Here is a 144,179-nt window from a genome sequence, read left to right on the forward strand (position 1 = left end):
CAACGATATTCGTATCGATATTGAACCGTTCGATACAGTGCTTTCGGTTCGGTATGCATATGTATCAAACAATACAACATTTGTAATTTATTTTATCAACTTTCCTTCTGACGATGCTGTCTGTGTTGAGCGCTCAGTGAATCTGCGTTCGACTACTCCGCCTAGAACGCAGATTCACTGAGCGCTCAACACAGACAGCATCGTCAGAAGGAAGAGGGCAGGGCAAGCTAGCGAGACAGAAGTTAAGCTCTCCTTACAACATGGACCTCCCCCACCCTCATTCAGATCTGGCGTTTGGAATTATTTTGGTTTTCATGTGACGTATGACCCTGAAGGTAAGCAGTCATGGACTAAAGTAAAACAGTATGTTGGATGTGCCATGCAATGCTCAATTACATGGGTGGGAGCTAGTGTGTTAGCGCAGTTAGCTCGTTAACGTGTTGGCCGTCTAGCTCCATGCACAGGCAATCGGCGGTAGCTCGTTAACGGAGATTTGCCGTGTTGTGGCGTTAACGTCATTTCAACGAGATTAACCTGAAAGCACTAGTGGGAACACAACGAATATGACTGCACATTTACGCCGACATCATCCTAGTGCAAAGACAAGTGGAAGCAGAAAAAAAACAAGCAAGCATGCTACTAACTTTAGCCGAGTCATTTAGACAGCTGTTTAATATGCTGCTGAGAATATAGCCCAGAAGAAGCGGATAGTATAGCTTTTATTTTGGAAAGAGCCATTTCTCTGTAATAAACTCTCTTTTCCAAAGATGAGTGATTCCTCAATCAGATACAGGGCTCGCAATATCGCTAGCCCGACGTCCGGGGCTAGCGATTTTTTTCAGTCAGGGTACCAAAATCTTTCTCTTCCCTGCCCGTCGGGCTATTGTAGGAAAAATATATGTCAATGCTTTTGCATTCTTTCAGAAATGTAGCTGGGTAATTATGTCATTGGCATCGGTGAGCCACTGTCAATATGTGACATATTGAAATCGCGTTTGAATTTGCGCTTGTTTTTTTGCTTTCACTTTGCAATCACTCGAACTGTGTATAGAGAGCGACAGCACTGATCTGTGAGTGATGATAATTTGCGCACCAATTCCTCTGACATCGTCTTATTAATTGTTAGCTTACTATGCAAACATGACAAGTGAAATCTCCCGCAGCTTAAACATGTGAGAGGTTGATCGCGCAGAGAATCGCTGAGCTTATGTGAGTACAAGCAGCAGGATTTATATTTGACTACGATGACCTGGATGACTGAGAACCTTCACAGACAGATATATATTTTAGTTCTGCTGAGCCAAATAAGACAGGTCAGGGTGAAGAAGTGACAGCCAAAGAAAAGCTTACCACAAAACGGAGAAGTTATGACAAATCAGACTATAAGGCAAAAAGAAAGTGCAGCTTTATGGTTTCATGGACAAAAGAATTTCTGTGGCTGCAATATGACGAGCTATATAACCAGGGCTGCACACAAGTGGTCCGCAGGTGCGCATTCGCTGTCAAAATAAAAAACACGCACAAGGGTTAGGGTTAAATTTAAAAACTGTACTTTTGAGTTAAAATATATATTTATAATTTTAATAAATGCCAAATTAAAAAGGCATGAACATTTTTTTTGTATCGAAAAAATATCGAACCGTGACACCAAAGTATCGAACCGAACCGTGAATTTTGTGTATCGTTGCACCCCTACCTTTTAGATATAGCATATTATATTTTGGTATATCTTTTCAATTCAAATGAGTAATTCCTGTCTACATATATAATTCGAGTAACTCCAGAATACATTCCCTGCGTTATAATCCAATTAATTTTAGTTAATTAAATGTAGCTCAAAATGCTTAAGTATGTTATTCATAGCATCCTGCTGGGCCATTTTGCGCATGCGTTAGGACAGGCCACCATTTTGCGGGCGGACTGAAAAAGCGGACGCTGTGTGCTGCAAGCGGGCTCAAGTTAATCACACAACTTCGTGTAAAGGTGGTCTAGCTTCGGTAAGTAAACCTTTTACGGTCGTTTTTGTTTTATTTTTTTACCTCAGTCAAAGCATGTTGACTCTTTAAGATGTGTGCACATGGAGAAAGAAGTCTAAGTAGTTGTACACCTCTGAACTTTGTCGTGATTTGACTTAAGCTAGCTATGTGCTCTATTAGCTACTGCTCTATTAAAAGAGTAATTGTATTGATGCGTTAAAATGTCATGTTTTTAGCTTAGTTCTGGTGGCACACTTTGTACTAACAAATTATGGAACGAGGCAATTTCTCTGTAGTTAGCTGTAAAGTTCACTGTACAGTCGCCTGCAGTTTTAAATTGAGAAATCGTCCCTCCCGCCACAACATTGGCATTAAGGAATAGTCGGGCGGGGGAGGGGGCTTCTGAACGCACCTGCACAGTCAGGGGTGCAGTAGGAAATAAATAAGTAGGATTGGCGTTGCACAACGTCTTTTGTGCAGAAACAAATAATGGTTGTAAACTGTGGAGGAGAATAACTCAGTGGTTGGCAAAAATGTGAGACTGAGAGATGTTTGTCAGGACTGAAATTAACTCAGAAAAGAATTTGCTTCACGTGATAGAGCTGTTGAGTGCGAGACCTGTCAGCGGCCTGGTTTAGCATTTGAAGCCTCGCTACGTGCTTCCAAACCGCTGCATTTAATCTCAGAGAAAACTAACACAGAGAAGTAAAGCAAGTGTGTAAGTTCATCTCTTTATGTTTGCATAGTATTTCCATGTTGAGCTTAACAACCGATGTATGGAGCCACAGCTGGACTGGCTGTCGGAGTTTTGTATTGAGGGGGAAAGGAAGCAATTTGTTTCGTACTTCAGCTACAATGAAAAAAGACACAAAGCTGGAGTTATTCGGTGTCTTCATGCTGAGCTAAAACTTCTTCTCTCATTCTCCCCCCTCCCTCTCCTGTTGCTACTTCAATCATGAAACTGATCAATTATCAGGTGATCAGCTTTTCTGTCGCTAGTCTCTCTCATTTGTTAGTCACCCAGTTTGCGCTAGAAAGAGGAAAACGGCAGATAAACAACAGCAGCACGTTTAAGCTTGATAAGCTGTTGCTAGAATTTTTTTTAATATTACTTCTAGTATCCGCTTATGTTTTCTGAAGGCAAAGCTGTAATAGCTGCTGGTCATGATATCGGTTTGGTTATGTGGAAACGTGAAGGTGAAACCAGGAGAAGTTTTTACTGAATCATTAGAGCTGAACAGGTGATGGAGAAACAGGTTTACATTTTAGGTGACATGAATGAGTTGAAGGGAAGTTATGAACTGTTTCTGAGAGACAAATAACACCAGGATCCTTTTCTATGTAGCTGACATCTGGTAACTGTGCAGGGGCGGATCTAGCAAAGTTTTGCCAGGGGGCAGGTAGGGCATTAACAGGGAAAGGGAGACACAAAGACATAATTTTCTTTCTTATTCTCATTTAAAATGTCTAGCTTTTAATAAATAATTATTCTAAATCTTAACACCAAAGTGGTGATCTGGTTAAATAGAGATCCATTATTGTATGTAGTAAATATTAAGTCTAATATATACCCTAGTAATAGTAGTACATATAGCACTTTTTCCTTTGGGAAGGTACCATCTGGGCTGTCTGCAACTGTATTGAAGAAAAATGTTGAATCTAATTATTATAGAAAAATAATTGATTTCTGTGCATTAAAGTAGATTACGTCAATTAAGCATTATCAGGCAGAGGGTGCGGGGTGGTTTCCTAATATTTTTGCTGGGAGTTGGCAGTCCTATTAGTTAGGTTGTTTAATATTTCTATGTACTGTTTAGAATACCTGAATAAGGAGGATGGTGTAAGTTTTTTAGGTTGATCAGTAATGCTGAAGTATAAAATATTTTGGGTGCAGTGTATTTTTTGCATACAGGTATAACAGAATAGCTTTAATGTTTGTTTTTAAAACTGAGTATGAACTTATACAAAATGCAGCAAAATATTTATAAAAACAGTTTTATTTATTATAAAATACACTATATCGGATTCATATCGGCATCGGCAGATAATCAAATTTATGATATCGGTATCGGACATAAAAAAGTGGTATCGTGCCATCTGTAGTTTGCACAGAGGCACAAGTAAGATTTGTTTTGTTACAAGGGAGTATCATGAAGTAATGCACTAATGGCTTGGAAACGGTAATTGTTTGTCTTTCTAAAGTTTATTTTTTTTATTTGTCTTCCTTTTCTGGCAGATTTTCTTCCCCTTATGTGTTACTGTTTATTCAAGAAGATGGTGTTATTTTGGTAAGTACATGCAAATTCCTTACATATTTATCACGACAGTATTTGTCACGGTCCGCTGTGGCAGACCGTGTGGAGGACTCGGGTGCAGACACAGGCATGGACACGAAACTGAGTTCGAACGAAAAGCGAGCATTTATTGTGGCTGATGACAAGGAGTGCAAACAAGGCAGAAGCGCAGTGACAAAACTAAACTATAACTAAACTGGGAAAGTGATACCAGGATAAACTATGAAGACACAGGAAACCATAACTATGAATACAAAAGACTGGCTGTGACAACATGGAGGGTGGGAACACAGACGACACGACACAGACTGTATGAAACACAGACTAAATACACATGAGGGATGATCAGGGGAAGTGGCCACACATGGGAGCACAGCTGACACACATGAACCTAACGACAGGACAGGAGAAGTGAAACTAAATACACAGACATTGAATACAGACTTTCAAAGTAAAACAGGAAACATGGAGATTAGACATGACATGAACTAAACATAACCACGCAGACATGACGCATGAACCAGGGAGACTTAGTACAAGGGGAGATGACATAAACAGTTAAGGAACAAGACTAAACTGCAATCTAGAAATTAACTAGGTGAACTAAGCTAGGCACAAATGAATACAAAAGATGCATAAAACTCAAACACTGGGTCGCTCGACCCAGGACCATGACAGTATTGCAGGGACAAGTTTATCTATCTCATCTTAAGGGTTCTTGTGATTATTAATATTGATATTAATTAATATCAATTAATATATATGATTAAATTTCTTTTATTCAGGACAAAAGGGAAAAAAAACTTGCGAAAGTGAAATGAAAAACAGGAATTTAGTTCTTGTGAGTTAAGAGGATGCAGAGCATAGGGTTAGATGGAGGTGGATCATTCACTGTGGTGATCCCTGTAGGAAACAGCCAAGAGAAAGAGGATCAGATTGCAAAAAAAATGTGGTTTGTGTGCATACATGAGTCTTTACGGACTTTACAGGACTTCTGAAGTACAAGTACTCTGAAGTTTGCAGAGCAATTTCAGAGATGTTTGGGGCTTACATGGCAAGCATGTTTTTAGTTGCACCTCTAAATTTTCTCTGCTCTCTGTTGCTGACGGCAGAGTTCTGCCCCGCTGACCTCACAGGTGAGACACTCCCACCAGTGGACAAAGAGCACAGGAAAATGTGTTGCCAACCACCTGAAACAGACAAATATCTGCTTTTTAAAACCCTTTAAACCCGTTAAATGGACTGATGCCATTCATTTCTTCTTTGATTAACAGTAGTAACATCCTTCATGCACTGTATACTAACCCATATGCTAATCATGCTTTATGTAGTGATGGCAATTGGATTGTAGCATTTAATGAAGAAATAACAAAATAATCATACCAATGATTAAGCACCAGTCTTCTTTTTTTCTGTGTGTGTGGTGTGTGTGTGATACAGGTAAATGCTGAATTCCAGTGTATTACAACACTTCAACTGGAGATGACCTTCGCGGCACAGTTAGACAGAATTACACCTCGGCTGATGGCAGTTTTCCAGAAGAAGGGCGGTGTTTCTGGGCAGAAACTTGCCCACCACTTGCAGATCATGCAAGAGGTAAATCTGAATATTGCAAATTCTATTAGGATTTCTTTTGTCTTAAGTGGCAGGTCACTGGTGAGTCAAATAAGCCATTTTAGGTGACCAGCCAAGCAATCTAAATTTTGAAATTTCATATATAAATTTTATTTACTATGTTTGAACTGACATATGATAAAACTTACTTATTGCGAATGTCAGACATTGTTCTTTTTTCCAAATTGGTTTAATCAGCAACTCTCTTTAAACAGGCTGAAAGTGATGTTAAAGTGAAAAGGGAAGCAGTTCTCAGGGCACTTTGCCTCTACCTTGGTGAAGAGGACGGAAGCCTTATTCGGGAGTACTTGGTAAGTCATTTAAGTCATTGTAAGCAAGTCACACACACACACACACACACTTTTTAGATAGACACACAAACGACTAGATTGGAATTTAATTGTAGAGTTAATTATTTTTTCTTTTACCTTTTTATTAAATGTTTAGGACATTGAAGGAGATGATATCCAGAGAGACCTGAAGAAGCACACCATGGGCATTTATGTCATCAACAAGGAGGATGGACAAAATGGACATTATGATGACATTGGAATATTTGTTAAAGGGGAGATAGTCATGGACAACATTGGATCTCTGGCCCAAGCTTGTGCATTGATGCTTGGAGTAATCTATGCACTAAACCTAGCCTTCCCCAAGGAATTGAAGGACTATTATGAATCCATTTAGAAAGTGTTGATGGGATTGGATGGTGAAAAGCTCTCCCCCAAAGTCCTTGGGCTGAAGAACAAAATTGCTACTGGATAGGAAGATTTCTAAAACCACACATCAAGAGAATGCTGTTATATAAATTACCAATGACTGGTGCTCTTGTGAATAGGAGGGAAGGACTAGAATGGAAAGACAGTGGTTAATAAGCAGTAAGGAAAACACAAGTTTAGTTTTAAGTCTAATTACCTTATTAAAATGCAATTTCTAAATGTGGATCGCAGAACACAAAGTCTGAAACTGGTTAGTTTGTGGATGCATCAGTTTCTAATTGTGATACTTTATACTGCTGGCAGTGTTTTATTCTTTTATGTAAGCAGTTTTTTCTTTTTTAGAGGAAGAGAAACATTGGTTAACATTTCTCTTGTCTGTTGTTTCTGTTTTGTTTGAATAGAGCTTTTTAAAGCTACTAGTTCATAGGCAAAAGTTTTGTAATTTGTATTATACAAATTGCAGCAATTTCCCCTAGAGATGTGGATTCTTATTCTGTTTGCAACAAATTTTGCATTAATAAATGATGTGAAAGAATTTTGTAGTTTTCATTATTGACGTTTTTAAAAACTACAAATCAGGGTAAGCAATTTTTTTTTTATTTTTTTTTTAAGTAAACTTAACTTAATTGAAATAGAGAGAAATTAACAATTTGATTTGAATATAAGTTTGGGACATAAGTGTAAAGGAAACAAATTATTCTGGTACACTTAACACGACCTTAGTTGGAATTACTAATAATATTTGACTAAGTTGTATCCACAACAGTTAAGTTAAAGTAGCTTAAAAAATATATGTTGGTTTTACTCGCTTAAATTAAATTCAGTGTACTTAAAAAATATTTCTGGATTCAAACAAATTTATTTCGTGCAACCACTTGTCATAAAAAAATTGAGTAAATTGAACAAAACATTTTTTTTCAGTGCAGGGCTAACTCAGAGAGACATAACCATTCAACTGATATTCACATCTATGGACAATTTACTTAACCCTAAAAACTGTTTGTCTTTGGACTGTGGGAGGAAGCCAAACTACCTGGAGACAGCCCACATTAGAAAGGCCCCAGCCTCGATTTGAACCCAAGACCGTCTTGCTGTGAGGCAATAATGCTAATCACCAGATACACCAGATGCATGGGGCAGATATTTATGAGATGTAATGTGAGCCAAACAGCCAAACATCTCAAAATATTCAACTTTTGTCTTGTCAGTCCACAGAATATTTCCCCAAAAGTCCTAGGGATCATCGTTTTCTGCCAATTTTAAGACAAGTCTGTGTTTTTTATGGCCAGCAGTGGTTTTCACCTTGGAACTCTCCCATGGATGCCATTTTTGCCCAGTCTCTTTACTGTCGTTGAATCATGAACACTGACGTAAACTGAGGCATTAAGGTCTCAGACATTGTTCTGGGTTCTTTTATGACCTCCTGGATGAGTCAACAATGTGCTCTTAGAGCGATTTTGGTAGACTGGCCACTCCTTTCCATTTGTGGATAATGGTTTCTACAAATTGTCATTTATCACAGTTAATTAATGATTTAACAAATTAATGAGTGATGTCTTTATTTAAAAACTCCAATTTGTATTTATTTCTAATATTTGTTTGATGATCTGAAGCATTTAAATGTGACAGGTATAGGTAACTTTGTGAAAGTACTTTATCACAGTACTGTAAAGCACAAATACCATTCTAGTTTCAAACTGCTCAAAGTGGTTATCATAAAGTCTCTTTGCACCATTGTGGATAGACTGACTGATCAATGTAATGTGCACACAACTGCAGTCAGTGGGTGTTGGCTTCATACTCTGAAAACTTGTAATTTGTTGCTGAGAAGAGCTGTGACTCAAAGACTGTGAGCACTCAGCCAGACTGGTCATATTAGAGCATATGTTTCCATCCCTTTTGCATTGTCCAGAGATGTTAGTCCAACTGCATACGTTTGTTTTCTGGAAAGTGGTTCAAGGTCTGAGACAATTACATTTTCTTCCCTATGGAAAAGTTATTCTTTTTTTTGTTGTTGTTGTTTTGAGCCTTGCCAATTTTAGGACACTGGCAAGCAACCAGGAAATATAAAAATATCAAAGAAACTTCACTTTTGGACATCTAACACAGTGAAAGTCCCGTTCTGCTAAAATGTATCTAAACACCAGCAACATATAAAACATATTTCAGCTCCATATTAAGGATTAAATGATTCACGCAGGTGTTCGATTAAGCTTCAGTGCCACATTCAGGTACGCACAACTGCACATTTCTTTCAGCGTTAACTTGAAGCTGTCCATGCATTAAATCACTTCTTACTTCATTCTTGACCTGCAGCTTTAATGTGCATTAATAAAGCGCAGCTGGGTGTGTCTGAAGTTGCTTTTCTGGTGTTGTGACTTCTTCGTCTGGGGTTGTCAAATCATTATTAAACAAAGAAAGCCGCTTTACAGGCTTTATTAGGCCATAGCTCGTTGAAGTCATGTTTTACACTGTGTAAGTCAAACATATGAATTTATAACAAGACAAAACTAGAAAAAAATTTTATCAGTGTTACCGTGTAAATCTTACAGGATCTTGTGACAAAATTAACTCCTAAAGGTTTTTAAAATTTAATAAAGTAAGATAAAATGAGGCACTGCAGACTAATGAACTGCAGTATAAAAAATACAAGCTTTCAGTACGGCTGTGTTTATTAAGATAAAGATTTTCTTAATGACCATTATTTTATAACTCCAGATTTCAACCCAGTCACGAGGAGGCCACAAGCCAGTGTGCTCAAATAAATGAAGAGTGATGAGTAAGGAAGGGCAGCTGGCATAAAATCTTGGCCAAGTATGGGCCGGGGTTAACAACGACTACCTTTGATGGTGCTGGCCAGGAGGATGCTGGTGGAGAGTACTGAGCTCCTGTTTAATTAAGACAAAGGAAGAGGAACGGGAGCGCATGTTAGGAGGCAGTGGTAGTGAAGGAAAGATAGGAGTGTGGAGATGAGAGTAAGGACTTTAAATGTAAGGTCTATGCCTGGTAAAGAGCTGCCAGGAAGAAAGGAAAGTGGAATACCGCAAAGAATAGTCATGTACGTGTTGAAGGAGGACATCCAAAGGGCTGGTATGATCATGCTCTAAGTGTTTACCTAGGTCAAGATCCCAGAGGACCTATATACCAAATTCTAGGCAACTTATTTTTAAAACCACAGATGGCGCCCTCTTATGGCTATTAGAATGAATGCAGACTTAAGAAGTGTCTGCGTTCATTTCACTTTTAATAACTGGAAGCTATGTCTATCTTTTACATACAGCCTATGGTGTCATTAAGTACCAGATAGTCAAAGCACAATGATCTGTTCTGGTAGCACGTGATGACGCAGTGCGTTACTTTTTTGTTAACTTGTATGGATGTGTGGTTTTATTTTTATTTGATTTTATGGACCACCCATTATGAGTCTCATCTCTTGTAAATCTGCTTAAAAGTTCCAAACAGTCATATCAAAAAAGGGTAAGTGTATAAAAGATAAGTGGAGAGCTGAAAATATTTTTTTATTCCATTTGTAGATTATTTGTACATCATAATTGTTCCAATAACAAGGGAAAAAAGATGGGCTGAAAAAAACCTATGTGATATATATATATATATATATATATATATATATATATATATATATATATATATATATATATATATATATATATATATATATAATTATTTCAATTTAATAGGGCAACTTATATCCAACATTGTTTTTAAACAAAGCCGAGCTCTTCTCTCACAGATTTCCCAGTGCTCCCAGGGCTGTGAGTGAATCAGAGCAGCAATCAGGCAATGTGTTTTGACTGATATTAGGTTAATCAAAGCACACAGATGTGCGTTATGCAAAGCGTTTCTGCTAATTTACTTAATTGTTTGCTGAGGAATAAAGCCAGGAGAGGAAACACTTTATGTGATTAATTTGTAATTTCCAGTATGTGTCAGGACTACATGGGTGTTAATTCACAGTTTTGAGAAAGCACCATCTTTCATCACCTCCACGGAAGCCTGTGTGCCATATAAACTGAGTCTTAACATGTCAGCTAAAAGGAAATTTGTAACATCAAGTCACACCCAAAAGAAGTATAATATGTTCTCAATGTGTAAGCTATGCCTTTATATTAACTCCCAGCACACGCTAAAACTTGAACATGGTATTTACTTGTGCTGACTACTCATTCATTTTGTCTTGCCTGCCACTTTGGACAAGACTGAATTCAACCAGCACCATCAGCAAAATTTTACACGATTTGTAGTTTGGTTAAAGCACAGATATAGGCAGCAACTATTAAAGTGTTCATCAGCCTAAACTGTGCATTTCCTTAAGCATGGTAGCTAGTTTTAATCAAACTAAACTAAAATAGTGACCATTGTTGACTATGCCTGCTAAATACTAAATATTTTAGCATTGTTAGCATTCCATATGTTTGCAAATGGGATGAGTGAAGATACATGGCTTTAAATTTGACTGAAAATTCATAGTGCAGAATCCTGTGGGATTCTGTGCTGTGCATATTTTGTGCAACATTTTTGGGCTAAGACTCCTTGTTGACACAGTATTAGCAAAGATATTGCTGTAATGATTCTCTCACACTTGTACTGACTATGCTAATGTAGTGATAGGCTGCTCTCACACTCTAAAAGTTAGCCACTATCTTGACTACATACTTGAGGAGGTGTGAACACCAACCAATTTACAGCCAGTCAGAAGAAAATAGCAGGTTTAGCAACCCGTACCAGCTAGTTAGCTAAAAGAGGGAGACTTTTCAGTGATGTGTGGTGGTGCTGTTTGATGTTTATGCATGTTTGTTTTTTCATGCAGAAATAGGTTTGAAAAGTAAATGTTCACAAATGTGACAACTAGCACAACAATCAGGATCAACTTCTAGAACTACTGCTTAGTTCCCAGCAGCCAGGAGTACAGCTTTTGTCCTACTGTAACAGAGACCAATTTAGGTTAAAAAGGTTAAATCAGAGGAAGTTTAACTTACAAAAACATGCAGATATAAACCTCTGAAGTGCTGAGGAGGTTCACTGGGTGTTACGGTCAATGTAAAACTCCTTTACAGTTGGTTATACTACTTCTGGCAAGAGCTTTAGGCTTTTAAGATGCGGTTGAGATGTTGCGAAAACAATGAGGTCAAGTAGAGGACCCTGAGATTATATTTAAATCATTTCTCTGTCTCTCTCACACTCTCTCTGCCATTACATCTCAGAAGCTGAATAATTTCCACGTTTATAACAGCCCCATAAATCTATCACAGAGTGAAGTGAAAGTAAGCTACTGAAGAAACTGTGCAACAATAGGCATATTTATAGTGCCTTTTTCTCTCTGCTCTGTTCGGAAGGGACTCACTGCATCACACTTCTGATTAAAAGCATTAAGTCAATTCAGTTCAGTTTAATTCAATTCAATATAGTACCAATTTAGTACAGCTGCCTCAAAGTGCTTCAACACAACAGCTCTGCAGGATAATTTTTTATTCTTTAGAGCTTCTGAATAGCTACAAAATTTTTAACAGTGAAAACAACTTGTATTTTAAAGATGAAGCTGACACTGATGTATGTGTCGCTTACCGTCTGTTGAACCTAGAGGCATCTCAGTCAAAAGTTTTTTGTTGTAAACATTTAATAAAAACAATGTTTGCATATTTTCAGCTTGTGGGATGGCAATGTGAATATATCTGTTTATATCTGGCCGACACAAAGCAACTATACAAGTTAAACATACTAGATAAGAGTCCGTTTTCACTGTGGAGGGTTAAGCCTAGGAAAAAGCCACTAATAACTTAACCTAACTTACTATTGCTGTTAGGGAACTTGACCATTTGCTTTTAGGTGCCTAAACCCAACCCACAAATGAAAGCAAAAGTGAAAAAACAAGTAAAAAAAACAGATTACGTTAAAATTAATAAAAACGAGTGGACTCTGAAGTAAGACCCAAGAGGGGGCTTTAGTTGCCCAAACAATTCTTTATATGTTCTGATGGTTTGCTATATTCTAAACTTCAAAAAGTGAAAATAACTTCTAACATTCTGTTCATGATGGTGACTCGTTCCTATTATCTTTAAGAGAGTCCATGAATCATCATTGGTTACGTCCAGCAGGAACATCTTTGCCAGGTTCCTCACCTCCGAAAACTCTATTTTCATGGCTCTAAATTTAACTACAGCTACGGCAGGAAACGCACATTAGTGTTTTATAACAGAGTTTGAAATGTCTGAACTCTGACCAACTAAAACTTCTAAATGCTGCAGATGGAAGTGCCTCTTCCACATAATGAAGCACCATATTTGGAGAAACACATCCATGTGCCTAACACCAGGTGCTAAAACATTTTTACTGAATTATTATTTATTTGATGCACAAGAGGGAAAATTAGGCACACCATGCTAGGGGGGTCGGGGGGGGGGGGGGGCACATCCTTTTCAAGGATCACTGCCAAGGCACTCAGACCAAACAAAGCCACAGTAATTATTGCATATTTGAGTGTATCAAACATTGTTCCCTTAAACAGCATGGTAGATTTCTTTAAATCACATTTTCGTGATTTCGTCTTCATCATCCTTCTTCTTCCAGCAGAAAACACTAAGTATCACGTCTGTATGGATTATTGTAGGGTCTACCCTGCAACATAAAGCGCCTTGAGGCAACTGTTGTTGTCATGTGGCACTGTATAAATAAAACTGAATTGAATTGAAGTGTTGAAATAAACTGTTGAAGTAAAACTAAAACTAGACCAGAAAAACGGATGGCATGGGGATGAAGTGGTTAGCATACTGCAAGAAGGATCTGGTTTCGAACCCCAAAGGAAGCCCTTGTGTGCCATTTGCATTTTCTGTGTGTGTGTGTGTGTGTGTGTGTGTTTGTTTCTTCTGGGCAATCCGGTTTCATCTCACAGTTCAAAATCATGTATGTTAGGCTAAAAGTGTCTTCTAAATTGGCTAAAGACTAAAGAACTGTATGAATGTAAATGTGACTTCTAATCTAAAGCACCTTGAATGATCAGTAAGACTAAACAACTATTTTATATGCATTTTAAGTCCAATCCAGTGCAAGGAGTCAAACTAAAATTAAACTTATTTGAAAACAAAAAAATTAAAAATCTATTTTTATTTTTAATTTTTTTTTTTTTTTTTGGGGGGGGGGGTATTTATGTTTTTTTTTTTTATTTAATCTGTCACCCTATCTGCAGTTTCAGCACATTTGACTTTGAGATAAGAAACAGTCACAATACTAAGACTGACGAGTTTTATATATTATCACAATCGTAACTCTGCTGTTTCTGTGGCATTTGCACTCAGGCTGTTTGACTAACACATTCTGTGCATGCCATTTAAAAGTCAATTATGGGTTTCTCCAGTGTTGACAAAGGGGAACAGTGAACTCCAAAGAAAGACATCTAATCTCTCACCTCTCACTTGAGGTTCCTGGTAACAGTATTTCCTGCATACTTCAGATTCCACAGACATCAAAAGCTGTAGTGGTATTTGCTTCTTGCTGTTTCCCTGGTATTATTTTAACTAGGGGAAATTTGGTGACAGCAATCTCCCCCTCTGCAGACATGTGCTTTGCTCCAGTTAGGACTCCACTGTAATGGAAGACTTTGGTTGACTACAAGAAGAGAGTATTTCTTGTTGTGACAGCCTTTCTTTGTATATACTTCAGACCTATTCAGCACATCTATGAGCTTTTTTTCCTCCTCTGTAGTGTGAGACCATTTATTGGGCTTTGAAGAGTGTATTCAGCCCTTCTTGTGGCGACTACGCTCATTTCTTATAGACTGAAAAGGAGCACTGAATGCGGTGGGAGAGTGTTCAAGTGTTTATACCCACACATCCTCCCCTGGGCGTTCTTACAGTCGAAGCAGCAGCTAAATCTATTTCAAAAGCTTATGTAAGGCAAATCGTGGCCACAGAGCCAAGTCCCATCAAACCTGTGGGGGTGCCCAGTGGATGAATAACATTTGAGAGAGGAGATGGTGAATATGTTTGACCTTTTGCGAGGCACACACAGAGGGCCTGCCTTCTGAGCTCTCTGGGGCATTAACCTTATCTTAGAGTCGTATAATAGCCTATTGACTGCTGCACATTATCTATCCTGTGGCTCAAAGTTCAATTTGTTGCTAATGTAGTTTTTTTTTTCTCTGGGAGAACTTTTTGGTACAGCCTGACACTACATGGATTAAAGGTACACGTCCAAAAGCACTCGTAATTTGTTTCAATTTTAAGAAATACCTCTGTATAAAAGTTGGGTAACTGTTGTAATTATTTAAACAATGCAATAGACTTTCAAAGAGCTTTCTCTGAATTTAAATGATGAATTAATAAAAAAGTACATTCTAAGATTTTAGTGCTGTCCTCCAACAACCAACTGAATCCTGATTTAAAAAGAAAATAGGACAAAAAACAGAGAAGTGTATGGCAAAAGTAAACACAGAACTTTAACACTGACACTGGAAGCCCATGCACATGTAATGTTACACTGATGACTGACTTGAGGCTCGCAGTAGTGAGTTATTTTAGCTGTGTGTGCTTCAGTCTAATCTGAGTCATGTTCTCTTGACATTTAATTGGATGTTAGTTTTGTCACGTTATATTATCTGTAACATTAGAAAATACCTGTTATGCATAACCTTTGGATTCATCATTAATTGTGTTTTTATAGAATGTAAATCCCAGAGCTGGGTTGTGCCAGCTGAGTTTCCCTTGAGGATAAAGAACTGTTTCACTTTATAAGCGCTCTATAATTGCCTCATCTTGCCCAAAACCCCTAATCTGTCAGACACGCCACATACTGTAAATACAATGTCTCCCATTATTGGATCAAATATCCAGGTTTGCAGTTCAAATTTAGGAAAATAAAGAGTTCGTCCTACATCCCATTTATTAGAGCATATTTTTCTCATGTTTTGCTTTCCATACAGAAAGTTTTTCAATCCCAAATGAAAAAGTAAGAAAAATACATGAAATATTGAAACTTGAATTCCTTAAATCCAGAACATGCTGTAATATATTTTTAATTCCTTATGCACAAAGCAAAAAATCAAGAAAAATTGAATTTAATAAAGAAAACCTTAAATGTAAAAAAGCATAAACCTAGAGGATGAGACGATGACCAATTTTACATTGACATAATCCATGAGGCGTTTTTATCCCATTAAAGACGTCATACTACTGCATTGCTAATGATCAATAACGCTTTGACATTATTGCCAGAGCTGACTAGTCATCTCATGCATCTGAAGTTGAATCTTAATTGACTGCTTTGTGTTTGCAGAGGAGTCCTCCAGAGACCGAATCTCCAGCTGAGACCCACCAAACCCAGCACTAGTTTCTGTGTGTAAACAGAGGCCTATTAAAATGATGACCTATTATATTTAGTATTTCCAAATTAGATGCATCACCTTTGGCAATTTAACAACTGGTAGCAATTTAAGCATGAGTAAAATATTGGAAGGACAGGTAATACATATAAATATGTATTATATGTATACATACAGGACCAATAAACACGCTCTCTTCTAGAAAAATGGTATTCAGCATTCCCCTGGTTATAAAGCTTCGATGTTTTGAACACTGTGCATTTTTTGTTTGGACTAATTTTGTGCTGGATTACAAATCAATCAGGGAACATAACCATTCCATTCCCTACAATTCAATATCATATGATGAAATAATAAACAACACTCAAAAAATATTCACATTATTTTTTAATTACCTTATTGAATCCTAGTTAAGCAAAAATCTTACCCTCTAAAGGCAAGTGAAAAAACAACTCTGTATGGATTCTTTAAATACTGAATATTGAATGCAGGAGTACTCATAGCATAAATGTTAGCCCAGCTTCAGTCAGTGTTCCTCAAAGGAACACTTTACAGTAAGCAAATCCCTTAAGGAATTAAGAGATTTTGAACCACTTGAATGAACATGAGCCTCATATTAACTTTTTTAACTGCAAAACCGATTTTGGTTCATTTATTGCATAGTTGTTGATTTTCTCTAAAGAAACGCCAAAAAAGCACAAAACTGGAGGAGAAATATACAGTGGGGCAAAAAAGTATTTAGTCAGCCACCGATTGTGCAAGTTCCCCCACCTAAAATGATGACAGAGGTCAGTAATTTGCACCAGAGGTACACTTCAACTGTGAGAGACAGAATGTGAAAAAAAAATATCCATGAATTCACATGGTAGGATTTGTAAAGAATTTATTCGTAAATCAGGGTGGAAAATAAGTATTTGGTCACCTCGAACAAGGAAAATCTCTGGCTCTCACAGACCTGTAACGTCTTCTGTAAGAAGCTTTTCTGTCCCCCACTCGTTACCTGTATGAATGGCACCTGTTTGAACTCATCATCTGTATAAAAGACACCTGTCCACAGCCTCAAACAGTCAGACTCCAAACTCCGCCATGGCCAAGACCAAAGAGCTTTCAAAGGACACCAGGAAAAGTATTGTAGACCTGCACCAGACTGGGAAGAGTGAATCTACAATAGGCAAGCAGCTTGGTGTGAAAAAATCAACTGTGGGAGCAATCATCAGAAAATGGAAGACATACAAGACCACTGATAATCTCCCTCGATCTGGGGCTCCACGCAAGATCTCATCCCGTGGGGTCAAAATGATCATGAGAACGGTGAGCAAAGATCCCAGAACCACACGGGGGGACCTGGTGAATGACCTGCAGAGAGCTGGGACCAAAGTAACAAAGGTAACACACTACAACGGCAGGGAATCAAATCCCGCAGTGCCAGACGTGTTCCGCTGCTGAAGCCAGTGCATGTCCAGGCCCGTCTGAAGTTTGCCAGAGAGCACATGGATGATACAGCAGAGGATTGGGAGAATGTCATGTGGTCAGATGAAACCAAAGTAGAACTTTTTGGTATAAACTCAACTCGTCGTGTTTGGAGGAAGAAGAATACTGAGTTGCATCCCAAGAACACCATACCTACTGTGAAGCATGGGGGTGGAAACATCATGCTATGGGGCTGTTTTTCTGCCAAGGGGACAGGACGACTGATCCGTGTTAAGGACAGAATGAATGGGGCCATGTATCGTGAGATTTTGAGCCAAAACCTCCTTCCATCAGTGAGAACTTTGAAGATGAAACGAGGCTGGGTCTTCCAACATGACAATGATCCAAAACACACCGCCCGAGCAACAAAGGAGTGGCTCTGTAAGAAGCATTTGAAAGTCCTGGAGTGGCCTAGCCAGTCTCCAGACCTCAACCCCATAGAAAATCTGTGGCGGGAGTTGAAAGTCCGTGTTGCTCGGCGACAGCCCCAAAACATCACTGCTCTCGAGAAGATCTGCATGGAGGAATGGGCCAAAATACCAGCTACTGTGTGTGCAAACCTGGTAAAGACCTATACTAAACGTTTGACCTCTGTTATTGCCAACAAAGGTTATGTTACAAAGTATTGAGTTGTATTTTTGTTATTGACCAAATACTTATTTTCCACCCTGATTTATGAATAAATTCTTTACAAATCCTACCATGTGGATTCATGGATTTTTTTTTTTCACATTCTGTCTCTCACAGTTGAAGTGTACCTCTGGTGCAAATTACTGACCTCTGTCATCATTTTAGGTGGGGGAACTTGCACAATCGGTGGCTGACTAAATACTTTTTTGCCCCACTGTATATATGAGAGAGAGAGGCCAATAATGCCACATTCATTACAAAATCTCCATATTCTTTTTTTTTTTTTTCCATTGTGCTCGAGCTACAACCAGCTGTTTTCCGTTCCTATGCTGGGAGAATAAAAATAGCATTGTACAGCTTTTGAGGTGTAAATGTTGCACACTTGGATTAAAATGAATTGAAACCAGTGTGGCTTTGTGAATTCGCCTTTACTGCATCTGCAAATATATACATTGACATAGCACAACGTTACACACTTTTGCAGTCTCACACAACTCTTATAGGCGCACTGCCTTATGGTCTTTAAACTCAAATCACTAATATTTCTTACAGTGCAACAATGAAATAAACATAAACAAAAGATAGTGTGATCCACCAGTCTATATCTGCTTGGTTATAGCTCGGTACAGGTATAAATCCACAAAAGCGCCACGAGGTTTCCGCACAAACTAATGAATTAGATCTAGCTGCTAATCGTTAGCATCACGGCTAATTCACATCGCTACCAATAACTTATATACTAATGACACATAGTGGGGATCAACAGCCAACTTTCCCACATTCTCTGCAACCCCGTGGACTCATCTGTAGATACATTTTAAGTTATTTACCATCTTGTATCTGCTTACCTGCAAATATATACATTGACATAGCACAACGTTACACACTTTTGCAGTCTCACACAACTCTTATAGGCGCACTGCCTTATGGGTAGTGGCTGGGCTTATTTACTCCCGCTAGACCTGCTCATTTTAGGGGATACTCCCTCTTGTGGTGTAACAGAGGAATAACTACCCTTCTTGCACTATGTCATTTTTGGAGACTGGGGCACACATTATTTTACCACAATCAAAGAAAATACATATTTGAACAATCAGACCATTTAACTAACTATAATATTGTAACTAAAGATTATGATTACCCTCTATTCAGCAAGTCTTCCAGATATTCTTTTACTTCTTTATGAAGTGGCTTAGGCACTGATGTATATGTTCGGCGAACAGGTGTGGGGTCGCTGAGGCCAGTGGCGGGATGAGACACCATTCTTCCCAAACACTGACACTTCTTCATTTGAAGTTGTTAATGATAGCTATGCAGAAAAGCTGTCTCACAGATTGCTTCTAAATATCCCACAGGTGTTAAATAACTGTGACAACCCTAGTAAATTATATAAATATTGCAGCGAAGGTGTGGTCCCTGCTCAGCTGCAGGGGAGGAGTGGCGCATTGAGCTCAAGGAGGCGTGCCATGAGGCAGGTGAGGCCACAGGTGGTGGCGATTGGACTGATGACAGTCTCTGTTTCTTTTCATAGTGAAGGGAGAGACGAGCGGAGGAGAAGGAAGCTGAGACCTGGGCTGAGAGGAGACTGTCTTTGTGTGTGCAACTGACAAAAAAGTGGAAACCATTGAGCACAACCATTGTGTGTTGGGTCTTTGTACAAATATAATATGTGAATAACATGAATATGTGAATGATATTAATCACCATGGATGGGACTATTGTCTTTGTAGAAGACACAACTTCATTCATAATAGAAATGTTTATATCATTGGATACAGGTGATACCAGCACCAAATATCTTTGTATTGGCTTTTAGTGACCCGCTTTCTGTAAGAGGACAATGGACCCAATTCAAATGAGATAAAAAAAAGTGCCAAGAATCTGTGCAGCTGAAAAGTTGTTGTTTTTTTCAACGATTCCAACCATTACCACTTCTGTACCTATGCTATGCAGAACCTTTACTCCAACAACAAAGCTGGGAAAGATCTGTGCACTAAAATAGAAAAGATGCTTCCAGGCCAATAATAAAACATGTCATTTTCAACAGTTTTTATGTTTTACAGACATAAAGCTTATGTTGAAATACATTGTTTACCAACACAGAAAACAGGCTAACGCCAGACACCTGATGCATCATCCTTTTCTTTCATCTTTTCTGAGAAGACCTAGGGACCTCAAGTTTCTTCTCACTGATAGACTGCAGTCCTTACTTAGTTTTAGGAGAAATTGGAGCTGATATGAGTTTCCAGATGCTGTATGTACAATATGATAGAAAGCCAATGGGCAAGCTAAGAAGTGTTACTTGTAGGTGTGCGGACTTCTGTTGTGTGACAGGCCTCCTTTTTCCTCTTGCAAGAATCAAAGTCCAGCAGAACGGCAGTCATGTTACCATCTATATGGCACCACCAAGTGAGACCACAATACTTACAGCGAGTGTTTCACAGACAAAGGAAGTGCTACACAATGCACAATAGAACACACACACACACACACACACACATATGTAAATACTGTACTCACCAAACCTTACATATTATTATATTAACTTCCAATACACCCAATAATGTTATATCACCGAACAACAAATCGTTTTAGCTTACAGCTAACAAGCATGAAACATAACAGTTAGCATTAGCAGCATGAACTAGCCACATAGAGAACATGTCAATACGCATTGCACTTCTACATCCACTAAATGCTTGAATGGCATAAAAGACTCCACTAAGCTAATTTCAGCCAACAGTAAATGTTTGGACACACTATTGTGTCTTACGATCAGCATCAGTTCACTACAATGATGATAAGAAAGTAAAATTCATGTATCTGCTATCTTTTTCATTTAATCTATCCTTGGATTTGTTTTTCTGTAACATGACTGAATCTTTAAATGGCTTCTTTTTAGACTCCATCAACGTCCCTCATAACTTAGGGATATGCCTCACTGTTTTCATGTTATCTCTTTACTGGTACAAGGGACAAACTCATTAAACTCATTACATAAAAAAAATAAGCTTCAAAGACTGTATACAATTTAGCCCTGTGTGGGGGGAAGTTCCAAGAAATGCCTTTGACAGATTAAAAGAGAAATCCATCCATTCGCTTCCGCTTATCCTTTTCAGGGTTGCGGGGGGCACTGGAGCCTATCCCAGCTGTCATAGGGCGAAAGGCGGGGTACACCCTGGACAGGTCGCCAGTCTGTCGCAGGGCTAACACACAGGGACAGACAACCATTCACACTCGCACATTCACACCTAGTGACAATTTGGATTAATCAATTAACCTATCCCCACAAGCTGCATGTCTTTGGACGGTGGGAGGAAGCCGGAGTACCCGGAGAGAACCCACGCAAACACGGGGAGAACATGCAAACTCCACACAGAAAGACCCCGGCCTGATGGTGGAATTGAACTCAGGACCTTCTTGCTGTGCGGCAACAGTGCTAACCACCGTGCCACCGTGCTGCCCTAATGTTTGAAGAAAACAACAACTGGAGAACTTAATAGGTAAAAAATCCCCAAACTTGCCTCACACTGCGAATGCATTCACAGTTAGGTAGCTTGAAACCAAATTTCCAGATTTCTTTTGATAACCTCTTTTTTGTTGGTCTTTATGACCAAAGGGGGTCACTTGTCAGAAAAACTTACACTGCTATATCTATTTTTTATACTGTATAATGTTCTACTATAATGTAAGCAAATTCCCGACACAGTCTTCAAACCCTAAAGATCCACTAGCATTTTCAGAGTACTGCATTTTGTCTGACCAGCAGCAGCAGATTAAAATAATCTGACAGTAAGTTAGATCAGTGCTACAGGTCACATAGTACTTTCCCACATTTAATGAACTTAAATTTCTGATTTTATATTAAAAATTATGGCAGTAAATCTTTTATTCAATAAATAACTGATTAATTGCTGAGCTTTTCTGTAGTACTGGAAAACACTACTAGAAGCACAACAATTCTCCTTTACCCACTTAAACACACTGACAGTGAGAAAACTGTAGATTAAGTTTGACTATCAAGACATCAAGAGCAGCTTATTATTATTATTATAATTAATATTAATAATATTATTATGTTGCTCAAGGACATTCACATGTAGAGGAGAGGAAGAAAAATCGGTTCTAATTTCCTATCAAAACCCATGAAAGGCTAAAGAATGAGTATTATAAATGATCAATAATGCTAAAAAGTTCTATATTTTATCTTATTTTTATCACATAATTTTGCTTCAAGATTTTTTTTTTCTTTTTCAGAACTTAGTAATGTTTTGCTCCTTCTTTGTTCATCTGAGCTGAAGATGCATTAAGGAGTCGTTCATCCAAGCAATGTATATCGATGATTCATCTTAACCTATTTTGCTGTACATTGCAACCACAAGCATGAAAAAGCAAATTCTTCAGTAGAACAGAAGTGATGGGAGGATGCCAAAGTGATTCAGTCAAATAAGTCACACCATAAATAATTCCCTCTACATAGCCCTATTTCCATTCAGTCATTTTCCTAGATGTTTCATCTTATATAATCATTTGTCGCTTGAAAGCGACAAATGCTTTCCATCTTTTGTGCTAATCTATCAATGCACTCAAGAATAAATTAATCTTCAGCAATCTCAACTCTAAGATCAGGTGCACCTTTGAATTGTCTTTTGCTGCTTTTTTCCAGAGGCATAATGAATGAGGCACTGTAATTGCACTTAACATGCTCTCACTCTGAGGGACAATGTGGGGCCCAAAGCTGCCCATGTTTGACCCTATCCCAAGATCCACAACACAAAAACCAAACCTGGAGCCCAGAACCCATAAAGTATGTCAAGTCTTTAAACAAATAAATGTTTCTTTTATTTATTTATTTGACCTGTGGATTCTCAGGAAACTGTTAGCAGTTAAACTCATCTCTGTGCTTTCGTCCTCTGTGGAATCTCTGTGGTTTGGAGGTCCTTTTCATTACTATTATTTTACTCATTGCTGGTAACTTTAGTTATATTGTTTCAATTGCTAAATATCCATCCATCCATCTTCATCCGCTTTATCCGGGGCCGGGTCGCGGGGGCAGCAGCCTAAGCAAAGAGGCCCAGACCTCCCTCTCCCCAGCCACCTCCTCCAGCTTATCCGGGGGAATACCAAGGCGTTCCCAGGCCAGCCGAGAGATATAATCTCTCCAGCGTGTCCTGGGTCTGCCCTGGGGCCTCCTCCCGGTGGGACATGCCTGGAACACCTCACCCAGGAGGCGCCCAGGGGGCATCCTTGTCAGATGCCCGAACCACCTCAGCTGGCTCCTTTCGATGTGGAGCAGCAGCTGCTCTACTCTGAGCCCCTCCCAGATGGCCGAACTTCTCACCCTATCTCTAAGGGAGAGGCCAGCCACCCTTCGGAGGAAGCTCATTTCTGCCACTTGTATCCGCGATCTCGTTCTTTCGGTCACTACCCACAGCTCGTGGCCATAGGTGAGGGTAGGGACGTAGATCGACCGGTAAATTGAGAGCTTCGCTTTTACACTCAGCTCCCTCTTCACCACGACGGACCGGTGCAGCGTCCGCATTACTGCAGCTGCAGCCCCAATCCGTCTGTCGATCTCCGGCTCCCTTCTCCCATCACTCGAGAACAAGACCCCGAGATACTTGAACTCCTCCACTTGGGGCAGGAACTCATCCCCGACCCGGAGTGGGCACTCCACCCTTTTCCGGCTGAGAACCATGGCCTCAGATTTGGAGGTGCTGATCTTCATTCCTGCTGCTTCACACTCGGCTGCGAACCGTTCCAGTGCGAGCTGGAGGCCCCCACCCGATGAAGCCAACAGAACCACATCATCCGCGAAAATCAGAGATGAGATTCTGAGGCCACCAAAGCAAAAGCCTAGAAATCCTGTCCATAAAAATTATGAACAGATCCGGAGACAAAGGGCAGCCCTGGCGGAGCCCATCACCCACCGGGAACGAGTCCGACTTATTGCCGGCAATGCGAACCAAGCTCTTGCAACGGTTATATAGGGATCGAATGGCCCGTAGCAATGGGCCAGACACCCCATATTCCCGCAACACCTCCCACAGGACACCCCGAGGGACACGGTCGAATGCCTTCTCCAAGTCCACAAAACACATGTAGACTGGTTGGGCAAACTCCCATGCACCCTCAAGTATCCTGGAGAGGATAAAGAGCTGGTCCAGTGTTCCGCGACCAGGACGAAAACCGCATTGTTCCTCCTGTATCAGAGGTTCGACTAGCGGACGAACTCTCCTTTCCAGCACCCTGGCATAGACTTTCCCAGGGAGGCTGAGGAGTGTGATCCCCCTGTAGTTGGAACACACCCTCCGGTCCCCCTTCTTAAAGATGGGGACCACCACCCCGGTCTGCCAGTCCACAGGTACTGCCCCTGATCTCCACGCAACATTGCGGAGGCGTGTCAACCAGGACAGCCCTACAACGTCCAGAGCCTTCAGGAACTCGGGGCGGACCTCATCAACACCAGGGGCTCTGCCACCAAGGAGTTGTTTAACTGCCTCAGTGACCTTGCCGGGTCATTCCCCTCATCCCCAGACTCTGCTTCCTCCTCGGAAGACGTGTCAGTGGGATTAAGGAGGTCCTCGAAGTATTCCTTCCACCGCCTGACAATTTTCTCAGTCGACATCAGCAGCGCTCCGCCAGCACTATACACAGTGCAGGTAGAGCACCGCTTTCCCCTCCTGAGACGTCTGACGGTTTGCCAGAATCTCTTCGAGGCAGTCCGAAAGTCTTTTTCCATGGCCTCTCCGAACTCCTCCCACACCCGAGTTTTTGCTTCAGCCACTGCCCGAGCCGCATTCCGCTTGGCCTGTCGATACCTGTCGGCTGCCTCCGGAGTCCCACAGGCTAACCAAGCCCGATAGGACTCCTTCTTCAGCCTGGTGGCTCCGTTCACCTCTGGTGTCCACCATTTGGTTCGGGGATTACCGAGGCAGGCACCAACCACCTTGCGGCCGCAGCTCAATGCAGCAGCTTCGGCAATGGAGACGCTGAACATGGTCCATTCGGACTCAATGTCCCCAGTCTCCCTCGGAATGCTGTTGAAGCTCTGCCGGAGGTGTGCAATGAAGATCTCGCGGACTGGGGCCTCTGCTAGACGTTCCCAGCACACCCTCACTACGCGTTTAGGTGCACCAGGTCTGTCCAGCATCCTCCCCCTCCACCTGATCCAACTCACCACCAGGTGGTGATCAGTTGACAGCTCAGCCCCTCTCTTTACCCGAGTGTCCAGAACATATGGTCGCAGGTCTGCTGATACGATTACAAAATCGATCATCGACCTACGGCCTAGAGTGTCCTGGTGCCACGTGCACTTATGGACACTCTTATGTTCGAACAGGCTGTTCGTTATGGCCAAACTGTGATTAGCACAGAAGTCCAATAACAAAGCACCGCTCGGGTTCAGATCAGGGAGGCCGTTCCTCCCAATCACGCCCCTCCAGGTCTCGCTGTCGTTACCCACGTGAGCATTGAAGTCTCCCAGCAGGACAATAGAGTCTCCAGGTGGAGCACCCTCCAGCACCCAAACCTTCCGACTGATTCACCTGCATTTTTGCCTGTTGATCTGTAAATATCCCCAAGTCTAACCCGAGGCTATCAGGACAGAGTGGTTTCTGAAAATTTCAGGAGAATAAAAAAAGTCCTAATTTGCATGCATATACTGTTTTTTTCTTAAAAATATTTTTTAATTGAACATTTATGGTTACATTTAATCAGTGTTAAAATACATTTCATCATAGATTTCTGTCTGCACTTTCTTGTATATCTTGTTAATTCAAATAATTCTCCAAAATTCCAAAAATATATATACTATTAATATAAATATTATAATATTTTATTATATTATTGATACAAATCCTATTGGAGTTTCATCAGGAAGGGCATCCTCCATAAAAATCTGCCAGATCAAACATGCAATGCTACCCGCTGTGGCAAACCCTTGTGAATAAGGGAGCAGCCAAAAGTAGCTTCTTCTATACAGTGATTCTTTTTATCAAGTAAAATAAAGCTAGTGATGTCTGCGTTCAAATGGGAACCTGACAGAACAAAGCTTCTAAGTGTGTAAAATGTCTGACTCTAACTGGTGGCTTCACACCAGGCGAGGCTTTCACACATTTAATGAGCTAACAGGATGAGGTTTGTATAGGAGAATTGGCTTTTTCTCCTCAGATTAATGGAAAAATCACTCTATCAATAGACCTCATTTTCATCTCGATAAGATGAGCCCTGAGGCTCCGTCTGAATCATACATTTCAAGAAAGAAACTTTAAAAGAATACAGATTCTGAGGGGGTAATGAGTAAGTTTGTTCTAGCACAATCAGCCTGTGGCCCATGACAGAAAATGGTGAGATCGGTTTAATCATGTGTGAATTTTCTGGAATTTACGAGGACAGAAGGGTCATCATTACAGCCGGGGTTTAAGCACAAAATATGTTCACTGAAATGCATCACAAAGTCTGTGTGTTTTCATCAAGTCCAAGGGTAAAAGCACTGTGGTACAGCACATTTATGATAAATAAGTGTCAGCATGACATAACCACAAATGCAGCTAGTTTGTCCTCAGACAGCCAGTCAAATCCACGGCATTGGCTGTGTAGCTCGTGGGCGATTTTGTTGCACAATCAGGAGCCATGAGGCACTCAAGTCTCAGATATGCACTCACAGGAACTCCCCTGTCAATCGTACAGCAAGGCCACAGAGCCCATGAAAAGACAAAGGCAAATAAATATCATGAATTACGCATGGATATTGATGCTGTGGCAGTATGGTAACATATGACCTCCAACACAGTATACAGGGGCTTGCATTACCTTTTCTATATGTACACCTTATCATTACCAGATCACCTGACAATCTATGTAGTTTTCCCATGATTCATTGAGCTAACTATAAAAGATATAAGCTGTTAGGTTTTGTAAAAGCTGAAAGTTGCTGATTAAAGGGACTTTAATATTAAACTGCAATTAAAATGTTTTAAAAACTTGTGCTCGTTCTCTGAATCTCATGTCTTTGTTTTATCTTCCCTGCGGCATCTTAAAATGTTTTATTAAATAAGCTGTTCCTTTTCCTTATGAGCTCAGTGTAATTAGATCAATTTTCAGTCACGTCAGGTCAACTAATAGCTGAAGTCATGAGCTTTAATGCCTAAAGTATTAACGTGGAAAAACACACAGCTAATTGTTTTCCTGGTTTTAATTTTTCCATTAATAAATGTAATTAGGATTAGGATCATTAAGATAGAAATTGTCCAGAAAACCTAATTCAACTTCACATGAGAGCTTTATCATGTGTCTCAGATGAGTCACATGGATTTGTATCATAACAGTGATGCAAGTGTATCACCTTCAAAATCTTTACACATTCTCTGGACATGCTGTTCGGCCCACGGCAGCAAGCAGTGTAGAACCAGAAGTGATTAAATGGTAAATATTTACAACCCAATTTAAGCATTTCTATCCATATCACAAAATATTGTTTATGTGAATTATTTGGGTTATGTAAGGATGTGAAAATCTGATATATATCACATATCATCAAGTCTGTGAAGGTTCTCAGTCATCCAGGTCATCGCAGTCTAAGGAGCTTGGAAAGAAAAGCGTCTGGACTTCTTTAGGTTGCTTGAAGACGTTCTTCAGTTCTAGGGTCAAATGGTGGAGAGTCCCAGATTTACACCTTGGCTCATGTGATTAGGTAGAGGATCATCAGGGGCTCCTTTTGTCCCTCTTTGGGAGGATACTCCCACAGGGTGTAAATCTGGGACTCCAAAGGGCGTATTTAGACCAGCGTTAACAGTACATCTGTGGGTATACAGATGCCTGACAGGGTAAAGGATAAAACATCATTAGGTTTGTATGTGAGGTTTTCAGGCTACATGGTAAAGTCCAAAGTTCTCCAAGTCCAAAATAATAAAATGTGGTCAACTGAGATTTTCCTGTCACTGTTTAAATCATATTTCTAATTTCAAGGGAAAATCTCTGAAGTGTCCTTGAGCAAAGCAGGCCAAGGTTCCTGCTATATGTAACTACAGTATGACCTTTGACCTAACTCCATCATGAAGCTGTATTGTATTTTACGGAAAATGCCTCTGATTTGTTTTCAGAAGAAACGCGGTCGATCTAAAAGGTAATATGGAAAGTTCATCAGTGTTGAAGTACAAGCTGCCGTGCTGATCAATACCACCTCTATCTTGTATACAGCTACCATGCCATTACTGCCACTCTTTGTTTCTCCAAGAGTCGAGTATGAAGTGGATTCATCTTTCCTTTCATATCTTGGTTCCACAGACTGAGTGCCCCATCATAACGCCAGTGCTCTGCCATCTTCCATCACCACTGATGAAAAAGGTACTCAGTACCACCTGCCCCCCCATTGTCTTTAAGTGGTTTTAGAGCCACTTACACTGTGCTTCAAAGAAATATCACTGGCAGAGGAGGAAGGTCAGCAGCCCCGCTATAGCTGCCCTCAAATTCAGCTGATGTATTCAGCTGATGTACTGTATGCCACTTCAAAGTAGCACAGCAAACAGGTCACAGATATAGTTGCTGTGGTCTCGTTGGAGAAACAGAATAAAGTCAGCCCTGTAACTATCCTGAGCTCTGTAGTTTAAAGACAAATTGGCAGCTACGTCTTCCTGGAACCCTGGCCTGGCAAAGCCAGCTCTATTAGCACTTGCTTTCACATTAAAGTGCTGATGTTGACCAGCCTGCAAAGAGCCCTGACCTTCAGTCCATCAAACCACCTTGGAATGAAGCAAGTTTGTACAGCCATTCTCCAAAATAGAAATTGAAAACCTTGACTGAAGAGTAGAGACTGTTACTGGGCTGAAGTGGGTGTTATTGGGTTTTTACTTGCTATTAGAATTATATCTATATATAAACTCAAAAAGTTAAGGGAATATTGTTTAATCATTGTACAGCAATAAATCAGTTAAACTTGTGGTCTATTTGTCTGGTCAGTTTAATAGCAAAGGGGGTTGTTAAACAGTTTCAGCTGCTTTATTGCTATTGAAATCAACAACAGGTGCACTAGAGGAGCAACAATGAGACAACTCCCAAAACGGGAATGGTTTTACAGGTGGAGGACACTGACACTCTTCCCTCCTTGTCTTTTACTTCACTTTACTTTTCACTAGTTTGGCAATCCCCTAGGGTCAGCGTCACTGCTGGTAGCACGAGGTGATATCTGGACCCTAAAGAGGTTGCACAGGTATTCCGATATACACAGCATATATAGTTAGCAGCCAGGTTACAAGATTTTACAACTTGGCTACAATTATTGTCAGATGATGAGGTTTTCGTGCTTCATCTCAGGTGATGGAAGACTTTCATGTCATGGCTCTTTGCATCCCACAATATAATCTTTTATTTGTCTGTATGGTTTGTTTTCTTTATTTCTGAAATAAATAAGGTTTAGCTTTGTGTGCCTAAAAAAAGCTTACAGCCTGACTGGATATTCATCCCTAAAGTGATCATATGCTTCCATCTAGTGGACTAGAGCAGAAATCCCTTATTTTTACATCTCTACTCCTGTTGCCCATAAGCAGGCTCGACCTCAGCTACAGTTTGCTTTTAGCACAGTGGATGACTAAGTTTTTAATTCTAGTGACAAAATAAAAATTGAAATTGTAAACTATAGTTAATACTCACGATTTTACAGAGTTCTAAAACGTAGTTTTTTTCAATTTTTACACTTTACTTTCAGATGGTCTGTCTAAATGAACAGTCATTTTAGTGGATTTAGAAGCAGTCACATCTTCCTGCAGATGCTGTGTGTGACCCTGTTTGACCTGCGATGAATGTGATGTCTTAAGTCTCTGTTTCAAAGTTTTAATTTGAGATGCTTCTGCACTTCATTCTGTATTCGCCGGATATGTCTGCGTTGTGTCTCTCAGTGTGTTGCTCTGTAGCCTTTGCTACCTGGATTTGCCGGGACACCTAAAAACTCTACAGTCTAATAATAATAAACGTAGAATTGCTGTTAATCCTCTACAGAATCTGTCCTTTGTCATATTGCAGGCCTTTCATCACATTTTTAGTACAAGCTTATATGTGATCATTATCTTATATATCCTCATTATCTGAGCAAACCTGAGATAACTTTCTTATGTATGACTCATAAATTAGATTCTAGCTTCATTCAAGTATTTCTTCCCTCCCTCAGCTTGTGTGCCTGAGCTCTCATGTATATTTATGACACATATGAACTACCTCGAAGTGTAAACCAAACACACTTATGTCAGATATATGAGCCACTTTAACACTCCTGAGATGCAAGGCTGCAGTTTGGTTTGGCCACTACACAGCAGGAGTCGTCTTCCCCCCGTCAGCTTTCATGTGGTGAGGGCATCCATCTCTGTGGAGGCAGCCTCATGAATACTATCTCGATGGCCCAATTTCCATGGCTGCAAAAACTGAGGTTTTCATATCGTGAATAGCTTTTGATTACATTGTTCTTCTACGTATTTCTAACTAAGTGGATGTGACACCCTTGAAAGACTGCACACAGTAAAGCTCTTGTCACTGAGTTATGAGCTAGTGGATTAGAAATTTTAAAGGTTTCTGTAAATGTGCAAAAAAAATCTATGATGTTAATGGGAAGGATGAAGAGTAAGTCATCAGCAGTAGGCAAACTCAATATACCAACATACCTCCTCCTTCTTGCTGGGAGTCTGAGTATGACAGCGCCACTAAAGCCCATGCTTAGGGGTCAAAAACTGCAGTTGTGCTAATGGTTGGTTGTGTCTAATGTTTTGGCTCCAATAACACTAGATTTTCCAAACTTTGGACACAAAGTATATCTACCTATTATCCCAATGGCTCAAAAAGCCAATCAATTTCCATGGATTCATTTTAAAATGTCCAGCTTAACAGTATTGGACACATGTTTCAGCCTGGTACAAAAAATGTTTTTGACCTCTTGGATGGTTTCTCCCTTTGTAGCATTTGACGCTGGGTGACTGGTAACTGTAGGCGTTTACTGTTTGCGAGGCATCACCTCCACTATCTCCAGTCTCTTAACTGGACCTCTCAGCTGTTTTTGTCGTGTTGGGCCCTTTTAGAGTACTTCTAATGGGATTTTCTGGCAAATAATGTGGCCTGCTGTGTAATACAGACAATCCAGTAGGTTTGTTTGTGTTATTTTAGTCTGTCAGCACTCACTAGCAGAAATGTTTATGTATTGCACTCATATAGTTTAAGAATGCAGTTTGCTAACCAGACCTACTAGCCTTGGCCAGTTGCAGAAATCCAGAACCAGAATGCTTCTCTTCATTGGCTCTCTGTTGAATCCAGAATCAAATGTAAAATCCTCCTCCTCACATACATGATCTTGAACAAACAGGCCTCATCTTTACTGACTTGTACTTCCTAGAATCTGTAAAAGAGAATGGGAGGCCCCTCTTCTGTGGAACAGCTGCCAGTTTGGATTCAGGAGACAAAAACCCTCTATGCTTTTAAGAATAGGCTTAAAACTTTCCTTTTTGATAAAGACTAGATCAGGTGACCCTGGAGCCCCCCTTAGTTCTGCTGCAATAGGTCTGGTTGCTGGTGGTTTCTCCTGATGCACTGAGTGCGACTTCTTCTTCTTTCACATTTTTTCTCTGTGAGTTTCTGCACCTCTCTGCATTTAATCATCAGTTATTATTAAGCTCTTGCTCTCTTCCACAGCATGTCTCTGTTCTGTCAGCCCCCTCTCACCCCGACCAGTCACAGCAGATGGCCGGCCCTTCCTGATCCTGGTTCTGCCAGAGATTTCTTCCTGTTAAAAGGGAGTTTTATATTCCAATAGTCACCAAGTGCTTGCTCATAGGGGATTATTTGATTGTTGGAGTTTTCTCTATATTATTGTAGGGTCTTTACCTTACAATGTAAAGCACCTTGGGGTGACTGTTGTTTTGATTTGGCACTAAGCGCCAAATTGCCGAATTGAAATTAACTGCATTAAAATCTACCAAGAGGTGATGTCATGATGCTTACAGCCATCTTTAATTTGGATGAAGGGCCCAAGCACGCCAACAGTTTATAACATCTGAATATTGTGAGTCTTTTAGTCCTTTGAATACTATAAATGAAGGAAAGGGACTTAGCTCCTGGATGGCAGTTTGGTACCCGTTTCCTTAAAGCAGATTTGCCTCATTTGTCCAGCAGACATTCTGGCATTAGATATCATACACTGACATGAAAAAACAGAACAATGAAAAATCAGCAGTTAATAATAGATCGCAAAAATGTCTCCCAGGCAGTGCTGAGTTACCACAGGGCTTACATTCTACTTATTAAAGAAAGCTGCTGCTTTGCCTAGAGGGGCCCAGAGGACCTTTTGTTAGTTTTGTCTCTATCTTTATTTGACAGATTAGTCTTCAAGACACCCAAGGAACGATATTAACAACGCTTGAGATCCAGCAGATTTTGAATAATTTTTCCTATGTGAATCTTCATCCACATTGTGCAACTCTGGGGCTTAAATGAATGAAAACAAGTGTGATAGAGATTATCCTGTACATGGGGGAAGAGGGTTTATTTGGCGATAGCAAGACAATGATTCAAAGTGAAGAATCTGCACTACAGTTCAGGCTACCTGCACACATAGACTCATTAAGATAACTTTTAAATGTGAGGGTGCAAACCTAAGTTCTTACCTTAAGGATGATAATTTTTCTCTACTTACTTTTAGGTTAAAAGTCATATTTCTATGTATCAGTCTACCAGCAGTTTCTGTCCATGACACAAAAGAAAGTGAGTTTTCAAACTTTGTTAATCAAAAAAGGTTCATCAGTTCTGCCTTTAACTGTAAAACTATTCATACCAAGGTAATTCTAACACTAAAACTTTCAGTTTCCGTTTTTGAGGAGAAAGAAGAAGACAGAGAGTTATTAGGAAAGAAAGTGTCGCACTGAGATAAACTGCTCTGTCAATTAGGATTGATGACAAAATCCCACTTCAGGAGTGCAGACTCAGCTGAGTACACACTGACTATAAATCTACTTCCACTGCAATGGTAGGACCGGGCTGCATCTCTAGGAAGCTAAATGAGGACAGCAGAAGAGCTAAACCTTAAGAGGGATTTCTTTGTCCACTAGTGAAAGGAGAGGAGCAGTCAGGGAAACGATTCAGCCAATTTTTGTGACATTCTTTGTGCCATGTGTGTCAGCAAACACTGGCCAGGTCAACTATCCACAAGTACACAGAATAAAGGCGGTTAAAGCTTATTGCTGCTGACTCTCTGGCGCAGTGGTACACTTTGGACAAGTCACCAGCCCTTTAAAAGGCTTGATACAAGGACACACACTTGACACCCACTCCTACAGCAAATTTAAAATCACCAGTCACCTAAGATGCATGTCAGTAGGTGGTGCAAGAAAGCTGCAGCATTTGGAGAGTACCCAAACAGGCACAGGGGGAACATGCAAATACAATGCTTCAAGGTCCCATCTGATGAGGAGCGTTGAACACCAGTGCAAAGTTACAATTTATGTAAAAATTGTATATATTTTTTAAAAATATAACTGATGTAATGTATGTAGGCCTTCTAGCCACAGCTAATTGACAGACTTCGTCCCTGTTTTGACTTTTAAGACACAATATGTCAATATAAAGAGGAGATCAAATGATAATAATAATATAATAATTTATTTAGAGAAACATTTAAGTAAAATTATTAAGAACACTAGAAGACCTATTTCAGTGATCACAGATTTATTTTAGCCATAATTTTGCTTTTTCATTAAAAAATTTCAGGGCCAATCACACCTTTAAAATTAATGTTAAAAGGGCAAATTGTATAAGAGCATTTATTTAAAAAATATTATTAGCTTCATTTTGCAATAATTCTATTGTATTGCCTTTTTCAAGCTTTTTTGTATGTTGACATTGCAGGTTTTATATCTGATTTGGTTGCCTGGCATAAAAAATCACATTATGAAAGATGTGACAAAATCACAGCATGTAAATATAACTGGAAGCTTTAACAGGTAGACAAGATTGTATTAGAACGGTTAAAAAACAGTTCAAATTAATCTTGATGGGTTTTGGAAATTTTCTTAATCTGTATTTCACATTTTACTTCATCACCCAATATTACTCCCAAATATTTAACTTTATTGATTTGCTGAGTTTCTTTCTGATAAGTAATTATTGAAGAACTATCACATCATTTCCTCCCCTTTGAAAAACTGTGCCACGCTAGAGGCTCAGGATTCAAACAAATCTGTTGGAAATGTGAATTAAGGAACGAAAATAACACAGACTTGAGAGTTGAGTGAATTATAAAATGACAACACCTATTCTTCTGGGCTGCATTTGACCTCCCAGCTTTGTATATCTCGGGTGAGCTGAGTTTCCTCAGGGAGCAGTGGGGTTATGTCTTTTAGCATTCCCAATATTTAATCATTATCATTATCGAGCCTGGAACCATGAAAAGACTCATTACTTCTTATTACTACCTTTACTAAAATGATGTTACACTGATGACAGCTTAATAATACTCCAGCAAAACTTAGGCTAACGTGAGGAAGAAATAATGAGTGACAGAATCCACTCATGTGAGTCAAACCTCGTGTGCTGCAGGGAGATTACATCAGAGATTAGGTAACTGGCATTTGGATTTTTCATTGGTTATGGTGGACTCCATTTACCAAGGGACCCGGCCTGCAGCTTTCCCACAGCACCACCACTGGCACATGTCCTTTATTTATAAGGGTACAGCTAAAACGTGAATATTTACACTTCATATAAATACATTCAAATGGCTTCCATAGGAACAAACACTTACAAACTCTCTCTCACACACAAATACATACACGTTCCACTTTGACATCTTTGGTAACTGGACACCTGCTTTCTCCTGCTCTGACTGACAGCCAGCAGTAGAAAGTCCAGATCCAGTCCCAACTCTTCCTAAATGGATTTGTGAGGCATCCTGCCGCAGGCCTCCTAATAGCCTCTTGTAAGCCACCTCAGGCCTGCTGTGGACCACTTCCTCCCTGCGCTGAGAATAAGGGACCTCCTGAAAGGCATTTTTTGGCCATGCACCCGGATTCCTCTGGGTCATTAAGCTCTTGCAGAGTTGGAGGGGCTTTGACAACAACAGGACATGTGTCAAAAAAAGAGATAAAGTAAGAGCATTTGTAACACAGCAACACCGCTAAATGATGATGTTTTTGAATTTTTGGAATTGTATTGAATTGATCATATTTTCTCAGCTCCATGAACTGAAGAATGAAGCATTCTGAGCTCAGCTTAGGCAAAAGAAGTATGCCTGCTTTTAAACTCACAAGAGGTTTTATAAAGGAAGGTGTTGCAAAGGAACACAAAAAAGAAAAAGGCCCACCTTGTTCCCTATTATTGACACAAAAAAACACGTAAAAAGAGCCTCAGGTGTTAAAACAGCTTGCCCCGAATAAACATAATATGAAAATGAGTATTACCTGACTGTTAAGCCTAGACACCAACATGGCTTTTGAAACACAATCACCCTCACTTTCATATGGGTGAACATCACCCAGTGTACGTACTGGGATTAAATGGATTTTAGTGATTTACACAAAAAGATTTTACCAAGGTAAATTCAAGTCATTTTAGTTGCATTGTTTGAGTAATACACTCTGCTTGCATTAAACATGACCACTAGATGGCTTTAAAAGCGAGCAGTACTTCACGAAGTGTACATAGTTTGTTTGCATGTGCCGGAAGTCTTAATGGCATTGGATATTTGACTGGTTTTGATAGATATTTTGCAGAAATACAAAACTTTGAATTAATACTGCAAATTACACACAACATATGTTCATAAGTAACTAAAAGCAGGAAACCGCATTTGAATGCTACAGGCTGCAGTGGAACAAATCGTAATGTTCTCCAAATGCTCTCTTTCTTTTGTTGCACTTACTGCTGTGCTAAGTAGCCAAATCATGAGTCACATGGCTAAATATTAAAATTCAAACTGCACTGAATGTGCAAGGAAGGCCTGGTGCTGTTTCAGTGTATCATTTGTTTTAAACTGTTATATGTTTTATTGTGCAAATCAAAGAAAGCTAAATGTCTACCAGCTAACATAAGTTCATAATTTATGAAATGTGTCTTTGTCAGTCTGACATGAAAATCTTTTATTAAATGACCTCTAAAGAAATGTAGTCTTATATTACATGTAGCGAGGAAGACGGCAAAGGTGAACTGGTCCATCCTTCCAGAGCAGAGGAAGAAGTAAAACATCACTGCTGAGTGATTAGAAAAACAACAGTGGGCAAGACACATGTTCCACAGCAGAGGAACATGTGTGACCGCCAGTGCCATTTTTCAGCCGCCTGCCACCACAGCGTTTGATCTGCCTCTTTTTCTTCGTACCAATGGCCATGTGCGTATGTATGCACACACACATGCGCACACACTGGGGCTTGTACTCCCCCACGTAAGGTTGTGCGGGAAGAAGGGAGGCAGAGGAGGGAAGCTTTTATATTAATGGCTGCGGTTAACCTGGAAGGGTCAAACCCATTGGAGCTGTTGATGGATCTAGACTGCAGGAGCTCTCTTTCTCTCTCTCTCTCTCTCGCCTACGCACAAAAACACAAACACAGTGTGGACCTGACTGCATGATCAGTCTCCAGGCACATTGTGATGACCATGGAGAGAGATAAAAGATGGCGTGGAGGCCAGGACAGCATGGACATAGTGATGGTTGGAGGGGGAAAAAGAAGATGAATATATATAAAAGAGCAGATCAGAGTGCTGGTTACAGGCATTTTTATCAGAGGCAGACTAGAAAGAAATTATGAGTTTTTAAATTAGGGTTTAAAATAATAATAATTTTAAAAAACTGGAACGAGATAGATTTTCAATTTTTAATTACTCCTTGAGTACAGTATATCACCGAGGGTTATGGCAAGTGGAATCTCATTAAACCATTTGTACGGTGAGAATGTCACACTGCTCACTTTACTTTTCATAGACAGCAGTTTCTATTCTCTTTGCTACAAGATCTCACCACTTAACAACACCACTGGAACAAAGCTTTTGCCTTGGGCAATTTCTAATAGAATCAATGATTTGTAGTGAAGAAAGTTTAGTAAGAAACGTCACTAGAAACACTACTAGAAAAAGTAGATGTATCTGTAAATACATAGTTCATGGTTATAGTCTACAGATAAGCACCACAAAGCAAAGACAGATTGTCGGTGATGGGATCACACAAGTGGCAATGTAATCAACACGGGGATGTTTTGATTCACAAGTACGAGGTCGTTACTACATAATTACACCAGTCATCATGAGTCACAGACCTTGAATGGGTGCATGAGGCGTGTATCAGAAGCTGCTCTGAGTGCTCGGGTAGAGTAGAGAAGCGCTATATAAGAATCAGTCCATTTAACATTTTCCGAGCTTGACTATGGGGGCGGTGTTCTTTGGATTATACTCAGTGTTTCACTTTTTCCAAATACAGCAGATCGAATTAATGCCATTAAGCTTGGTTTCAGTTTCATCAGACCACAGCACTTTCTCTCAAGCCTTCTTTAAATGTTCACTGGCAAACTTAAGATGGGCCTGTATCTGTGCCTTCTTAAGCAGGGAGACCTTGCAAGCGCTGCAGGATTTCAATCCAATATGGCATAGTGTGTTACCAATGGTGTTCTTGGTTACTGTGGTTCCACCAGCCTTCAGATCATTAGCAAGATTTTCTCAACTAGTTTTGGGGGATCCACCACCTATCTCATGCTTATCCTCACCTCATGAGTGTGATTTTTGGAGTTCTAGACCTTCCATTTCCATATAATCATATCAACAACTGTCACTTTCTCACCAAGCTTCTTGGTGATGGTCTTGTAGCCATATTGTGCAGGTCTACACTTGTTCCTGACATCTGTTGTCCTCGGAGGTAGAGAGGATGGGATCAAAGAAACAGACTGTGTGACAGATGTGCTTTATACGCATAACGAGTTGAGATCACAAGTATCTGTAATTGATTGACTGACTTATTACTGACTCCTTGTAATTTTAGTGACTTGCAAATCAATTTATAACGTTCATGTAATGTCCTTTTTCTTGATTTTTGATTCATATTCTCTGAGCAAACTAACAAATAAAGCAGAGGTTCAAATAATTTCCCCCACTGGATGGATGGATGGATGGATGGATGGATGGATGGATGGATGGATGGATGGATGGATGGATGGATGGATGGATGGATGGATGGATGGATGGATGGATGACTAACTTTTGAACATTTGACACAATATTATCATTAAGAATTACAACAATCAAACATTAAGTACTTAATAGAAGATATGATTTGGTGACAACAGCCATGATCCACTCAAAAATTGAAAGTGTATGTGCAACATTAAACTGCAGTTTTATTACAAATATCTTATCACAATACACGCAGTTGTGAAAAAGTGAAGACATACGTAAATTATTTGTTCACTATAAGAAGAGTCTCACTGCAACTTTTGGGAGTGTATGCAGCGCTCGTTCCATGAACACTTCAGCATCAAAGCTTGTGTGTTATAACGTGCGCCGATAAGGCACTTGGTGTTCTCAGAATGGCAGCAAGCAGGAAGTACCTCAAAAAAACAAACCTATTTCCAAACCGAGGCATCTGACACAAGTTACGGTCCTAATTGAATCAAGCCCGCTGTTCCTATAGACAGGGTTTCCCTGAAAACACAATTCACCGCTGGCTGGGATTTCAGAGCAAAACAAAGCGATGATGTCAGTAAAAAAAACAGCAGAGAAAGAACATGACATGCTCCTAATTACATGACAGCATGATAGACTACAAGACTTTATTTTTTTTACATACTGTGGTGTTGGTGAATTAATAGATTAACTGCATTTAATGAGCCGACTTGGACTCCACAGGAAAGGTCTGATTTTGGATAAGGTTCCAGATATATTTTCTTGTTGTAAACAAATCCCATGTAAGTACCACATTTTAAATCCAACAATTAATGTATGCTAGTACTCTTACATAAGAGTCATATATCTAATTCGTATATCCCTTATTCATATCTTGTTCCATTACTATAACCATAGAAACTGTAGTTTATCTTGAACCAAATCCCTTTGTCCTACTGCGTGAATACTAAAGCATTGTGTCACTCCACAGCTGAAAATAGGTCCCTTCTCAAGCGCTGTTAACTTCTCTTTGAGTGACTTTTCTAGTGTCCATCTGTTTGACAAATCGCTAACATTTGTGACCATTTTTTAAAAATTACATGTTCAGTAGAAACTGAGCCACAAACAGGCCAGAGAAGTAAGATAAAAAGTATTCAAAGACAGTGGATACCGTTTGTTACATACAGCTTGTTTGGTATTTTTCATTATCTTTATATCTCTCAGATAATATTTAAAACTTGCTTAAACTGCAGCGGCTAATGCCAAAATGATTCACTTTACAATCAATTTGTAAAGTGAAAGAATGCTGACAATTTGTTGTGCCATTTATCCAGCATTTTTTTTTTACTTTCTACCAACCACAGTAGGTTTTTTTAAATCTTTGTTAAATGAAATGCTGAACGTATTAATATAATTCAATATTTCACAAAATTTCACAGACAAAATAACCAAGTCATCAAAAAATATTCAACGGAGAAAATAGGTATTTGTTGCAGCTCTTTGGCATAAACGTGATTCCGTGTGAAACAAAGAAATTCCTTGTAAAAGAACATAGTCATATCCTACGGCCAAAAAATGAATGAAGACGTTGATTTTTATCCAAATAGAGGTATTTAGTTAAACAAATCATTTTAAAAATCATGTATTCCAAACAAATACTTGACTTTGATGAACTGAGGTATGCATGACTTTAATTGTCTAATCTATTTTTCCCATAATAAACCAGTTGTGCAACTATGGAACAGCATAATTAAAAACAACTTAATTTCCAAATGTAATTATTTAAAATGTCTAAATCATTTCTTAAGCAATCTCTCAAAGTGGAGTAAAGAGTGAATTTGCTAGAAATAGTCAGCTGCAGATTAATATAGATGTGGGTGTTCTGTGAGATACAGACTAAAGAAACATTTGCAGCACTAATATTAATAATGATGGAAACCATCACCCAGTAAAACTGTTTGACACTCTCGTGTTTTTAATATTTCTTAACTTATATTAAAACTCTGCTGCACAAAAGAAGAAATAATAAAAGATCTTGGATGTAAAGGTTCTTCCATGGTTTGTCGACACCTGCCGTACATCTCAGTGTAATCTTTTTTTTAAAAATGCAGCCATACCAGAATCAAGTAAAATCCATTTATTATGATTCCATCAAATAAATTTATAGCACAAACATGATTAAAAAACAACAACACCTGCCTCTTTTGATACAGAACAAAGGCAGAAAACAGAGATTACAGCTTTGCTGCAAAGCACACAGACACGTTAATACGCCAAGTAGGTTTTTCCTCTGCTCTGCTCATCTTCAGTCCTGAGACAGGGAGAAATATGAAAGGTAAAAGAAAGCTATTCACAGTGCTTGGAAATACTGAAGTGGTTTTGGACCCCTCTCTCTGGATCCAAGTGTGCACAAAGTGGTACTAAATCCCACGGTAGCCTTTGGTTTTTGTTATTGTCTCTGTCGAGAGGAAATGGTGATAGGAAAAGAAAAACAACAACGACAAAGCTTATACACATCACAGCTTTCATCTCCACCGATCACAAAGGTTCATTAAATGTCTCTTCTCACCAGAGTGACAATATTTGCTGGGACCATTACCTTGATATGAATGTATTGGTTCCGTTTGATGACAACTTTCAATTAGTTCAAACAGGCTTCAGCCAGAAACACAGCTGATTGTCATACACTTTCATTCCTAGTTCAATTTTATGGTCCGAGCTTGAGTGTATTATTTTTTGAATAAGCACAGAACCATAAGTAGTAGGAGAGTGAACTCGAGTCCACCGAGCAAAGAAAGGCTTGTTAGAGCTTCACTGTGAGTGACATAGAGCTTTTTTTTCAGAACAGTTCACTTTTTTGTGTAAAAAGTGATAATTGAAAAAGATAATAAATTCCCACACAGTATCCGGGCTTTCTGGGAACCCTGATCACATGGCCCACGAGATGTTGGCTGTGTGCTCCTTGGCCTTCATGCGCAGCACGGCGATGCTGGATGACCGCCTCTCAAACTCAGGTTTGGTGTCAAAAGCTGGGTTACTTGCCGGCGTGAGAAGCGAGTCTGCGCTGAAGAAGTTATTGAGAGACACGTGGCCAAATTGGTTCTGCTGATTTGGGAAGCCCATGTAGCCATGGTCAGCAGCAGTGGCGGCCGAACGAGGGGAGTGGGAGTAAGAAGTGACACAAGGAGGGGAACCTCGGGGCAGCATGCAAGAGGAGACCACAGAGCTGCCAGGAGCTGGGCTCGGCCACAGATTGTTGGTGATCTGTTGGGTGAAGAGGCTGTTAGATACTACAGGGAATGGCTTCAATTCATCCCAGCATACAGTACAAATTAGTTTATATGGATTAATAACTGGGCTTGTAAAGACACTGTACGCTGACCTGTTATCTGTAACTTACCATTTGAAAAAATTTAAGAGAATTGTAAATACAGGGTTACAGACATGATCTTGTAAAGTAAACTATGATGTATCCTGGGTACAATTATTGCCTTTCGAACTGTCTATATGGAACATAAAATACAGAGAATACAGTGTATGTAGTTAACAAGCATCTAGTTTACAGAAGTATTTTTCACTAAAAATTGTTGTTGTTGTTGTTGTTTTTAAAATGTCCTCTGTTATTTATATATATGTTATCTCATGCAACTGGAAAGTTGCAAGTGATTTTAAACTTTTACTGTAGCACTAAAGTTTTCTAACAATTACCTAAAAAAAGAGAGGAGAATAGCAATGAATATTACATAGTTTTGACACTGACAGCGCTATAATGCAAAGTTTGAGTGATGCCCAACTGAGCCCAGGTAAGAATAAAAATTCACAGTGAGTGCTTGGGCATCCCACATGTTGTATGCTTGAAAGGTCAACTTCAGAAAATATCCGGACCTGATTATCCAAAGCGTGTAAAAACTACTTACAGGAATCTTAAATGGTTGCATATTAATAATACAATAAATGTAAATGTGGACAAAAATATTTTTATACAAAGCGTGAAAACTTAAAATTATTGTTTAAAGGGTTGTGTTTGTAATGCATCTTTCCATGAAATTTTAAGTGAACATTTTTCAGTGAACTGCTGATATGATTACGTTTGATGGTGATGTGTATGATTATCAGTCGTAGTGACTCCGGAGTAGTTTAAAATGTCCTAAATTCACTCTAAAAGGTCATGTGGCCAAAATTTAGTCAGGGAGTAGTAGGATAACACAAGAGATACACTCATGTGATAAGCTACAGCAAACACTACATGACCGATTTTTAATAAACTTCACCTTACAGAAGGATGACTGTCTAACTTATAAGCTCAGAGTCTACTGACTGCTTGATCACATCCAAACAATTTGATCCTGACACAGTGCGAAATTTCCAATAAACTGAGAGGACAGGCCAATGTAACTAAGGAGCATGCAAATTTCCTCGGTCAAAAAACAGTGACTGAAATATGTCTGCCTCTTCAAAAGACTCTGCAAATTGCACATCAACAGTAACCAAACTGGTAGAGCTCATTTTGCTGAAGCATGGCTTTCTGAAAATCAAATGACAAAATGACAAATACGTTTTGACTGACTAAGGTTGTTTTGGGAGTCAGATGAACATCCTTAAGTTAAACTAGCATAAGAATCGACTGGTGCCCTTTTGACCACATGCATCATTGTTAAGCATGACTTCAACTTTTGCACAGAAATCAACGACAACCGAAAACCTCGCTGACAGAAAAAAAAAAAAAAAAGAAAGTTCTCTAAAAGCCACAGCAATGCAACTCATGTCCAGTGTGTTTCAGCAGACCGAAACAGCCAGTGCCAACAGGGTTACAAGTAGGTTTGTCCGTTTATTGATAGTAATGGGGATCAGCTGTATGAACAGGCATGGCTCATATCCAGGAGAATCTATCAGAAACATATGTGAGGAAAAAATGTGAGACAGTCCAACAGAATTCTAACCTGGTGTTCAGCCAGGGTATAGCAGAGCTGTGACTCTGCCTTTTACTACATTTTATTATTTTTGCCTCTTGGAATCAAACACGTCAGCTGTTTTGTTTTTGTTTTTCTCAAACTCAGAGTGTAAATGCGAATCTCTCTACAGAGCTGCTGTGTGCATATTTACATCTCTGAAAACCTAAAAGTCTCCACAACACTTGAAGGCCAGATGTCCGTTTTTAATGTAACACCTAACAAAAGGAGAAAAAGACACAAAAAACACTGACATTCTGCATCTCTTCTCTTCTCACCTCCTCTCATCTTGTAACTGACCTTTGTCCAAACAGCAAGACAAATGCTCAGCCAACATGCAATCTGATATAAGCTCATTCATTCAGACATGACGCCTCACAGCGACTCTAATCAGTGTTCAGGCTCCTATCTGAAGATGGGTTTCATAATTAGTGATTTATCGAGCAATCGTGGCCGAAGCACTAATTTAAGTTTGAAGTGACCTGCATAACTGAGATGCTTAGAAAGGAGTGAGAGTAAAGAGTTCATATTCTTTATAAAGCACAGTACTGCCTCCAGCCCATGCAGCTGACAAAGAAACTCATTTTCTTTTGACGCTGAGAATAAAGTCCATGAATGCTTAAAATGAATAAAATAAAATAAAATTCTCAATACTTGCCTGTGTGTAGCTGTCTGTCCTCGGTAGCACGGATAAATCGTAGGCGGCTGCAAAGTGACTTTTGGCTTGCTGGATTTGCCCGTAGCGCTCTCTTTTCCTCCACTTTGCCCTTCTGTTTTGAAACCACACCTTTTAAGTAAAAGAAAAAAGACAGAAATATAAAATATGTTTACATTTATTAATATTATTTTTCCCAAAGGCTCAGAAAGACAGAAAAGTAGCCAATCTATTAAAAAAAAAACAAAAAAAAAAAACAAAAAACGGGACAACAGAAAATAACAAAGTTGCAACATTCAAACAAAAAATTAAAAGAAACATGAAAATGTATTTCAACTATCAAAACCTTTATGCTTATATATTCACGTATACATAGGCTGTATGGGTTTGGATATTAACGCCCGCTGCCGTACTAGGCTACGCCTTTCAGCGCTTAAAGGCTCCTGTTCTCATTATGTTTAAGCAAAAACGAGTCGGTCCGTAAACTCTACCTGCACTCTAGCCTCTGTTAATTCTGTCCTCATTGCCAGCTGTTCCCTCACATAAACATCTGGATAGTGTGTCTTCTGAAACACTTTCTCCAACTCCTCGAGCTGCGCGCTGGTGAAGGTCGTCCGGTGTCTCCTCTTCTTGCTGCTGGACACGTTACTGTCGCACTTGTCTCCCATGTCATCCAAATCGGTTTTCTCCGAGCCGGTGGTCACCGGAGACGCCCGCAGAGTGCAACAACCGTCCATGGGCCTCCCGAGGTCAGAGTGCAAGGTGTCTTCATCTGTTTTTGGCACACTGTAACTGGCTACAATACAAATAAGTGATAAGTTAACAACAACAGTCTCAATTTGCTAGTCACTGCACCAAAATATGTAACCTACTAGCCTGTATTGGAGATTAAATTAAATTATTTTACATATCAGATAATGTTAAAAAAAAAATAGATTCGATTTAAAAAAATTAAAATAAAAATCCAAAAGAAATTGTAATTAATAAGTAGGAGAATAAAACTAAACGTCATTGAAAAGATCGACTTCGGGGAATGTAAGCTTCCCCCCCCCCCCTCTCTCTCTCTCTCTCTCTCTCTCTCGCTTAACTCGTTTAACTCGCGCACACATTTGCGGGATAACTTTGACTTTGCAAAAATGAGCGTACTCACGGGTTTGATCCCCGCAGGGAGAGGAGCGGTGCTCGCCGCTCTGCAGCCCGAAGGCCTGCACACATTTTGGGGGAGACTTGGTGAAGTACTGCGCGCTGTCCAGGCTCTCCATGACTTGATCCATGTAGTAATCGCTGGCCTTCATCGCTTGGCTTTTCAAGGCAAACTTATCCTCCATGTATTCCATCATCTTCACCGAAAACCGCTCGCTCTAATCAAATGTCACTAAAAAAAAAAGAAAAAAGAGAAACTAATCGCTTCGCGCACCGACGAGTAGAGACGACTTGTAAAGCAATAATTCGCCGATGAAGATAATTTGCTCTGTCTTGAAGGCACAACGTCTTTATAGCCCCAAAGAGAACGAGATCCTTAAAGAGCACCCCCTCTCTGAATATGAAAAAGCGCCCTCCTCCCACTCCTCCTACGCCCTGAATCCAAACCAAACAGCAGTTTAAAGTGATTGGAGACCCACAACGAATTCGAGGAAACAATCAAAAGTGACTTTAATTTACAGCATGTTTAGACGTCCAAAATGAGGCAATAATTTTTCTACAGCTAAACCTTTCAGCTGAAAATGGGATTTAATTCGTGTCTTTGGAAATGTTGTAAGAACTCTGCTCGTGATTTATTTATTTGGAGGGATATTTTAACCTGTAGGCAGCAGAAGGAAGTCAACAGTCAGATGTTCTCAAAATGAGGAGATTTCATTGGCGTGAACATATAAATAAGTTTGTTATATTTTGAAGTAAGTCATTTAAGTTCGGAGGATTGATTTATTACCATTTTAAAGAAAAGATCATTTCTGAAACTTCAAACTAGTAAAAACGATATAAAGCAGATTTGACATTTGCGAATCTGTCATGTGACGAAGTAAAATAATCAATCATATTTAATTATTAAAACAGGAAGGTGGAAAATGCGTTCGTCCTTGTCGGGTAAATTGTTATTATTATTATTATTATTATTTTTTAATCTGCTTATTTCAAATCCTTCTGAAAACCCAATGCAAGATTTCTCTTCTTTTTTTCATTTATTTGCACCCAAAAACAGATCTTTATTAACACCGTGGCACATTCCAGACTTTCTCTTTTACGTGATCAAAATATGGATTTTAAGAAGTGGTTTTATTATTATTATTATTCTAACACGATAATAATGTAAATGTCATATCTGGTGGCTTTAGAGTAAGTTTTATTTTTATAGCTAAACTTTAAATTACATTTCGAGCTGCGCGGAGGATCTTGTGCACTTCATTGCTTTGTAATAAGAATCTAATATTACGGCTGCAAACCTGCATGAAGCTGCTGCTTGATGCTTGCAAAACTAACTGAAAACTTTTTAAAAGCATAAGACGAGAAATTCTTTTCAGTTGGACTAAAAGCCTAAAACTATGCTCTCTAATTAGAGTAGGATGCCACTGTTGTCTGCTGGGTGAAAAGAGGATTTTATGAACTTTAGCAATAAACTTAAAAAGTTCCATTACTGGAATATTGATCATTCCTGTTTTTCTTAATTGAAACATCCGGGAAAGTTTAGTTTCATTAAGCCCTCACACACACACACACACACACACACACACACACACACACACACACACACACACACACACACACACACACACACAGGACCCAGCTGCGAGTTTTTCACCAAAAAAAAAAAGAACAGGAAGAGTTGTTCTTCTGTATTTTCTTATTGTAAGAATTATATTACCGCTAACCAAAGCCCATCTTCCACCTCCACATCTCCACCCTGAGCTACACCACCTGCGATGCACACCATGCATAGCTTTGGTTCGCTCGAGGGTCAGTGGCAGTTACCTGGGGCTGCATGGTGCCACAGGAGAAAAAATAAAAATAAATAGGTGTGCTCCTAAGTAGCAGGGGGTGTCTTAGCCTTCCTACGATGACCTTGCACACTGGCTCATGCTGTGGAGAAAATGTTAAAAGTTCACTGTGGTTTGGTGGGCTTTCTGCTGGAAATTCCAGCCACAATAGCTCCTGCATGGTTCTGCAAAAGTGGAGAAGCTGGTCATGAGTTGATCAGTCAGGCTAATTCTATAAGTACTGCTGCCAATGTCATGTGAGCAACCTTGAAAGACCTACAACTTGACTTTAAAAAAAGACAATTCTAAAATATATGATTGAATTGAACTAATTCTCAACCTTTTGAGCCTTAATGTGACTGAACATGATCAAACACACAAAAAAGCTGAAACTGAACAGGCCAAAATCTGCCACTTCAGAAGGCATAAACATGACATCATGATGCCCAAAGCTACCCTTGGGTATAATTCAATTTAACGAAATGTCTTCAAACTTTGGCTGCATGAAACACACACAGAAAAAGACCAAAGTTTATTTTCCCCAAAAGCACAAACTGTGAGCTTATTGATGCCACTCGAGTCTGCAGAACATTTGGCTGAATTTCAGAAAGTGAAAGCAGTGCATCAGCGTCACGAAAGTTTGTTTTCATTTTGTTTGCCATTTGCTTTTCCATAGTCAGGCATTCCTGAGCACTAACAAGCTTCAAGTCTCAGTGATTTCACTAAGTCTTCTGAGTTCATGTTAACATGTTGCACAGACCCCCTATACGACTGAAACCACTGCAAACCGTCCAGTTAAGTAATCGAATGCTATGGTACAGTACAAGGGTAAAGGAAATGTTAAATACATTGTTTATAATAGTGTATGCTTTTTTATATATCAGGGAAATTATAAATGGGAAATTCGTTCTTCTTCGTCTTGTCATTGTGAAGGTTTTTTTTTGTAGACTATAAATTTCGCATATTATTAATCAATTAATACATTAATAAATTAATATATTTTTCCTAATACTTGAAACATATCTAAAAGGTTTAGGCTTAACAAAAAAAATAATCAGTGAACAGCAAAACAGTCTCTATGACCTCTGTGTCATGGGAGATGCTAAAAGACATCAAGTACTTATAAAAGCACAAAACACCACATAAACCATTATTATTGTAGTAAACTGCTGAAACCAGCAGCAAAGGAAAAGGCAGTTTAGGCATTATCAGACCAAATTTAACAAACAAAATCATATCACATCAATTATTATTACAATACAAAAATTGTGTTTCTTATTTACTTCTTCATAAAACACATCTTATATTTCGAGTCATCATAAAAAAACAGACATAAAAAGTGTGTCTAAACGTTCATTTAATGATACATTTGATAATGAAAACATTTCCATTTTCTTTTTTAGAGGGCAGCTTGCACAATATGTTCTTACTCTGACAGAGTTACTAATAAAGTAGAAATAAATAGAATCCAACTCCTCTGTCATTTTTATCAATAAGGGTTTTACATTCTAAAGCATTTTTAAGTAGCGCAATATATCTCTGCAAAATTAAGGTCCCTTTTAAAGAATGTACATACAATTCAAACTCTTTAAGATTTAATATTGACTAAAAAAAATGTAATCACTTCAGAATATATATTATTTTCTTGCAACACACAAATTTGATGTCAAGGTCACGCCACACCCTTATCCTGCATTACCTCACCACAGCTTTCTTTATTTGCATTAGTTGGACCACCAAAAACCTCCTACACATTTAAAGGCCTGTGTGTTTCTCATGTTTTAACTATTTTAACATCACAGTGAATTATTCTGCAAGTACACCAGTGTTCTTGAGAAATCTTTCCAGATAGCCACTGCTTTCTTTAAATTGAAACCACTGGCCAAAGTTAACATTTCACGTGTCTGTTAATTCATTTTCAAATATTCAGAAATGCATAGGAACCTAAAAGCTGCCAGGAATTGGTTATAACTCCACAGCGTACTTCAAAAATGTTCAGCAAAAATGTGCAAAATTTGCAAATTGTAGTGAAAACATGGAAATGTGGTTTTATGGACTTCAATGCATTTAAAGAGAGCACTTGGAGAGATCTGGATGCAGAGTCCCATTGACATGGCAGACGAGGCTGAGAGGGACATTCTTGGTCTTATCTAAATGTGCAGTGGAGCTCTCATTTTACAAGGCAATGGGTTTTGGATCTCTTAGGTTACATATAATTTACCCATAATCCAAACGTAAACAAATGAAATGAAAAGTGGTAGATTACAGCTTAACAACATCCCTTCAGAATAGGAAGCTGCAGAAAACAGCTCTAATGGCAAATCTGAACTTGTGTCAAGTAATACTAGTGACAAGACATAGGCACAGATAGGCCATTACACCTGTCTGTAAAGCAAAGCATCAGATTTGACTTATGCAGTACTGGTATGATCACAGTCTACAAAAAAGCAACTAGAAGAATCAGTCTCCCCGCTGCAGGAGAACAGTGCTCTCCAGTTTCACAACAGCCCCCAAGTGGGCAGGACCACCACATCTCTGGCATGCGCCACTCTCCAAGACAAAAATCCCCATCAGATCGTGTACAGTCAAAACACAGCCTCAAGCCATGCTTAAGTGAAAGACAGAAGGAAAATAAACAGGCCGACATGCATTTCCTTCCAGGGAGCCACTCTGCAACTCTGACTATTTGTTTTGACATTCATTAACTTATCATTTTCAGCAAGGAACCTTCAAGCCTGATGTTCACTGCCTTCAGTAGGGCTTGTGTTTGTGGACGGACGCCTTGGCTCTCCAAATTCAAATACACAGAAAAGGCCATTACGATCCACAGCAGAAGATAAAGAAAACAGTGTTGCAAATCTAACACCAACGTTTATGCTGAGAACATAAATGCAGTCATTTCACGTGCACTTTTGGTTAGCAAGTGTTAAACGCAAATACAGGGCAGTCAAACTAAAATTCTGCACTTTCATAAAGTCTGCTCTGAGAAAGCAACAGAAAATTGGAAAAGGGTAAGACTGATCTCATAGCTACAATCTGTATTTAAAATCTGCATGGAGGCAAAATGACAGCATCCTAAGAAACAGGCATTAAAAGTCCTGGTTCTTATTTCCTGCCATCATTTGCATATGAAGCATGTCATCCACTCAACATTTGTGACTTTGTTCCATGTGTTTTGGTGCTAGTTGGATGCAGTGAGGTTTGGGCAATGATACTTGAGAACACAGCATTTGATACTTGAATGAACATAATAGAACCGCCTGCAGATATTTGGGCTGGTCTGAGTCCTGTTGGCCTTAATTAATTTACAGAAAAGGGAGTCTTGAGTTTTCATCTGCTTTTCCATCTTAGTGCAGGCAATAAAACAGCATTAAAAATCAAGCTGACCGGCAAAGGAAAATCACATCGAATTTTAATAGCTAAAAATTTTCTAAAGTATCCACGTGAGCTCTTCCAACGCATATTTTAATAATCTTTTGACGCGAAATGCATCGAAGTACATATAAGAAAGCTGCAACTGCATCTATTAGAGGCTGCAGAGCAAGGGCAGGAAAAGTGGTGACCTCTGGAAGGAGGCTTTGTGTTTTTACTTGCGCACTCTGTCCCTTTTCTTGCCTCCTCCCCAGCCACCGCTCAGCTGAACCGGGTTGTCACGGAAGGAGATACGCTCCTTTTTTGACGGGGCAGACGTGACTCGCGCGGGAGATGGGATTTCTTTTCCTGGAGACAAAATGGAAGAAGACGGCATCAGTATTTAACATTCAAAACAAGCAGAGTGAATTTACTTTGCTGACTCATACTATATGTGTTTTTAAACAACAGTTGACACCGAGAACTCATTTTGTACTTCTGTGTCTGCTCACATATTTTATAGAATTTATTAACATGGGTTATTATTAATTTCATAACATAGTTTTCTAGAGGGAAGGCTATCTTTGCAACACACAACGTCATGTTAGTTTGCCAGGGTCACATTATAGAAATTGTTAAGTACTTAAAAATGCATGGCATAAAAGTAAATATAAAAGCTTTAACTAATGATGCAGTGTTAAGTAGGTTAAAATATGAGGATTTGTAATATGTACTTAATATACATGTTTTGAAAATTGAGCGTCAATTTTGTGTGACTCAAAATACTCGAGATGGTGCTGCATTAAATCTCACACTAAAGACTTAAGTGTGAGCAGGCGGGTTGTTCGGTGCCTCTCGGGAGCAGTGTGTGTGCTGTATCACAGGCCGTTCCACTTTCACCTGGGGATCAGTACAAAGCTTTTCAAACATACAGAACAAAGGCAGCGCTTCTACAGGGTATGATGCATTCCACGTGTAGAGCGCAAACCCACAGTCAGCACGGCTGCCTCACACAGGGAGTCCAACAGCATGAAGCGCTCTTTAGGTGGGAGGGCTGGGATGCATCGCACGTTCTATGCTAGCCCCAAATATCCGCACAGCTGGCAAACTGTATAGAATAACCATCCGCTCACAAGTCACACATAATCACACATCTCTAAGTTTTGATTTTGTTCAAGTCTGTTGGGCTAACACTGCGATTTTCCTTTCCTCGTGGTCTCTCTTAATACACAGTGTTTTGGTGTTTATTTCCAGGTCAGCTTTGGTGGCTCAGTATATTAAGGAACTTTGTGCAGTAATGCGTTTGAAATCAGAAGCATTACTGCACTAAAAGTTCAGTGTAATAAACACTGAACTTTTGCTGCATGTTTTCCTAATAGCACTGCTAGTTGTGCATTCTGTTATTAACAGTACAGAGTTTTATTTTTGTTTAAACTGCTCATTTTAACAAACCACTGTGACCAAACAAATTGTTTTCAGTCATCTTACTCCTATTAGGGTTGCAAGAGGAGCTTAACTTAAGTAGTTTCCTCTGCACACGTAATGAAAATATTGTGTGAGCCGAGAAATGCATTTTATGGTACTGTCCCGGCAAGAGGTGAGTATCGCATTGCAACAGGTTATAGACTATTTATGTAGTCTTTACTGCTATACCAAACTAAGTGAACCCTCTAACTTTAAACCCCCACCTTGATGATGTATGCCCCTTTACAGGCGAAGGCGATTGTTAGTCACACTTTTTTGCAGGATCACGTAGGCTCAGTATGAAGATTTACATCAAAGAAGCTGCGTTCCCTGATTTTACTCCCTAAGGAATTTCCAAGCCATGACTTTTTGATGACCACTGGGACCATTAGATACCCTTTCCAAGTTTATAAAATATCTAATTGGCTTTTCAAGAAATATTCTTTCCTTACACATACATCCATATTTCAATTTGTCCTTCACAATTTTGATAATGGATGTTTTGATCAGTGCGGACAAAGAGGCTTTCTTTCTCCCGGCCACACTCCCCGTAGAGTCTGCCTGCCTAACAGGGAAATGCTCGTTCCTGCTGCTGCACCTCGTGGATATCATTTTGAAATCATCATCGGAATCCAATTTGGCTTCGTTAACATGGACAGGGCTCTCCTTCACTCAGATTCCTGGGCTTGTTTAATGTGGTCATCTGCTTGTCAGCCTGTCAGTAGCATCTTTGTCACTCAAACTCCTGAGCCCCACTACTCCTGACAGAAGGGCCAGTCATTCTTCACTGAAAGGACTGATTTTTTTCTCTCCCTCGCTGCCTGTTTCCTGTCAGAGGAAAATTTCACGACACTCTGTCCCCAGCCCGACCTTGTGGCTCCCCTCCCCTCCCGCAGCAGACGACCAGCGGACTCGGTCTAGGCTGAATAAGCAGCGGTCTTTATCCCTGGCTCTGCGCACTCAGATCTGTGTGGCCCAGTAGTCATAGGTGCAACTATGCAAACCTAAAGAGATCACATGTAATAAACACACAGTTATGTGCACCCCTGCCAAAAGATTTTGAAGAGTTTGAATTTGAGCCTGTGCTTTTCTCTCTGTGACTGCTAACAGGAGAATATAGAGATATATGTGACAGTGAGCTCATATGTTTATTGGTCCTTTTCTTAATTGTTATTTTTAAGTCAGAACTTGGTTTCAAGTTAAGGGCAACTTTCTAGAATTGTAATAATTAATACATTTGCATAAAAATACATTTTGCATACATAATGAGTTTTAAATATATATACATCTCTAAATTTGCTATAAATTATATGTGTTAAAAATTATATGTGTTAAAAAAAAAAAAACTAAGGGAAACACTTCTGTAAGGAGAGTTGGGTTTTTTACTTCACATACATACAGATATTTTTTACACTCTGCTGAAAGACCAGTTCATTATTCCCAGTATCACTGTGATGTTGTGGAGAAAAGCAGTTTACAAGTTTACAAGACTCACTTGCATGACTGGAGGAGGTTCTACGGGTATAACTGTTCACTTTGCAACCCTGGCCAACCAAATTGCTGTTCGTCCACAGTCCACTGGTGTGATTTAGACAATCTGCATATGCTGGGTTAGCCTGCATGCACCACACACAGAAACAGACACACACACACACACACACACACACACACACACACACAAGTGAGGCCCAAAATTTAACATCTCACGCAAGTAGTCGAACATTCTGAAAATCAACAACCCAGCAGCTCTGCAGTCAGAGGATATATCTAAGAAACTGGAGGAAAGGGGCGGCCCCTCTTGCCAGTAAACATAAGTCACACTGCTCCATAATGGCACGAGGAGACCTGTGGTTTGTGACTTCAAAGACTTCACAACCATCAGCATCGTTCTCAGGTCTAAACAAACTGCTCCAATGTGACACTGGGATTTCAACAAGTGAAATTAAGAAATCGCGCCCACTTGATCCAATTGAAAGTGTCACTACAGAGCTAAACCTCAGACTCCCCCCGCCCCTTCCTCCTTTAAATCAAAGTTGATGAGACAGACTCCAAGGAAGAGGACCTATGGTGTGGGATGTGACTCTGACTGGTAAATGTAAATACTACATAGCTTTACATGCATGCAACTGCGCCACAAAAAAGATTCAAATCAAGGGGGGGAAACAGCATGGCTGGGGGGACCGATACTCACTACGAGCTGCACTCTGCCTCCGTTCAGAATGGATGAGTTTATGTCCGGTAAGAAATGATCACTGAGGACAAAACACAAAATGCTTAGATGATTAGTGTTCTGCATGCTTCACACCAATTCAGTGATTAACTCTCTATTGCAGGCTCCATTTCCAAGCAAAAAACTCATATTAAATTTTAAAAAAAGAAACAAATTATATGGATTATGTCTGTTTTTTTTAAATAGGGCAGGGATAGCACAGGCCTACACACTGACTTATTTCTGTCATCTCCCTGATTCAGCAGAATCAGAATACTTTATTGATCCCTGGGGGAAATTATTTAATAAGTTAATCAATTAAGTTAATATGTCATTCTCAGTGCACTGGAATATTTTATTTTAGAATGATACAGCGCAGGTCTTAAGGTGAATCGATACAGATAGATGCATAAACACCACCTTCATCACCTTATGATCTACATTAAATAGCTCACCTGTCTGAATGCCCATGAGTGGCCTGGGTATGGAGCCACTGCTGAGTTTGATCTTGTTTAACTTGCTCTGTCCTCTCTGCCTGCTGATGGCCCGTCTTAGCCCCACCAGCTGCACTCAACAGAAGAAATGAAATAAAGGGTCACAGGCTGTTCTTTTTTCAGTTTGTTGGTTAGGTAACATTTTTGACAACAGTGGCAATAAAGAAATAACTGCCTCATCACCGTGTGCTGTGGAGAAGATAGCATGAGTCTAAATGAAAGGACAAGGCTTGTGTTAACAGATGCTTACAAATGTTCAAGCTGAACAAATAAACAACTGCAGGGCCTGTTCTGTGGCAAAGTTTGACATGTTTTACTGCCATTACAGCGTGCCAGCTTTCCCTCAACGGGACAGATTAGTGGTCAAAGTCATGTTAGGGCAGAAGGTGGTGTAATAATTCATGTAGCACTGCTGAAAGTTGCAACAGGAAAGGCCTCATTTTGTTCCAACAATGGCAGTGACTTGTTTTTTTTTTTTTGTAAAATTGAATCCAAGCAATGTTTCAAAAGTTTGTGAAAGTGAAAAATCCAAGAGGCCGGTGATTTACGGGTTATGCTGAAATCCCATAATAAGGTCGTAATTCAAAATAAACATTTAGGTTGTACTGACAGTAATGCTGCCTTAGATGGGTGTAAACTGATAATTTATTTTGACAGGCCAGTGCTGGAACTAATGACGCATTTATTTAAGCCATTCACTTGCTTTTGCTGAGCTGTAAAAAGAAGAAAAGAGCTTTACAGTTTTCATGGGTTAATTGAGAAGCCACACTAAAAACGTCAAGTGATAGATGCCTCCCCTGGGGCAGCAAAGGGCAGGATATGGCTACTTGCACTTCCCGAAGTTGAGAGAGAAAGAGGGAGAGATGGTGCATGAGAAGTCCAGATATCAGTTTTCAAACACCAGCCTGCTCGCGTAGAGTAAATACAGTGATTACAAAGGGTAGGTAAACACATGCACAGAAATCTGTACACACTGATGCAAGATAAGAACCACGAAAAAAAATCATTTAGTTTGATGTACTTGAGCAGCATGGAGAGATTTCTTCTCTCCATTTCCCCCTCAGAACCCCCTACGAGAGCTTCCTCCTGACCTCCTTCAACCTCCTCAATCCCCCTTGAGTACTCCTCCAGGACATCATGAGGGGGGCCTGTAAAAGTCATGCCTGTTAAGGGGGGCTTTTAACCACATTAGGGGATCTCGTCAATATCAGAGCGCCGGGGAGGAGGAGTAGCATTCAGGTTTTGGCCTGCAGCAAAGCAGAGATGAAGGAGAGATGATGTTGTCACTAAGTAGTCTCCTCTCCTCGAACCTCACTAAAGGAACAAAAAGCACTGAGTCCTGCAAAGAGTCAGTACCAGTACCAATAACAAGTAGAAAAAAAAACAAAAAACTCCTAAACAAATGATAGTGACCTTAAAGGACAGTTGTGTCAAGAGTAAAACTGTGCACGTGCACAAATATAGCAAGTTTAACAACCAAGTCACTTTATAACAGACATATTTTAAAGTCAGAGGATTCTTGATTTGTCCTTCAGGCATAAACCATAGATAAAAGATGCCCATAGTTTGTGGATGACTTGGCAATCTTGGTTTTTTGAAGCCAACTAAAGACACTGTAGTGATTTATCAATCAAGCGGGAGGCCCACACTGAAGAATATGTTGCATTATATTCCTTTTATAAAAATGGACATCAAGTTGTACTCAGTCAGACTCAAACTAGCATTTGAGACCATATACTCATTAAGAAACCCTTCACTGAGGTCATGAATCAAGTAAGTAGTAGATTTTTTAGAAATCTTTTATCGATTTTTTATAAATTCTGGATCAGCCAGAAGAGTCCCTCTCCTTTTGGCAATGAGAAAAAAAAATGCATGTTTAAAGCCGTTTTAGGTCGAAAACCTGAATCTTCATCTTTTCTACACATGCTGTGTCACAAAACAAATCTAAATGTAAAAGTGTGAGATGGAATAACAGTGCACATCTGTGGATTAGAACATCTATCCACCAGAGATGTAAAGCTTTTCTAACCCCTAAAACTTGGTTTCATGCATTAGGCGACTTGACTCTAAATGATTCTACAAACATGTCACTGAAGTTAATCTGAATCACAATAAGGTCTGTAAAATGAAGTTGTCTCTTGCAAACATATTGGCTGGTTTTGGTCTGCTAAAACATGAAAATAAAGACCACAGTAGGATGGAGCAATTCATACACGCTAATCATCTTTTGATCTAAAAGCATTCTAAGATCCATTTGTTAACTTTGTAAAAACACTGGAACACTGACAGGAAAATGTTTGTGACGATACTTGAAGAGAACCAGTTCAAATTGCATATTATCCAAACACATTAGAAATTAAAAATGTAAATGTTTAGTTCCCACATTTTCAGGCACTGCTCCTGAAAGGACTTCTAACTTGACAGATTAATGTGTTTCTCGATTACTGGAGACTTGTAAGGGACCTTCTGTAAGTAACATGAATTTAAATTAATAAGACGGCTAAAGTGCATACGTTTCTGTTTTGTGCAGATGGCTAATGTTGGAAAATGTAGGAAAAAAATGAAAAAGAAATATAGAAAAGTATTTTATAATCCTTTTTTTTTAGGCATTTGCTAAGTGAAATGTGTGACATTTTAGCAACTCGGTGGTTTTAGTTAGATGTCTGACTCTGTGAATGACTGATGGCCCAATGCACATTGGCTCAGCTCGTTTCTGAAGTGTGCCAATGCGCCTCAGTCATGTAGTATGAGGAGAAAGGCTCCACTGCACGAGATAAATAGAAGCTTAGAGATTACGGGGCTGAAATTGGATGCATATGAATGGTGGGGAACAGCCTAAGCTATTTTGACTGATCAATGATAAACAAAATGATTGTGTTTCAGTTTGACTTTGTTGATGACATCAAGTGTGAAATCAAGTTAAATGCTCAGGAGGTAGGGGAACCAGGCTGAAACAAAAATATATATCATTGTGTCCCTGAGACACGAGGACGGATGTTTGGTGGGGTTGGATCTCAGTTTGGATGGAAGAGGATGATTAGAACTCTGTGTGTATATGTATGTATGTGTGTGTGTGTGTGTGTGTGTGTGTGTGTGTGTGTGTGTGTGTGTGTGTGTGTGTGTGTGTGTGTGTGTGTATCTGTGCGTGCATCTGGAGGGGTTGAGTGGTAATTAAGAGTAGAAATTAGGAGAATTCCTTAGAGGCACACCACACTGTCAACATCTGCAGCACCCCAGACACATGCAAAAGATGCAAATAATAAGGAAAAGGTATATTTATATTCTCTTTTAAACTTTTAGAAGAAAATTTGTTGTGGCTCTGCACTATTCTCTCCCTCTCTGTCTCCGTGTCTGGGTATGTAAACTGATACCCATTTCAAGTGGGTTACTCATGTCCAGCACATCCACACAAAGAGCCCGGATAAAATAAACACGCAGCGTCAGATATCTTGGAAAGAATCTGTCATGGGTTTGAGGCTAATCACCTCCAGAAGGAGCTTGACTCGAGGCCTGAAACGTTAGCCCCTGTCGGGGAGCGCTGGCTGGGCCAGTCTGGGGCTGGGCTGGCCAGGCCCCGGGCACTGGTGATGAATCCGGAGGAGGGGGTGTCTTACACAGGTCAGGACCAGGGGGGCGAGGATGTAGTCAAACCTGGACCCTTTTACAGAGACCCAGCTTCACAGCACCACAAGTTAATAACTGACACAGCACCTCACTCGCCAGCCTTATAGCAATGCTGTAAAAAGACAGTAGGAATCGTTTCCCCTAGACTGAAGCTGGATAGAGTTACACATTTCTGTCAGATCAGAAAACTGACTGAGGATACAGAATATAAACCGGAAAGAAAGAGAATGCCCTAACCAGAGATCCTTCCATTACTTTATCAGTTGTATTAGCTCAAAAGCATCAGTCCCGTTTGATAAACTGTCAATAAGAGGGTGGGGAGGAGCGATGAAGCTATGGGAAAAAACAGAGCTGGAAATATTGTTGTAATTTAATATGTTATCGGGATACAGCTATTCCTCGATTGCCAGTTAGCTGACAGTTTATCCACAGCAGTATTATGCTCACACATAATTCCAGTGTCAGCAATCACAATGTTGGAAAGTTGACATAATACACCTGCAATTCAAATAAACAATAGATAACATAATGATGCTGTCACGCAGCTGAGATAGCTCCAGCTCCCCCCATGACCCTGAGCTGGATAAGAGGAAGAAAATGGATGGATGATGCTGTCATAGTCAAGCTCCATTTTTCATGCATTTTATAAATTGTCAATGGAAAATAATTATTGGAAAAGAATGTTGTGCCACCTACTCCAAAAGGGAACATTTGTTAGTCCGTCACTGTCCTGATGAAAATGCCTTGTAATGCTGGCAAAACAGTGTCTGCTGACAGAAGAACTTCAGAATTAATGAAAATAAGAGAACTCATTCACATATAAATCGCCACATTTTTACGCTAAAAAGATCATGGTTGTTCTATTTTTTAAGACTGCAACATAAAAGGACAGGCAAATCTGCTCTTCGTCTTCACAGCTAATTCTTTAGTATGTTAGTCTTATAACTGATCGCTTCACTTTCTGCTGGCAAATGCTGCTGTTCCAGCATCCCTCTGACTGCTGGATGACCGTGAGACTATTACTCCATGGATGTGAGGCCTTGACCCTGGTACGTGGTGGTGGGGTCCAAAAGAAAGACGGAGACAGTCCCTCATGATAAAAACAGACTCCCCCCCCCCCCCCCCAACTCTCCCTTATGCTCTCCCTCCAGCGCTTCCCTTCCTTTTAAGTCTGTCTGTGTGTGTCACAATGCCAAATCCTCTCTGCACCTCAGGGCAGGGCACCAGGCCACAGCAGAATATGGATGAAGGTGGAGGGAGGCTTTTGACTTTTCTCAACCAATCACACTATCCCACATATAATCAATCCATAGCCTTTTTTTGACACTGTATTTCCATAACACTGAAAACTCTTTGGAAAAAAGTTGTGCCATACAGTCCTGTGAAAAGTACACCCTGACCGTCATGACAGTACAATTAGAAAAAGGTTGGAAAAATATGGCTTTGAGGGGTTGCCAAAAGAAAGCTTCTTCTCTTTTAAAAGAATGTGGACATTTGAGCCATCCAGAAGACATCTTTCACCTTTAGACTGATGAGACCAAAGCGGAGATGTTGGGTCATAAAGCGCAGTGGCCCAACAGGCAAAAACCAAACACAACATATCAGCACAAAAACCTCTCACCAACTGTTAAGCACGGCGGTGGACGGGTGGTGATTTGGGCTTGTTTTGTAGTTGCAGGACCTTTGAAAATTGCAATCACTGAGTTGATCATGAGTGTCTCTATATATCACAGTATTTTAGAGACAAATGTGAGGCCATCTACCCCTTCTGCTTTGCAATAGTCCAGTCTAAGACCAGACCAGACTTAAATAGTTTAAATTTAAATTAAAAATTCTTAAAAACAATCCAAGCATTTGAAATACTACTGGGTTAGAAAATATGCATAGATCTCTTTTCTTACCTTTTGCATAATTTCTGTTGTATCGTGCTGTTGTGTTTTGTGCCTCCGCTGGACCAAGCTGGTAATTACAATTTCTGAACAAGTCAAGTCGGACGGAGGGATCTAACACAGCAAGAAAGAGAAGGTCAAAGCAGGACACACCAGGCTTTAAACCAGAAGCAGAAAACCAGGATCAAACAGTCAGAAAATATTAGTGCATATGTAATACAGCGCTGTGGTTCAGCTGAGGCAGATGCCATTAGGAGTTAAAGCCGACAAAGACCTGTGTGTCGATGGAGCAAGATGACAAGAGCACCACTAATGCAATCATGCATTTGAAAGTCTGATCAAAGACCAACCTCCCATTACATGACCATGACATGATACCCATGGCAGAACTACTGTTTCTTGGAACAGAGCAGAGGTGAGGTCACCTTTCACTGCAGTTACACTAAACCACTACAATGAAATGGAATGAAAGTCGCCACAAGACGACTTGTCATGAGCTTTCTTGGCAATAGTTATTTCCTTTGCAGGCTCGTAAATAAGTCCAATGAGAGGTGACAGCCCTGGCTTCTGCTGTCTGTTATGGCTCATTAACATACATGCGGCGGAAAGGTTCACTGCTACTAAAGCACGGCTGAAGAATGAGAATGAAGAGAGATCTTTCTCCTTTTTAGACAACAGATTTATGTCTTAACAGGAGTTATCTCCATTTTGTGAACTATATAAAGACAGAAACATCAGCTGAGGTGTAGAAGGATTAATGAATGAAGGAAGCATTGCATATGAGGTGACTGAAGAAGGAAACCACAACAGTGTTTAATCTCCAATCACAGCATTCAAATTCTATGGGGAATTTTCTAAAAACATACAAAAATAGTTTTTTTAAACCTGAACTACTGCATAAAAAGCACACATGCAAACACAAAGGGTCCAAATCTCAAATTTCCACCTATCCCACTTTAAACACACTAACCCCTTTGCTTCTTTTGCAGTTGTCTCTTTGACTTCATCTTCCGAGCTCTCCTCAGCAGCAGAAGTGCTGTGTGGCTGTCAGTAAAGCCCCTGCAGATGGCAAGGAAAGAAAAGACAAATAGAAAGTGCCGTTCTGCCATTTACTAACAACACACAGTTGCAGCAAGCAGTGAGGAGGAGATGATGATTTACCATTCTTCTAGAATCTTTTCTGATCTTTCAGAGAGACCACTAAGCGCTGAGGTGGAAGTAGGAGATGTGTTTCTGGAATCATAAAGAAATTATTGTCCTTAAAAACATAACTTGAGATGCAGAAATTCACAACAGGACTACAGATATTTAAATCTTTCGGGATTGAATTATGGCTGATCTTTAAGTCAAGGTTGTCCTGTATTTTTTCCTGCATGGCTGCTAATATTATTATGCTCAGTGGACGTGCAATAAAGATGTGCAAAATGGAAACCCATTTCATTTAAGGAAAAAGGGAGCTAAACTGGGCGAGTAGGGCTAGTGGTGATTGAAGATTGTGTTTGTGTGTCCAAACACAATCTTTATTGGGGCCAAAAACACATTTTCAGTGCACTCTGATGGTGGCATGCTCCACAGCTGTGGTCTTTAGTAGCAACTGTTCTCTCAGATGCCTTGGGATCTTACAGTAAAAACATGCATTAAACATTTGATTGTTTAAAAGTCTCAGTCCTCTAAAAGTTCATTTAAAAAAGGAAAAGCACACTCCTGCTCCAGCTCTTGAACTGAAGCTTGATCAAACTCTTAAACTGAAAACTGTTGTCTGGTCTGTAGCAAAAGATGCACCTGTCATTCACATAACTGTAACCAACATAACAAGCATGCTGGAAGTGGAGCAGTGCTGCCTTGTTTTCCTTTCCATTTCATTTTTTTCCTCAATGGAAGCCATTGAATTTTATGATTTGCATGCCACCAAGTAAAAAAGTAAACGAAAACAAATATTACCACTTTATAGATTACCAGTGACATCAGCTGAACATCATAGAGAGGAGAACTGAACAGTCATTCAGTGAACCTGCTTATTTGAGTGTTTTGCTAGCTGAATATGTGGATACATTTTGTGGATCACAACCATAACAAAAATATAAATGTGATTTAGTGTGTGTGTCATCCTCCTTTATATCCAGAAAGTGAAATTTCAACATCTGTATCATCATTTTTTCTATGCTATACTAAAATCTTATGACATTAAAATCTTGCATTATTAGGACCAGTTTGATTATTGTTCCTTGCATTTTTAATATCAGATTTATATTTTGCTATCCATGAAACACTTAAACACATACTTCAGGTTGTCTGTATTTTGTTCCAAGAGCAAACGCCATATCATGAGCTTCATATGTGAAAAAGTAAACCCAGTTAAAATCTCTAACTTCTAAGATACATCCGACTCTTTAATGTGCTTAGCAAAGATTGTATTTTTCTACTTGGAGTTGCATTAACGAAAAATATTAATGTCACAAATCAACACTGTTTGCTATATGTCCTATTATGAAAATTATTTATCTTCTTTTTCCCTATATAACTTTGTACAATAATTATGAAAATCTATATAAAGCTTAAAATAAACAGCTTTTTCAAATGCTGTGGCTGTGGGTTGTTGTACCTGTTAGAACCGTCCACATGTTCCCCAGCCATCCAGGCGTGCTTTGGTAGGGGGAGTATGTCCTGGGAGGGATCAAGACAGGGCCCAGGAGGCTGAAATACATATATCAATTAATGACAGGCCTAAGTTACTTTTCTTTTTTTTTTGTTACCTTGAAATGTTACCAAAACACACTTGTTGTAGTTTTCCTAATGAATTACCAGAATACACATAAAACATCTGGGATACCAGTGTGTGTTTTTATTTCTGTTATTCTGCATCACAGACATTAAATCGGAGCGGCTTTGCTTTTTCAGTTTCTAAATGTTTCATTATTATACTGTTCATCAAACTCAAAGCTGGTTGGAGATAAAACCACGCTGAACAAAGGCAGGATTTTAGCTTTAGACTGTGACACTTGGAGTTTATGCAAAATTGATTTGGTTGCAGTTTTTTAAAAAATTGAATGTGTTTTTCAGGCTGGAAAAACTAATGTAGCTTTCTCCTGTATTTATGAACTTGAGCACACTCAAAAATCCTAGGAAAAAAATAGACATAGATTACTAGTGGAAAACTTCAACTGACATCTGTGTACTTAAAGGACCTGTAACAAAGGTAAAATTGTGCATGCTTTCATTATAGTTACAAAAATCTGAGCAGTCTGTTGTGGCATACTAATTAATTTTTCATGGAATAACACTACAGTTATCTGTAACTCTTGGGGGAAGTGATTACATTCTACACTATTATATCCAGTGACACTTAACTCAGGGGCCTATTTTTGTTGTAGGTATGTGGCTGACCGAGTGAACGGTTCACAATCATGGAATTCTCATATTTAAGTCAAAGTAACAGCTTAATTACTCTCCAGATTCTATTTTCTCTTGGTTAAAGTGCTAAATTGTTCATCCCCTGCCTTTGATCTGTGCCTCAGTGTCAACATATTGAGGCTGACCACGCTAGCAGCTGCACCACATCAGCTTGCTTAAACTGGCTACCATGATGTACAGCGCTGAGCACGCTCCAAAGAAAAGATCCAACAAGAGGTAAATGAAGAAAAAAAACAGGACGACAGTCCAGCCAGCATGAAAAATGACATCTGCTGGTGCTGTGCAACTTTCAGCCCTCCAGGAAATAATCCTGTTTTTCCAAGTGAATAAATTTAGAGATCAATAAGGGAGGGTGAGACAATTCCTGGAGGGGAGGTAGACAAGCAAGAAAATAACTCCAACACTGACATAACACAAGATGGTTAATCCCAAAATTCACAATTTGCATAGCAGGTTTCAAAGTATTAGAAAATATCATGTCAGGACTACCAGGTTTTAAGAATATCAAACTTTACCTTCGTAGATAATTGCTGCTCTGACACAAGTTGGTGTCTGGTAGACGAGTCCTGAGAAAGCATCAGTGTGCAGTGTTCCTCCAAAGCTGCCTTTATGAAAATGAAAAATACTTGAATTTCTGGACGGCAATGACAAACAAACCACAAATAAAGTGTCTTTGGAGTGAAGTATACAGTACTATATTTATGTGTTACATTTATGTGTTAGCCTCTGTGCAGGTTTTTTGGTCTGATGGGGTGCGAGATGGGGAACAACTGCCGAATCGTGAAAGTGAAGAACATACAGGCTTGTGCAGATACCTCATCAAAGACAAATTCATCTATGTCCACCTCCTCAAAGGTGTCATCCTCTCCAACACTGGGGCATGTCACAGCAGCAAGAGCAGATGTGAGCCTCCTCCTCAGAGAGTAGCCCCTCCAGAATGCCTGGAGGTACCCAGAAAAAGAAATGGTAGTTGCTCAATGAATCATGGAGCAAACGTAAATATTGCATGTTATCCCATTAGGAAGATAAAACATGTTAACCCCTCTTTTAATTGCTGAGTGTTCTGCTGTCTGAACTCTGTGTGACTCCAGGCTGCTCTGAGACAAATAGAGCTCCAGTGCGCCTCTAAATCCTGCAATTCCCAATGGGCAGAGGGGGGGGGCACACTTCACTTCAAGTTGAGCCGCACAGGAATTTTAGAACTCTTACTACCGCACGTCTTTGGAATCTGATTAATCACTCTATACCCCCCTGACATGCACAAAACACACACTTACACTTACACAGTGCTGTAGTGCACGGTACACGGCAACTCCCAGCCTCTACCTAGCCCTCAAGGAGTCATCAAACACTTTGTGTGTTGAAAAGGGATTTGAGAGGGGTGATGAGTAGCATGTTTTTCAGAAGAGCAGCTTACACCTCTGTGCAGAGGATTAGCCGAATAAGCCTCAAGAACGTATGAGGCCTGAAGTTCAGTTTTTAAGGATGAAAATTGGCATTTTCAGATATCCACAAAGAGGAAGTGACTTCAGGCACACTTTCTACATGCAGAAGTAAGATCCTTAATTACACAATAAAAGGTTAATGTGAGCAGTTTCTTCTCAACGCATAATCTTAAGCTATGACAAACTCTGATGGGGTTTTTTCCTACTCTTTTTTATCAAATTTTTATAAACTCACTAATTAATGAACCCAAAATAGAACAAATCAACTATTTGCTATCTGTGATATTCAGCAGTTTCTGCTATCCTCTAGGAGCAACAGCCGATCTTTCAGGGATTTTAGTGTAGCCAGGCTACGTTCAAAGCAAATGCAAAGCATCAAGCAATGCATCTGGGCTACACACATAAATCTCAGGCCACAAGAAGGAACCTAAAAGCTTTTGCTACCAAAAATCCTCTGCCTTTGAATTCTGCAACTGCGAAATGAAAATAGACGTCATAGCCACAGTGGCCCAGTGGATAGATGGATATAAATCTCAACAACAATACCCTCAAGGTGCTTAATACTGTAAGCTAAAAATCCTAAAATAATAAAGAGAAAATTGCGAACAATAAGACAACTGCCTATGAGCAAGCATTTGGCGACAGTGGGAAAAAAAACTTTAACAGGAAGAAACCTCCAGCAGAACCAAGCGCATGGAGGGGCAGCCATCTGCTGTCACAAGTTGTGGGTGTGGGGAGGAACACAGGACAAAGGACGCAGAGAGAGACAGAGTTTAACAATAACTAATGATTAAATGCAGAGAGGTGTGTAAACACATAGTGAGTGAAAAAAGGTGAATGAAAAAGAAAGTGCACCTTGGGAAGCCCCCAGCAGCCTAGGCCTATTGCAGCATAAAAATGGAGGATTTAGTACTACAACATTTCCAATTCAAAAAAGAAAGATTTAAGCCTAATTTTCAAAGTAGCGAGGGTGTCTATCTCCTACTTCCAAATGGTAGCTGGTTCCACAGAAGGCGGGCCTGGACGCTGAAGGCTCTGCCTCCTGTTTTACTTTAAAACATCCTAGGTAAGCAAGCCAGCAGTCTCAGAGCAAAGTGCTCTGTTGGGGTGATATGGTGCTATGAGGTCTATTACAAGTAAACAGTTTGACTGACTGAATTCATATGAACTCGCCTGGATAACCGTTCTAAGTTGTTACCCAGAAATCTTCAGAGGGAAATTGTTCTAGGACGCTACAAATGCTACAAGCTACAAATGTTTTACCTGGATGACAGTTGCCGCACAGTGTTTGCCAGCAGTGCTCCTATTAATATAGAAAAGTCTTGACTCTGGCTTTCCTCCATCTCCTCCTCTTTCTCCTCCTTTCTCTGTGATGGGGGGAGCATTAATGTTCCCACATATCTGCTTGTATTTCCTCCAACATTGCTGAATCACAACTGCTGCTGTGCTGCTCAAAAAAGAACACACACACACACAGGCATTTAAATACACACAAAGTGAGGGATATATTGCACATGATATCATAGCACCTTCATCTTTCAAAACATGAATTTATATGTGAGCAGACATCTGGAGAGCAGTACTCTGGAGAGTTTAAGCCTGTCTAAAGCCACCCTTCAAATCAAAGATGTATTGTCCTCCCGAAGATAGCACAGTGTTAATGATAAAGCTGCGTGTTAAAATGAATAAAATCTTCAACGTCTTCTGGTGTAAATCAAGTAGAGGAGGCTCCAATGATGACAAATGCTTTGCAGCAGAAACTAATAAAAGGCTGAGCTCTGTTAAAAGAATTACATAAAAACAGAGTGTTTGCTTTAAGTCGGCAGCATCCAGTTGTATACCACGAATGAATTTGGAGGTTTTCATCGCATGCATTTTTATCAGCTGATCTTTCATCGAATACAAAGGTTTTATTAGAGTGAATATACAAACATACACACGAGTGACTCAGATAAAAGCAGAGAGTGAATTACTTTTTGAGGTTTAAGTCTTGATGGCTGGAGACAGATGCTTTTTCATCACTGAAGAAGGTCGCTGGACCCTGTTTTGGGCCAAATGTGTCATAGTGACTCTCTGTAGCTGGAGTCTCATCAAAATTCCAATAGCTGCATCTCATGATGTCTCTATTTGGAAAGACTGGTGGTAATTTGTTATTGGACTCTATATCTCGGCAATCCATAAGCTCTTCACCAATGACACTATCCAGTGTTTTCTCAGGCGCTATTTGACTTGCAGCCCAGTGTTCATCAGACACAGTGGTCTCACCATATTCATGGGCAAATCTCTGGTCCTCAGCCAGCTTCAGAGTCATACTGAAGTGCCGGCAGAAGCTTTGCACATCATTAAAGGGAAATGCAAGTCTGCTGTAAACAAACACATACAAAAATATTTCACGTTACATTATTAACTGGCAATACAGACCAGTTTTGACAACAGGGCAATAGTCCTAATCAATGCAAATACCTGACCTGACCTGACCTACATAACTGATTTTATTTTTGCACATATATTTTTATCGCTGCCCATTTCATTTCTGCATTTCAAGTACACCTTACTCTGCATATATCTTATTTATCATGATTACTGTTCGCCTTTCTTTTAGTACCGATGAAGGAAGGAACCCCAGTTTCATTGTACAACACAAAGTATGACTGTGCAATGGCAATAAAGTGAATGACATTAAAGTTAATCTTAGTCCACATGGTTCCCAATCAAATTTATTTAATAGGTTTACTGTAAGCAGTAATTGTAGCATATTGTTCTGAGCTCAGGAGAAGCAGTTATCCACTTTTAGGGTTGTCTGTGAAGGTTCTCAGTCATCCAGGTCATCGTAGTCAAAGGAGCTTGCAAAGAAAAGCTTCTCATTCGAGAAGCTTCTTCAGAAGCAGAACTGAAGAAGCTTCTCGGATGAGAGGTGAAACGTCTTCAAGTAACTTAAAGAAGTCCAGACGCTTTTCTTTGCAAGCTCCTTTGACCACTTTTAGGGTTGTTTAATGCAAGAATGAGATTCTTTAAATATGTCTTCTCTATGTCCTGTGAGGTGAACTCCGTGGAGAGGATTGCTCTGATACTGTAAAAGCAGATAAGCTATAACTTTGACTTTTATGCAGGTCAGATTTAATTATACTGGTGATAAGAAGAAAATTGTTCTGTTTCCAGAATAGATTCACATACATTCTAATCACAATGAGGATTATACTACTAGTCTATAACCAAAACTCTCAAAGAAAGATTTATTTAACCCTTGTATGGTGTTCGGGTCTGTGAGACCCGTGTTCAGTTTTTTTCAAAAGAAAAATTAAACAATCAATTATTTTTTCACGTGTAAATGTGTTGTGTCTTTCCACTCACTCCACTTGATTATAACTGATTTATTTATAACATTTTATATAAAAGAAAAACGAGAAGCACATTAATTCATAAATGTGATCTAACAAAGGTAAAGGGAAAAAATTAACCATGTTTGCTGTTCATATGTCTTGTAATTGGGATGAAGTAAACATCTGTTGAGTAATTTAACATAAAATTGTTTGATAGTGTAATTTGGAAAGCCAAAACTCTAGCGGGTCCACCAGACCCATGAACACTGGCTGAGTAACAAAAATACGAACACCACACAAGGGTTAAAAACACACAGTGATCGGTGGTGTTAGAAAATTAAATCATTCAAAAAGGATCAAAGCCATTCCATTTTGAGTTAAATATCACATATATATCCATTTTTAGCTCTTATTCTTGGCCAGCCTGTGATAGGTGTGGTCAGTGTGTCCTTATATTTATGTGAGGGTAGGGGTGGTGAGGGGGCGAGAGAGAAAGAGCTGTCTGCCTGCTCTGTGTGTGCCCTAATACCATATAATGTCTCTTTCATTGAGGGGATAAACTGACAACAAAGCTACCTCAATGGAAACTTAATTAATCTATTAGCTATGCTCCGCTCCTTGTCTTAAACCCCGAGGGGCCAGAGACGCTCGGCCAGTCTGGAAGGCCAGTAGCCACAAGTAGTGCAACTCCTTCTCTACAAAGACCTCGCTCTTCACTCTCAGTGGGATAAGAAAGAGAAGAGTCAGAAGGTCTTAAAGGATTGTGACACCAGTGACCCTCCCTCCCTCTACCTGCTGGTTCACTCCAGGGTCACCATAACACGGGTAAAAGAAAGCTTCAGTATACAATGTTCATGACAGGAAAATGAAAAGTTATTCACTGATTAATACTCGCCTGTGAACATATCCAACCATGTATGTAGATGCTAAAAGCTCTCAGTGGTTATTTGTCTTCTGACTTGCAATACAGGAAATTTAGAGATATTTGGTGTTGCTTTATCACATGGGTGTCCCCAGGAGGCCACTCAACAAAAAACTGAGGTCGAGAGCTGTAAGAAATTCCTGAGCCAGCAGCAAACCCTATACTAGTTATATTATAGAGGCGTTTACTGTCCTTTTGAAAATTCAATTTGTGTCTGTCGCAACTGTCAGACAACTATGAACAGAACATAGAAGACCTCACAGCTCCAGAAATGATATGTATACTTAACACAACAAAAGTCTTGTGTAACTGTTTCACTTCTGTGTTCACTTTTTCTACATTGTGGGTGAAAAATGTGGTTTGGTGATAACAATAAAATTGATAAAAACAGAGAGAAAATCCCAACAATCAGACGACCCCTAAGAGCAAGCACTAGGCAACAGTGGGGATGAAAACCTCCGGCAGGGCCAACTATCTCACATGACTGGCTGGGGTGAGTGGTGGGAGAAAGGATAAAAGATATAATGCTAAAATGTTGATGAAAACAAACACAAAAAAACATATAGGTTGCTGTAGTTGCTTCTGCTGTTCACACTACCCTTTGCAAGATGCTCAGGGCACATTTAGCTAATGCTAAAATGAGGCTTCAGCAATCTGAAATGGACTAATACTGGTGTATTCTTCAAAGCTTTGGCTTTTTGCCTTAGCAGTTTTTCTTTACCATACTGTGTGATGGTACCACAAACAGAAGGCACAATGAGTGGAAAGTACTCATTTCATTTGTTTAACTCAGACTGCTCACACACTAGCTTTAGCAAAACTCTATAACCCATCTTTTTCCACATAACATAGAAACATAATTTTTGATTCACTTCTTTTACATTACAACCACATAAGGAGCAATTCAAACCTAAAAAATACTGAGTGCCATAGAACGCAGTGGAAAAAGTGGGGAGATTGCGGTAGTAGATGGGTTTATTGGTCTTTTTCCCACCACATCCACAAAATGTTTTGATTTAATGGCATACAGGACTGGATTGTAAGGCATGCTCATTTATGGGTGAAACAGAGGCACTTTGGTAGAATCCCTACACCTTGTAAAAGAGAGTAATAGCCCTAATACGCCACAGTACCTCACCTTACAGTCACCAGTTGACTGGCGTGTGGCACTCTTCTCAACTCCCCTAAAAACTCAGTCTGACACAAGGTCAGGCCAGGGGTTAAATGGCTGTGTTGGCTCTTGCAAAGCCCCCAAAATGGCTCATTGTCCAGAGGCCAGAAGGGTAGAGGGCACTCAGTGAGGGGCGAAGCAAGGGGAGGGCCACGCTAACCTCCCCCAAGCCATAGGAGTCCTCGATGTGACCCATACAAGAAGCCGCCACCGCGTTTCATCTTTTGTACTGTGTAATTTGAAAAGGTCAGGAAGATAAGCAGAAAGTTGACCACTGTTTTAAGTGCTGGTGGTCCTCCTTGTATAGGAGTGTCAATATGTGCAGAGGCCAGTGACATTGAAGGACTTGTGAAAATAGATGGACGTTGTCTTTAGGCTCACTACGCCCTATGTATCAGACATAACAAGAGGATGGCTAACATTCCTCGCTGCTTGATGGCGGTATCTCTGACAGGTTCAGCAGCACATGACAAAAAAAGTGTAATATGACCTCTGGTGCATTGGTTTTGGGTTATTTTTGTTGTTTTGCCCTGTTCTTTATTATTCCCTTTTACTATTTGATTCTTCTTTTCTTTTCAACCTGTTCTCGGTTTGACCTCATGCCTTCATCCTATCTCTTTATATCTTAAGTACTCTCAGTCAAACATAACTTGATTTTTATGCATACAGTAGAAGAGACGAGAATTCTGCAGTACAGTATTCGTTTTCTATTACCATAACCAATTTTTTTTTTATTATTTGAAGCTGAACATTTCGCACCTCTTCCCCATGATCTGCTTTCAAGCTTCTTCAGAAATCTGCAGCTTACCTGCAATATTTTAGTTTACAAATACAGATCATATAAGATGAGTGTGAGTATGAAATCTGACAATATGGAAATTGTGTAAACTGAGTTCACAATAAGCACTTGTATCTGCAGATTGTTTTCTCTTCCACAATGTGGATAACTTTAGAAAGTGTAACTTCTGGGGTCAAACACACATCCAACCACTGGCAAAACCTGCAGCTATCCACACTAAACACATAGCACACTGCAAGCACATCCACACAGGCAGCCTGTCTCTTACCTGTGCTCCCTGCTGTGATGCTGCTGTAAATTCTGAGTCTGCTGAAGCTGAGCCTGGCAGAAAGTTAGGAAGCAGTCTGAGGCCGAGCTGACCTGCTGAACAGCTGGAGGCAAGAAAAAGGAATCTGTCTCCTGGCTATCAATGACTCTAAGGCCAGGCACTGATTTCTGTAGTGTGGATCTGAAAAGGAAAGTAAAATCAGCAAAACCTGAGCTGTGCAGAAGTGATTTTACTAATATTTTTAAATGCATCATTTATACCATTTTAACTGCAACTGGTATTATGTATATCTGTATTTTTGTATGAACTCATTACCTCTGCATTAAAGGCAAACAGCTTGGTGATTTTTTAAAGTTTATAATAAACAACACTATTAACAGGTAACAAAGACAATGAGGGCAACTTGAATGGAACTCAGGTTGAGGTTGCACAGAGGTGTCAGGGCTATGAAACAGGACACTTATTTTACTCAACAGATTTTGTAGATCACAAAATAGTTTTGCCAAATAGACGTAGTTTAATTTGAGTTCTATGTTTGTTTCCAGTTATTTACTTACTAATACGACTCATAACTGTCAAATTACAATCACTGCCTGACTAAGAAAATAATATTCACAGCCAACAGAAAGCTTCTCTAAAGCTGGCAGAACCATTCTCTGTTTAGACCGTAGTGTTTTGAGGAAACCGTTTAACTTTCCTCTCACAGTATATGTTGTTTTGTACACAGTACATTTTGTTCTCTGAACTAATTAAAGGACCATATGTACAGTGATTTAGTCATCCCCTGGTATTATTGGTTGTCTGAGTCTACAATCTGAACCTGTTTGAACTCATTACTATCAATCTAGTGCCATTTTCTAAAAGTGTAGTTACACAGCCACTTTGGATAGAAATCCTTTCCAAAGTGCATATGTTAGGTAGTGTGAGCATTCAGCTGGAGGAGCGCCCTGAATGGCTGTGATACAGGGGGAGAGGTAACCACTGCCCGAGGCTAAGGATGTGCAAGCAGAGGAATCTCAAATATCTGCCAGAGAAACAGACTAAGAGCATCTACTAGTGGAGCACTGGCCAAATGTGGTCTCTGTGCAGTGGGAAAATGTGGAGCTGGAAACTCTACAGGGCACTAGGGAACAGCAACAATAAAATTTGCAAAAATAAAAGCCTTTGGGCTGCGAAGTCAGTTTTTAAAACATTAAGAACTGGGTTTTCTAAAACCGATTCCCAGAGTACTGTATGCTCTTAAATCTGTCCCACGACTTCACCAGAGAGAACAAAACATGTGTTGAGGTCATTTACTGCTTCAGATGCATTCATAAATGGTTTATATGAAAATGTCTTTCTTTATAATGTGAAGTACTTTACATGTACTTATATATTCAAAATAGGTTTTCCTTACCAGAGTGAGAGAGAGAGAGAGAGAGATAGATAGATAGATAGATAGATAGATAGATAGATAGATAGATAGATAGATAGATAGATAGATAGAGATAGATAGATAGATAGATAGATAGATAGATAGATAGATAGATAGATAGATAGATAGATAGATAGATAGATAGATAGATAGATAGATAGATAGATAGATAGATAGATAGATAGATGAAGAAGAAGAATGAAGCTCCAAACCCAAATTAGACAAAATTGGATAAATAGCAGCAACTTATTACCTTTTTAATATAAGGACTTCATTATTCACAGCTATATCTACAGTACACTGAAGATACTCAAACTTCAACTTGAGTCTTACTAAACTGTTATAAATTTTATCCTCCTTTTCTTTTAAAACACTTTTTTGGATCCTTCATCCTGATTCTCCAGTTCCTATAAGCATAACTCCGTATTTCATTTAGTGAAGACTTCCTCCAAAACATAGGCTCTTTAAGCGGCTCTGATTAATCAGGGCCAGTATTTTCTTCATCTATTTCTCCTGGATCAGGGGTACCTACAGGGATTGTAATTCTTAGCGCTTGCCTTTTGGAGCTTTTATTTAGCCAGTGTTATCACTGGCTGAGGATGAAAGGGCAAGGGCATGAGTGTGGAAATATTGAGGGTTAATTCTACTGTTGGCACTGGGGGTTAAGTAAAGTTCAGTGAAAAATTAAGGTAATGTTTCAGTTATGGCTTAAGGAAGAAAGTGTTCACAAGTAACTCATAGTTTTACACCTATTCCAGCAAAGAATCCTCTAAAAACTCAATCTAAAGATAAAAAAAAATAGATTTTATGTTCATATTGTCAGCACAATAAAAATCATTAAAAAAATATGGTACAATGTACCATTTTAAAATGAATATAAATTTTTAAAGGCTCTTTTTCCTGTATTTTTTTAATCACACGTTAAATTTTGCCATTTACCATTTATGGAAACCAACATTGGCAGTGGTACTGGCAAAAATTTAACAGAACATTTGTTTTGTTTTGTTTTTTTATTGATGTTTTTATTGAACCTGCTGGGCAGTAACTCCAACATATGAACAATGATAAAAATCTGACTATTAAATAAGCAAAAAGTTTCCAAAACTAGTATAGTTTTTCATATTTTGGTTATTTTGCTGGGTGTAACTGACTCTGAGGAGCCAAATAACTTTGCAAACCTGTAACAGCTGACATCACCGCTCATGACATCCCAGTAGAACCTCAAAGAATATAAGTGCTCATTGCATATTTTTCATATAAACTCATTGCAACTGCCTTAACACTGGTAAAATATTTAAGCAATGTAAGTGAATGAGCAAATTGACAATGAAAAGATAATTGATTTTTCTGCTGTATCAATATTTTGGAAATTATGACCACTTAGTGTGGCATACACACATACAGATGTTGGTAACCTAATAGGCAATGCAGATCAGAGCGGTAATCCTGGAAGTGGACAGGGAGACCAGTGTTCAGCTGGAATGTTTAGACTACCTGAGCCCACAGACTAAATTTTGGATAGGCAAATACTGACTTTTCAGTGGTATTTTCCTTTGATCACCCATCATATCAAGTTATATTTAAGAGCAAAAGAGGCAGAAACTGGAACTTCTATCCAAATAATTTCCAAAAAGAACAGAAATTTCTAATTACTATATCTTGATTTGAAACTGTGGAGCAGGTGAGGAAAATGTCTCAACGAGAGGCAGCCAGAAAATTCAAGATTCCTGAAACTAGCGCAATGCACTATCACTGCATGATGGGTCGTGAAAGCAGATACATACAGATAACAACATATTTAGTTCTAAAAAAACAGTATATCATGTCATTTTCTTACTCTGTCCAGTGCTTACCCTACCTCCAGCCACTCTCCTGCTGAAGAGGATTCCCTGTGAGGTGGATTTCACGCAGGAACTGACATCCCTCAAGATTTTCACACACATTCTGCAGGTCTGAAAGAGAGCATGACACGTTTTTCAATATATTCTTCAGTTTCAATATAACTCCAACTTACAAACTATATCAACCTACATGAAATAAGCAGAGGTGTGTAGTGAACTTATATCAAAGTTACAAAGTTACAAAATTTTACACAAGGCACCGAAATAAGATCAACAAAATATAAAAGCAATAGTTCAAGTACGGTGAGCTGAAAGAAGAAGAAAAACCACAGGTTTTAAACTGGCTTAGGTGGTAAAACAGGTTGACCACTAATCACAGGATTAGCAGCTCTATACTCAGGCTGTCCTGAGCAAAACAATGAAGGCCAAGCTGCTCCTAACAGAGCAGGCGATGCTCTATTAGGAGTAGCGCTTGCATAACAGTGAACAAGAGACGTTTGCTGAACCACTAAGGTAAAACAGCGCTAAACAAGCACAGCCCATTCACCATTTTATAAAGAAAACATGTTACCTGACAGGCAGTTGTATCTAAGATCCAGATTTTCAAGGGACACAAAATTAGACATGGAGGGCAGCTGAGTAATTCTAGGAAAATAAGAGACAAATTACATTAGAAGCTAGACCACATCTCAATGCATCGCTCATGTCACCGTTAAACACAGAAGCATTTTGAATTTATGCGACTGTGTGGCTTTGACTCGTCGTGGTTTTACAGAACCTACTGATTGCAATTTTTTATATCAAGTTACATTTTCAAAAGAAAGAAAAGCCAGAAAAAATTGTGGCACGTGTGTTATTTTCTACTTTGAATATATATCACATAACAAAACTTAGGCGAAGACAGATGGCAAGTAGTATTGGATGAATACTGGATACCCGTTTTGAGCTGCAGAGAGGTGCTGCATTAGAGGAAGCCAGCAGGCAGCGAGGCCGTGAAGGGAGGAGACGCTGTTGTCATCCAGATATAGCTCTCTGAGGAGGACCTGGTTGTTCAGACTCGGGGGCTGATGAAGCAACAGGACAAAGTCGTCAGTTAACACCCATCACACTGTGAGGTTAGACTAACTTCACACCGCTGCTCCTGCTGTAGCAACGAAACTACCTCATCCATCAATGTCAGTTGTTTTAGCCCTGCTATGCCTACTGCTATGAGTGCCTGCCACAAGCGAAGCTCATCAGGTTCATTTTCACACTGCTTGTGAAGCACTGTGATAAAACTTTCAGGCTTGGCAAACACAAGCATAGTTAATCTGTGACTGAAAGATTACTGAGGATAGAGTGGGCCATTATCACATGTGTGCAATAATATACATTTTTAACAGCACATCTGCTGGACTGGAGAAAATTTGAAATTTGGCCAGGTAAAATTTATTTTCACAGCTGAGAAATGCGAATTAGCAAACAACAGCATGTGTTTGACTGAGGTACTTCTTGGATTAGATCTGATGGATCAGCTTCCTTTTTTTTTTAATTGAAATTAAGCACCTTATTTATATTTGTCATACTTGCCTGGTTTTAATTTTATTTTTTGAAGGTTTGACAATCATTTATCACTAAACGTAACTTCTGGAATAAGGGGAACTGTTTCTCAATTAAAAGGGCACGTAGTAGATAAAAGCAAAAGGATTTTAGGCTTAATTCAAGCCCATCACCTGTCTCAAACACCCACACCACTTTCTCTGCAGCTCTCGCAAAATTGCAACAGTGAACAGTGATATTAGATTTAGTGCTTCCAGTCATCTGCCGTGAGTTTTTACCTCAGTAAGGCCGTTTCCTCTTAGATCCAGTGTGTGAAGCAGAGCACTGTTCTCCAGACCCTCCACGTTGGCCAGGTGGTTGTGAGAGCAATCCAGGTGGAGCAGTGTATATACATCTCTCATCCCTTTGGTGTTGATCAGCTGGTTGTGGTTCACTGACAACCTCTGTAGCCTCCTTACAGACTCCAGACCAGCTAGGAAGCAGACAGAATATATGCAGAAAGCAGAGCATGAGTCTTAAAAGTTGACATGATACAGTCTAAAAAAAAAGTACAGTCTGTACATGGAGTCAAAATTGCAGTTTTCACTGCAGAGTGAATGGTGTGAAGTCCTCAGCAGGAAAGAAGAGAGATGCTGCCCTCTTGTGTTACATTACATTACATTGATTTTTTTGACCAGAAGAGGAAGTTTAGTTAAACCTGGAGGGAAACTTGGAATTCCTGATGTCCATCTATGATAGTCCTTTAGCATGTGAGGTAATAAGTAAAATGTTGCATGAAAGATTTTAGATACTGTTTGTTTGTTTTTTTCCATTTTCACGTTTATTTCTCAGGTTTGATAAGCTCTGAATGTAGTCCTTTAGAATTTCAAATGAAATATATGTAAGAAATGTATTGTAACTGCAGCATGTCTTTTACCAGGATTCTGATGTTAAGAGCCATAACTTTCATTCATTTTGTTAAACATAAAGAAGTCCAAATGCATTTGACATACTCCATAGACTCTTTTTATTTTGAAGTTTCACACTCATACTACTTTCTGTGTTTACATGGAACACGATGGCATCGTGCCTGTTCTCAGGTTAAGTGAATGCTGCTCTTTTTTGAGGATTTTAGACTTACCAGGTGTTCGGATCAGTCACGCGTTATCTCAAGCTGCTACACACACATTGTTAGCAAATAAGTATTTAAAACACAAACACTTTCAGACATTATACTGACGAAAAAATTAATCCGTTTTTCTTTTTTGGGGCTTTTTTCAATAGCTGTCAGTGTTTCATGAGTTCTCACCAATACGGGTGATGGAGTTATGCGAGAGATCAAGAATATCCAAATTCTCAGCACCATTTAAACCATGGATGGAAGTCAGCTTGTTGTGGGCAAGTTGAAGAACTCGTAAGCTGCTCATGTTTTCACAATCCACAAATGAGATGTCATTTTCCTAAAACAAAACAAAAGCAAAGCTGTTGTGACTGAAATGACTGAAACAACATGAAAAAAAATCACAGTAATGACTAGTTTTTTGTTATTTTTGTTATTTTTTAACTATATAATCACCTGTAGGTCAATGTACCAGAGCTCTTGTAAGTGGTTGATACCTTCCAATGATTTCAGTCCACAGCGTCTGAGGGTGAGCGACTGAAGTTGAGTACACTGGGCAAGGGTAAAAAGGCTACAGCCAGGTAAGTCCTCCAAGGTCACACTGGTAACCTGAAAGAGAGCCAAACATATTTCAGCGCTTCTGGATCTCAAATGAAAATAATGGGTTCTATGTGTGAATATTCTTTCCGAACACAACAAACATTTAAGTACAAAACATTTTCATCAGTGTTCCTGGATCACAGCTAAGCACACAGTATGTTACCTCCTGCAGGGATCTCCATCCTGTGGACTGAAGCAGAGTGTGTGGGCACAGAGGGGGCAGACTGCTACCCTCTGCCACCCTCCTTGGCCCTGTCCTACTCCGGACTGATCCTTTCTGCTTCCTCCTGTTCTGGCAGGACAGATTAGACCAAGGGATGCATTCCTTCATCCACAACAGCCTCTTCTGCTCTGTGTGCTCTGGAAGGCCTGCAGGCAAAAAGCAAGAAGAAGTGCCAGGCTTTGCAGGATCTTGCCGGTTACTGGTTTTATACACAGGGATCTGACTGATGTTCTTGTTTAGGTTCTGTTGTTTTGCAGTTTCAGAGCTGACGGGGTCAGCTGTAGATTCACTCTGCAGTGAATTAGCACTTGAGGTCCGCGTGGTGTTGCCTCCTGGGTGTGAGATCCTGCCAGTATTCTGAGATTGCATGCTGCTATTTTCTCTTTCCTTGTCTCGCAGCTCATTCTTACTTATGACTTGTTCTTTCAACTCTTCTACTTTCCTTTCTTCTGCTTGTATGTTTTCCTTCACCTCATTTCCATAATCCTTTGCATCTTCCTTGTTTCCCGTCCCATCCTTCTTTTTTCCTATACTAAGCCCCTCTTGGTGTTTCTGCAACTCTTCTTGCTTCTTTTCTTTATCTTTTTTCCTCTCATGTTCCATTTTTGTGTTTTGGTCTTTATTCTCACAAATCTCTGGCTTGAGTTTTATTACTTCATCTGTGTTTCTGTGTTCTTGTTCTTCATTCTGTTTCATTTCTTCCATTCTCATTGTAATCAGCTCTTCTTTGTTTGTTTTAGTCTTTTCCTCCTTCCTCATCATATCTTGATTTTCCAAACTCTCCTCATCGTTCTTTTTCTTTTCCTCACTTTCCGTGAGTTGCATTTTGTCATCTATTCTTTTATTCTCATCTTTTCCCCTGATGTCTTCATTCAACAGCTTTTTCTTCATCTCGGGCTTTTCTCTTTGCTCAACCTCATTTCTTTCCATTTTATGCTCTGTAGTTTTTCTTACAATTTCCTTTCTTGTCGTCTCTTCCTCACCTCCGTTATCTATTCTCTTTTCTTCCTTAATACTTCTTATTTCTTTATTTTTTGTCTTTTGATCTTCAGTCATCTTCCTTCCAGAAACCTCAGTCACATTGTTTTTGACATCCATTATTCTTGTTTCCTCGTCCTCACTTTTCCTGTTTTTCTTTCTCTCCTTCTGCTTTTGCTTTATCTCCTCCACCTCTTGTATCTCTCTTCTCCTCTCCTCATCCTTGATTTCTTCAATTTTTCTCTCTTCCTCTTTCTTTCTAATCTCTTCTTCTTCCATTTTCTTCTTTACCTCCTCCCTTTCCCACAGCTCCTTTTGCTTCTTTTCTTCTTTATGTCTTAATTTTATCATGTTTTTCTTTTCCTCTTCATCCAATCTTTTCCTCTCTTCCAGTTTCTTCCTTTTCTGTTCTTCTTCACTCTTAATTTTCTCTTCTTCCTCCTTCATTTTCCTTCTGTCTTCCTCTTCCTGCTTCTTTTTCGCTTGCATGTCTTCATTTTTCCTTTTCTCTTCTTCATTTTTCCTTTTCTTCTCTTTGTTTTTCTTTCTCTGCTCTTCCTCAATCATCCTCCTCTCTTGCTCCACTTGTTTTTGTAAGTTACCAATCAGTTCCTAATTAGAGATGATATTTATAGAGTTACAAAAAAACTAGTTGCCTCATTTCTTTAATCTATTCTTTGAAATATATTAAGCAAACTACATGGAATTTACAAACATCACAAAAAGTATTCAATCAAAATGGAAAAAAGCATCTATAAGTACTAAATTTAAGGTGTGTTTTTGAGGACCACTGATTTATAAATCCAGTATGTTCAGTAAATTGATTCTACCAAATGCTGCGCTGATAACAAATACCCAAAAGTATATCAAATGTCTAAAAATACAATGGTGAGCCTGTGCTCTACGTCACACTGCACACAAATTTGAAAAAAATAAAAAAAATTAATTACCTGCTGAAGCAGCATCTCCTGCTCAAGTTTTTCCTGGGCTCTTTTCGCCATCAATTCCAGTTCCTTTTCATGCAGCTGGAACCAGAATAAATAAAACACAACAGGGTTAATTAATACAGCCATTTTTGCTGCATTCTGTATTTTCTCTGTGACAGTTTGCCCTCCGTACCCTTGTCTGGGGGTATGAAACATCTAATCCTGAGGCATCTGAATGAATACATTTATTTTCCCCACTCCTTAAGAACACAGTAAAACAACAGGTCCCTTGACTTTAGTGATGAATGCTGTACATACCAGCCTGTACTACACCATACCAGCCCATCATATTATCATAATACAAATGTTTGTCCTGAGAATCAGAACAGAACTGAGGGGGAAAAGGCTTTTAAATATGCTGGCCTGGTTTTCTGGAATAATCTACAGAAGGGATAGAAATTGTCAAAAATGGTTACGATGCAGGAGTTTAAGTTCATTTTAAAGGAGCGAGAGAATAACTCAAGCACCAATCTTGCTCCTGCCACAGTTACTGTAGAAGCACAGGACTGCAATCACAATACACTGCACTAATTACCAAAATGCTGCAGTACTCTACAGCTTACACAATAATAATCTGCAATCTATCCTAATTATTATTTTTTCTGTTCTCAAACTGTTCTCCCATTAGGAGCTCACTCTGCGTGGAGTTCGTTTTTCTCCTCCTCTCACCTCATGTTGTGTATTTTCGTTGTTCTTCTTATCAGTTTCTGACCTGTCTTCCCAATGTGATCTTTGTGTAAACTATGTTTGGTTGGAGGGTTCCTTTGTTACTATGCTCAAATCAGTGTTCCTCCATGTGCCAGTGAAAGCGTGACCACTGCTTTAATGCTGTAAATAGACTGTAGAGTCCAGGCTAGACAAGCTATCTCTTATGTGTTGTGCCATTTCTTAAGCTTGAGGTTGTTTAGTTTACCTACATAATTCATCTCAATCTTCTTGGTCCTTAACTGCGTACACAATATTACTCTGTTTAAGGCAGAGGACACAATCCTCGGGGTGGACAAACTTTTGAGAGTTTTGTTTGCAATTTGAAAGCCACAGAGACACAATGTTATGAAAACATGTGTCACTGTTGTTCCGACACTCCAGACACATAAGGAATCACCAGTGGTCTTCACTTTAGATGACACTTTAGCACTGCTTAGTTGTCTTCCCAGCGTAGTCAAATACCCAGCTGGATAACCACATTTACTCAGGCTCTTCTTGATATGATGATCTTCTGCTTCTCTGCCCACTGTGTCTTTGGGGATGGTGTTCTCAGTGTGTCAGTGTCCTAAAGACACACAATTTTTGCTCCAGTGGACAATTACAGTCAAACCTTTCATATCCTCTGTGGTGAGCTTGATCGGTCTGTGGACTAAGTCTGTGTACTTACTAAGTAAGGTATCAGCCATAAACATAAACAATGGCTCTGTGGTGCACCAGGCTATCAGAGGCCTCTTTTCCACTTCCTCCATATCCAAGTAAGGCTGGGTTATGTAATTACCCTTAAGACCAGCTTATTGTTTATTCGTAGCAATTATGGGATAGCTGCTCTACCACTTGGATCCAAAAGTACTATGTCGAGGAGAGAAAAAAAAGTCAGAAGTAACTTACTTTCTCTGCCTCCATTATCTTCCTCAGCTCCTCCTGGAAGTTAATTTCTCTTTTTTGCCTTTCCTCGTTTTTATGCATCTCCTCATCACAGTGTTTCTCTGGTGCTATGTCATGTTTGCTAAAGTCCCGGGCCAAATATTTCTCAGTCTCCCAACATCGATCTGTTCCAGCTCCATCTAAGACAAATACAAAAATGTAAGGCTTCAATAGTTCAGTAAGCAAGAAAGGAAAGCCATGCATATGTAGTTCAAATCAGGCTCAAAGTAAGACATGCCTTGCCTCTCCATTGATTGTTATGCACTAATAACAAATAACAACCAAATTTCCTGCATAAAGAATGATCCAAATCTAATCTTTTTTCTTAATTTACATCAGTGACGTGGCAGTGATTTTGAGTCCATCTACATTATATATGATTTAACTAAAATATACCTCCAGGAAGCTTGATCACCATTAGCTTTATGCTTTCAGTTGCAAATTTAAAAGTCTATTCACAAGACAGGATTATCTACCTTTTCATGTTACTGAAGTCGTGAGTGACAGCAAATTCTATGAAAGTAGTGACGTCTTGTGGCAAACTATGTTACCTTTTACCTTTATTTCGAGTGTATTATGGCTGTATTATGCAACATCAGAACTTCAGTAACCTCAAAGTTGTTCACTTTTCTGGCCATTTCTAAAGTTTTGGCTGTCTCTCTGATAGTTTTTTTTTCTTCACTTTTTTCACTCACTTCCACTAACATCTCTTTTGGCCTGATATTATAAATAATTGAAATTACAGTATAAAGCTATAAAAACAAAAATTAAACACATTGAATTGAATTGACTTGAATTGAATTGACTTGAGATATTATATCTCCTTCATTTAAAATTTAAAAAAAATGATCAGGCCTCACATGGCCACTGCTTGTCAATCAATTATCCCATTAAATTTGAACCTGGGGGAAATAGGGGACTGAAGCAAAAAAGAAAGTCTGTGTCAGGATCTGGAGGTTTGACTGGAAAGTTCCACCAGGCACCTGAGTCCCTTGGTCTCCACCCCTGGGCGGAGCCATCATCTCTCCTGCAGTCCTGCACACCTGAGGCTGATTCTGGGTAATCAGGCTGAGGATTTAAGCTCCACTCAGACGCTCCTTTGCTGCCAGTTTGTCAATGACCTCACGTTGGTATTGGTGCTAAGGTTTTGCCCCATGCTCTTGCCACTTGTTTTGTTGCCTACTTTGGTTTCCTGTGCTACAGTTTTCCTGGACCTTCTTTGCCATTGCCTTCAACCTCAGCTCTCCTTGGATTATTTTTCGCATTCTGGAAAAATACAAAGAACCTCACCTGCCTGCCCTCCAGCCACCACTCACCACCTCGGCACTCAGGTCAGCCAGCCTTTTTCAGTACTCACCTGGATTCTCTTCGCCTCTCCCTCAAAGCCAAGCTCACCCTGACTATCAGTAAGCATTGTCAGTCATTACCACCTCCGCTAAATACCCTGCGTCTGGCGCCTTCTTAACCTTGTTCTCCTTTCTTCCCAGATGCACCCGCTCCATCCCCGTCGCAACCTGCCAATTCCCCCTTCACCCCCACTGACCCACGGCCGCATCATTAGTAACACTTTGCCACAAATTCACCTGTTGACTTCATAATAAAACACTGTAAAAACGTTTGAGTCCAGTTTAGCTATTGGCCTGTGTACTTCAAGCACATGCTGGTTGTTTGATCTACAATCAATTGTGGTGATGTACAGAAGCAAAACTACAACAATGGTGTCTTTGTCCCAAACAATACACATGTACATGTTATCTACCTTCATTATTAGGCCACATGGACATATTGTGAGTCAAAGGATTTTGTGTCACTATTCGTGTTTGAAGAAGGGACCCATCAGCCTTTTTTCCCTCATTTTCTGTTTCACCACCCACCTGTATCAGTAAAAAGAAATCATTTTTAAAAATTAGGCCACGTGACATATTTTAGATGTAATATAACAACCAAGATTAGACCGTTAAGACCAATTTACCTGTTCATTCACTTTCACCATATCTTTGCTGACTTCATTTGATAGCCTCATCATATTATCAGTGGAATCTGATGGTGTGAAGTCTGACATGGAATTCAAAGACAGTGCAGACAAAATCCAGAATGGTGAGGAGATAATCTCAGCTTTATCACCGTACACATTAGTTAAATGCTGTAAGTTATTACTTACCTTCAAGTTCCTCAAGGATAAGTTTCTCACAAACTGCCGCTCTAGTTTTTGATGTTTCAAAGTAGCTTAGAAGAGCTGGTGGGAAATTATCTGAAGCCTGCGGTCAGAAAATAGGTTAATTATTATTTCTGCTTTCGCCACAAAAGGAAAATGTTAATTTAAGCAAGCAATATTAACAATATTAGCAAGCATTGTGGGGACAAAAGTGAAGCAATAACTCTTACTGATACTAAATCCATTGTCTATTCTGCTTATGGGTCAATCGGTTTCCTTATTGATTTCTGATTAATTTTAAAGTAGGCCAGCAGACGTTCAGGGAGAATGCAAAAGTAGAAAAACAAAGTAAGGAAAAAAGGGTCTGCACTGTATGTGACCCACACATACAAAAGCTCAAAGGTTTTGGGGTCACTGTGTTGCAATTATCATTTTGTTTTCTAAGCAGCATTCATAAATGGCATTACTACACTTAAAGAGATATTAGTCCAATGAACTGGACAATTTGGTACCATTTATTTTTATTTGGAAGAATTTCTTAAATCCCATCCATACTCACTATATGAAAAAGCAATAGTTGGGATGTATAAGTCATAAGGCAGTAAGTGGATTTACGGAGGGTCAGCTTATGTTGTGCATAATTTATCTTCTATCCATTATCCGTTTAGCTTCGCTGTCCTGTTCAGTGTCACTCTAAGCTCATGTGTGGCTCTCAAACGAATCATCCTGATGCTTTTGTGGTAGAGATATAAATTAAGGTGTCTACCCTGACAAATAGCTGTTAATTTCCAGCTCTCCGGGTGATAGAATGTATGCAGAATTGGACAAAAAATAGTAAATGAAGAGAATATTTTGGAGAATAGCGGAAACATACATGCATGTGCTGTATTTTTAGGCCCACACCCTTACCTCTTCTTCATGACATGAAACATTTTCCTGTTCTTCTTCAGTTTCGTCAGAGGTGAATGGCTCATCCAGCTCCAGCATGACGATTTACTTATCTGTCAGAGCAGTGAAAATGAAGGCATGATTAGACGGTCTGCTAAGTTTCAGTTGCTGAAACCATTTACTGTAACACGTTTATCCAAAGTACTCATATTTACCGTTAAGTTATACGTAATTATTTAAAATGTCCTACCTGGATACAGCACTAGTGCTATACTCGCTTAGAAGCTTAGAAGAACTTGGCTGAAAGATCCTCTTGCGTCTAGACGAAGTTCTGTCTCTATGGAAACAACGCTGTGAACTACGAAGTCTCGAAAGGGACTTACCGAACAAAACGCAAAAGAAAAACTTATTCATATTTTAAATGGAAAAAGGCGGCTTACATTTTGTTTTTAATTTTTTTAGACTGCATTTGTTGTATTGACGTCAGTATTTTTATCTTCATTTTTCATGTAAACACGATTAGAAAAGGAGTCCTTTTCTAATGGTGTTTACATGAAGAATGAAGAGGGCGCTAATTTAGGCATTTTTATGTGTGGCACATACATTGTGTCCTTAAAAAAGGAAGAAGAAAAAAGAAAATCACGTGTTGCTTGCTATAAAAATGAAATGATTTCAAAATGCCTCAAACGTTGGCTGCAATTTAATAATTCTATTCTTGAATTATTTTGATCCTTGGAAACTTCCTAACGCACGAGACAAAGAAAAAAGAGTAAATAAGCAGGCATTTATTTAATTTTTTACATCATCAGTTTAAATTTCCCGTTGATCAACAGTCGACCAGAACAGAGGAAAAAACTACCACAAGATGGCGATCACAGGCAATGGCTTAGTGCACATCACAAAGGTACACAGCTCTAGAAGAAGCCCCTTATAATGCGTGACAATAACTAGAGAGACGATACACCAAAAGTTTCATCTTTTAATATCAAATTCTATCAAATTACAGAAAAATGATCTGAATAAAAATGCTTTAATTTTCAATACACTTATAGCATAACAATTGTAGATCTGTCTGGTGAAGTCCAACTAGAAAACATTGAAACAATAATTCATATTGTTGCACAGTTATTGAAAAAAGTTGCACAGAAGTTACAGAAGCAAAATTATGAATCTGAGGTCAGCAAAGCTATTTGGCTACTTAGTGTGAAGAAAATGTAGTGTCACTGACTTGTGTGGGCATTCTAACAGCCAGCGGGGGGGGGTCAGTGAGCCCGAGACCTTGTAGGTGAATCACACGACCAGAGGGACAAAATCTGTTGGGCTGCTAACAATGCGCACTTTTTCCATGGCATTTCTGATCACAAAGACCAGTTCCTCTCTCCCGTGGTGAGGGCTTTGCACTTGTCCTATAGTCTTCTCTTTGAGGAGATTCCAGTGGCCCACACAGGTTTCCCATACACATTCCTGATAGCTTTCTAAAAGGAACCCAGTCTCCTTCCTGATAACTTTCAAACGAAGAACAGCTTGTCCTTCATCCAAAACTGTTTGGTCAGGAGACACAGTGAGGCCTGTTCTCTATTCTAATACATGAAAACAAAACAGTGGAATGGCGCCAGGTCCTTTAAAAAGCAAAGCTGAATTACACAATAACAATGAAACACGGCCCATCTACAGCCCTACTGTGGCACAAGATCAACACCTTCACCGTTTTGTACTTTGATAAAAAGTCATTATGGGTCATAGCCCAACTTCAGTGCTTAGGCTGACGGGGAGCTACAGGACAGTTTGGTGCTACTGCCGTTGTTGGAGTCAAACTGCCTGTCCCTTATGTTGTATTAGGTCCCCTAAGATTCATTGACCAAGTTCAATTGCTTAAAAAGGCTCCATCAGCAAGCCTTGTCTACTCCAATTAGGGCTAGGCCCTTTGTCAGTGGGCAAGGTGTCCGGCGCTTTTGTCCAAGTGCACGGAACCCAGACAGCAGCCAGACAGGGCCAAGCTGTAGATTTATGCAGCAGATTACACCAGTCAATAGCGGCTCCGGCCCAAACGCAGCAGAGGTTTAGATAGCACCCATGTGTTTACACTGTCAAGGGTTTTCTGTTACTCGTCTGTAGCCATTATCTTGGCAGCCATTGAGCAAATCGAGCCTATCATTTCCATCTGAGGGATTTGACGAAAGAGGGATTGGAGGAAAAAAGTTGCCACTATCCCAACTAACCTTTAACTTAACTTAGTGCACATCACAAAGGTACAATTTGCAATATCCGTGTGTATTTATTAGTGATTAATGCAATTGATCTGAAGAATTAGACGTCATGCCTGAAAACATACATTTTATCTATTTTGCAGACTTGAACATTCAGGTTACTGCTTCAGTGAGATGATAAAGGAACTCGACCTGATGGTAATATACTATGTGCATGTGATGGGGAAAATGTTAAGCAAGCTAATCCTGCACAAATACCTCTGCAAGCTTAACGCCTTGTGTTGCGTTCTTGCAAGTATCTACTGTCATATCACGTCTTGCTTGTGCAATCATTACCTGCGGTACATTTTCAAAGCTGTTTCTACACAAGAGTGGCTCAGATTTGAGAAGTTCAACCAGGTCATCCCAGCATCCTCCTAACCAAGCTTTTCTTCTTCTCAGTAGACTGACAACACAAGTGAACTAGTTAGACTTCAAGGCAGATTTGGATTCTCTTTCAAAGTTAACATTATGCTGCCATTGTGAGTTTTAGTACATCTAAATCAGCTTCAAATGACTGTGGGATTATTGTTGCAATCATAAGTCCACCTAAGAGGGTTTGGTGAGGGTTAATTTGGGATTAGCTTAGTCCATTACAAGTGACTTAAAGTAATAGTTGTGCTTTTTTCATTTAATACTTAAACAACTCATCTCTCTTGTTTGAACTGTAAATTCCAGGCTTTCCAAAAAACTCCAAACATGTTCCCCGCGTAAGTTTAACATTCACACTTCGAAGAACAGCCTGTATCAATGGTCATGCTGACAGCCATGGAGCAAAATGAAATATAGCTCTTTTGTTAATTCCACAAAAGAGTTGAAAATTCTGTATCTACTGAGAATGTCCCGAGCTAAACTATTCTGTATCAGCCTACAGCATGTAGTGTACAAAAATCCACTGTGTAGAGACAGAATGAACAGTGGCAAACTGTAAAGGACACTAACTGCTATAGTTCTTCCAGAAAATAGTACTTTTCTGCATACAAGAAATTCAGAATAGAGGAAGAGGGCATGAGACAAAAAGCTGTGATTATTGGTCACTTACATCTTGTCCAAACAGAAAACTTGTTACAATTTTGAAATGTACAAAAATATAGAAGCAAAGGCATGAGTGCTTTCATTTTCAGTTATATACACTAAAAGTAACTTGCCTACCTTTTTATCGACTACTAGTCTTCATTTTAATCTTCAAGGTATTCATTTATTAAATAAGTTGTAAACATCTACTGTTTGGATAGTTTTTCAATCCACTTTGGAGAATTTGAGTTTTGTATGTCTTGAGATTAAAAGATCTCTACCTACTATTGGAATCATTTTTTATCCTTTGCACCTATTTGAATTACCAAATGGACTAAATTACAGCACGTCACTGACTTTGATATTACAAAATCGGCAACCACATGTGCCTTGGAGGGATTTTTAAAAAAGAAAAAAAAACATGATGAGAGCACTTGGCTCAGGTCTGATATGTTCTGTAAGTCCCATGACTTGTTCTTGGCCTTGAGCACAGGATAGTTCCAAGGAAAGAGAAAAGAGCTGTTAATCCTCACTTTGAAAGAGCATCAAATCCAGCCAACACGCCTCGTGTATCCGTGTGTGTGTGTGTCTGTGTTTAGTTGTTTCATGTGTAATTCTTAAATGAGCAGGGTTTTTTCAAATGCAGTTTCATCTGCTATAGGAAGTTAGAGCCAAACCTTAAATTCCTAAGACTTGAATGTGGGGTATAAGGCATGATTTATCTGGGCAGCGTATCACATGAAAAATTTGTCGTTTTTATTTAAGTGAATGCCAGTTTTCCATAATAAAAAAATGTAATTAATTCTGCATCCAGAAACCTACATGACCGACATGATTTTAACTATTTTGTTATTTCCCAGTATAAGCTTTATTGGAAAGTTGAATGGAAAAAATCATCAAATGTTTATGTTATTAAAAATGAAATGAAGAAAGGCTACAAACAAGCTAGCTGTACAAGCTAAATTATACTATGGCTTTCTTGTATTTTTAAAGAAAGCAATACTGGTAAACACACCACACTTTTTTATGCTCAGTTGCAGTATCCAGATTGTTAGGTATTTTAGTACCATGGGAGCATTTACTGGATATTGTTTTATAGTGACATTATGCAGGAAAACTCTGTCATTCAATAAGGCCCCTTTGTTTTAGTTATTTTTCTCTTTGACCCAAGAATTGATGTGTGAGAATCACAGGCTGGTACAAGGTTGAAATACCACAGAGATCACTCCCTCAGCTACATTAGTTTCTTAATCTTTTAGGAGACGCCTGTTGAGGCCAAATGGTTTGTTTCAGATTTCACTAATGTAAGAACTCTTTGTTTTGTGCCTTGAAAATATGTCGCTGAGATAATCACAATTGTAGCTTAACTGATACACTACACAAAGGATGCTTCTTCACCCAAGGGCAGGAAGACGCTGCCTTATCTTGGTCTGTACTGGTTTAAACTGATAAATCTGCTGTCTCATGAATTTTACCCTCTATATAAACTGTTGTACTTGTGAATAAAGTTGAGTCAATTTGGGAAGACAACCTGAAGCAGTCTCTGTTTTCTTGTTCTCCCAAGCTGCTCCCGAGCTCGTACTAACACGCTGAATGGCATGCTTGAATATTACTTGAGAATATATTTGACTGTGTTACAGACTAAGGGACATTCTCTGCTGATAGGTGAAGGTACATTCTCTGCTGATAGGTGAAGGGACATTCTCTGCTGATAGGTGAAGGTACATTCTCTGCTGATAGACGTCCACGCCTCGAAGGAAGTCGATCCACGGATTAGGCCCTGGAAACAGTTTCCTTCACAGATGAAATACATAATCATGCTACACGATTCTCAACTAACCACAATTAAGTAACTCCTCGAGTTAAAAGTAACTTTTTGAAAAACTCTGTTATATTTAGAGCATCTTTTCAGTGGAATAAGTTGCCTTATGCAATTAGAGAATTGGCTTCTATTCATAATTTTAAAAATCACTTAAAAGCCTACTTGGGCAGTTTTTAATTTATTTGTAAATATTGTAAGAGGGTAATGTCACTTGTAATGGAAATTGTGTATTTTGTTTGAGTGTTTTTTTATCATTTTTAATATTTACATGCTTATATTTTCAGAATTGTCAAACCTTATTGTGGATGTAAGAACCAAATTATGTGGATATTTTGCATCCAACTCATTGTGTAACATTTTATTCGGTGGTATTTGATGGTTTGGGCCCCAGGAAGACTAGCAACCACTGCTGTGGAAGCTAATGGGGTTCCTTATAAATAAACAAATAAACAAACATAAAGGCAAAAAAGAGTGGCATATGAACAAGTAGTAACACTAGTGGTACCATTTTTCTACAAGCAGGTTCTATTTTTTGTGTTAAATGTGTTAAACCCATAAACAAAGCAGCTAATCGCAATTGATATCCAGGTGAGGTGCAAAAAGAAAGAACAACAAACTGTTGCTCTGCTATATGTAGCCTGGTGTGAAAAACTTTCCCCACCTGCTCCTTAGTTTTTTTATTTTTTGTCACACTCAAATATTTCAGGTCATCAAACAAATTTGAATATGAGACAAAGGTACTGCAACTAAACCCAAAATGCATTTTCATCTGTTAAGGGAAAAGCTATCTAAACCTACATGGATGGCCCAGTGTGAAAAAGTTAAGTGCCCCCTAAACCTCAAAAAAACGGTTGTGCCAAGAACTGCAATAACTGGCAATGAATATTTCACATCACTGTGGAGAGATTTTGGTCAACTCTTCTTTGCCCACTTGTTTTAATTCAGTTATACTGGAGGGTTTTTGTTTGTTTGTTTGTTTTGAATTAACAGCCTGTTTAAGGTTGTGCCAAAGCATTTCAGTTAGATTTAAGTCTGATCTTTGACTAGGACACTCATTTTGGCTGAACATAGGTGGATTATCTGGTGTCTTTCAGATCATCGTCCTGCTGCAAAATTTTCATTTGGGCAAAAAGACAACAACTGTCCCATATAGCTTTGAGCAACTGGTTGTGTGTTTTTTGCAACTTGACAATGTTCCCATGCCTGACACCAGTGAGCTGCCTCAGCAGACATACCTGGCCAGTAGCACCATGAACGTCTAGTCCTTTCCAGACCTTTATGGTCGTGGTCCTGATGAACTTGAGTCAGCACCTCCTAATTAGTACATGAGGCAGCAAAAGTTGGAGCACCACCTCAGCACCTTTGGGGCAATGAACTTAAACAATTAAACAAACAAACCTAAGCTAAAACACCAGGATTTCATTTTATCACAGAATCGGCCTGCTGGAGGGCATAGTGGTGTTGGTGATGTTCTTGTCAGTATAAAAATTACACTTGTAGCCCAACAAGAATTTTTCAGTCACGGTCCACTTATGTGCCAAAAACTCCAACTTCATTGAACTATAATTTAGCCTCAAACCTCGGCTAGCATAGCCTGTTAGTCTCACTTTACCTCCTCCCTACTGGGAAGGCCCAGGCCGAAATTACTTGCATCCACCTCTAAAATAAAAGGCACACAGAAATCTGTAAAAGGAAAGCACTGGTGCTATTGTGAGCTTAGTTTTTAATGGCTTAAAGCTTTGGTGACACTCTTCAGTCCAGTTCCCAATGACACCATCATGCTCTGCCCCAAGACTGTGCCACCAGTCTATGCAGAGAGACAGCAAACTTCGCAAAGCCAAGAGAGGACCATATTCCTGAAACTGTTTTAGGAGGCTGCCAGTTAGCTACTACCTTAACATTGCTGGGACCTGTGGAGACACCCTGATAAGAAATGGCATGGCCCAAGTAATGAAACTCTGGCTGGAAACAGGCACATTTGGAAAGCTTTGTCTTCAAGCCCTCCTGCTGAAGCCACAGGGGTTTTCACATTGGATGGATGGATGCCATTCTTACCCAGTCACTTTCTCATAATTGAATCATGATCCTTGAAACAAATGAGGCCTGTAGTCTTTAGATGTTGCCCTGGAATCTTATGTGATCTCCTGGATTAGTTGTCAGTGTGGTCTTGGAGTAATATTGGTAGGCTGATCATTCTTGGGAATGTTCACCACTGTTCCAAGCTTTCTCCATAATGGCAGCTAGCATTGTTCACTGGAGTCCCAAACAGTGTTGGTCAAGTTACTTGAAAAAAGTAATCAGTAACTAATTACTGATTACGTCCCCAAAAAGTAATCCCATTACTTTACTGATTACTTATTTTCAAAAGTAATTAATTACTTAGTTACTTTTTAAAAACACGATTTACAACCTGAATAGGTGATAAAGTGATAGATCTTTCAGCCCAATTCTACTTTTTCTGCATAATCCATCATACAAAATGTAATCAAATGGAAAAGTCTCTTTTTAAAACTTGTTTTATCAGTTTTAATCTTTTAACTTTATGCATCAAGTAAAAATTAAATTATATGCAACATTCTCTGACTTGAATAAATTAGTTTAACGTTTTAACCTATTTTCTGCACATTCCAGCACATAAAATAAAATATTTTTTGTGTTTACACTCACTCTTTCAAATAGATGCAAGTAAAACACAGCAGAAAATAAATAAAGTCAAAGACTCAGCGGTCCTGTTGCTCTATTTTCACCTGTAAAGCAGGAGTAGGGTAGGCGGAGGTTTACCCTGGTGCAGGTGTGCCGCAGCGGTCAGTTGAAGAATCCGCGAGTTTCTCTGTGAGTTTCCCATTACGTCGTTGCGCACTCGGTGCTTGTTTGGAAGTTTAGGGGTTTTTTTCGCTGTAAAAAGAAGTTTTCTTCCCACGCACAGCGGACGCTAATGTTTTTGTCACTTTTTATGGAATCAAACTCAAAGTAAGGTCAGTACTTCCACGCTTTAAACGCTGCACGCTCACACTCTCTCCCACAATCGATATATTATCTATTGTTGATCTGCACACAGCTGTTGTCATGAACGTCGCACTCGCTTACGTCACTGTCATGAGACATTCTCGCAAAAAAAATCATGGTTTTAGTAACGCAGTAACGCAGCGTTCCTACAGGAAAGTAACAGTAATCTAATTACCGTTTTTGCGATAGTAATTCCTTACTTTACTTGTTACTTTAAAAGTAATCAGATTACAGTAACACATTACAAGTAATGCATTACTGCCCATCTCTGGTCCCAAAGCCTCAAGCGTTTGAAACCCAGACTGATGACAGATGTCAGTGACTTTGTTTCTCATCTGTTCTTGAGTTTCTTTAGATAATTTCATGATGTGTTGATCTTTTAGCTTGCTTCACTTTGTCAGACTGATCTATTTAAGTGATTTGAAACACTGCAGCAAGAGTCCTGACAGGGACTAGAAAGAGAGAGCATAATTCTCCTATATCGGCTTCTCTTCATTGGCTCCCTATTAAATCCAGAATGAAATTTAAAATCCTGCTCCTCACATGAATAATCAGGCCCCATCTTATCTTAATAACCTTATAGTACCATATCACCCCATTAGAGCACTTCACTCAGCCTGCAGGCTCACTTGTGGTTCCCAGAGTATTTACAAGCAGAATCGAAGGCAGACCCTTCAGCTTTCAGGCCCCTCTGCTGTGGACCAAGCTTCCAGTTTGGATTCAGGAGACAGACGCCCTCTCTACTTTTTAGGTTGAGGCTTAAAACTTTACTTTTGCTAAAGCATATACTGGACTTAGGACTAAATTGATTTCTTGATTAATCAGGACTGGATGTGACTAGTGACATGAAACTCAGCTTTCCTGGTTACTCAATGAAATCAGTGAAATCATAATTTAAAAACTGCATTTTGTATTTACTCAAGTTGTCTTTGTCTAAGATTAGAATTTGTTTGATCATCTAGAAACATGTGAGTGTGACAAATATCCAAAAAAGTAAGAAATCAGGAAAGGGTCAAAAACTTTTTATCCACAATGTATCCAAAACTCTTTAGTCCTTTTTTTCCCCTGGAAAAACAAAAATGGGACATTTTGAAAACAAATCCATGGAGGGTTTTTTTTTATTATTTTTTAATATCCTCGAGTAACCACCTGGAACACTTTGACTCAAGAAGACACAACATAGTGGAAGCAGATTGTATTTATCATCAGTACCTTATTTTTCATTTCTATTCTCCAATCATCACAACTTCTCATGACCTTGTGACCTCAATGTTCAGGTGGTGGTAGTGGTGGTGGGGAGGGGGAGGGGGCTTACCAAGGCTGATACAGTGAAGTCTCATCACTGGCTGTTTTCTTTTGTTTTATCAAATTAGGATCAAGCTGCCAATCACAGAACACAGGCTTTTCAAAGCAGCTCGCAGAGAGCACATCAAGTACATGTTCTGTTCCTTCCCAAGGCAAAATCAGATCTTTTTGAGACAACAGCACACATTTAAGGTAGAAATAACTATTCTATGTAACAATAAAAATAAAAATATATATCATAGGACTGGATAATGGGTCTAGAATGCTCTTTATTTTATATTAAATTGAAAGCTAGTCCACTTATGAACTTACTTTATTTCACAGTTTTCATTTAAGAAATCATGCTTTACTTGTTCAGTACTTTGATTGCTCGTTATTAATTAATTACTCATTTAAAGAAAAATCAGGGAATTAAATAACACTATTCAAAATAAAATACATTTAAACATTGTAAAAGTGACCTCACTGTCTGCAAGATTTGTTTCCTCAAACTAAGAAACCTGGAAATTCATGTCCACCATCAAGTCCCCAGTTCATTTATTTATGCCACCTCTGTGTGATTCCCATTGGCTGACAACCTACGTATCTGTGACACAGTGAAAACCAATCCGCCATAACTTTCCATCAGAGGTCCGGGAGGGGAAAACTCATGACAACCAAATGGCATAATGTTACCAAAGTCAGAGGCAGTTCATGAAGTATTCAGCAGGTAACCAGTGTAAGCTGCCATCTGTGACCAGTTCTGTGTTTACCATCACAAAAACAAAACAGCATCACGGGATGGGGAACACCTCGTACTTAACCACATGTTTTATACCTTGTTACAAACAAACAACCGATATCTGGGACACACATAAAAGAACTGCAAATAAATGCAGAGAATTAATTCAAGTCTTATTTAATTTGGCCAATACATAAAGACAAAAAAGACAAAATGGCTAAGTCCCAGTGCAGTACGAGTTTAATAATTAATTGCAACAAATCATAACTGAACATTTAGTATCTTATGAATGTGGGCTTTCCAACACTTTGGTAAAAGCTCATTTTGCTCTTATATTACTTTCTGACTTGGCTTGTCTTTTCTATTTTTGCCCAAATTTCAATCCTACATTTGAATCCCTGCAGCTCATAATGTCTGCATCCTGCAGCATCGTCTCTGTAATTCTGCTGTTCGAGTCTTCTACATAATAACACCTGCTTTCTCGAGACTGGTACTGACGTCACTGACATTTGTTTTGGGGTTCTTTTTCACAGCTTGAAGGATTTGTCTGTCATCAGCTGCAGCTGTTTTCCATGGGAGACCTGCCCTTTGTGTATTTTGTCCACAAGCGTTTTCTTTCCACTCTGCTGTACTTGTTATATCAGTTTCCTGTGTTGTGGTTCTTAATGATTTTGGTTTTTGCATCTTACAGATTAGCTGTTTTTCTGCCACCATTCACTGTTTATGGTCTTCTCTCGCCTCCATTTTCCTTCTACTGGCTCCAGTCAGCTGTCAGTCAGTGGTTAAATTACTGTAGCACAGGGTCTGATCAGCACAGCTAATTGATTGCAGTGAAACGATAAGAGATAAGTGTGAGGACCATTTTATGTAATTTCACCCTCAATTTCTGATTTCATATCCCAAAACACTTTATTAAAGGTTTACACTTTACTGATATCATTTTGCTAGTCGCTTTTTTTGCAAAGAGAGACAAAGTATTTCCCCCTAAAAATATATTATATCCCTCACTGCATAGTTGTTGTTTTTTTGTTAACCACCCTTACTGTTACTACAAAGAGATCTTTATTGCATTACCACATGAGGATCAGCTCATTTTGCAACATGTGGAGTCACACTCACAGCCACAGACGCAGTGTGACGTGTGACTCCACGCTGAGTTACACTCTTCATCAAGCAGGAGCATGCAGGGCCAGACTGGAATTGTTTAAACACTTTTTATGGGTCAACAAAACATTGAACGTTAGCATGCTTTTAACTCTTAAAAACCTTTACATAACCTTAACTACATTTTATTGTCACTATGGAGGTCCTTTAATTTTGACCAAAAAATATTAATAATAACGCAATGTTCATTAAGGTTTATTATTGGAACTAAAGTTTTTTGTTTGTTTGTTTGTTTTTGTTTGGGGGTTTTTATCTGTAGCATGTTGCTTCCACTTGCTTCCATAGATCATATTGTGGAGGAGGAACCAATGACCAGATTGGCCAGTGACAAAATAAGTGGTCTCACAGTGACTAGTTACTGGTTGTTGGCCTATGTTCATAACTTCTTAAAGACGCAATGATCTTGAATACAAGGAAATTAAAGGAGAAATGAAAAGGATCTGCAGAAGATACACAGCTATGTGATTATCATGAGTCGTAAAGTTGATGGCTGCTGATCATGGCCAGCCTATAGGTAACCAGACCACAAAACTTCCTCCAAACCATCAACGTGTCTTTTAGACCCCATTCTTACAAGTCTGCTCAAAGATGTCCTGCCATTAATAAATGCTTCAATCTTAATATGATAAACCTGTTTCTAACAATCACTTATTTACCATAGGCATTCAAGCTGGCTGTGGTTAAACCTTTACTTAAAAATTCATCACTAGACCCAGCGGTCTTAGCTAATTATAGGCCAATCTCTAACCTTCCTTTCATATCAAAAATCCTTGAAAGAGTAGTTGTCAAACAGCTAACAGATCATCTGCAGAGGAATGGTTTATTTGAAGAGTTTCAGTCAGGTTTCAGAGTTCATCACAGCACAGAAACAGCTTTAGTGAAGGTTACAAATGATCTTCTTATGGCCTCTGACAGTGGACTCATCTCTGTGCTTATCCTGCTAGACCTCAGTGCAGCGTTCGATACTGTTGAGTATAATATCCTTTTAGAGCAATTAGAGCATACTGTAGGTATTACAGATACTGCACTGCAGTGGGCTGTATCACATCTATCTAATAGACTCCAATTTGTTCATGTAAATGGAGAGTCTTCTTCACACACTAAGGTTAATTTTGGAGTTCCACAGGGTTCAGTGCTAGGACCAATTTTGTTTACATTATACATGCTTCCCATATCATTAGAAGACATAGTATACATTTTCACTGCTATGCAGATGACACCAGCTCTATCTGTCCATGAAGCCAGATAACACACACCAATTAATTAAACTTCAGGAATGTCTTAAAGACATAAAGACCTGGATGGCCGCTAACCTTCTGCTTCTAAATTCAGATAAAACTGAGGTTATTTTACTCTGCTCTGAAAATCTTAGAAATATGGTATCTAACCAGATTCTTACTGTGGATGGCATTACCTTGGCTTCCAGTAACACTGTGAAGAACCTCGGAGTCATTTTTGACCATGATATGTCCTTAAATGCACATATTAAACACATATGTGGGACTGCTTTCTTCCATTTGCACAGTATCTCTAAAATTAGAAATATCCTGTCTCAGAGTGATGCTGAAAAACTAGTTCATGCATTTATTACTTCCAGGCTGGACTACTGTAATTCATTATTATCAGGATGTCCAAAAAACTCACTGAAAAGCCTTCAGTTTATCCAAAATGCTGCAGCAAGAGTGCTGACAGGGACTAGAAAGAGAGAGCAGATTTCTCCTGTTTTGGCTTCCCTTCATTGGCTCCCTGTTAAATCCAGAATTGAATTTAAAATCCTGCTCCTCACATACAAGGTCTTAAATAATCAGGCTCCATCTTATCTTAATGACCTTGTAGTACCATATCACCCTACTAGAGCACTTCGCTCTCGCTCTGCAGGCCTACTTGTTGTTCCTAGAGTATTTAAAAGTAGAATGGGAGGCAGAGCCTTCAGTTTTCAGGCCCCTCTTCTGTGGAACCAGCTTCCAGTTTGGATTCAGGAGACAGACACTATCTCTACTTTCAAGATTAGGCTTAAAACTTTCCTTTTTTCTAAAGCATATAGTTAGGGCTGGACCAGGTGATCCTGAATCTCACTTCTCACTGTCGCCAAAGTGCTTGCTCATAGGGGATCATTTGATTGTTGGGTTTTTCTCTGTATGTATTATTGTGGGGTCGACCGTACAATATAAAGCGCCTCGAGGTGATTGTTGTTCTGATTTGGCGCTGTATAAATAAAATTGAATTGAATTGAACTGAATTCAATTTAGAGGTCTTCCTTTTACTCAGCACACAAATCATCATCATTATCTTTGGATCTGTAGACTGAGCAGCCAACTGTTTCCACCCCCTGAAGCTACTTTGCTATTCCATTGAATAATGTTTATACAGTAGTCATCAAGAACCAGTGTAATCCTCTGCTGTTGCTGTCATAAAGTCATAAAGTGAAAAGAAGTGCTTCTTTTCACTTTATGACTTACCTAACTAGAAAAAGCTGAATCAGTGACATTTACCATAACACATAACACCCCAAATCCACTGCACCCAATCCCCAGAAGGTTAACCCAGACTTATCAGCTCTGTTAATTAGCCTCAGGTGCTAGTTCTTTGTATTCTGTACTTATGTATTTTTTAATGTATTTTTTGTGAAATGTAGATCTACATAACCACTCTGAAAAAATCAACCAGTGGAAAAACTTTTTAAAAGATCAATTTCCTCTAGAAAAAAAATCAAAAACAAAATCTCCCAGTCCTTTAATCACCTTTCTATAATCCTCTGATTTGCAGTAGCCTACATCAGCAGATCAACTGGGGTGACAACTACTGAGTTCTGTGATGATGCACCTGAAATACTGTGGGTGGATTTCACACTAGCCACCAGGGCAACACAGGACATAAACGTGGGTGGTGTTTCCAAGTGCATGATTTTCTTCTCAGAGAATAGAACAACTTTATAGAGAAAAAAGAAAGGGAAAAAAACGAAGGCAACGGTAAACCTATCATCTCCGAGATAACGCCCGAATTTCAGGTTATGCAACCTTAAACCACATATTTCCTCTTAGTCGCTCAAACTTCTCCTACATTCTGACAAGTTAATACTTGGTCTGAAATATTCTGCAAACAGTCAAAGTGAAAATCTTTGAGACCACATTTCAGAAAATGACATTTTATGCCACCTCCGTGTAATAGGAAAATAAATGTGAGTATCCAGATGACTGCCTTTATACCTGTTTTTAGTCGTCATGCTTTTAGGTATGAAGCTCAATTCACTTCATGGACGACATACAGTTTAGTTTGATCTCAAGATTCCAATTTAAATATATAATGAATCTCTGATCCATATTACACCTTGGCATACATTTACTGTAGACCTAACTGGACCCATGACGGCAGGTGTTACTCCCTGTAATATAATATTCATTGTTTTCATTCATTTAGTTTGCTGACATAATGGTATTATCTAAATATATCTTAAATAAAAAGCATGACAAAACAATATTTCTGTCTGATTTCTCTCTCGTCGAGGATGTATGTAAATTTCATCGCACCGCTCTGGGAGGTCGAATGGTGGATGTCGCTCAAAACGACGACCTTGAACCAGAAACCTTGCTATCTGCACGCCATGCCCCCTAAATTCAGTCTGTATTTTTTTTAAATAAATTGCAAAAAATAAAAAAATACATGTACGATCCAAATACATATCCAGTCAGAGAAAATCCGCGTTTATAAACAGAGGCACATTGCTTTTTTGTCCTTAAGCCAGCCCCTTTCTGCCGGATTAGTAGTAGTGGAGTGTACCAAGTGGCAAACCGGGGGAGGAAGAGGGTACAAATATGCTTATTTCAACTAAATAGGAACGGTGTAAGCATGCGTGGCGTGTAGTGTGACATAGATATGTGATATAAGCTAAATAAAGTTAAATATTAAGTAAATAAAGAGTTGCCTACTGACGGTCACGAGTGAGTTGGAGGCGGAGAAACCCCCCCACCCATTCCGCCCCCCTCCTTTCCTTTCTGAGCGGCGCTCTACTGTGTGAGCCAGACAAGTGAAGCGCAGGAGACCGAAGCGCCGCTCTACACACCGGCTGAGATACAAACTGGTGATAATGTCTTCCCCGTGCATGTGCTCTCACAATTTCATTCCTTGAGACGAGTCATTTCAGAAGATTGCTATTCCGCGAAGGTGAGTACCATCCTCGGCATCTCCAGCAGGGATAAACAGGCTGATGGTAAAGGCAAGGCGTGATACATTGAGAGTATAGGGTGGATTGAGGTACCCTGATGTGGATGACCGATGAATGATGAAACACTCCTCAGCGATGACATGACGGCTGTGAGCGGGAGGGAGGAAATGAATTAACCAGGACAACGCCACATGGCACTAGTGACACCGGTTGGGTTGATAATACATTTTCTTCTATTTTTTAATCTATTGCTTCATCCGCTTTGGTGTGTCATGTTAACCCAACAGGCCGAGCCATGTGCATACAAAAAAAGATACCACAGAATGAGTCATTCTCCTTCTAGACGCACTCATATGTTTAATATTTGTAATAAGTGCTCTGCTATTAAACGATTAATATGAACAGAGGCGAGGCTTGCGCAGCATCGTTGCTCGTTTTTGGACGCCGCGTTGTGCTCACTGCATTATGAAACGATGGCCTTTGCCTCATTCAAACCAGGCTAATCTGGAAGCACTGAAAGAAATCTATTAATCTCTTAATCCTCTGTGTGGTGAAAGGCGGGAGACACGCAGTGCTTCGTGGTCGCAACGCCCCTCGTCGTGCTGGGGATATTTTTTGCGCCTCTGACAGTTTAAATGAAAATGTTCGAGGATGGATTTGAGCTTGATGTGAAGCCTCCCTGAAAGGATGCTCACATTTAGGAGTCAAGGATGCTGCGCACCTTAATCAGCCTTTAGGTGGTCGGCACACCCTTGATTCTCTTCCAGTGCTGCCGGTACTAAGCGTCATTAAATGTTAATGCACCGTGATGAAGCTCTTTTATAGGAGAGAAAAGTGTAATTTGGGAAGCTCATATGCTTTTATATTTGAGGGCTTTCCCCATCAGGTAAAAGGAGGGAATGTTTGGGTTTGTATGCAAATCGCTTTGCCTGTTCAATTATTCAGGGGGCTTGAAACGGGATAGCCTCTGTATCCCAGTGTGTCACTGTCCTAGGCAGCGTGCTCAACCAGCTAAATGCTCCAGGCCCATTTTTTTGGTCCAGAACAAGCACTGAGAATAAAATCCCATTCACTGATTTCGGTGCCCTTTCCAGTCATGTGATATCCATGTGAGGAATAAATCAGCATCCCTCAGATGGAGAAGTAATTCTCTCTACAGTGTAAATTCGAGTAAGATGCTGAGGGATAAGGAGTAAGGTTAAAAAAGTAGTTTATTTCATGTGAAATATATAAATGGAGTCAAACTGAAATCAAATCACCCAAAGGTAAACCAAATAAAGGTTTACCTTTGGGTTTAGTTAGTTTAGTAAGTTCATTTCTGGTCATCTCTTGTCAAAGTTATTTTCGCATTTTAGGAAGGAAATAAGTACCTGAAACTATGTAAAAAATAAAGACAGGTTTTCACTTTCATTGGCTGTTTACCCTTTGCTGTGTTCCTATCTCTCCCCCGCAGATATATGGTGATAATGAGGAAATAAACCTCTACAAACTTTGTCAAAGCCCGCTGGCCGTTGAACCCAGAATACTTTCAAACTTGTGCCGTTGCGCAGAGTTCTTTTCACACACCGGCTCTGTCCCACCAGCCCTCCAGCCAAGAAGACGTTCCACCCTTTCGCCCTTGTTTGCTTTATCAAATGCCCAAAAACAGCAAGGCCGTCAAGAGAGAGCTTGACGACGATGTCACGGAGTCTGTCAGAGATCTGCTTTCCAACGAGGACGCCTGTGATGATTCCTTCAAGAAGAGCTCGCTGATCGTCAACAACCATGAAGGCGAAGGGAAAGAGTGCGATGTGGAGGAAGGAGGGTCAGATGCCGAGGAGGAGGAACGACCGGCCTGGAACAGCAAGCTCCAGTACATCCTGGCCCAGGTTGGCTTCTCTGTAGGCCTGGGCAACGTCTGGAGATTCCCCTACCTGTGTCAGAAGAATGGGGGGGGTGAGTCTCAGCTAGCATCACACACACATAGTAAGAGCGTATAACTGATGGGTAGCACCATGTTAAGCATGATAACAAAAGGAACAAAGGCCAAGACACAAGGGGACAAAAGGAGTTCCGTGTTTTCCGTGGTAATTAAAAGTGTTCGTAGATCCGGGATGTGATATTCTTGGGTAGAAGCCAAGTCTAGCATCTACATGTGCATGTTTTTACAGAGGATAAAAAATAGTTAAAGAAGATGTGTTTGATTTGGTTGTTTTTTTTGTTCATCCTTGCTGAGAAACCAGAAGTATCACCTTCCACTTTTGTTTCTTTGCAGACACTCCGAATGGGCTTTAAATGGCGTCATGACTTCATGAAATTACCATTTTACAGTGAACGTGTTGTACTCTGTGTTTACCATGTGGGTGCAGAGTCCCGTGATGTGTCCATCAAAACTAGACTCGGCTGTGAGCTTCACCGCAGACAGAATGTTAATGCGACTGCCTTGTTACGTCTGTGATTTCATAGAACATACAAGAGCAAATAACCAAACACAGAACCTCTGACACTGCTTTCAACATACAGGAAATAATTCTAAGAAGAGCGTGATGCTTCGGATTATAGTTTATGATAACCACGTTTCCTACAATGCGGTCTGCTCTACTTGATTGACTCCTCGCAGACAATTGTTGTGTCTCTAGTCTAACGTGTGTATGTGTGTGTGTCCTGATAAGGTGTTGCATGGAGATTATGTAAAGCTACTGAGTGTCTCTGGAAAGCTGATTAAATAAACAGGTTGGCCAGACAGGATAGAAACTCCGTCCAGGTTTATTACTACACTGAAGATCTGAATGATCTGTGTAGACTCGGGGCAAACAACATTTCCCCAAACTAGGAAAAGTAATCCTCATCATGATCATAAATGGCTATTAATATATAAGTTAATAAAAAATCATGTGTTAGGCAAATTACATTAGTTATTAATGTGCTATTATGTGAAAAACACCTCATAATTGCTTGCTTGTTAGGGACTATGATAACTTGTGAGTGCATGTAGAGTTAAAGAGTAATGACGTCCACTCTCTGAGTAGAAAGAAAGCGTTTTGCACAGGTCAAACCCAGGACTTTAACCTGGGAGACTGGGGTTTGTGCCCAACACTATACACAACTCCAGGTTTAAAAAAGAGGGGGAAATGTAAGTTTTCTGCAGTTTATTAAAAGGAAAATTTGAATATTAATTCCTCAAGTCGCTCCCACTTCTGAGTCACAGGTAGGTGGTTTAGGGGGAGGTCAGTAGATGCAGAATCTTTGAGAAATGTGTGGTTGATGAAGACGTGTCACTACAGTGGAGTCTGAAATACTCCACTGTAGTGACACGTCTTCAGAAAAAGAGGCCCGGCTCTTTATTGGTATAGAATACCACCTTGAATCATGTTCTTAGAAGTGTGTATATAATTGGCATGAGATAGTGTGCATGTGTGCTCAGGGACGTTCAGAAAAATTACCACCTCTCACAGACTGTCATGCTTTCAGGTCTGTTTTAAACGGCTCTGGTCACCCTGCTGTGTTCCACTGTAATTAGATTAAAATGGGGGCTGAAACCGGTGTGTGTGCGTGCGTGTGTGTGTGTGTTATATTGTTATGTCTGTGAGGACCAGTGAGTGAGTTTTGAACCCACTTGGGAGCAGAAGCTTTAGTAAAGGAAAGGGTCTTTTGCTCATCTTTCTCTTTTAGCTCTGAACATCAAATTTAGAGGACAACATTTTTTCTTTTATGTTCTGCACCAACCAAATGTGTATTATAAAATAGAACAGCTATCACCATCTTGTTTTTTGAGCCAGAACTAATCATAATTTGATTAGTAGGTGGAGTGCTAACTTAGCAGCTAACGCTAGCAAGTTTGGTTAGCAAGGTACATTCAGAGACTATATTTTTATGTATCTGCTAATTAGTGCTAATAAACAAATTACAGATGAAATTCTATCATTTTGTTTAGAAAGGTAAGGTGCCATTTGATTTCTGTGTCTACAGGCTGTTGGTAGAATTAGCTGAGCAGAAATCCAGAGTTGAATTAGCTTAGGTGACGCTAACTGACCATTAGCAAATGAGATGGTACCTACCTGTCACTAAAAACAGACAGCTAACTCATAAAAGCATAAATATAAGCCTCTATTAAATGTAAACAGGTAAGTTCTAAAAACCTTTTGTATAGCAATTCTGTGTGTCTTTATGACTTTTGCAGTCTGTTTTCATTTCTCACCTTCCCTTTGGAGATCATGTACACAATGTTCCAGGAACACTTTCAAGCCCAGTGTTAGGCTTATATATACAAGCAGGGAAAATGCATGTAGTCAGCTTGTGTTTTGCCTTTTAGCTCTAGTAAATCATAAATCAAGTCAAACAGATTTAGTGGTGGATAGATTGTTAGGTATTTCTAGTAGTGTGTAATAATGCAAGTAATCCATATCTCTTGGTACCGAACAGGAAGTGAATTGCTGCGTGCCTGATAACTGGCTAAACCAGATATTTCATTTCACTTACTGCTGGGACTGAGGAGGACTGTGAAACGTTTTTAAAGAAGGAAAAAACAAAAGCTGCACTCTTGTTGGGCTGTTTGCTTTCTCAAAGTGCCATCAAAGTGTCTGAATATCCCAGGGAGACTGTTGAAGTTCTTAAAAGACAATGGAGACCAGAGGGAGGGTTTTGATGTTGTCAAAGCCCAAAATAAACTGCGTATTCTGTAGCAGAATTAGATATTATATTAATAGAAATTACTAAGTATGTTGTACACACACACATGTGTAAAAAGCATAGAAACACACACATATTAATTTCTCGTGTGTGACCACTCCCATTAAGGGAGGACTCAGGAAAGGATGTGAATGAATGTCCTGCCAGATAAAACAATGAGCTCTGTTGCAAAAGAGATGAAACCAGTTTTTAAAATAATAAACCCATTGTGGTGCGGCGCTGTTGTCAATGACTCACAGCAAGCCTCACACTACGCCGACTCACCAGTGTTTACGTTTGATGTGGCTCAGACTTATGATTGGTACCGTGTCACAGAGGGGGCTTTTCTCTTCTTCTTCGTTGCTTTAGTTGCACCCTGGAAATGATGCAATTGATTTTAATATATATCAGTGGTTGAGGGCAGACAGGAAGTTTCATTTCACGTGCGAAAAAGCGAAACAACCCCACAGGAGCACAGTTCCTTTCCGTTTCCTCTCAGGAAAATAAAACGGCTCATTATTTCCAAAATCTAGCTTTGGGTTCTCTTTTTGTCCTGAAGTTGTTGTGCGCTTGGCAGTCTCGGTGCTCACAGGAGATGCGGCATCCTGTATTTTACCGTACCACACTATTACACCAGTTAATGTTGGTTATTCACCCAGAAACCTTAATTCTAGAGAGAAATGCTATATTTGCCACTGTAATTTAGGTAATTTTAGACTTCAGTATCTTTTCTGGTTTCCATAATGATTTGATTGCACTATTGTACGCTCCATAGGGCCCTGTTAGGTAGAAGCCCATCAAGGCAGCACGTGTGTGTAGTCGTTTGGATCTGATTGTGTGTTTAATTTGCTGTTTAGGTGAATGTGTCACCATCAGGGAGATGTTATGTTGTTGTATAGTTAAAGTTTAGAAAACAGCTGTCTGTTGGTGTGATTTTCTAGCCAGAATGGGGCAAAGGGTAAGATTTTAAAAAGCTGATGTTTAAGTGTTGTCACCACATGTTTGTTAACTGCTTTCAGGAACTCAAATGTTAGTGCCTCACTGTTATGTGATTTGACAGTTTACTCTTCTTTTTGCATCCTTCATTTAACCTGCTCTTCATATTGTTTTGATTGGCAGGAGCATATCTGGTGCCCTATCTCATCCTGCTCATATTGATTGGGATTCCGCTGTTCTTCCTGGAGCTTGCGGTGGGACAGCGAATCCGTAGGGGCAGCATCGGTGTGTGGAACTACATCAGCCCTCGGCTGGGGGGGATTGGCTTTGCCAGCTGTGTGGTGAGTGAGACACAGGGGTCCTGTCTGAACATGGTTAAAACATTGTGTATAAACAGTATGGTGGTATATTAGCATACTGTTGGTTATATTGATTCTCACACTGAGCTGTTAAGTCACTGCAGGTAGGGAAAAATATGGAGTGACAATAATTTGAAGAAAAGGAAAATTGTGGGGTGGGGAGTCTTTACTAATTTAGCCTCTATTTTGTGGCTAAATGTTGTGTTTCACACTGTTTATGATTTCAGTTGTGTGTCTGAAGTTGACTTTGTTCTCTCGCCTGTAGGTGTGCTTCTTTGTGGCTCTCTACTACAATGTCATCATCAGCTGGAGTCTCTTCTACTTCTCCCAGTCCTTCCAGCAACCTCTGCCATGGCACGAGTGCCCCCTCGTGAAGAACAAGACCAGTACATGTAAGACGCAATTTAGTAACGGCAGTATTCGGCAGGCTTCTTAAGGTCTTTGTGCCGCTTGGAAATGATCTTCAGTAAATACGTCCATGATGAGCGCTATGTTTTTTGTCCATAGATGTGGTGCCAGAGTGTGAGAAAAGCTCAGCAACCACCTACTACTGGTACCGCGAGGCCCTGGACATCTCTGACAGCATCTCTGAGAGCGGAGGGCTGAATTGGAAGATGACCGTGTGTCTGCTGGTTGCCTGGTCCATGGTTTGCCTTGCCATGATCAAGGGAATCCAGTCTTCTGGGAAGGTACGCATAATTTAAAACAGTTAATTTAAGATAGGGAGAAAAGATACCAGTAGAAAATAAGAGAGAAGAAGAGACAGATGGAACAAAACAGGAAGAAATCAGCACCTGCTAGGACTCTTGCACTGTGGAAAATGGAGAATAGTAAGCGAAACAAAAGGATTGTGCTTGCAGAATGTTTTGGAAAGTCTTTTCACACACAATTAGCTCTCTTCAACAGGCACTGACCGCAGTAATGTGCCTTGACAAATTTTTCTAATGATACAGCCTGAAATATGATTTTCAGAGCCCATGTGATCTTTTGTAGGATTTCTGGCTTAGCTGACTTTAGCTTAGTGTAACAAAGCTGACAGTAGCGTGACCAGCATCCGGAAGGATTAGCCCCTGGATAAAGGTTGTCATTTGCTTGTTCCTCGCTTTCTTTTAACAGGTGATCGTTATCATTCCACACTTTCACTATCATATGACAAGTATTAGCTGGTGTACTCTTGGGGTCAGAGTCAAGCCTCTGCTAACTGTGCTGTACAAATAGTCCCAAAACGAGCTTTGATGTTGTGCGAGTTATAAACTGGGTGTAGGGTCAAAATTAATACGGTAGATGTGAACGATATTTTTTTATGTAGTGGAGTAAGGCCTTTTAGTGAAGGCCTATTAAGTTGACTCAACCTCAGACTTTCTTATCACGCTCTGCAGTCTTATTGGGCTTTTGAGCCTCTTTTAGGTCATTGTTTTTGGTTTTACAGCACTTTTATTAAGTGCTGCAATCTCACCTTCATTCACCAACATCTGCAGGCAGCAAAAAGACTTTGGCAAACCCAGCGGCTCATTTAGAGTATTCTGATTACAGTCTTACTGTATCTTATTAGACTATAAGTGATGGGATCTAGCAAGCAATTTTTAATTAAAGATGAGTTCATTTAAAATATAATGAAATCAGATAAAGATAAGGACTACAAACAAACTCAGGTATGAAAATATTGGTAAATTGCTGGTTTGTGTGTGAAACATTCGTGCTTGCAGTTTGCGCTCACATTTGTGCTTACGCACTGTTAGCAAATGAGAGCCATTGTTCTCAGGTCCCCCCAAGTCTTATCCCAGCGAGTAGCAGCAGTCTACTGCATGCTTGGCTTTGCATTCCCCCCAGCAGAGACGCACAAAACAAGATGGATGCCGTGTCCAGCAGAAGTCCTTTAATCTTGGACCGCTGTCGGCGGTGATTTGCAACGCTGGTCTCTTTTCTGCTGTCTGCCACACCCTGCTGCCTGGCAAGAATTCTCACCTATAAATACAATCAGTGTTTCACTAGTGCTGCGTCATCGGAGGGGATTTATGCATTAGCACAAAACAGTCAGACCCTTATACTGTTATCAATGAAATAAAATAAATTACAGAAAGAAACACATAAATACTCATTTTTGGAGGTAATCAGGGCCACCCAAGCTGTCAGTTAGTTGTACAGTTTGAGCCAGATGGCTGTCCTACAACCACCAGCTGGGTCTGAAAGGCCCTTTTTAGTTGTCCAGCACAGAGACTGTGCACAAACTTTCCCTCCGAGGAGCCAGCTAAGTGTCTTAGAAGTTTAATCAGCGGCACATGATACAAAAGAATATTAATGCCCTCTCTGCTAATGTTCACACAAAAGACTTGTCCGAGGAATATCCCTGCCACAATCTGCGTCTCTGCCCCATTTGTGTGTGTGTGTGTGTGTGTGTGTGTGTGTGTGTGTGTGTGTGTGTGTGTGTGTGTGTGTGTGTGGGCATGAAAGGGATCTAAACCTTTGGTTACCATGGTTATACACACTCTTTTGGCTTGACTTGATTGTCAAGAGCGTGGTGAAAAAAAGAGATGATAAAAGATAGACTTGAACTGATAAAATAACAGAACTTTGAAAGCTTTTGTTTTCTTATACTTTTATGGCAACTTATGTGTCACGTTTTAAATGTTAAATGTTAAGATTACTGATAAATCTTGTTCAAAAAAATTACTTTATTACTTTACAGTCAGGCTTTCTTGTAATGACGTCAGAGAAATTTATCAGTTCATGTAGAGAACAGTGAAGTTCCCAGAACTTAACCGTTGCAAGAAGAACCTTCTATCTGTAACAATACATGAGCCTTCAGAGAAAAACACCCCTTTTCAAAGACCATAAGACTGAGGTTACAAAGGAGCAGCCTGCTTGGCTTTGTGACGACCAAGGCTGCATTTCAGTTCAGCAAAGTGCTAAAAAGAGTTACAGCTGAAAAAGACGAGAAACCAACTGAAGAAATGAACTCAGCTTATCACATTGACTTTATGTAAGGGTTCTTCACTTGAGAAACATTTAACTCAATAAATGTATAAATATATTTGATTATATATGTTGCTTTAAATTCTATTTGGGTTCTCCTGAAATTTGAAACGTATCATATCACAAAAAAAAAAAACTTTGTGTCCGTGCTTTAAAAATGAAGGAAGGTAAACATTTGTGGTCTTTACATATTCTACAGGGACGTCCTGTATATATAATAAATATACTACTCAAAAAATAAATAGAGAGTTAAATAAACAAGAAGTTCATATTTTGTGAAATACATTTTCAATCTTAGTTTTAAATCCATCTCTCAGTACATTATCTTAATCTCTTAGAAAACCCAAACATCTTCTGTGGGTAGTTTTCCATTTCTTTTCACTGGTTTTTTTCAGTGGCAGAACACATTCCACCCCCTACCCCACCCACTCCCACCCCCACCTCCAATATATGCATGACATTATCATCAGTGTCACCATGGTGCAATTGACTGAAGTTGACCGAGCAATCGTGGCACGCACTGTTGCTACAGTCCTGCGTGTCCATGAGAGCACCATCTCTGATCTGATCGTTCATGGTAAAAATGTGAGTCGACAGAGACACCGAGATGAGGTCCTCCAACCTGTACTTTTGCACTTCTCGTGGCAGTGTCTGCCCCTCTGGCAGTTTCAGCCTCCACACTGCCAGAGCACCACAGGCCTTTCTGAATCAAGAGCATATCCAGACTTCCTTGACCAGTGTTTTTGTCCCAATATGTCTCCAACTGAGCATGCGTGGGACGTGCTGGGTCGATGTGTTTATTAGTGAAATCCACAACCAATGACCGTTGCGTAGCGGCAGGCTGATCCAGGAATGGTCAGCAATTCTTCAACAACAGATGCGGTCCGTGTGCAGATGGGCAACAGCTTGCATCTGCAGAGGAGGCTATACCTCGTACTAAATGATTGGCTATAAAATCTATTTAAAACACAAAACTTGCTTCTTGTTTGTTTTTTGTTTTTTTACTATTTTAAAATTAAAGCTTGAGGAGAAATTCATTAAATGCCAGAGACCTTGATTAAAGAGGACCTACCATGCTGTTCCATATTTTTATCTTATATATACACCGCTACAGTCATGAAACGTCATGGTAAAAATGGCCAATATTTTAAATAAGGAGATCGGTTTATCTGTAATTCCCGTGAAACCTTCCAGACTTCTCTGGTGCCCATTTCTGGGAAGTTTCTTCTGTCGTCGGCTGTTTATGATGTCAGGCAGAAGACAGCCAATCAGAAGAAAGTTAGCTGGAAGGCAGGCTGGCTATAAAGGGGAAGGACCTAGATAGTAATGTCTCTGAATCACTGACTGTGCTCATGACTCAATCCCAAACTATCTCCCGGTGTCTGCACCCACACCCTACAGGATCTGTAAACTATCTGGCTCAGGGTTTCATCCCGTTTATAGTCTTTAAGCGCCAACTTGTCTATCCGGTTAATGATATGTAGGTTTGAGGGGGAAGGGGCACTTAAGCCCACCCACAAATTAGTGTGATGTGATGCCACGATCACATAAAATAATAAATGTTCAGACTACATCCCTCAGCTGCAAACTGAAATTCTTCACGAGATGTTTGGTCCCTGCTTTGAATGCTTGAATAAATTCGATTTTAAAGAAAGTACAGCAATAGAAGAAAAACATGTTTTTACTTATTATCAGCTCTCAGCAGATCTTCACTCTCTTTTCTGAACAGTTTGATGTTCCTGTCAAACGACCACGATAAGCACCGCATAGAAAGTCAGGCAGTGAGATCACGCTGCATTTGTTTACTCATTTTAATTTGTTTGACAGTTTTTCCAAAGATACGTGCCCTGTGTGATGTGGAAAACACTTGCGTTTGCTTGCAGGTGATGTACTTCAGCTCCCTCTTCCCGTACGTTGTGCTGGTTTGCTTCCTGGTTCGGTCGCTCCTCCTGAAGGGCTCCATGGATGGGATCCGTCACATGTTCACACCCAAGGTAAAGATCCTCTCAATTGTAGGATTACCTTTTTGTTATTATGATGTTTGGACTTGATGATGCTGTATAATTAAAGTATCATATATTTAAAAATACATCATTTCGAGCTAATTTTCCCTTTAATACTACACTTCAGAATGAAAGTATTTTACTTTATACTACAAAATCACCTTTTCACACATCACAAATGTTCTTATTGACAACATTAGCTTCTTCACTAACACAATGGTGTTTAAATATTAAATGCTCCTTATTTGTGTTCCTTGACTTCAGTAGTCGTTTGACTTCTGACAGCAAACAGAAAAAGAAGTAGAAAAGAAGTTTGAAACGCAGTGTTTGGAGCAGTATGTAGTACATTTTTTTCACATGAATATGACAGAAAATAAGGAAAAATATAATAGGTCTCCTTTAATGGATCGTATGATAGAACCATATAATACTGAACAGGACTGTAGAGGATTGTTCGCATCATGAGTACTTTCATACTTTAATCCATTTAGATGATAGTACTGGCTTTATACTTAGACATGAGTTGAATAGTGCTCAGGTCAGAATTCCCTTATTTCTGCTTCTGTTTATTCACTGTTGAAATCGCTGTTGAATTAAACTGTGTCTGAACTCAAAAAGAACTCCGCACTGTGATAGGCTGGCTCCTCAGCAGCAACTGGCCAATGGCATGTCAGGCTGCAGATGAATGTCACCATGGAAACAGGAGTTACTGAGTTTTTACGTAACCATCCAAGTGCAGACACTGGCAGCAGTGCATGTCTGTGTTGCATGTCTTCTCGCCTCGTCGCTGACACTTGCGTTCTGCCACCATCTTTCATGTACCTGATACGTGTGCTCATGAATAAATATGTAAAAGGAATATTATGCAATTAATAAAACAAACACTGTTGGCTGTCAGCGAGAAGCTGTTGCGTTTGAATCGGCTGGCTTTCTGTGCAGAGATTGTGTCGTTATGGTTACATAGGTTCTCTCCAGGTGCAAAGAGGTGCATGTTTGGTTAATTGGTTATTCCAAATTGGCTGCAGCTGTTGATGTGAATGGTTAGCCCTTCAATAGACCGACAACCTCTCCAAGGATTACCTGGTCTCAGCTGAGATGGTCTCCAGCCTATCAGCAGAGTTGAAAACTTTAAAACATAACTTATGGTAGATGACAGTGATGTGGTGTTTTATGACACTCATCAGTCTGTTCTCCTCCCAGAAAAATTGCCAAAATGACTGAACATTTCTTTCACCAATATATATTATTTCCACGAGAAAGCAGTACAATCAGGTTTTTACAGAAATCACAAATATATGACTAAGAACTACATTAATCTTTCATTTACTTTGACAACATGTCAGCTATCATTGCCAGTTATTGCAAATGCTTGATTGAAGCTTCATCATTTGGTATATTTTGTGACGTTACATTGGGGATGTCATTGCACATCCATTTATATTGTAATAGGTGTTTAGAGCTAAGACTTAATTCAAATCTGTTCGTTTTCAGCTGGAGATCATGCTGGAGGCCAAGGTCTGGCGTGAGGCAGCCACGCAGGTCTTTTTCGCGCTGGGTCTCGGGTTCGGTGGCGTCATTGCCTTCTCCAGCTACAACAAGCGCGACAACAACTGCCACTTTGATGCCGTCTTGGTGTCTTTTATCAATTTCTTCACTTCTGTGCTGGCCACCCTGGTGGTGTTTGCCGTGTTGGGCTTCAAAGCCAATATCATGAACAGCAAATGTGTTGCAATGTGAGTATAAGACTCTAACACCAACAGCAACGAGTCCATTGGTCCACTTGTTTCAGACAATACTTTTTCATACTTCAGTCTTTGAATGTGGTATTTCTGAAGATTGTTCAAGGATGATTGATGTTTAGCTTTTTGACCACCGTTTAAATCTCTTGAGAATTTAACAATCAGCAACTTTTTTCTTTTTTTTTAGGAACACCAACAAGATTTTAACATTGTTGGGGAGCGGCATCCTTGAGCAAAACCTTATTCCCCACCCCATGAACCTTACTCAGGTTAATCAAGTCAGTGGTGAGGACTACCATAAGATGATAGATCACATCAAAGGGGTTAAGCAGGATAAGTTCGAGTCACTGGGACTGGAAGCCTGCAGCATCGAAGACGAGCTGAATAAGGTACATGGGGATAAAAGTTGTAAATGACTCCGTATTCAAGTCATTCCACGTGGCCGTATGTTATTTTAAAAGTCTATAACATTTTATTGAAGATGTTTATTTTCTTTCTTGTCAAGTGTTACCCACTTTGTGAGTGTTCAGAAAGATGGGTTTATTTGAAATTACATAAGTAAATAATTTAAGCTAACGGCTGCAAACAGAGCAAGTGGTATTCTTCCCAAGCCAACCTCAAACTTGCCTTTACCCACACCTTATCAGGTATAGACTATTAGCAGTTAAACCAAGACAACATCCAAAGACTCGAGAATTGACAAGGCAAGGAGGGTAAGGGTTGCAGAAGACAAAGAGTTAGACGTCTTTTACATATGTGGAATATGTGTAAAGACTGGAAAAAGGGATTGAAATAGGGAATGACCGAAGTACTTCTGGTAAGTATACTTGAACTCCAGAATTCATAAAAGTGGCAACACTTTGGGAAAGTTATCTTGCTGAAAACATTGGTATTATTTTTTTCACCATGGACCTTATACCTACAGTATTCCAAAACCTAATGGAAAAGCCCCCTTAGATTTTTGTTGGACCTCGTGGAAACCAGGATTGTGCTAACTTTTGGATCACCTACTGTAAAAGAAAAGCACATATTTCTGGCAACTCTGGTCAGGTTGGCAGTCTGTTTAGTCTTCATTAAAGACAACAAAAAGAACAAATTCAAAGCAACGAGGCCTCTAAAAGTAGCTAGTGCTACACTAGCTAGCTAGGACTTTGGTGCTGTGTTTTAACCTTTCCTTCTTTTCTCCCTGACAGGCAGTACAAGGCACAGGCTTGGCTTTCATTGCCTTTACAGAGGCCATGACCCACTTCCCAGCCTCACCCTTCTGGTCCGTCATGTTCTTCCTAATGCTGGTTAACCTCGGCCTCGGCAGCATGTTTGGCACCATTGAGGGTATCCTCACCCCGCTGATAGACACATTCAAAGTCCGAAAGGAGTTTCTTACAGGTTAGAAAGATCACATGACCTGTGTTTTATCCTAATGACCATATTTAAATCAGTCCAGCTCTGTAAAAGGAAATGTTTAGACATGCTGTGTATGAAGGATAAATGGAGGCAGTAATTCAGTCTTGCAAAAGTGGATGGAAGACGATTGCAGAAGACCCGTGCAGACTTGTTTTACTCAGACGTACATCTTGTAGGAAGCAGACTGTGGCTGACTATAGCTTTGAGTTACAACTGTCCCAAATAAACCATTGCCATTAAAAACACATTGATTTTATAATGCTTTATGTTTTCTTTCTACGAGAGAAGAGCTGCTATTTAAAGCTAAATGAGTTTGACTTTACCCAAAACCAAGCTACACCCTCAAAAATATAGTTTCAGAGAGATAAGTAATAATGTAAAAACACAAATTCGATTAATAACACATGGTGGCAAAGTGGCTGTCACACTCTCAGTGAAAAGATGTAGGTTGCTGAACCGGTCTTTTTGAGTCAGATAGCTTAGAATGGATCCCGTTCCACTTATATATACTCCACTCCAAACTCTTCTTGTAAACTGGGGAATGATGACAGTATTGAGTTTAAGCTCCATCACACATGTAATATTTATGGAGTTTTCATTTGAGACCTTTAATGTATGTCAGTATGCACAGTGACGAACTACCTGCGATCTCTCCTGCAGTGGGATGTTGCGTGTTGGCCTTCTCCATCGGTCTCCTCTTTGTTCAGCGCTCAGGGAACTACTTTGTGACCATGTTTGATGACTACTCGGCTACTTTGCCTCTGCTCATAGTGGTCATACTGGAAAACGTGGCGATCGCCTGGTTCTATGGGATCGATAAGTAAGTTCACAATATACATCATCTCCATGTTTCCTTAATATTTACTCACTTACTGCTTATGCAGAAAAAAGCTTTTTAATGGCTCTTTAAGCCATTCATTTATAGTTTTTTCTTAATGTATTTTTTTCTGCCTAAGGCAAATGGCTGTAACAAAGACTACCTACCTACAGGGCTACAGACTGTACTTGTTCCTTACATAACTTCCACATTGTCTATTTTTGTGACACTTTTTTGTTTTAAACATAATTGTTTGAATGCAACTTTAATGGCAAAAATAAGAACCACATATATAAAGCCATCCGGTGTATAAAGCGAAAACAGGAAACTATTGTGAATTCTTCATCTGATCTCACCTCCTGCTGCTTTGCTCTGTTTTCAGATTCTTTGAAGACTTGAAGGACATGCTGGGCTTTACGCCGTACCGTTTCTACTATTACATGTGGAAGTACATCACACCCATCCTGCTAATGGTCCTCCTGTGCTCCAGCTTCATTCAGCTGATAATGACGCCGCCCAGCTATAGTGCCTGGATCCAGGAAGAGGTGAGTTAATGTCTCCGGCTGGGCTTCTGAAATCAGGGATCAATGTGGGTGGAAGTTTTCCTAAATAGTAAACCTGGAACGAGTAAAAAGCAAATTCAAGAGTTCAAAGAAATGGCAAGAAAGTAGAAAACGAGCCAGGCTTTTTGGCTGATAAACAGAGGTTTAGATATCCTTTAATCTGAGGAAAATCAACAGGATACATGTCTGCCACATAGACCTTCAAGCACCAGTGCTATTAGCTTGAAACCGCTATAAAGTGGAGCACAGGTCATACTAGACAAAGTGCATCCACAAGTATTATTGCTTTAGTTAGAAAAATAGCCTTCTATTAAAAATTATGTTAATAGAGTATTGATTGTCTAAAAACGTATATATTCTACCAATCTAGTATCACATTACTTACATTACTTCTTCTGCTAACTTCTTTCACTATAACTCGTTGCTTTTCTTGTGTTTGCCCTCCAGGCCATAGAGAAAACCTTGCGCTTCCCTCCGTGGGGCATTGTGGTCTGCATCTCTCTGGTGGTGATGGCCATCCTGCCCGTGCCCGTGGTCTTTGGCCTACGCTACTTCAACATCATCAGTGAGAACACGAGTGGCCTTTCCACTGTTTCTTACAAGAAAGGCCGCATCATCAAGGAGACCGCCCGGCCAGAGGAAGACGACGACGCTAGCCTTATTCATGGAAAGTCTCCCAGCGAGGCTCCCTCGCCGATGCCTGGCAACAGCATCTACCGCAAGCAGAGCGGCAGCGGCGGCACTGATGTGGACACCGCACCTAATGGCCGTTATGGTATCGGTTACCTGATGGCTGACATGCCAGATATGCCTGAGTCAGACTTATAGACTGACAGTGATAGTATGCCCTTCCGCAGCCATAACGGGGGGCCACTTCTCCCGCCTCAACTCTCTGCGTGCGTTTAGTTAGCTGTATTGTCGCTGTACATTTCTCTTGTACCGTATTTTCTTTGTATATATTGTAACTGCTCTCTTATTTGTTGTCTCTGAACCTTATCTGCCAGTTTCAGAGTTTTGAACTAAGTCTAATTCTGTACTAAAAGAACCTAAAAAAATCTCCATGGGGAAAACGTTACTCTGAGGCCAGGCTCATCTCATGTCTGTGAAACTGCACTAGTACAACTGTATCCCTTAAAAGAAGGTCTAGGAATAAACACCATCCTTGTCGAATCCTTCACCAATTTGCTTGTGTGCTTCCCAAACTCATCTCCATTTCCCTCCAGTCTTTGCTCCCTTTCTTTTTGGAGAGCCAAAGAGGCCTGCTTGAATACGAATCTCCAAGAGTCAGCCAGTTCAGGTGAGAGATGTAAGAGGTGGTCAGAAAGTACCAAGCTTAGCTGCAGTGTCAATGATGAAGTAATGTCGCGAGATTAGTTTTTCTTGGCACGAGTTTGGGTCGAAAGGATGGCCTTTGAAAGCCACTCCCTTGATTGTCTGCAAGAAAAGTGTGCCTAAGTTATTTATATTTGTTTATAGAATACACGATGGCCGTTGTATATTTAAAGTATTCTGTAAATATAATATAAATATTTTAAATATATTTATCTTGTTAGTTTGGATATCAAAACAGTGTTTTTAAGGTTCAGAAGTACTCTAATTCTTTAACCCATCTTTGTTTTTTTACTCTGTAAATATTTTCTTTTCCATCAAAAAGCTTCAATTTTAATGTCTTTTCCCTCTGATTAAAGCTTAAACATAACCACACACTAGAAATCAGTTTGTTGCTTTTATTCTTGCAGTGCAATTTGAGATTATTCCCAGTATGTACAGTATCCCACTACTCAGAAAAACACATTGTTCAATGTACAACATGCGACTGGAAAATGAGAAAAAAGTGCAAATTAACACCAAATCATTCAAATTTTCTCTACATTTCCTTCTTATAAAAAATACATTTTTCTCATCTTCTGTCTTTTTGTGAACATACTCCGTAAAGCGACACAACAAAGAGCCATCACAGTACATAAAACTGTAGTTACTTGTGTTTGGCACAATCACATTCACTTTAAACAACAGGAAATATAAATTTGAGAAAAGCAGGCAGCATTATGAGATGTTCATTTCCTGTTTACTGATGTGGCGTGATGGAGCTCAATGGTAAACATATAAAATAAATAGTCAAATGTACACTTTGAGGGCTTTTTTTCCTTCCTTTGGCTTTCTAGTTATCTATCAGGAGCAGGTTTAGTACATATGCTCTGAAAACACAAATGAAACCTTTTGTGTCCCTTCTGACAAAGTAATTAAAGGTTCTCTTCATCTGATAAAAAGTGGTGCAAATGTGCATCATCAAGAACATCGAGAAACATTTGTTGAATTAGATTCTTTTGACCAGTTCATTACAAAGTCGTCCCCTTATTAGTGCTCTTCCAGGGTCAGTGTGCTGGAAAGTTTGAATGGCTATTAGAAACTGAGGTAACGCGCCCCTTTCAGCGTGCACTGCCGAGATACTCCTGCAGTGGGAAGTTGATCCCTTTTCAACAAACATTCTGCAAAAAAAAAAAAAAAAAGGATTAACACAATAATCAAAACAGTTCAAAGAAAGTCTTTGAATCTTTTAAAGTGTTTCGTATTTTTGGATGACCTAAAGCATCATTAGAGATTCCAGTTAAGCCATCTGTACATCTGGTTTTTTCTTGCTTATCCAACTCTGACTGAAGGCTGTCCCAGCTGTGACAGGGCGAGAGGCGGGGCTACACCCCGGACATCTCGACAATCTGTCACAGTCTAACAGATGGACAATCATTTACACCTAGAGCCAATTCAGAAGTTTAACCTAGCATGCATGTCGCTGGGCTGTGTGAGAACACACTCAAACACCACACAGGCAAGTGGATCTGGAGCCTACACCTTGTTGCTATGAGGCCATGGTGCTAACCACCATGCTGTCCCCCGATTCTCCTGTGTGTTTGTGGGTTCTCTCTGGCATCCTCCCATAGTCCTTTTTTAATTGAGATTTTCATAAAAGTAAAAATGAAGCAATGACAGTAGCATAAAAACAAATCCATATATGAGCTGAGAAGCAGGATGTAAAAAAGTGAAAACATACAAAGTCAGTGTGCTCATTGGTGGAGCTGCTCTCTCATTTTGGCTGCGATCTGCTCTCTCTTCTCGCAGTGCTTTCTCAGGTCTTTGACCTCCACCGGGAGCATGCTGTTCCACATCGTAAGCACAGACTCTTCATCTGACAGCCGAGACAAACAAACACTTTGAACAGATGAAGAAAAAAAACCCTGCACAGCAGGATCGCCGCTTTCAAGGTCGTGTGAGAAACAATGAACCGTCGGACTCACCATTTTGATTCTTGTGCTGAGTTTGTCTTCGGCCCAACACCAGCACCACATTCTCCCTGTTAAGTGTTTCTATTAAAAAAAACAGAAAAACAGAAAACTGCAACGTTTTCACACCGACTGACACAAACAAAGAATCAATGAACTTGGTCATCAATTTTTAATTTCTTCTTTAATTCAACTCTTATTTTTGGGGGGGCAAAATAATGTTGATGTGATATTTTTACTTTAAGCAATCTTCAATATGAACATGAAACGGCAGTGTGTGCAGGAAACACAATTTCAATCACATGTAATGTTTTAAGAGGTACTTCAACTGCCTAGTGTCCTGTTATCTGTTATCTCACAGTAACCATCAGCAGTAAGAAGATATTGGACCGCAGACGCCCTGCACATGAGCACATATCTGTGCACTGATGAGGGAGCTGTTCCACAAAATATTTTTCCACTTTTAATATACAATTTTAGACAACAACATCGAGCGACATCAGCAAGTATATAAGGTGCATAAATGTATGACGCTTCTGTTCCATTAAATGAATGCTGTGGTTGGCTTTATTATTATTACTGTAACAATACATCCACACCAACCAGGAACCGTGCGGATCTGCTAATCTGCCAGGAGAGTGGCATGAAATTAAAGGTCAAACTAAAAACAAAAAGGACCCACGTATGAGTGCAGATGCCATACAGCGGAGAGAATCACAGTGGGGCTCCATGACCTGCAGAATTTGGTGTTTGGGGAGCTCCAGTAGCAGCAGGTGGCCCCTTCTAGTGCCGATCCAGAGCATGGCGGCGCTTGGCAAGAGCAGGGCCTTCACTGTGGCCAAGGAGGGCGACGCCTCAGAGGGCAGCTCAGCTTCTCTGCCGTGCCCGCCTCTGTCACGTCTGCGGGGAACGGATGGAATTAGCATGCAGCTGCTGTTGTGTGGAAAACTATCTGAATTTTGAAAAACAGACTGACAACAGTCACCTGCAGTTTTCCTGCTCAGTTAATGTTCTTGCTAAGTGCTCGGTAATGTTTGGTGTCTTTTCAAAATCGCACGTTAATTTCAAACCGTGGGCTGCTCTGCATCATCTTTTACCTTTTGTTTCTGATCCCTGTGTTCTCATTCTCACTGTTTATTCAGTCAGTGTCTGCAGCTAATAATGCAAGAGATCTGCCTCTGCTGTTCCCTCTGGTTGGAGGGGGCCTGCTGTATGTCTGTATGCACTACATTCATACTCCAAAGACATGGAGTAGAAAAATACAGTTTTATTTAGTGGAAGTTAACAGTCACTGCGACTTTGTAACTGCAGAAAAATTTCCGTATGTCAGTGTGTGTCACGTGCGAGCGTACCTAATAATCTGAGCACAGTCAATACAGTCCACCATCCTCTCGCTCCTCTTGTCCCAAACCTCAACAGTTGTTGTCCTGGCTTTGCTGAGGTACACGTATTTATCCACAACCATACGATACACACACGCCTCGCTCCCCAGTGACCGCTGCTGGCTGAAGGGCGTACGCGCACACACGAACACACAAAGACACAGAATTTTGCTGTTACGCAATCAGTTGTAAAGAAGTCCAGATGAGACATTCACATGACCATTTCCAAGTGTTTTGTGTCTTTTTAAAAGACAACTCCTGAAACATTTTGATCACACTTCATACTTTCTAATCTTCATAGCACCTTGAAAACGACACTCCATTCATATATTATGTAAATGGAGCTGGAATATATCATATATATGCATTTGTTTACAGAACGAGCTGCCTGACATTCCCACACAGACTTACTGAGAAAAGAGGTTCGGTCTTGTGTCGATGGACTTGCAGACATCATAGTCAGTGGTGAAGGAAAGGATCTTGGATCCGCAGCCGGCCCACACAGACCTGCTGTCCAGTGAATGCACCGACTGGCCCAAACACATGACCGGAGTGTTGACGTGGCCCACACTGAGCGTTTTAACCGGTTGGCCGTTCTCCTGCTAAAAAACAAGAATTCCAGCTGATAAATGTGCACAATTAGCATGTATCAGAATATCAGCCGTTAAACAATCAAAAAAGGGCTTTTTCTTTATCCTTGAATACTTACCTTGAGCACAGAGTCCTCATAAATGCTAAGAATTCCATCTGCTGTCCCAACCAGCAAATAATTCTTTCTTTGACTAAAAACAAACAAATTTTAAAAAAGAGATCAACAGGGAACATATAGAAGTGGTTATAATACGACCTAAACCGGAACTGCAGCAGTTCACAGTGCACTTTTTCACATGCTTACGTGCGTCGAGGGTGTACGTGGAAGTACAGTGATGTGACGGCGTCGGTGACCCTTTGCAGGTGGTGCCAAGTCGACGTGTCTCGACTGTTGATGACCACTAAAGAGCCAGACTGGGTGCCTGCCACCAGCCAATCGCTGTCCTCGTTTGGGATTTGGACAGTCACGAGGCACAGGACGGGACTGGTGTCGACCTCGAATGAACCAGCCTGTGAATGCAAATTATAATTCCATGATAAGAGAATCAGTTTTACAGGGATTATAATGTATGAGATCTCAAAGAAGATGTAAAGAAACAAGACGCTAAATGAATTAAATTGCATCAAACGTGTGAAATCAAAAACTTTCAATTCAGTTTCATTTATATAGCACCAAATCACAGTAACAGTTGCTTCAAGGTGTTTTATATTGTTTTTGTTTCTTTTTTTCGCCTGTCCCGTTTGGTTCTTTTGCCATCAGAATTATTGTCTAAAGGCAAAGAAAGATGCCCAACGGAAAGGTGTTTTATATTGTAAAGCAAACACCCTACACTAATACAGAGAAAACCCCAACAATCAGCTGACCCTCCTTCTGAGCAAGCACTTGATAACAGTGGGAAGGAAAAACTTCTTTTTAACAAGAAGAAACCTCCAGCAGAACAAGGTTCAGGGAGGGGCAGCCCTCTGCCACATTAACATTGTGTATCAGTACCTGTGTAGCGACCGTGTTGGTGTTCAGGTCCACAGCTGTGATGGATCCCTTCTTCTGGGTCCTGCTTCCTCCACCAAGCCAGACCCGGTGGCTGGAAGAATTGCTGTCGGCGGTGCGAGAGCTCAGAATGAAGCACTCGGCACTCAAAACCCCGGGAACCACAAGCTCCCTCATAAGACACAGCATTTCACCTGAATTCAACCTGTCAAACACCTCCACCCATAACACACACACACACACACACAGACACACACACAAAAGCCTCTTAATTGTGTATCACTCAAGTAGGACTAAAAATCATAATCGAGTTAAATTTAAATCTGCTGCTTGCACTTCTGCATTTCTGTTACATAGTATCCACTTTAATGCCACTAGGGGGCGGTGGCACCACCACCATCACCTTTCTCAGATAGAAAAGGTGAACAAGCTGGTTACACAGTCTGCGGGTCCTAACCTGAGCAGAAGTGGGTCGATCCTGTGGGCTCTCCCTCAGACATTCCTTTATTAGAACCTGAAAGCTGGGCCAAGGTGAGCAACCGTAGTGTTTTACTGGATCTGTAGAAGAAGTAATGCACACTTCAGTGAATTCTCTTTAACTTGTGAAATATATAAAACAACACATATAATGCAAATCCAATTCAAATATACTAGTATAGAAACTGAGTACTACTTTGCCTTCTTTTAAATTAATGTGGCTTTAATGTCAAGCATTTAGTTACTTGTACGTGGTCATTATTAGTACCATGTCTGAGGTGGCTCTCTTTTTCTTAACATTCACTGTCAGTGATTATAGGTGAACTGTCGCATTCCCACCTGGCAGCTTTCCCTGAACTGCAATTTCATCAAACTCGCTGGGAAACTTCATGCCGTCTAAAATGCGCTCGCCACGGGTCATCAGGTCGTAGAGCAGCAGGCCGAACGAGAACACGTCAGCCTGCTGATTATAAATCACATTACCTCGGGCGACCTCTGGAGCTCGGAAACCTGTAATCAGTTGATAACAGTATAACATCATAAAGCAGTCCAATCAAAGTGGACAAAAAAAAAAAAACAACACAAAGACAAATATGTCTTCAAAATCTGATTTTAAAAATAATTTAATATTCTGATCGCATGATCAATGAAATAATAATTGAAAAAACCCCCCAAAAAACAGGCACTTTGGACTCTGACCTGCTGTCCCCTCAGAGCTTCTTACTCCCATGCTGCAGCAGTACTGAGCGATGCCGTAGTCTGTGATCTTGGCGATGATGTCAGAGTCGGTCTTCAGGTTGAACAGGAGGATGTTGTGAGGCTTCAGATCCCGATAGATGATCATGGCTGAGTGAAGGTACCTGATCACACAGGTTTGACAAAGAAACAGCAGGTAAGTCGATTTCTGTACTTTACACGAGCATTTAAATCTGATTTAGAGATATTTAAAGTTATTATGGTGGTTAAAATCTAAAACACAATCTTAAAATTAGTTGATGATTATGTGAAGAATTTCTTGATGCTGGGTTAAGATAACATGTCAACAGCTCTTCGTTCTACCTGAGCCCATCAGCCACCTGCAGGGCAATCCTGTGCTGGAGCTTTTGGTTGAAGCTAACGTTCTTGTTTTCGAAAAGGGAATCCAGAGAGCTGCGCAGAGCCAGCTCCATCACCAGGACCTGAGGAGTCGAGCCGGCTGCCAGCAGGGTCACCAGGCTGGGGTGACGGAGGCGGCCCAAAACGACTAATTCCTGAAAAACAGGGAGAAATGTGAATCGATGAAGGCAAAATGCATCAAAAGTTTAGCTCTGAAATGGCTGGTGACATTTGTCATTTCTTAAAGATACAAAAGACACAGAGGTCAGGTAGATGTGCAACTCTTCCTGCTGAAACAATGTATGATGTCTAATCACTGCTGAGCCACAAGGACAGTGAAAACACAGGTGTCTGGGACACAGAGATGTTAGGAAGAGGAATGTTGGGACTTTGGTAAGCAAAGTTTCAGTGGTACCTGTCTGAGGAGTCTGTAGATGTAAAGCTCAGAAGCATGCTTGTTGAATATCTTCACAGCTACGTCTTCGTTCTTATAGACGCCTCGATAGACAGTTCCAAAGCCACCGTCCCCTGTTAACAAAACCAATATGAAAGAATTAAGAAACAAAAATGAAACTAAAACAAGAAGGTTCAAAATTAAAAATGGTGCTTTTTCATAAAAAACAGAAATTATCGGGACATTACACAGCCGTACCCAGTCTGTTCTCTAAAGACAGATCTACATCCAGTTCTTCACTGTCAAGTGTTGTTCCTGCAGGCTGGTCACTCAATAACAGATCAGGGGCTGTTTGAAAGACGGGAAGAGTGCAGGGCCGATTTTCTGCGCTCGCTCGCAAGAAATCTACAATCAACAAAGTTATCATTTTAGACTTCTTGAATCCATGACAGTAATACAAAACTGACCTGACTAAGGAAACAATACAAGTGCTGATGTTTTAGTGCACACACCTGTTAAAATGTCTTCCAGGGGAATCTTCCTCCACTCCTGCCCATCCTCTGGGCTGTACAGAGCCCACTTCTTCAGCAGAGCTTCTCCACTGCCGTGCATGTCGGTGTTTAGCAGGCCGGGAAACCATTCCTCCAGCAGGGAGTCAATATGATCCACCACCTGACCCAGCAGCAGCCGGCCTGGGGGAATGCAAATGAGGGCTTACAAAGGAGTGAAAACTGTTAAGACAACAATCGCAGACACCTCCACAACTCATAGTAATAATTATCAGTACTGTAATGCATTTTCAGCCCTGGATGTCATAGTGTTGGTAATGCCGATAATGTGTGTGTTTTTTAAGCCATTTTTATGAAGGTTCATTGTAACTAACCCACAAATGGAAGTTTCATTTAACTGTAACACCACCATAGAGTTACACCACCCTGAGCTCGTCCGATCTCGCCTCAGCTCTCTGTGGTCATTGTCTTTTTATTGCTTTCAAACACTGGATATTTCAGGATAATTATCATCCTTAAATACTACAGCACCTTTGCATGATGCGGGCACGGTTATTCTGACACAGCTGGAGGGATTTTCCTCCACCAGACAGTACGCCTCCTGGGACCAGTTCAGGTAAATTCCTCTCCTCCAGTAGATCCGGTTGGGTCGGACCATTTTTTCTGGATAGCACAGAGTGTGAAATGCATTCAGTTAACAATTGGCTTCTTTAAATATTGCACTGAAGAAGTCAACTGATGTACTGGTGTATGTTTAATTTACCCCTTCCACAAAGCAAGTAGGAGGATGTTTCTAGCAGGCGGCTGATCTGCCGAGACCAGTAATCCATGGGGAAGTACGGCATCTCATACAGTCGGACGATCACCTCAGAGTTCTCACAGTGAGGCAGTTCTATGACGGGTCTGTGTTTGGACAAGCTGTGGATTATGGGTTGAGTGGTTAGCGTGTGTGAAGCAGTTATTTGTTGCTTGTATTTCCACAAAGACACAGCCTACCTGCTGGGTACTAGCAGCTGGTCCTCGCCAAATGGAAGAGCAATCTGAAACTTCTCCAGCAGCTTCAAGAACTGTGTCAGGTGACTCTTCGGGAAACACTTCGTCTCAGACAGAAACTTTTCCACGACAGAGCGCTGGACCACTCCTTTAGGATGCTCCCAGTAGCCACAGCTCTTTAAGGTCAGTTTCTGCACAGAGGAAAGATAACACAAGCATCTGTGCATTCAACAATTCTCACACGGCCATCCTCCAAGTTCCAAACCTCTCTCTAACTCCTCATCATCATCATCATTGTCGTCATATTATGATGCTAGAAGGACAAATACAGAAAGTCTTTACCACCTTAAGGTTCAAGATTGAATCCCTTTATTGGGTCATATTTAGATTGTAAAGTTCTAATTAAGCCCATTTTAGTGTAATTTTCAACTGTGGTTTGTCTCTGTTCTTGCTGCTTTAACACAGTAATTTCCAACTTTTGGGATGAATAAACTATTTTCTTTTTCTCAAAAACCTAAAAAAAAACCTAAAAAAAAAAACACAAAACCAAATGCATGTGATTCATAACAAGAAGGGCTACCTGTGAGATGACACTGCATAGCCACTGTGGGTCAATAAAGTAAAGCTCCTGAAGCTCAAGTGCAGGATCATCGAAGTGCAATAGAACACCTGCAGTGACAAAGATGCAACAAAACTTGTCAGATGGAGACGCAAAGTGAAAACACACTCAAGCTGGATATCCAAGCTACTCTGCAGGATATCACTGTGTGAGTGTGAAAGTGCTGAGGCAAAGCTGCTATTTTATTTTCAAAACTAAAAATTCAGTTGAAAAGTGCTTGCTTTATTAGCCTAATTCAGACTGACCGACTTCGCTGAGGAAGTGGATGGCATGAGGGAGCTCAGCTTCCTCCAGCTGCAGCTGACTGTCTTGGATGAGCTGCAGGAGCTCATGGTGCCTGAGGACAGGGAACTCTGGAGGAACCCTGGCTCTTTCCTGAAGAATCCGGCGCTCCAGCTCCACGTAGCTGTCTGGCACCAGCTGACCCATCACAGGCTGGTCTTGTATCTATGAGGGGAACAGGATATGAATGCCTTCATTACCTCCCTTGGCACAGAATAAACTGGAGTATGTATATGAAATGAGATGAGATAATGTCATCCCACAGTTCGTAGTCAGACCATCCAGTCATTCGTGAAATCCCTTTAACATAATTGACAAAGTGGTGCAGATCATGTAAATGATAATTAGAAGTGTGTTTTTAATTTCATTGCATAACTTACTGTTGCACAGCTAAACTATGACCATTAATCTGCAGTAATAAGATCTGGTTTTTCTCAACTTGTTGCATTATTTAAAGAAATTATTAGAATATACGCTCTCTAAATGAGGATTATGAGCTTTACTGATTGAACGGAGAGTATTTAAGGTTCTGTACAATTAAGTCCATTCATTTTTTGCAGCCTTTAGGAATATTATTTAATTAGTTAGTTCAAGAGATGAATTGAGGGAATTTTACATTTCATATAGATTGTGGGGGAAATTAGTGTGAATTTGCAGGGCAATCTACTCCCTATGTGCCAGTTCACATACAAAGACCCAAGCAGTGTTTTCAATAATGACAAGTAAGAGCAGCGCAAACTTCCAGTTTAAACACTGGGTACAGCTGCTGACTGTGTGGCTTTCAAGAGACTTGAGAGACTCCAGAGGACTCTCCAGAGGAGAGTTACGCAATTACAAACTGCTCCACCATGGAAACGTGTAAAGAGCTGACCAATGGCTTATTCCAGGAAGCAGGTTTAGCTAACAACTCAGTCACCGTGAACTTCACCTGCTCCCCGGCAGGTTTTCTTCAACAAACTCTGAGTGTCTCTCTAACTGGTTCCCTCCTGCACCTGAACCAGCAGACAGACACCTCCGATTCACTTCCTCATGCTTAAAGTCACAGCTCAAAGACCTGACAAATTAATTCATTTGATGAAGCTTATGTATTGTTTTTGTCTTTTCACACACACAGAAATCCCAGTTAGGCATGAGTTTGCTATGCCTAACCTCTGCACCTTTCCCTGACCTAATGATGATTTCCATCGAGGTCAAAGAGAAGCAGTTAGGAAAGGATGATATGAGATCATCTTTTTGAATTATTCCAAAAAGATGATCTCCTTAGTCTCCTTATGTTTCCTTTTACCTTGAAGCTGGTGACCTCCCGGACAATGGCCTTGCGGAGTCTGGCGATGGCATCTGAGTCCTCACAGACTGAGACCATGTAATAATCCCTGATAATAGGGAAGCCTTGGTGGGTCAGGAGCTCCTGTCTGATTTTGCTCAGGCAGTTCTGCAGCTGTGAGTCCTCACTCACATCTGTATGGGTTCCCACTAGAATGACTGGAGACAGCGGTGCTACTGCCTGAAGAAAATAAACAAATGAATAGAAGATACATTAAAATATCCAGATGAACTGTTAACTTACAGTGGGGCAAAAAAGTATTTAGTCAGCCACCGATTGTGCAAGTTCCCCCACCTAAAATGATGACAGAGGTCAGTAATTTGCACCAGAGGTACACTTCAACTGTGAGAGACAGAATGTGAAAAAAAAAAATCCATGAATCCACATGGTAGGATTTGTAAAGAATTTATTCGTAAATCAGGGTGGAAAATAAGTATTTGGTCACCTCAAACAAGGAAAATCTCTGGCTCTCACAGACCTGTAACGTCTTCTGTAAGAAGCTTTTCTGTCCCCCACTCGTTACCTGTATGAATGGCACCTGTTTGAGCTCATCATCTGTATAAAAGACACCTGTCCACAGCCTCAAACAGTCAGACTCCAAACTCCGCCATGGCCAAGACCAAAGAGCTTTCGAAGGACACCAGGAAAAGTATTGTAGACCTGCACCAGACTTGGAAGAGTGAATCTACAATAGGCAAGCAGCTTGGTGTGAAAAAATCAACTGTGGGAGCAATCATCAGAAAATGGAAGACATACAAGACCACTGATAATCTCCCTCGATCTGGGGCTCCACACAAGATCTCATCCCGTGGGGTCAAAATGATCATGAGAACGGTGAGCAAAGATCCCAGAACCACACGGGGGGACCTGGTGAATGACCTGCAGAGAGCTGGGACCAAAGTAACAAAGGTCACCATCAGTAACACACTACAACGGCAGGGAATCAAATCCCGCAGTGCCAGACGTGTTCCGCTGCTGAAGCCAGTGCATGTCCAGGCCCGTCTGAAGTTTGCCAGAGAGCACATGGATGATACAGCAGAGGATTGGGAGAATGTCATGTGGTCAGATGAAACCAAAGTAGAACTTTTTGGTATAAACTCAACTCGTCGTGTTTGGAGGAAGAAGAATACTGAGTTGCATCCCAAGAACACCATACCTACTGTGAAGCATGGGGGTGGAAACATCATGCTATGGGGCTGTTTTTCTGCCAAGGGGACAGGACGACTGATCCGTGTTAAGGACAGAATGAATGGGGCCATGTATCGTGAGATTTTGAGCCAAAACCTCCTTCCATCAGTGAGAACTTTGAAGATGAAACGAGGCTGGGTCTTCCAACATGACAATGATCCAAAACACACCGCCCGGGCAGCAAAGGAGTGGCTCCGTAAGAAGCATTTGAAAGTCCTGGAGTGGCCTAGCCAGTCTCCAGACCTCAACCCCATAGAAAATCTGTGGCGGGAGTTGAAAGTCCGTGTTGCTCGGCGACAGCCCCAAAACATCACTGCTCTCGAGAAGATCTGCATGGAGGAATGGGCCAAAATACCAGCTACTGTGTGTGCAAACCTGGTAAAGACCTATAGTAAACGTTTGACCTCTGTTATTGCCAACAAAGGTTATGTTACAAAGTATTGAGTTGTATTTTTGTTGTTGACCAAATACTTGTTTTCCACCCTGATTTACGAATAAATTCTTTACAAATCCTACCATGTGGATTCATGGATTTGTTTTTCACATTCTGTCTCTCACAGTTGAAGTGTACCTCTGGTGCAAATTACTGACCTCTGTCATCATTTTAGGTGGGGGAACTTGCACAATCGGTGGCTGACTAAATACTTTTTTGCCCCACTGTAAATGCTGCCCTACTGCAGACTCAGCTCAGATCAGGCCAGGAGAATGATTACAAGTTCACAGACTTTTATTTCTTATGACTAGATTTACTTTGATGTTGAAGAGCCAAGGTTTGAGAGCATCCACTTGACTAGTTCCCTTGCTGATGTTGTAAACTACCAGGTAAAGAGCTCTGGACGTCAGGAAGTGAGGGTGAGAACCACTGAACTCCTCTCCACCTGTGGGGTAAACATACGGGTAGGGCCTCAAAATCACAGCTGGTGTAATAAGATATCCAAATGTCAATTTATCTTTTCAGATTTTACAAGAGGGCCAACCTGAAAAGTCCCAGACATTCAACACCATTTTCTTCTTGTCTCTTTCCCTGACGGTCCAGTCGCGGACGTCAATGCCAAAAGACGTCTGTTTTGAGTTCAGCTGAGAGCGTTTTAGCTTCATCAGCTGCTGGATCAGGCTGGTCTTTCCACTTCCTGCGTTCCCCACCACGATGAGCTTCATCCGATAGTATGGCACCGCCTTCTTCAGCCGCTGCTGAAGGAACCTGACAGGAGAGTATATATGGTTCTTTATACAAGGTAACATAAAAAACAAACAAACAAAAACAGCAGCAGAATGTCAACCCCGCCTGACCTGACTATGTCTTTTGTCTTGCTGCCAATGAGTTTGAGATCCAGCTGCAGCTGAAGGCCATCTAGTGGCAGGTCCCACAGTCTGCTCAGTTTTCCCATTTCATCTGGGAATGAGCGCAGGTTAGTGTTATGACTCACATCCAGGGAAGTCAGGCCTTCCAGCAAGCCAATCTGGGGGGGGATCTGAATGCAAACAGCACAACCCTCAAAGACAACCCTTTACAACAATGTGTTGTTTACATTCTAGAAAGTGCTGTATACGCTCTCTTTTACCTCAGTGAGCCTATTGGCACTTAGGTGGAGTTTCTCCAGTCTGGTCCATTTGTGGATAGGTCCACTGAGATCCAGAGTCTGTATGCAGTTCTGACTGAACATCAGCTCTCTGATGATGCTGGACACCCAGGACGCCGGGCCAGGCAGGACAACGATGCTGTTGGTTCTCATATCGACTGACCGTAACCTAACAGGACGGATCGTGCAAGTAGAGAATCAGAATCTTTGAGGCTTTTTACAATTTTATTACTGATAGAACTTTTGAATTAAAATATAAGAACAGAAGGTGAGGATCTGGCTTACACTGGAAGTTCAAGTACAGCCTCGGGGATTGATGCAAAGCTATTGTTTGCAAGTTTTAGTGTCATAACCTTAGCTGGCAGACGGGACAGGGAACCTGGAGAACACAAAATAATGTTTCTACTTTAAAAAATATGATATAAATACAAATCAATCATTCTTGAATAACTCTAAATTAAAAACGTCTGATGAAACCTGTAGCATGAAGCTCTTTTTTCACAGTATGTTTAGATAGTAAAATACTACCCAGACTGAACTGATGGTGAAAGAATTAGTGTGGAATTTATCAGTCAGTTGGTAATACTCACGGAGTTTGTTCATAGAGACATTAAAGGTTTCCAGTTTGGGGCAGCTGCTCAGAAAATCTGCAGAAATATTCTCCACGCTGTTCTTGCTCACATCAAGCAACTTAATCTCAGGCAGACAAAGAGGTGTGCACAGCTCAGTGATACAGTTTCTGAAAAGAAAAGAAAAAATCGTCTTTACAATTCTGCAAATGACGTTTGTGGATCCACGATAAGATTGTTTGATGTAAAACTATCAATTTCCTTAAAAACCCTACCCTTCCATATAAAGCTCCTCCAGCGTATGCAGGTTGCGGCCCAGCTCGAAAGGGAATGTGGTGATTTTGTTGAATGAAAGGTTGAGCTGCTTCAGTGATGGACAGGTAACAGCAGGGTCAAAGGTCAGCTGGGGGCCAACGCAGTTACGAGAGGCGTTCAGCATGCTCAGCGAGGGCAGAGACAGCAGCTCCTGTGGCAGCGACTGGAGCTGATTCCCCTGCAGGTCTAGTCGAGTCAAATTCTTCAAACTCTGAGTCAAAAAACAGAAAGAAAAAAAAATGTAGCCCATATTTTTATCTTTTAGTTCTTTTTATTAGTGCAGATCGAATGCAGACCTTACCAAGCAGAGTTCAGAGGGAAACTTGAGCAGACAATTATAGCTCAGGTCCAGACGGTGGATATGCCACAGCTGCTGCTGGACAAAGCCATCGTTGAGACAGGACAGGGAGTCCAGCTCATTCCCAGATAAGTCCAGCAGGTGGATCCTCTCTTTCTCTTTCGGCAGAGCAGCAGAGTTCTCGGCAGACCCCAGCACTGACAAGGCGATAACAAGAGCAAAAGCAATAGTTTCATTACTTAGATACCTTTTATCCAATTAAAACCAATACACAAGAGCACCAGATCCACTTCAGGTATGATAGAGAGCTGGAAAAACACACTTGAAAAAAGTAGCTAGGTGTGGACCAGGAGTCATGCCTGTTGACCTGTCACAGCGCCACCATTGCACTCAGTAAGTCTTTTACAGTGTGGACAAACAAAAACACAACAGCGTGTGAAAGACAAACTGCTGCAACACAAAACATAGCAGCAGCACGCTGTGGTTTTATAGTTACAGAAATAATCTTTGGTCAGTGATGACGGGGGCAGTCCCTTCACGACATTTCGTGACTAAGACCATAAGCTCGTGGGACTGTTGCTCTTCAAGTGGTGGGTTAGAACTGATGCTATCGTTATTGCGTGTTACTGTGTTTCTCAGAACAGTGTCGAGTTTAGCAAACGTCCACAGTGTCTGAGGCTACTGTGGTAAAGCGGGCACCTAAGGACAGCGTGTATTAAGTTCAAATTAAACGGCATTCCAGGATATGGAGCCAGGTTTTACAATTCAAAGCTGCCACAGTCTTTAAGAATCTCATTTACAAAAACAAGCATTGTTAAATTTTGAATATTCCTTATTTTACGTGATGTCTTTAAGAAGGAGGTGTACATGCTTCCAGCATCCTTTCAAATGTGGATATCTTAGTGTCACAAACGGAAGTGTTATCCAAAAAAATAAGATGAATTCATGGAATAAGTTGCTGTTGTCCATGTATGATTTTATATCATTAAAAACAGGATCAGTTATCGAAGAAAAGAAGAGGCGAAGAAGAAAAACAAAGGAGAGACAAATATCAAAGATCACAGATCAGATTTTTCAGATACCTTTCTGACTCGAGCTATTCCGTCCATATCTTCTGCGAAGAGGCTCAGTGTGCTCAGTCTCAGTCTGACCACTCTGGACATACGAGCACAAGAAAGCTTCATATCAGAGTTATAGCAGAGACTGTTACAAAAGAAGGGACTGCTTAGGGAAGTAAATCTCAGAGTCCAAGAAAAGACATTTTTAGGATCATACTTTAAAAAGCGATTAAAAAAAACAAAAAAAACCGGCGATGACAAGTTAAATTTTAGGGCCAAAGCATAAAATACCAAATGTCTTTTAACAGCTCTTACCTCTGCGCTGGCATGTCTGCGGCGGCCCTGCTTCCTCCTTAAGGATTCCCCCCTCAGCTCCTCTGATGAATTGTTGTACGGCTTTGGAGAAAGAGCGCCAGACAGCGAATCGCTTCCTATAAAAAAAGATACACGCAGTAAAACATGAGTGCTTATTCAATACACTTGCAGTATATTTGAACCCTAATCGTTTTTACAGGGTACCAATCGTCATGCGATATGAAATTGTTGCCAACTAGAAGCCGTATTCTCTTGCTGCTGTCACCAAGGAGGTTATGTTTTTGGTCGGGTTTGTGTCTCGTTCTGTCTGCAGACACTGTAGCTCAAAAAAGGTTTCTAAGAAACTGTAATTCTTACAAGTGTGGTGTGCATTTTACTGTATTAGTATTGTATAAATATCCAAAATATAATGTCACATTTGACCTCTGACCTCTCCTTCAAGGTCGATAGATTGATCTGAAGGTTAAAGTAACAATAATGCTATACAGAGCTGTTTCTGTGTGCTGCCCCTGAATCACATGAAAGATTGAAATTGTTTGACTGAACCATATTAGCTTGTTGCATCTTAAACTGTCAGGGAACAAAGCAGCACACTCCATGCATTCATTAAACATGCCCATGTGCTCATAGTGTGAGACACTGGTGATCATTTACAGATGTGCTTTTAATGTGTAGTTCTTAATCGAGTCCATGTGAGACCTCCTTTTGAGGCAAAAGGTCACTGCAAACTGAACGAATGGGTCACTGAGACACCGCCACTTCACTACAAATAGGCCGAGTCTAATCGCAAGTAAAAACATACATGTACAATGAATTACTCTGGCAGTGGAAAATGAAGGATTTCCATGTACAGAATGTTCAGCTGTAGTTCTGAGAAAACAACAACGCTGCTGGAGAACAATGCCACTACAGTGCAACCGATTACTGCTACTTAGAGCAATGTTAGAATTATACAGTCTCTCTGAACAGCATGCAAATCTAATAATCAAGTGTCAGTTACGTGTCTTGTTTGTTGCCCGTGCTGGAAGTTATCTAAAAGAGAAGTACAAGTAGTGCTCCAAGTCCGTTTTAGATAATATTAGGATAATATTTTCTACTCTTGGCTCTGTATAATGTTACTGGAATAGATAACCCAGGCACAAAACTCTGGCTGTGAGCACAGCAGCCCACACACAATGTTGTTGACAACTCTGGTTTATGAGGAGCACTAATCAGACAAAACTAGGTTATGGGCAGTGGGAATGGGAGAAGCTACAGTGTTATATAGCTACAGAGTTCAAGAATATGAAGCTGAAATGCCCTCTTTAAGAAAGGCAGGTGAAAATCAGCATCCCTTTACCATCACTCTCCATGTCATCGTTGAAAAACAGGCCGTCTTCCAAAGAGGTAAAGCTGAAGCTGGAGTCGTCGCTCTCATCAGAAATGTAGCCAGAGGTCAAACATGGGTCAGTCACTGACCGAGGGGGACAGCTCACACTTTTGGACCTCTGGAGAAACTGGATGTACTTTGCCAGACTCGTGCCCTTAGCTTGAAGACACAAAGATATTCAAATTAGAGCTGCTAATTGAATCGATTTCCTCTGCAGCTTTTTTCCCATCATCCAATAAAATCCTCATCAGAGTTTCCAAGAACAGAGAGCATCCTTAGTGTGTCAGATATGTTGTTATGGTTCTGTTATGGTTCTGTGCGAGTGCTGCTACTTTTCACTTTATACTTATTCCCTTAGGTAGTAATATTTAAAAAAAACACTGCAAATATTTCTCTTGCTGTGGATTATGCACAGCTACATGGAATCACATGACATCTGGATAACCTGCGAGCATATCCAGGCTTTTATGTCGTCAAGATAAGTGATCTTATCATAGTGGAATGAAAAAGCATCAAAACCAGTGTCTCTAAGCAGACAGCGCGGGGGTGGTCTTTGTTGGGATTTGGCTCTATATAAATGATTACATTCAAACTCCTTGTTTTATCTAAAAAACAAACAAACATAAAATTGTGATATAAAATTTAAAAACTCAGCAGTTCTTCCTCACTGTTGTTGTAGCGTAGACTGGAAGTTCTGCTTCTTTCGGCCAGCAGGGGGCTCAGACAGGCAGCATCCAGACGGCCTAGCCTGAAGCCGCCCAGGCACAGGGCATTGTTGTTGAGGTCCAGACCCAGACGGCCAAGTAACTGGATGACTGTGGGCCCGTCACCCCTCTTCACGCTCACGGCCAGAGCCCTGCGGAGGTGCTGCTCGTGGCAGCCTCGGCTTAACAAGAGTTCCACCAGTTCCAGAGGTCCACCTCTCTCACAGACCTGAAAAAGACAGGCCATGATCGAGACTGAACTGATTGTCTTATTACAGATTATTCGAGCATGACTGGGAATTGAAAAACACATGAGTGCTAGTATTATTAGTAATGAAGCTTAACTATCATCAAACACTGTACCAAAAAATTCTTTAGTAACTCCAGTCTTATCCATGTCTCAACCCCTTACTCTAAGAATGATATCACGAATGCAAGTCACCGAAAAAAGTTTCCTCCATAAGATCAGCTCAGCCTTTTAGAAAGGGCGACGAGCCTGGACATCCAGAAGGAGCTCACAGTGGACTTCCTGCTCCTTTGTGTTAAAATGAGCTAATTGAAAAGGTTCAGGCACACAGACAGGATTCCTCCTGGGCACCTCCCTTTGTAGGTTTTGTAGGAATATCCGACTGAAAGGAGAACCTGATGGTTGCCCCACAGATTGCTGGAGAGATTACAGAGATTACATCCTGTCATGCCTGGGAACACCTAGCGTTCCAACATGGGACAAGCACCGCTAAGGAGAAGGACAGAATATCCTGCTACTGTGACGTGTCTTTGGAGAAACAGAAGAGGATTAATGGATGGATGGATGGATGGATGGATGGATGGATGGATGGATGGATGGACGGACGTACATAATATGTAGTGCTGAACAAAAAAGTAAAGCTGAGGCCTGTCAGAAAAATCAGGGTACTCCTTATGTACGACGTCGATCATGATTGGGACATACACATGTGGGGTTCATCCTCTGGGGAAAATGAATGTCTCCTCCAGGTTCAAAGTCACAGTTATTAATCTTTAAAGCAATGGAAGAGCCACTGTCTATTGAGACAAAATTAAATGGGGACCACTGAGGCTCAGGCAGAGCGGGTCACTACCAATGAGACGGTCTGTGCATCAATCCCTCGGCTCTTATGGTCCATGTGTCGAAGTATCCTTGGACAAAATGCATCCATAGGAGAGTAAGTGTGCATGTGTGAATGTCAGATAAAAGTGCTTAGTCATGGGTAAAAGCACTGTATGCCTGTGTGTGACTGAGTGAACGAGTCAAATCACTCTGAAACCATCGTGACCTCTGACCTGGTAAATGAGAGACTCATTTTTGGTCTTCTTGTTGATGTCAGCTCCCAGCTCAATCAGACACTCAGTCATTGTTGTATCTCCATCCATGCAGGCCTTTTCCAGCATGCTGTAGTGCAGCTCTGAGTCGCACCACATTTTAGACAGAGCCAGGCACACCGACTTCCGCAGCTGATCGCAGACAGACAGAGAGACTAGGAGTCAGAAAGGGCAGCAAGTCTGCTTTCTAGGAAAGCATGTCACAGGAAATATTAAACCAGCAGACAATGGCTTAAACGATTAACGTAATGCGTGGTCATTTGTGTTCACAGAGTAGCCTGTGTTTCAACACAACTGCTTCCTGATATTGGGATAGAGACTATTACCCTTGATCTTGCAACACAGGAAATAATAATCATGAGTAAGGAAGTAATTTTTTTCAAATTACTGGTCAAGTTTAAGTGTCTAAATAAAAAAGGTCAGATATTTGGAATCAATATCTGTATCTGATGATGCCTAGTAGAAAACATTTAAGATCAAACTGATCACAAGGATGTGAACATGTGTGTTGAAATTTAAAGAAATTCATTCAGTTGTTGTTGCTGCGGTGGTCTAACTTACTGGGCTGATGCTCTGGTCAGTCTCTTCTCTAAGGCACTGGAAGATGTGCCTGTCAAAGTCTTCTTTCTGCAGTTCAGCAGCTGCTCCTGAACAGGCGTCCAGCATCCTCAATGCCACCTGTAAACACTGCAAACCAGACAGGAGGAGAAAGTTTACGAGGGCAACACTGTCAGTACTGCCTTTAACAAGACACACAGGGTAGAAATTAGCCTCAAAGGGCACAGCATCCTGCCTTTGAAGGCTTGATTTAAGATCAGATCTACAATTCTGTGACTGTATCACTGTATCCAGACGGCTAGCAACCAATTACATCATAGCATGTGTAATGGCTATTAGCTGAGCTGTCATCCAAATGTGAAAAGTAGGGATTTAAATATACATAAAAATTGGTTATTAGCGTTTTTTAAAAAAATTGGTTATGTCTTTAATCGTATAGGATAGGATGAGATAACATTATGAAAAGAAGAACTCCGTAATTTACATTCTGTTCAAATGGGAGCTCTAAGATTTTTTTCTTCAACCCAATAATGTAATTTTTTTATTTTTAATGAAACTACAGGGCGGGTTTATTACGTCATGGCGTTATATCAGAGTAGTAACACTTGGGTCACCTTTAGCAGCATCTCAGAGTCTTCTCTGTACTGAATGAGAGCGGTAACCACAACGGAGGCCAGTACAGGTACGATCATCCTCGAGAGCTTCTTCTTGGACACAACGTAGGTAAGCAGGGTCAGCCCCCAGTAGTGTATCTCTGGAGAGGGCAGGAAATTTAGTGCGAGTGTAGTTATTTGCCTTTAATAAAGTTCTGTTGAGAAAAAGCTTTGTGTTTTTTTTTCTTCAGGCAGCTAAAGGCAGTAAACACAGATTTAATGAAGTGAACAAAGGGATTAGTTCAGCTATTCCTAAGTGAAAAACTACACCCCGGATCTCCCTGCAAATCATGTTAAGAGAAAGTTTGGCATTTTTTACAGTAACAAATGTGTACCTCGTTCCTGCGGGAACATTTGTAGTGTATGCAGCACTGTGTCTATCGCCCCCTGCTGGCACAGAAGATCCACTGCACCAGAGCAGTCAGCCAGAGCAGACAGCACCTTCAAACCACATGTTTGAATGGCTGAGCTGCTGATGAACTGTACGCACGTGCATGCATAGAAAGGGAAGAGAGACCAAAATGAATTACAGATAATGCTGCATTAAGTGTTTCTCAAGTGTTGCACACATCTGCATCAGCAGAACGTTAGTAACAAATATAAATGTGGTTATGTACTACTGGCATGGATGAAACATTAATTAGAATAAAAGTTAATGGATATATATCATTTTAGCACACCGTGTAATATATAATGACATAAAACAACTTTCATTAATCTGAGCTTTACTCTTATTCTCTTTTGTCCTTTAGAGTACACTGAAATGCTCAACAGCAGACAGGTTCATGATCTGGGACTCAGTCTACTAAGACTAAGAGAAGTTTCTTGGGTTGTAAAACAAATAAAAATCACATTATCCTTAACATATTTGTCTCAAACGTGAAAGAGCCCCAGTTTGTGAAGAGGAATAGACACAAATCCAGCCTAAGCCATAATCTAGTGTACTTTCTGCGCATCCTAAACACAGACAAATAGGAGGCTTGTGTCAGGAAGCACATCCAGCATAAAAACCGTCATAAATCCAATATACGGATAAAGCCACTGTGGTGACCCCTTGGAAATAAAACAACAGCCAAAAGTGCCCTGTTTGAATGCTCATTTTGAATGATTATGCCTTCTTTAGCACTCTGGGTTTCAAATGCACAAATTATTACGTTAAATAAACTGCTATTCAGACATTATTCTGCCACAGATGTCACGGCCTTTGGCAACAGAGTTTTTGCTGTTTGTGTTCTTTTAAAACATAATGAAGCACAAAAAACGTATTCAGTTATTAGTCATTGTGTGAAGTCGCGACTTCTTTATCATAAAATACTAAATATGAGACAAATGACTGTTTAGACTTGACAGACGTTCACTTCCTCGATGACATGTGGTGTCTTTTTTCTGGTTTTTACTCTTTTCCGAGGCTGATTCAGTCAGTGTTTATCATCCACACTCAAGCATAAAGACGGACATTTTCAACGTCCATACCAATATGAAAACTGAGAACAGTGTGTGAATGTGAGAGTGAGTGAATAGTGGCTTTGGGTGCCTTGAAAAGTGCTATATAAATCCAATCTATTATTGTTATTAAATCTTTTCAGAAATGCAATCACAATCCTTCTGATCTTCTAGTTGCAGAACAGGCTACGATGCAGTTTATAAAACGAATGGGTGAAGTGTCGTTTCATTCAGGCGCTCTGCAGCCTGAATAATTTTCTCTTTATTGAAAAAAAATCTCTTAAAAATAAAACCCGATTAGAATCTCCAATTGGGCATTTCAAAACAAAACCAAAATGCTCAAAATGTTGAAAAAGTGTGTGTTGCCCATACCCTGTTGAGAGCTTCCAGGTAGAGGATGTGAGCTCCTTCCACCACACACTGGTTTTTCAGGACCTTCAGAGACACGTCGGCCATGTCGGGATCTGCGACTGAGTTGCCGTGCTCCCTTAAACTCCTGTCTGAGAAGGAAACGAGTGAGGACAAGGACATGAGTAAACACGGACCCTCAGACACAACCGAAAGAGTTTTTGTTTTTTTTAAATATCACAGGGCATAAGGATTACAAAGAATCTGTCTATTGTTTTTTCTCGTATTCATACAAACTGAGCCAGGCTACTTGCCAAAAAGGACTTACAATAGATACACACTTGTTTGCCAAGCAATCAAATACAATGAACCATGCACGTTCGTCATATAAAGGTCTTACCGCCTTTGCATAACTGCAATGTGAAACCAAAATGAACTGGATCAGATATACACAAGAGAACAAAAACAGGAACCGTGGTTTAGACTCTCAGATGTGAAAAGTCCCTTAAATTAAAGAGCACATGTAGCAAAATTCCATAACAAAAATAGCTGATATGCTCTGAGGGCTGCAAAATTAGCGAATAGATGCGATTTCCTCATTATGAGCAGCTCATTTCACATTACACTGTGACTTAGTACTAGTCAAAATAATACTCATAAATTATATTCTCCATCTTCCTCTGGGACGAAGCTTAGTGCGGTAAATAAGCTGCCCTGTTGGAGAAGATGGGAAAAAAAACTTTACTTGTGCGACCATTAACTTTTGTTTGGCAGGTCACCTCTGCGCACAAACACCACACAAAGAACACGTAGCTGCTGGGAACGGAAGTGAGAAAAGAAAACAAGAGCGTACCCGGGCAAAGGAAGACCAAGCTGGCTTGCAGAGCCTCCAGCTGAACCTCGGGATTAAAGTTATGAAACTTCATGGTGCTGAGGATCTGGTTCATGGCCATGGTCAACTCATCCAGACTGGCGGCCCTACAAATACAGGGAGACTAGTTTCAAAGCTTGTGAGAAACACTAAATGCTCTCCTCAGTGTGTCTGAATTTTTTCATCGTAGAATGTGAACCGTCTTCGTTCGCACCTTCCCTGGAACAGCAGGTTTAACAGTTTGCAGGCACTGATGGAAACCTCGGCTGAGTCTGAATGTCTCTTCATCATCTCCACCAAATTCACATGAAGGCCACTTGACAGCAGCAAAGAGCGCATCTTACCTGCAAACAAAGCAAGCCGGTTACCGTGGCAACAGCCAAAACAGCAGTGTTTTTATATTATATAGAGATATATACATAGCATCTGTAGCATAAGCTTTTATTACAGGCTGCAGGCGGCAGTTTCAGCACAGACAAACAAACAGATGTTGATCGTAACTGCATCTCTGCACACCGTGTGGAAACGTAAGACTCACTGTTGTTTGCGATGAGTGTGGCGATGGCGCTGGTAGCAGCGTTAAACACATTGGGAGACGCAAAGTGAAGCAGCATGGCCGCCATCAGCTGTCTATAAACAGGAGTCCTGTGGAGCAAATACCCAAACGCCATCATTACATTCAGTTCTCGCACAGATTCAACGGCTATGAACGCACGTGTGGAGATGTCACTGTGTCACCTTTCATCCTGCTCTTCTTCTAGATGGTTCAGTGCAGCTCCGTGCAGAAACAGACTGTGAATGGCCCAGCACGCAGCTTCCTGAGACGGTACAAGTGATTTTTAAATAAGTTCAAGTCTTCAGGAGTACCATGTAAAACTCGAAAGCCAAACGTTAGACAGACCTGAACATCTGGCTCATCTGCGTGGAGCTCCAGTGCAGTAAAGCATTCCCTCATCCAGCTCAGCTCCATGTCCTCCACCTGCCCGTTACCCCTGTTCTCCTCCTCCTCTCCTTCCTCCAGACCCTGCTCGGCCACCGCCTTGTTCTGCACGATGGTTGCAGCTAACAAAAAGGACAAAGTCTGTGTCAATCACTGTGTCATTTTTGCAGAATGGAGAAAGGTCAAGAGACAGTTGCATTTTAGTATCATCTGGTTTTTACCACAAAGCTTGGCAACTGCTTTGGGTTATTCGTCTGCGTCTACATCTGCTTAAAAACAGATGCAGGGCTTGAAGACTTTAGTGAAATAACTAAGCAAACATCACGGTTATATGGAAAATGTGCTGCTTCTGAACTCCAATATTTCAAAAAATGTGCAACATCACTATATATTGATGTTGAGTTTAAGACCATCACACGTCCATTAAATATAGTTTGTGAATGTGGGTCCTCACTGAGGTTAGCCAGGCAGGACAGAGCAGCGGCTTGCAGCTTGGGGTTGTTAGGGAAAGTCTGACAGGCTCTGACTGCGACTCTGTGGACACCATTCCTCACCAGGATGTCGTTGTAACTCTCTGCAAGACACCATAAGCCGAGCACCCAGAATTAATACTCTGATTACTTTGATAACTCTCCTCAATCTTCATCTGTCATCTGAAAAAACACGTTAGTTTATCCGAACGAATGAAATCCAAACACTGCTGTGTTGACAGTGAGGATTCAACAAACAGTGTTATCATTACTAGTGTTATTCATGAGTTATTTATTAACTGTACATCTGAGAGCTGGACCCATTTAACACTGTTTTTTGAATTTTATTTAGTTTGTATAGTTAACAACAATGATACTTAATAATGTTCACTGTTGGCTCAGAAATTTAGATAGATAGATAGATAGATAGATAGATAGATAGATAGATAGATAGATAGATAGATAGATAGATAGATAGATAGATAGATAGATAGATAGATAGATAGATAGATAGATAGATAGATAGATAGATAGATAGATAGATAGATAGATAGATAGATAGATAGATAGATAGATAGATAGATAGATAGATAGATAGATAGATAGATAGATAGATAGATAGATAGATAGATAGATAGATAGATAGATAGATAGATAGATAGATAGATAGATAGATAGATAGATAATGTTTCTACAGTCGGCAGGTGGGACAGTGGAAGTTCCAGATGCTTGAGTTACCACTCTGTTTAGTTCTGCTCTCACTCTTCATTTACTTTTACTTTCACTTTCGTCAGCTGTGCCATTTAATTGAGGCACAAAAACTGCTGATAAAACAACAGCAAACAAAACAGTGAGTGGGAGAATGAGCTCAGCGATCACTGAGAAATGTTACTGAAAGACTAATTTACCTAATTAACCAGTATATAATATAGTATGTAAAATGTCTACGTGGATGTAATTCAAAAGTCTTATGAGTCTAATTCAATAGCTCTTATCAGCTATGATAATACACAAATTAATATTCTGCATTTGAAGTGAAACACAAAAGTGCACAAAACAAATCTGCATCCACAAAAACAATGTCAGTACTAAATTACATTAGAGGAAGAAGAAGGCCATAAAAATATGATTAAAATATGATTCTTCTCCTTTTCCACTCGCTCTGACCTGAAGTAAACCTTTTGAACAGGCAGCAGGCCTTCTCCTGCAGCTCCTCCACCTCAGGGAAAGCATCCATGGCAGCGATGATGGTGCTGTAGCACCGAGTGCCCCCTGACATCAACACCTCCACGTTACTGCCTGCAAAAGACAAGTACGCAACTCCACCTGAGTCTTTGAGTACTGCTGAATTACAAATAGCACAAAACTGTAATGAGTAGTATAAGACACTTACATACTAGCTATAAATAAGATTTACATACTCGACCAACAACAAAATTATTTAAATTTTTTTTACATATTCCATACAGAAATCATTCAGATCTGAATCAGCTCAAAATTAGATTCTGCATAAAAGTAACGCACCATCTTCTGTACAGTCCTGCGTATTTCAGAGAACATCTCTGAAGTGCGATCGGTTCATTTCTCTCTCAAAAATATTAACTGCAGCTTCTCAATACAAGCCAAGAATAACTGAAATGGCTGAGATGGGAGCATAGCTGATCCATCTTCCACTTCACTCTAAGAGTAGTAGATGGAGTAGCTTAAAGTACATCTACTTATAAGTCATATTTATAAAAGGTACTGAATGAGTTACGGCCCTTCCAGGCTCATTTGTGATGTTGCCTAATCTCCCCTGCCTTACAGCAGGTACGACAATTTGCAGCTGACTCCACTTAATCAGGTTAAGGATTATTTAAGTTTAATCATTAATATATATTTTGTTCCTATTTTCAGCTCTCTGTCCTTTTTTTTGACTCACTCGGACTGTTACTGGTACTTTCCACCATTCTCCTGGACTTCCTGGCAGCATAACAAAAGTCTCTTTTAAACAGTGTTATCTTTGCAGAACTTGCTCTCAAGGCAGCAGTGAGTGCCTGCTTTTAAAGAGTGTAACCTCTGGGTTTATTGCAATGACCAAAATAAAAGGAATCCCAATTAGAAGCTACTGTTAATGTTAAGTGCTTTTTAAGTTGAAGATAAAGTAAAATATCTCATCAATATCAGAGAAAATACCAAAATAGTGATCAACTTTAAAATCCTTTGGTAAATTGTCATTGATGATCGTTTTCATTTTAAATTAAATATATCGACTTCCCGTATAAGGCACAATACATGATCGTTAATTCTTGGTGTTACAGATTAAACAGATAAGGGGCCGTAATAAAGTTGGACAGCAAATGCCCTCGATCTGTTCTGGCCTCCTAACTCACACCATTTTAAATTATGGATAACTCTTTGGAAGATGCCATAAGAAATAACAATAATAATAATAATGCAATCTTTGTAATCCTAAAAACAGGATTCGGACTTCCCACATCCTGATAATTAAAATAAATTTCATGGAACTGTAGGAAGTCTCCAATTCAATTATCTGCTGCATTCGTAACATGTTTGACTGGGAAATATACTTCAGAGAGTCTTCACTGAATGAGCTGCTATGTTTTCTCACAATGACAATTTGATGTTTTTCTTTCCAAACATGCACGGCTATCCTGTCCCACAAGTTCTCAGAAGGACACTTATTTTACTCCTATTTAATGGCATTAGAGGGATAATGGAAATTAAATCAAGAGTCCCTAAAAAGCATTGCAGTGACATCACGGTCTGATGGTCCATCTACAAATGGACCATGCGAGGTTTTATGAGCTTGTTTCATAACCTGTGTTTGTTACCACTGTGACTTCAGCAAAGCAAAAAGAAGATGACATTAGCCGAGGGAAACCACACAGCCACACACAAAGGA

At 40.1% G+C, this 144,179-nt stretch overlaps 5 protein-coding genes and 1 long non-coding RNA gene across 9 annotated transcripts in view; 3 read left to right on the forward strand and 3 right to left on the reverse strand.

The window, feature by feature from the left end:
• The first annotated feature begins 1,261 nt into the window (after positions 1–1,261).
• LOC145430137 (uncharacterized) lies at positions 1,262–7,134 on the forward strand. The gene is made up of 3 exons (XM_080304568.1): positions 1,262–5,866; positions 6,100–6,195; positions 6,332–7,134. Exons 1-3 carry the CDS (start codon positions 5,753–5,755, stop codon positions 6,569–6,571), a joined length of 450 nt encoding a protein of 149 aa, XP_080160694.1. The 5' UTR covers positions 1,262–5,752; the 3' UTR covers positions 6,572–7,134.
• A 33,131-nt stretch (positions 7,135–40,265) lies between these two features.
• Positions 40,266–45,286, reverse strand: alx1 (ALX homeobox 1). The gene is made up of 4 exons (XM_026177043.2): positions 44,898–45,286; positions 44,239–44,543; positions 43,751–43,879; positions 40,266–41,407 (listed from the first exon to the last, which is right to left on the reverse strand). The coding sequence occupies exons 1-4, from the start codon at positions 45,085–45,087 to the stop codon at positions 41,072–41,074; spliced, it is 960 nt and encodes a 319-aa protein (XP_026032828.1). The 5' UTR covers positions 45,088–45,286; the 3' UTR covers positions 40,266–41,071.
• Positions 45,287–50,114: 4,828 nt separating this feature from the next.
• On the reverse strand, positions 50,115–84,799 carry lrriq1 (leucine-rich repeats and IQ motif containing 1). Of its 3 annotated transcripts, none has more exons than XM_080304569.1 (27): positions 84,692–84,799; positions 84,463–84,554; positions 83,560–83,656; positions 83,371–83,453; positions 83,158–83,272; positions 81,363–81,538; positions 79,731–79,805; positions 77,743–79,392; positions 77,436–77,588; positions 77,169–77,319; positions 76,159–76,352; positions 75,278–75,405; positions 74,913–74,986; positions 74,359–74,452; positions 71,087–71,266; positions 66,580–66,966; positions 65,870–66,053; positions 63,977–64,102; positions 63,677–63,766; positions 62,353–62,444; positions 60,912–60,983; positions 60,721–60,809; positions 59,763–59,864; positions 54,199–54,307; positions 53,726–53,786; positions 53,030–53,150; positions 50,115–50,439 (listed from the first exon to the last, which is right to left on the reverse strand). In XM_080304569.1, the coding sequence occupies exons 2-27, from the start codon at positions 84,538–84,540 to the stop codon at positions 50,306–50,308; spliced, it is 4,815 nt and encodes a 1,604-aa protein (XP_080160695.1). In that variant the 5' UTR covers positions 84,541–84,554; positions 84,692–84,799; the 3' UTR covers positions 50,115–50,305. The 3 variants fall into 3 exon arrangements, with proteins under 3 accessions (XP_080160695.1, XP_026030810.2, XP_080160696.1); XM_026175025.2 differs by having other exon boundaries at positions 66,580–66,969; XM_080304570.1 differs by lacking the exons at positions 83,158–83,272; positions 83,560–83,656; positions 84,463–84,554; positions 84,692–84,799 and having other exon boundaries at positions 66,580–66,969; positions 83,371–83,446.
• Positions 82,485–83,012, forward strand: LOC113026348 (uncharacterized). Its single transcript, XR_003272906.2, has 2 exons — positions 82,485–82,804; positions 82,886–83,012. It is a non-coding gene; the product is annotated as an uncharacterized LOC113026348 (long non-coding RNA).
• A 14,932-nt stretch (positions 84,800–99,731) lies between the features above and the next one.
• slc6a15 (solute carrier family 6 member 15) lies at positions 99,732–117,026 on the forward strand. Its single transcript, XM_026175030.2, has 12 exons — positions 99,732–99,880; positions 101,335–101,816; positions 105,648–105,805; positions 106,089–106,215; positions 106,331–106,512; positions 110,680–110,790; positions 112,291–112,532; positions 112,726–112,927; positions 113,732–113,924; positions 114,603–114,762; positions 115,142–115,304; positions 115,770–117,026. Exons 2-12 carry the CDS (start codon positions 101,516–101,518, stop codon positions 116,148–116,150), a joined length of 2,220 nt encoding a protein of 739 aa, XP_026030815.1. The 5' UTR covers positions 99,732–99,880; positions 101,335–101,515; the 3' UTR covers positions 116,151–117,026.
• A 9-nt stretch (positions 117,027–117,035) lies between these two features.
• lrrk2 (leucine-rich repeat kinase 2) overlaps positions 117,036–144,179 on the reverse strand; it is a 33,186-nt gene continuing 6,042 nt past the window's right edge. The window contains exons 7-52 of one of the 2 annotated variants that reach the window (XM_080304573.1): positions 142,442–142,573; positions 141,259–141,378; positions 140,766–140,926; positions 140,603–140,682; positions 140,403–140,509; positions 140,079–140,208; positions 139,847–139,971; positions 139,018–139,145; positions 137,538–137,682; positions 137,164–137,303; positions 136,553–136,678; positions 135,953–136,123; positions 134,615–134,879; positions 133,917–134,105; positions 132,578–132,693; positions 132,287–132,359; positions 131,208–131,401; positions 130,867–131,117; positions 130,613–130,761; positions 130,308–130,401; positions 130,005–130,191; positions 129,733–129,914; positions 129,420–129,643; positions 129,193–129,320; positions 127,216–127,434; positions 125,894–126,095; positions 125,610–125,698; positions 125,033–125,220; positions 124,800–124,954; positions 124,568–124,699; positions 124,040–124,219; positions 123,786–123,932; positions 123,549–123,661; positions 123,098–123,288; positions 122,738–122,898; positions 122,378–122,548; positions 122,019–122,119; positions 121,565–121,777; positions 120,878–121,083; positions 120,692–120,764; positions 120,394–120,581; positions 119,953–120,105; positions 119,283–119,500; positions 118,616–118,684; positions 118,372–118,506; positions 117,036–117,811 (exon numbers count right to left, since the gene is read on the reverse strand). In XM_080304573.1, coding sequence (XP_080160699.1) covers positions 118,385–118,506; positions 118,616–118,684; positions 119,283–119,500; positions 119,953–120,105; positions 120,394–120,581; positions 120,692–120,764; positions 120,878–121,083; positions 121,565–121,777; positions 122,019–122,119; positions 122,378–122,548; positions 122,738–122,898; positions 123,098–123,288; positions 123,549–123,661; positions 123,786–123,932; positions 124,040–124,219; positions 124,568–124,699; positions 124,800–124,954; positions 125,033–125,220; positions 125,610–125,698; positions 125,894–126,095; positions 127,216–127,434; positions 129,193–129,320; positions 129,420–129,643; positions 129,733–129,914; positions 130,005–130,191; positions 130,308–130,401; positions 130,613–130,761; positions 130,867–131,117; positions 131,208–131,401; positions 132,287–132,359; positions 132,578–132,693; positions 133,917–134,105; positions 134,615–134,879; positions 135,953–136,123; positions 136,553–136,678; positions 137,164–137,303; positions 137,538–137,682; positions 139,018–139,145; positions 139,847–139,971; positions 140,079–140,208; positions 140,403–140,509; positions 140,603–140,682; positions 140,766–140,926; positions 141,259–141,378; positions 142,442–142,573 — 6,908 coding nt within the window. In that variant the 3' untranslated portion in view covers positions 117,036–117,811; positions 118,372–118,384. Of the gene's footprint in view, positions 117,812–118,371; positions 118,507–118,615; positions 118,685–119,282; positions 119,501–119,952; positions 120,106–120,393; positions 120,585–120,691; positions 120,765–120,877; positions 121,084–121,564; positions 121,778–122,018; positions 122,120–122,377; positions 122,549–122,737; positions 122,899–123,097; positions 123,289–123,548; positions 123,662–123,785; positions 123,933–124,039; positions 124,220–124,567; positions 124,700–124,799; positions 124,955–125,032; positions 125,221–125,609; positions 125,699–125,893; positions 126,096–127,215; positions 127,435–129,192; positions 129,321–129,419; positions 129,644–129,732; positions 129,915–130,004; positions 130,192–130,307; positions 130,402–130,612; positions 130,762–130,866; positions 131,118–131,207; positions 131,402–132,286; positions 132,360–132,577; positions 132,694–133,916; positions 134,106–134,614; positions 134,880–135,952; positions 136,124–136,552; positions 136,679–137,163; positions 137,304–137,537; positions 137,683–139,017; positions 139,146–139,846; positions 139,972–140,078; positions 140,209–140,402; positions 140,510–140,602; positions 140,683–140,765; positions 140,927–141,258; positions 141,379–142,441; positions 142,574–144,179 lie in introns of both variants that reach the window. The other variant, XM_026175026.2, reaches the window with a different exon arrangement.

This window comes from Astatotilapia calliptera, chromosome 7 (genome assembly GCF_964374335.1).
Source record: "Astatotilapia calliptera chromosome 7, fAstCal68.1, whole genome shotgun sequence".
NCBI classification, from domain to species: Eukaryota; Metazoa; Chordata; class Actinopteri; order Cichliformes; family Cichlidae; genus Astatotilapia; species Astatotilapia calliptera.

Bases quoted from the DNA above. Each gene is read 5' to 3' on its own strand.
- LOC145430137 (XM_080304568.1), top strand. From the start codon at position 5,753: ATGACCTTCGCGGCACAGTTAGACAGAATTACACCTCGGCTGATGGCA. The intron at 5,867-6,099 runs GTAAATCTGAAT...CTCTTTAAACAG, and splicing joins ACTTGCAGATCATGCAAGAG to GCTGAAAGTGATGTTAAAGT. The intron at 6,196-6,331 runs GTAAGTCATTTA...TTAAATGTTTAG, and splicing joins GCCTTATTCGGGAGTACTTG to GACATTGAAGGAGATGATAT.
- alx1 (XM_026177043.2), bottom strand. From the start codon at position 45,087: ATGATGGAATACATGGAGGATAAGTTTGCCTTGAAAAGCCAAGCGATG. The intron at 44,544-44,897 runs GTGAGTACGCTC...TTTGTATTGTAG, and splicing joins TCCCTGCGGGGATCAAACCC to CCAGTTACAGTGTGCCAAAA. The intron at 41,408-43,750 runs GCAAGTATTGAG...TTCACCCAACAG, and splicing joins GGACAGACAGCTACACACAG to ATCACCAACAATCTGTGGCC.
- lrriq1 (XM_026175025.2), bottom strand. From the start codon at position 84,540: ATGCTGGAGCTGGATGAGCCATTCACCTCTGACGAAACTGAAGAAGAA. The intron at 75,406-76,158 runs GTAAAAACTCAC...TTGCTTCATCAG, and splicing joins GAGGAAACGGCCTTACTGAG to CCCCCGAGTCTGAACAACCA. The intron at 66,970-71,086 runs GTAAGAGACAGG...GTTTGTTTACAG, and splicing joins CATCACAGCAGGGAGCACAG to CAGACTTGCATTTCCCTTTA.
- slc6a15 (XM_026175030.2), top strand. From the start codon at position 101,516: ATGCCCAAAAACAGCAAGGCCGTCAAGAGAGAGCTTGACGACGATGTC. The intron at 106,513-110,679 runs GTACGCATAATT...GTTTGCTTGCAG, and splicing joins GAATCCAGTCTTCTGGGAAG to GTGATGTACTTCAGCTCCCT. The intron at 115,305-115,769 runs GTGAGTTAATGT...TTTGCCCTCCAG, and splicing joins GTGCCTGGATCCAGGAAGAG to GCCATAGAGAAAACCTTGCG.